We start from the raw sequence: 144,179 nt of genomic DNA, 5'->3' as shown, positions 1-144,179 counted from the left end.
GTGACTTTTAAGAGTAAAAGAAAGGTAAAGGGCGTTTGCTTTTTATTTTTAACTTGTGGCAGTGTGCCCTTTGACACACCCACGTGAATTGCTATAAAATTGACTCTTTTTTTTTTTTAATAATGCAAAGAAGTTTCAAATAGCATTTTAATAAACTTGTGGCAGTGTGCCCTCTGACACACCCACGTGAATTGTTATAAAATTTTGACTTTTTTTTTTTTCTAATGCAAAGAAGTTTCAAACGGCATTTTAGGTGAAAAAAGTTTTTGTACTGTCATTAAGTGATGTTATTATTATTATTATTATTATTATTATTATTATTATTAAAGAAGTAGGACCATCAATTCCCTATTATTATTAATATTATCTAGTTGAAATTTTAACTAGAGATTAACATATTAGATGAGATAAAGATTTATAAATTTAAACTTTTTAATAAATTATATGAATTTTGGTTATATATATATATATATATATATATATATATAAAATAGCGGTAAATCTGAAACGGTACACCGGTATTGATCGGTACCCGAAATATATCATACCGCTGGCCAAACCGGTACAGCCTCCAGTACGGTATTGACTTTCTTACTTTTATCCTTCTCTTATGGTGTGGCTTGCTAGTCACCTTTGTGGTTGGAGGAAATAATGAGACAAACCGCTTGGCTTTGCTTGAGTTCAGAGCCAAGATCATATATGATCCTTTGGGGGTTATGACATCTTGGAATGACATCATCCACTTTTGCCAATGGCGAGGGGTTACTTGTGGTCGTCAACATCAAAGGGTCATTATGTTGGACCTGCAATCTTCGAAATTGGTAGGCTCTATATCACCACATGTTGGAAATTTAAGTTTTTTAAGAAATCTAATTCTCCAAAACAACAGCTTTCATTATGAAATCCCTCAAGAAATTGGTCGTTTACACAAATTGCAATCCTTATTGCTACATAATAACACACTTAGTGTGTGTTTGAATACCGTTTATTTTGCTGAAAATTGAAATCTAAGAACAATAAATAAAAAAAAAATACTGTTCATGCTTGAAAGTACTATGTATATGCCTGATTGTACTGTTCATGTCCCATGAACAATGCAAGAGGCGCTGGAATTAAAAAAAAAAAAAAAGAATCAGCCAGACGCAGACATAGGAAGCGCAAAACATGCTTCCCAAACACACCCTTAGTGGCAAAATTCCTAACAATTTATCTAGTCGTACCAACCTCGGAGTCCTTCATTTTAGTTACAACCTTTTGGTCAGGAAATCCCTGCAACTTTTGGCACTTTGTCAAAACTCCATGTCTTTTCTTTTTCCAAAAATAAACTGACAGGAAGTATCCTACCTTCTCTTGGAAACTTATCATTTCTAGAGATATTTTATTCACATGTAATAATTTCGGTGGGATTATCCCTTACTCTTTTGGCCAATTGACCAAAATTTTACATTTTAGTGTGTTTGGAAATAGCTAATCTGGAACAATTCCTTCCTCAATGTTCAATCTATCTTCATCAGTACTCTTTGATTTAGAATTCAACCAAACCCAAGGGCGTCTTCCGTCGAACATAGGTATCACTCTATCAAATATGGAATATTTATCCATTTCTTATAATCAATTTGCTGGATCTATTCCCATTTCAATATCTAATGCCTCAAATCTAAATGCACTTGCATTGGATGGTAACAAATTTAGTGGAAAAGTTCCATCTATGGAGAAGCTGTACAAAATGGCATTTCTTTTAATTGACCAAAACAACCTTAGAAATGGAGGGGCTAATGACTTGAGTTTTCTATGTTCTCTGACAAATGCCACCAATTTGACCTAGCTACATATAGATGTGAATAAGTTTGGGAGAGAGTTGCCCAAGTGCATTGGCAATTTCTCAACTACTCTAAACTCATTAATTCTAGGTCATAATAAAATATTTAAAAATATTCCAATAGAGATAGGGAATTTGATCAACTTGGAGAGACTCAACATTGAGCAAAAGAAATTATCAGGTAATATTCCGTTTGAAATTGGAAAACTTTAGAAGTTAAAAATTTTGTTATTAAATACAAATAATTTGTATGGAAGCATTCCATCATCTATTGGAAATTTAACTTTCTTGATAAAATTGAATTTATACAAGAATGATCTCCAAGGTAACATCCCTTTAAGTCTAAGCAACTGACAAAATTTGATTTATTTGGATCTTGCTAATAACAAGCTTAGTGGTTCGCTATCGCCACCAATCATTGGTCTCTCATTCTCAACATTTTTTATAAATTTATCGACCAATCAATTTACTGGTGTGCTTTCCATGGAAGTTGGAAAATTTGAAAATCTAGAAATATTAGATATTTCCAAAATATGTTGGTTGGGAAAATTCCAACAAGTCTTGGAAGTTGTATAAAACTGGAATATCTACTGATGGGAAGAAACCACTTTCAAGGGATCATGCCTCTATCTTTGGAATCATTAAAAGATCTTTAATATCTAGATTTTTCCAACAATAATTTTTCAGGCCAAATTCCAAAAATTTTGGACCACTTTGTCTTTTTGCAATATTTAGATCTATCCAACAACCATTTTGAGGGTAAGGTACCAACGGAGGGAGTTTTCAAGAATACCAGTGCAACGTTTATTAAGGGAAATGGAAAGCTTTGTGGGGGTACACATAAGTTTAAGCTTCCTAAATGCAATTTTGAAAAACCTAAAAAGAGGAAGTTGAACCTTACATTGAAGTTAATGATCTCTATCTTTTCTGGACTTATTGGAGTTTCTGTGATTCAGTTACTTCGACATCATTTTTCTTTAAGAAAGAAAAGAAAAGAAAAAGGCCTCAAGTGACGTAGGAAATTTGCTTTTGAATTTGTCTTTCCAAAGTCTCCTAAATGCAACCAATGGGTTCTCTTCTACCAATTTAATAGGTGTGGGTAGTTTCGGGTCCGTGTATAAAGGAATTCTTGATGAAGGTAGATGTACAATTGCAATCAAGGTGCTTGACCTTTTGCGTTATGGAGCTTCCAACAATTTCAAAAGTAGAGTGTGAGGCTCTATGAAATATTAGACATCAAAATCTTGTAAAGGTGCTCACATCATGTTCTAGCATTGACTATCAAGGTCATGATTTTAAGGCTTCGGTAATGGAGTTCTTGGAAAATGGCAACCTAGATGAGTGGCTACATCCAACTCCAAGAATAAATGAAACTCTTGAGGAACCAAGGAGTTTGAGTCTTCTTCAAAGATTGAATATTGCCATTGATGTTTCTAATGCATTGGATTATCTTCATCATCATTGCCAAACTCCAATTGTTCATTGCAACCTCAAGCCTAGTAATATTCTTCTTGATGCTGAATTGATTGGACATGTAGGTGATTTTGGCCTAGGAAGAGTTCTTTCTGGTGCAATCCAAGATTCTTCTCATAACCAATCAAGCTCCATCGGGATAAGAGGAACAACTGGTTATACTCCTCTAGGTAAATATCATTGTCATTTCTTATATTTAATTGTTTTTCTTTTCCCATAATATTCTATTATATTATAAAGCCTTAAAGGGACAATTTTAACATGGATGTACTGTAGCCAGAAGAACGAATTTTATATAACTAATTTTCTATGTATCTTAAATCTTTTTCTTATTAAATGCCATTGAAAGTTCTCCTATTAATACCAATGGGTTATGTATCTTCTCCTCCATCTGACACAAAACAAATGTTCACATCACATATATGTTAACTGTAATTGCAGAGTATGGAGTGGGGAATGAAGTCTCCACTTATGGTGATGTCTATAGTTACGGTATATTATTGTTAGATATGTTCATAGGAAAAAGACCTATTGATAACATTTTCCAAGATAGCTTGAACCTTCATAACTTTGCTAAAGCAGCTTTCACTACACCAAAAAAAAAAAAACACAGGTCCTATAGCCACGTTTTTTGCCTTTTTTTTAAGCCGCGTTTTCAACCGTGGCCCAAAACTCGTAACTATAGATCCTACCCTTCTTTGTGATAGAGAAGAAGGGGAGACGAAGGTAAATGACATAACTCATAATAAGAGCCAAAATGGAAGTCCAAAAATTCAAGAATGCTTGACTTTTAAACTTGGAATTGGAGTAGCTTTTTCAGTTGAATTTCCAAGTGAAAGGATGAACATGGGTGCTATTATAATTGAGCTACATGCAATTCGAAAGAAACTTCTTGGAAGTAATATTCGCAGACAAAGGCTTGAAGCCATAGGTAACTTTTGTGTCTTGCTAGGTGTTGGTGCAAACACAATAATAATGGAAATAACACAACGAGAAACTGAATAATTCTTCTAAATATTATTAATTTAAAGTGAAAATTACACAACACTATTTGGACTAAGGTGCGACACTCGTTCTCTTTAAACAGATTCAAGCCCTTGGTTGGCTAAACTTTGTAACCAGTGTAGACCTTCTCTAACTTGTCTCCCCTAGCATACAATATCCCAACAAGTTTCGTATAGCTAGAACAACCTCTGCACAAAGTGTTCAAGTCCAAAGCTCCACCAAAAAGAACGCCCTTCCTTGCCAAGAATCTCTCTATTTTTTTTAGTGTATATTTGCAATAACTTGGATTGGGTCTGGATGAGTCTATTTGTAGGCTCAATGGGTCTCACGAAATTACTACCCAAATTAATATGAGAAATTAGAAATGGGTGTTACAAGATTAATTGCTAGATATTAATCTGATGGGCTGGAGTTACAAAATTAATAGTGAGATAAGGAGTTTCTAAAGAATGAAAAGTCCCAAACGGATAGTCCATTAAGTGGGTTAATGGCTCTTCATTTTCCATAATAAAAATGGAGTATTAATGCGGGCCATTTACTCACCAACGGACATGATAATTATTCTGAATGGGCTGTCAAGTAGGAGGATCTAAGAGGCTGATTCATTTCCATTTTTGACATCTCCACTCTTCACCTCCCCTTTGCACACGTATCTAGCCCAATATCTGAGTCAATTCATATTAGTCCATTAATTACCACAATTAAAAAGAACAAAATAACATTTCTCCCTTTCAATGAGGGATTAAATATTTTCACTAACTTCTTATCTTCCATATTCACTCCCACATTTTTACATTTATGTTGTAAAATTTATTCATTTTAATTAATTAATATTAAAATGCTCCAACATTAGGCATTATAATTTGGTAGGACATCCATATAGTAATTAGAAGACACGTGTCTTTATATTAGTATTCTCAATTTTTTATTTTGGCAAAGGAAAAAAGATAACTATTAATTAAAATATGATTAAAATTTTAACTTACAAATTAAGTTATTGATAATTGCTATCTTTTGAATTTTTTTCATTTTAGGGAAAACGTCATTGAGTATAGTATCATTTTCTGAAGTCCAAAGCTTATTATTTACAATATTGAAATTATCTTCCTTCACTACAGGTGCACAAGGATGATGGCTTATTCACATGGTTGTTATCATGATTTTTAGCTTATGATATATAAGATTGGAGAAAATTGTAACCAATCTTATTGCTTCCCTGTTGTAGTCATGTATTTTTGTTTTCTTCTGTATCAAGTATGTAAAATTTTTATTATTAATAAACTTTGTGTTTTAATGTACTATTGAAGATCTTATAGCTAAAGCTTTATCTTTTTCTTTATCTTTATCCTTTTTTTTTTTTTTTTGAGAAATTTATAGCTAAACAACTATTCATAATATTGACCCTATTGAATTACAATCTTGAGAAATTTCAGGGCTGATATATGAAGACTAAATTTTTACATGATAAAGATAATCGTCTTACTAGTTTTGATTATTCATCCACAATGGGAGAAACAGGATATGATTCAAAAAATCTTAGGGAGTTGTTCTCACCCATAACCACCAACCCTCCATCTTGCATAGTATTGCCTGCAACTACTACTGCACATTTCGAGTTAAAGCCACAGATAATCCATCTTCTTCCTACTTTTCATGGGTTGGATAGAGAAAATCCTTATATGCATGGGAAGGATTCCTTGAGATTTGTGCTACTTGTAAGTTCCAGAATTTCACTGATGACTCTGTTCGCTTGCGTTTATTCCCTTTTTCCTTGAATGATAAGGCAAAAGCATGGCTTAATTCATTGTCACCTGGATCTATCACTTCATGGGAACTATTGGTCACAAAATTCCTCTCTAAATTTTTTCTAATGGCCAAGACTAATGCTTTAAGGAGAGAAATTGCAGATTTTTATCAAGATGAATAAGAGAAATTTTATGAGAGTTGGGAGAGATTTAAGGACTTGATCTTAAAGTGTCCCCATCATGGTTTTGAAACATGGAGACTAGTACAATATTTTTATAATGGTTTGACTCAGAAAAATCGTAACATGGTTGAGTCCATGAATGGTGGTGGATTTTTTATTCTTGTAGATGATGAGGCATACAAATTTCTTGAGAATTTTTCTGAAAGTTCACAACAATGAGATTTTTCCAACCGTAAAGAGAGATATGCCCCTGCAATTAAGAAAGGAGGATTGTATGAAGTTAGTGAAGATTTAGACATAAAAACTAGGTTGGACAATCTCACTCGTAAGGTTGAGGCTTTAGCTTTAGGTAGATGGATGAATTCTGTCAATCAAGTTCAAAGTGAAACATGTTCTATTTGTGTAAGTCCTATGCATACAACACAAATGTGTCCTTCCGCAGTTGGGTACCCTGATTTTTATACTGAGCAAGCAAATGCACTTAATAATTATGGAAAACCATTTGCTAGTCCATTTTCAGAGACATACAATCCAATTGGAGGAACCATCCTAATTTCTCATGGAGGCAAAATCAGCCTCCCACAAATGTAGGTGGACAACAAGTGCATCAACAAAGTCAATTTCATCCACCTACTCAAGCATATCCTCCCATTCCTCAATCAACTCCTCAGTTTGTAGCACCACCAAGACAACAACCATCTTTGGAGGAGTCTCTCAAAACTTTTATGCAATCAACTAGCCAAGCCATTCAAGAGATGAAAAGCTCCACCCATTTGAATACTCAAGCTATTTCAAAGTTGGAAAATCAAGTTGGCCAGTTAGCAACCCAAGTTGAAGAGAGGGAAAAAGGAAAGTTTCCTAGTCAACCTATACCTAACCCAAAAGGACAGTATGCCATCAATGGTTCTTCTAGTTCTACTCATGGACACGAACATGTTCAGTCTATTACTACCCTTAGGTCAGGTAAGCAAGTTGATAATCAAGTGAAAATGCCAGAAGTGGAGGATGATGAAAATATTGTGTTAAAGGAAAAAGGTACTCATAGTTCACATGATGATCATGGAGAAAAGAAGGACAACCCACCCGCCACTCCAATTCATGATCTTAGTTCTCCCCTTGATAAGAGGTTTGTTCCTAAAGCTCCATTTCCTCAAAGGTTAATCAGTCCTCAGAAAAGTGCACAATTTGGAGACATTTTAGAGATTTTTAAGCAAGTGCAAATAAACATTCCATTTCTTGATGCAATTCAGCAAGTTCCTGCTTATGCCAAGTTTCTAAAAGATCTTGTGACAATGGAGAGAAAGAAAAATGTCCCTAAAAATACATTTTTGACAGAACAAGTCAGTTCAATTATTCAAAATAAATATCCAATGAAATGTAAGGACCCAAGATCTCCTACAATTTCATGCAAGATTGGGGATCATCTCATTGAGCGAGCTTTGCTACATTTGAGGGCAAGTGTGAACTTATTGCCATATTCAATATACTTACAACTAGGTTTGGGGGAGTTAAAACCAACAACCATGACACTTCAATTAGCTGATAGGTCAGTGAAAATCCCTAGAGGTATTGTTGAGGATGTGTTGATTAAAGTGGATGCATTCTATTTTCTTGTTGATTTTGTTGTGTTAGACACTAAGCCTGCTCTAAATGCCAGTACACAAATCCATGTCATTTTGGGTCACCCTTTCTTAGCCACATCCAATGCTTTGATCAATTGTCGGAGTGGTGTAATGAAGATTTCTTTTAGGAATATGACCGTTGAGCTTAATATCTTCCACATAAGTAAACAAGTGCTAGACAATGAGGATATCTGTGAGGTTGACATGATTGAGAGTCTAGTCCATGATACTTTCCTACAATCGAGTTATGAGGATCCTCTAGAGGCTTGCTTAAATATTTTTGGTTGCAATTTTGATATTGAGCACTTAATTGAAGAGGTCAATGCATTGTTAGATTCTGTTCCTCTCTTAAGTACTGATAGTCGGCAACCAAAAGTGATCCCTCTTCCACTTTCTTCATCCCTACCTCCATCTGCTGTGGAACTACCAAAGTTGGAGTTGAAACCATTACCTGACACACTTAAGTATGCCTTTTTAGGTTCTTCTGAGACCTTACATGTCATTATAGCTTCAGATTCGGATGACCTTAGGGAACGCCAATTGATAAGTGTACTTCAAGAGCATAAGGAAGCTATAGGTTGGTCAATTGCTGATATCAAAGGTATTAGTCCATCTATGGTTATGTGTAGAATTCATTTGGAAGAGAATGCTAAAGCTTCACATGAACCGCAAAGACGTCTAAACCCTATAATGCAAGAGGTAGTAAGAGCTGAAGTTTGGAAACTTTTGGATGTGGGTATTATTTACCCAATTTCTGATAGTAATTGGGTGAGTCCAGTTCAAGTTGTACCAAAGAAATCTGGCATAACAATTGTCAAGAATGAGGATGATCAGTTAGTCCCAACTCGTGTGCAAACGAGATGGAGAGTATGCATTGATTATCGTAAGTTGAATGCCATGACAAGAAAAGATCATTTCCTCTTCCTTTTATAGACCAAATGTTGGAAAGGTTAGCTGGTCATGCTTATTATTGTTTTCTTGATGGATATTCTGGATATAATCAAATTCCCATTGCACCAAAAGATTAAGAAAAGACTACCTGCACTTGCCCTTTTGGAACATTTGCCTACCGTCGCATGCCATTTGGTTTATGTAATGCTCCTGGTACATTTTAGAGGTGCATGATTAGTATTTTTTCTGATATGGTGGGACGATTTTTGGAGGTATTTATGGATGACTTTTCAGTATTTGGGTCCACTTTTGAAGAATGCTTGCACCACTTATCCTTAGTGTTAGTGCGGTGTAAGGAGAAGAATCTTGTTCTTAATTGGGAGAAATGTCATTTTATGGTGAGAAAGGGAATTGTTCTTGGGCATGTCATATCAGAAACTGGTATTAAGGTTGATAAGGCCAAAATAGATTTGATTTCTAACCTTCCACCTCCTCGATCTGTTAAGGAAATTAGATCATTTTTGGGTCATGCAGGATTCTATCGAAGGTTCATCAAGGATTTTAGTAAAATCTCAAGGCCCTTATGCAACTTACTTGCCAAAGATGCCCCATTTGTGTTTGATGATGAGTGTCTCCATGCATTTCAGAGACTAAAATTTGAGTTGACTTCTGCACCTATCATTCAACCACCTGATTGGAAAGTGCCTTTTGAGATTATGTGTGATGCCTCTAATTATGCAATTGGTGTTGTTTTAGGACAGTGGGTTGGCAAGGTTCCCCATGTGATTTATTATGCTAGTAAGACTCTAAATGATGCTGAAATGAACTACTCTACAACAGAAAAGAAGTTGTTAGCAATTGTTTTTGCCTTGGATAAATTTAGGTCCTATTTGTTGGGGTCTAAGGTCTTAATTTATTCGGATCATGCTGCACTGAAGTATATTTTCTCCAAAAAAGATGCTAAAGCTCGACTTATCCAATGGATTTTATTGTTACAAGAATTTGATTTTGAGATTCAGGATAAGAAGGGAACCGATGATGTAGTAGCTAACCAATTGTCTAGATTAATTGTTGAGCACACTGATGATAGTTTACCTATTCTTGAATCTTTCCTTGATGAGCAGTTGCTACATGTATCCCAAAGACCTTGGCATGCTGATATTGCAAACTATCTTGTCACTAATCAAATGCCTTCGCATTAGACTAAACAAGATAGGTCTAAATTTCTGGCTGAGGTAAGGTATTTCTTTTGGGATGATCCATACTTGTTTAGTACTATTCTGATCAAATAATTAGGAGATGCATATCTGAAAGTGACCAACAAAATGTTATATCCTTTTGTCATGATCATGCTTGTGGAGGTCACTTTAGTTCAAGAAAGACTGCTGCCAAGATTTTGCAATGTGGATTTTATTGGCCTTCCATTTTTCGTGATTCCCATGCATATTGTTCAACTTGTGAGAGATGCCAAAAGTTGGGGAGTATTGGAAAAAGAAATATGATGCCATTGAACCCTATTTTGATTGTTGAGGTATTTGATGTTTGGGGTATTGATTTCATGGGTCCCTTTCCTAATTCTTTTGGTAACTTATACATCCTTGTTGCTGTTGATTATGTTTCTAAGTGGGTTGAGGCCATTGCGTGTAGAACTAATGACCACAAGGTTGTAGTCAAGTTTTTGAGAGAGAATGTGTTTGCACGGTTTGGTAAACCACGTGCCATTATTAGTGATGGAGGAAAGCACTTTTACAATAGAGTTTTTGAGCAACTAATGAAGAAATATGGTATCACTCATAAGGTTGCAACACCTTATCACCCACAGACAAGTGGTCAAGTAGAGATATCTAATAGGGAAATCAAGAGAATATTGGAGAAAACAGTTAACCCTACTCGGAAAGATTGGTCTTTAAGACTTAATGATGCACTATGGGCATACCGTACAGCCTTTAAGACTCCCATTGGAATGTCTCCCTATCGAATTGTGTATGGTAAGGCTTGTCACCTCCCTGTTGAGTTAGAGCATAGAGCTTATTGGGCTATTAAGCGGTTGAATTTTGATCTTGACAAAGCAGGTGCTGAAAGGAAACTCCAAATCAATGAGTTAGAGGAAATTCACAATGATGCATACAATTGTGCCAAATCGTATAAGGACCGAATGAAAAGGGTTCATGATAAAAACATCTTGAGAAAATCATTTGAACCCGGTCAGAAAGTTCTTCTTTATAATTCTCGTTTGCATCTCTTCCTTAAAAAGTTACGATCTCGATGGACTGGTCCATTCATAGTTCGAACTGTTTATCCCCATGGTGCTATTGAGATTGAGAATCCTAAAAATGGTGATATGTTTAAAGTTAATGGCCAACATTTGAAACCATTTTTAGAACTTGAGCCTCCAGAAGTTGAAGAAGTCCTCTTGGATGATCCCGTTTATCAAGACTGATCCCAGTTGTGCTTATCGGGTTTGCAATTTTTTTTTCTTTCTTTCTTTTTCTCTTGTTTATTTTATGTTTCTAGATTAGACTTTGTGTTTATTTTCTTGTTTAGTTTTATTCTCTTTTGTTCTAGCTGATATTGGACAGAAATTAAAATTTATAACAATCAGCTTGATCAAGGTACGTCTCCTCCTTCTCCTTACCTTACTTGGTTCTCTTGTTGCATATTAATATTTTGCTCTCTTTTTATTCAAGACATATATTTGAGAGTATCATTTTTAACATTGAGGACAATGTTTGGTTTAGGTTTGGGGGGATGTACATAGATTTCTATCTTTCTGTTGTGTTTTGTTTAGTCTAAAAAAAAAATCTTTTGCCTAGCTTGAAGTTTATGTTTTAAGTTTGTTATACTACTCCTGCTTCAAGAATTTCATTGCTTTCAGGCTCAATTTATTGCACGTGCACGTAACCACTCAGACACAACTTGTTGTTGAAGGGTAAAAATCATTAAAAAATCTTGATGATAACAATGTGGAGACTGTAACCCCTGTGAGTTTTGAGCCAATCATTATTTTTGGAGGGTTATTTATTGTTTCTAATCTTAAATCTTTTGAAGTCATTGATGTTGAATGAACTATACTAGTCTTTGAGAGATGTGATTAGGCCATTTTTGTCTACTTTGAGCCATATATGTGTTTTTCTTTTTCTTTCTTGATACATTATCACTAGTCACCCCGTTGAGCCTTTTAATTAGCCTTTTTTTCTTAAAGCCCTTATCCATAGTGTTTCAAGATGGAATTTGATCAGTATGTTTCAATGTGGTGGTTTGTGCGAGAATTCAAAGAAGAAAGAAAAAAAGAAGTCAAAGAAAAAAAAAAAAAAAAAAGAGAATTCAAAGAAAAAAAAAAAGACGAAAAGTGTCAAAAAGAAGAAAATAAAAAAGGGTTCTCATCAAATTTTGAGAAGTAAGATGTAAGGAAGGAGTACTGCTTTGAAGAAGAAGAGCTGAAAAAAAAAGTGTTCAATGGAAATTCCAAAAAGTATCAAGATTTCGACTGATCTTGAAAACACTTCTTATATTTACCTTCACCAATTTTTATTTCATTCACTTTGCTTTTACCCTGCATTATGTCCTAATAAAGTCCTTATTTGATCTTGAAGATTGTATAGTTCAGATATTGATATGACTAAGAAGAAAAAGGTGTGGTATAAATATTTTTGGCATCCTTTCATGAGACTACTTGTTCTTTCTTGATTAAGCGTTTTTCATGTGATTTATATGTGAGGTGTTTGATTTTGTTTACATTATTCCGCTCACATATATTGTTGAGAGTGTTACGCCCCATTTCAGAGCGATTTCATTTGTTGAGTGATAACACCAGAAAGATTTAAGTTGAAGCATACTTTCAAATAGAGATTCGAGTCAAGTTTATTCTAAAACTAAGAGTATGTTTAGGTTGGCTACCACTTTTCACTCACATTGAGTTTTGATGGCATGAGAAATTTCTTTAGCATTTGAAGTGTTTTTGAACTTGAACTAATCGTCTTTGCAAAAGGCAATTGAAAAAAAAAATTGTTTGATTTTCTTTGTTTATTTTTATATTTTAGTATTCATTCTCAGAATTTTGTGGGTATATTATCTGTAAACCCTCACGAGACTACAACTCGTCCACTAGTGTAAGTTAGGAGTTTAAAGGCTTGTTGCATATGCTAAATGCAATCAAAAATTACAGCGAAAGTGGATTAGTTAGGATTTCCTTTTTCTTTGTTTTGTTTTACTCTTTATCTGTTTTGCTCGAGGACTAGCAAAATGTAGGTTTGGGGGTATTTGATTAACATGAAATATATACAATAAATTACTCTCATATTTGCATTTGCAGCTGCACATTTATGTTTTTTTTTTTACTGATTATAAAGAATCTTTGTTTTGTAGATGATAAAGGTTTTACATGATAAAGGGAATTAATGAAAGAGAAGGAATAGAAAGATCATTGAAGAAGCAATTCACGTGGAAGTTAAATGCTGCAAGGTGGGCCCAAAGTCAAGCCAAACTTCGAAGAGATCCAGTGAAGCAAAGTAAAAGAAAAGAGAAGAATCAAAGAAAGCCCAATCCAAGAGTGATGTGTAGAAAGAATAAAAGAAAAGAAAGATTGAAAATTAAAGAATGAGAAGTGAGGCCCAATTCTAATGTCCTGGACGTGTGGCCTACAACTAATTAAAAAAGTCCTTGTTCGACTTGTACTAGGAATGTGTCAGGCGGCTTCTCTCTTTTAAGTGCTATAGGTCGGTCTTGTGTGATATAAATACGAGCAAAAAATAAAAAATAAGGGACGGCGAGGGCTGGAACTGAAAGTGCAGCAGCAACACGCAATTCTTTTATGCTTTTTCTTTGGCACTGTGACTATTTCTTTTTTTATTTTATGGTCTAGTTTAATGTTTAGTATTTTATTCTTGTGTTTTATTTTAATTACTATGAGTAGCTAAATTTATAATTAGGGTTGAAGATGAAACCTTGTTAAGGATTATTAGTAATATTTATGTGATTTGATTTTTCCCATAATAATTGTTCTTTAATGATTTAAATTGTTGTTGCTTCACATCAATTAACTGAGATGAGATTCTAGATATGAGTTCAATCACGTTTTTCTCATGATTTTTTCTTAATTAATTGAATGCTTGGTTTATTAATTCTTGATTATAAAATTGGATATCACTTGTGATTTATGTGTCAATGGATACAATTTATGATTTTATTTTTAGAATTGGATATATCTTGTGATTTGTTTGGCTATAGATACAATTGATAATTTGATTTTATACTTAAGAAGCGAAGAAGAACATGCTTTTGAATTTTTAAAATAGGGATTTTAATGAGAATATTTTCCATGATAGCAAGATTGATTTTTAGATTATCATGTAGTGAGTTGGGAAAAATTAATGATCATAAATATATGCTGATATGACTTACAAGGCAGATTCTAAAATCTTAATTCATTTCCCTTGATTGTTTACATCTTTTTGTTACTTTATATCTTTTGCTTAGTCTAACTATTTTCTTAATTTGATTATTTGCTTAGTTTATTTAATTTCAAAACAACCAATTTTTATTAAACTAGATTAGGATTAATTTGGTTAAGATTTAATTAATTTTCCTACGTTCATTCAAGTCCCTGTGGGTTCGACCTTATTCTTGTCAAACTATTCTTCGGTACGGTTCGTACACTTGCGAGTATTTTAAAATTTCTCAACACATTGCATAATATTCATGCATTTCATTCTAGGTTTTTGTTTGTTATTGTCAAAAAAAAAAATAATAATAATAAAAAGGAAAGGGGGAAGCAAAGTGTGTTTTGCATTTTTTTTCTTGGTTTTGAAAACAAGGTTGGTCAATTTATTTTAACATAACATGTCTATGTATTGTGTTTAGCTTGAATGAGCTTATTTCTTGCACTTTACAAGATAAAGCTTTGTAGTGCATGTTGTGTGGGAAGATGTTTGTAGTTTTTGACTGCTTTGTCGTGATCTTGAAGTCACAAGTCTTTGACTGTCAGACTTGAACCTTTTAAGAAAGACATAAATAACCATCTCACCACTGTTCACTAGCCAATTATGAACACCTTAGTGCATATCGTAAGATTTTGTGCTCGAGAAAGTGTAGCACATGCACATAAAGAACATAAGGTGTAGCCTCGGTTTCTAAAATTAAAATTGGTGTGTACATTATTGGACTTAATGCTAAATCAAATAAATAAAATTGGTGTGTACATTATCCAGGCTATTTTTAATAAGTTTTTGAACAATTAAAATTTGTGTGTACATTATGAGGCAAAATCAAGAAACTTACATGATTGCAAGCTTATGATCTAGGAGATGTGGGAGTTATATGATGTAACTCTTTAGGTGATAGTCTCTTTCAAATTCTTTGTGATGAATTGTGTAGACTTTGTGGTTGATTTCTACTTACATATCACTTCACATGTATCTCAAGTTTTTGCTAGTTGCACACACTACACAAGTTATTCATTGCTAAACTTTGTACATGTTATTGTCTGTGTTTTTGGTTTGACCAACTAAGTTTGAAAATGCCTTGAGTTTTATGCAAAATAGATTAGATGCTTGAGAATTCAAGGAAAATGTTTGAAAATTTTTATTTTGGGAAAACTGGGTTCAAAACATGTGTTTTTGAAAAGCATTTCATCTCATACTCATGCATTTTATTCATGCATTTTATTCATACTATTCAATTCTTTGAGGAGTTTTTGCATCAAATTGCCCTGTTTTGCAAAAATCTGTGTTTTCCAGAATTTCAACCAGTAGAACCTGTGTTTCGATCAATCGAAATTGCGATTAAATTTTTGGTCAGCCTTTGCTTGTTTCGATCGATGTTCGATTGGTTTTCGATCAATCGAAGCATTTTCGACCAATTGAATCTGTTTTTCGATCGATCGAAAATCGTGTAGAGACTTTTTCAAAAGGATTCTTTTTCACGTGCTCATCTCACTTTTCAAAAGTTTGTCAACTTTTTCTCTCTCTATATGATTAGGTCAAGGCTCCAATCCAAATTTTTGTCGTTTTCCTCCGTTCTTTTTGTAAGGTTTTTCTCTCCCAAGGCCGGTAAGACTTTTATACCCTTTCTTTTGCATTTTATTTCATGTTTCATGCATATATTCATGCATTTAAGGGAGATTTTCGAACCTAAGCATATTTTGGGGTTTTTAATGATTCAAGCCATATTTTCTGAGATTGATCAATGGGTTTTTGTCATACAGTGCTATAATCATGATCTATAGTGTTTAATTTGATCAATTTGGTGTTTTGTGAAGAATCGACAATTCTAGGGCTTGTATTGATCCAAATTGGGGATTTTGTTCAAAATGAGTTTGATTAATGAAATTGGCTTGTTGATTTGATGTCTTTCATCATCATAACTTGTTATCTAGTTTGTGTGATGATCAATTGGTCAATTGAGTAAAATTTCTACAAGTGGTTTTTCAAAATTTTGGAGTTTTTGTTTTAAACTCTATGCTCAAGCCAATTTTGTGATTCTAAACTTAAAAATTTGAATTTGTTGTCACTACATTAGAGCATGCATCATGACATTTATCTGTTCATGCATCGTATAGATTTTTTTTGTTGTGCTAACTTGCAATCTGCTCTTGTTTTTTGTTTTTGTTCTTTCTCTTGTGTCTCTGTTTCTTACTCTAGTACCATGCCTAGGAAGACGAGTTTGATTGATGAAATTGGCTTGTTGATTTGATGTCTTTCATCATCATAACCCGTTATCTAGCTTGTGTGATGATCAATTGGTCAATTGAGTAAAATTTCTACAAGTGGTTTTTCAAAATTTTGGAGTTTTTGTTTTAAACTCTATGCTCAAGCCAATTTTGTGATTCTAAACTTAAAAATTTGAATTTGTTGTCACTACATTAGAGCATACATCATGACATTTATCTGTTCATGCATCGTATAGATTTTTTTTTTTATTGTGCTAACTTGCAGTCTGCTCTTGTGTTTTGTTTTTGTTCTTTCTCTTGTGTCTCTATTTCTTACTCTAGCACCATGCCTAGGAAGACTAGAGCAAATAGGTCATCCACCTCTACTTCTGAACCTTACTTTGAGAGTGACAGATTCTTGAGTGCGAAGCACCAAGAGACCTTTGAGACCCTTAACATTAAGAGAAAGATTTGGGCTAAGCGTAGGGTTCTGTTAGATGAGATTGATCCTGCCATTAGGGAAAACTTTGAGCGTCAAGGCTGGTTGTCTCTTTTGGATTTTGATTCTCCTCTTCCAGCCATCTTGATTAGAGAGTTCTATTCAAACCTCTCTATTCACTCTTATGATTTCGGCACTCTTGTGAGGAGTTAGATTCATGGTGATAAGTACACCATTACCCCTTCAGTAGTGACTGATGCTCTTGGGGTGCCTCTTGTTCAGCATCCTGTTTACCCCTATGATATGTCTCCTCCCCTAGACGACATCATGTCATACATCACTGGTATTTCTATCCAGTAGGGTTTTGCTCCTCGGATCACTTCTGCTGAGCTCACTGAGTCTACTTATCTTATCTTTAGGATAGCATGTCATTCATTGTGGCCTATTTCGCATCTGCACACCATTCCTTTGGAGCGATGTGCATTTTTGTATGCTCTTGTTACGGATGCTCCTATTAGTTTTCCTCATCTGTTTCTTCGTTCTTTGAATGAAGTTTATAGGAGTTCCTCTACGGCTCATGCTCTTTTTCATCCTATTTTCATTCATAGGATTTTGTTGTTTTTAGGTTTGTCTGACTTCCCCACTTCTAAGCCCGTCCATGTTATTGCTCCCATAGGTGCCACTTTTCTTAGGCAGAGGGCTGCTCAGATGAGAGAGTGCTCTAAACGTCCTAGAGTTGAGTCTTCTGGTACCGTACCCCCTTCTTCTTCTACAAGCGTTCCTTCTGGTGAGGAGTTTGCTGATCCTGTAGGTGATGCTGCTGCTGATGTTCCTCCACCATCGACTTTAGATGACTTTGACATTCGTCATATTTTGGAGTCTGTCGTGACCGTTCAGGCTGCTCATGGTTAGATTTTGGTGGACATTCTTGATGAGATTCGTTCTTTACGAGCAGATTTGGCATTTCTTCGACGTTCGTCTTCGCCACCTCCTTTTGATGATGGATTTTGATTTGTCCTTTGGCATTCCGTCACAAAAAGGGGGAGTAGATTTTGTATCTAGTTAGGGGGAGTTTTGGAGAGTTTGAGACTTTATTTTTGTGAGCCTGTGGAGATTAGATTGTATCTAGATGCTTCACTTTGTCCTTATTGTTTTTGGCTCTTGATGTATTCTTATTAGGGGGAGATTCTTTTTATGTTTCTTGTTTCACTGCTTATAGACTTATGATTATGAGTTATTCATTGATATTTGTCTGTATTTTGTGTTTTGTGAAATCAAGATTTTTATTTTTGTTTACTTGTATTTTCCACACATACGTTTATGCGTTTTGTTTAGTGTTTTAGGAAATATACAGGTTGATTCAATTGAGCTACTGTCTACACTTGCAACTGATGGATAGTAGTTAGGATTGGATTTGTTATAATGGGCATATTTTTACAAAGGGCTTTTCTTTGTAAACTTTGAGCTTTTAGTTGTGTTTTGTCATGGATTTCCAAAGGGTGAGTTTGTTAGGTTCTAAGTACTTAGGAACTAATGTATTAGAACTCTAATGTGTATTGTTGGCAAACCATGATCAAAACAGGTGGCTAGTTATGTTTAGACTTGCTCAAAGTATGTTATTTATGTAAAGTTGGAATCGAGTTAACTGCAGAAGTTACTGTGCATTTTTGCCTGGTTCGATCGATCGAGAATCAGACTCGACCAATCGAAAGTCGTGCATATTGTTTTTTCTGCAGAATTTCCAACTCAGCCCTAAGCCCATATGACGTGTAGGGTTTTATGTTTTGCCCTAGGTATAAAAGGTAAACCCTAGTCACGTTTTTGAGGTTGTTTAGATTGCTGTTTGTGTGAATCTCTTGTGAGATCTGAGAGGTGCTTGCCTTCACACAAGCTTAGGATTATCAGAAAGGAGATTTCTTCTAGAACTTGATGATCATTCAATTGCTGCCATAAGAGCTCAAAGATACACAAGCGGGAGTGCTTGTACTTGCTGGAGAATCCAAGAAAGAAGGAGTCCGTGGTCTCGGAGCTTGCACGTGGTCATGTCAGTAAGTTTCTACTAGTGGGTAGTAATAGGATGTTAGAGGTTTAAGTCGCTATTGTACAACTTCAATTCTTTCATAGTGGATTCAGGTTTACCTTAAGGATAGTTAGGTTAAATCATCCCCAGGTTTTTTACAGGTTTGGTTTTCTTGGGTCATCATATCTTTGTGTTTTTATATTCCGCACTTTACATTGATACGATTATATGATTGTGTTAACCTAGATCTAGAATTTGGACTAAGTAATAACTTGACTTGTTAACTAGGTTAATCCAATTGTGCTTTAAGGGGTCTAAATAACTCAACAAGATCATCAATATGTAAAGTCGTGCAATCTATTTAATAGTTATGTGTCTTTTTTGTATGATTTAATAACTCAAGTGATGATGTAAAAATATGAATTGTCTTATAACTGACATGTAATAGGAAGTAGGAGATTCCTTCAACCAAATTTAGAGGAAAAAATTCAACATACTAATACTATCATTATTTTCTCAACAAAAAAATAAAAAACTATCAATATTTGAAATCCAAAGCTTATTATTCTAATGAATTGAGATTATCTTCCATCACCACAGGTGTACAAGAATGATGACTTTATATGAAGGTTGTCATCTCGACAGGGCGAGTTTATAGTCTTATATTATAATATATAACAAAGAAGCAAATGATCAATCTTGTAGCTTCCTTATAGCTATCAAGATTTTTTTTTTTTTTTTTTTCGCTCGTGTATCAGGTATATGAATTTTCTTTCTTTAATTATCATTGTCTTTATACTATGAAGCACGGGTGCGTTTTGAGATTCGGGTGCGGGTGCGGAAGCGGGTGCGGGAGTCGGCAATTTTTGAAAAAGTAAGGTGTGGGTGCGGTGGGGTGCGGCGATTAAAAAATTATTAAAAATATATTTATTTATATTTTTAATATATTGCTAAACATACTTTTTTCACATTATATAAATATATATCAAATTTAAGAGCAATAGTAAATAATAACTAGAATACAGAGAACGGGAGAGAGCCTAACCGAAGAGCAATACTTTTTTTTTTTTGAATTTCGGCCGGTATCGGCAGATTTCGTTCGGTATCGGCCGATATCGCCGGTATCGGTTTGCGCCTGATACGTACCGATTCGGGTTGAATCGACGCGAATCGCGCCGAAAAAATTAGTTTTTTAATGCCCGACGCGACACGGACGCGCAGGCAACGGCGTCGCCTGCGTGTCCCCACGTCGGGCCGCGTCGGACACGGGTGTGGCGGCCCAAATGCCGCACCTGTGCTTCCCAGATGTACTACTGAATAAGATTTTTGTAGCCAACACTACTCACAATAAAGACCTACAGGCTTTACAATTTACATGTTGAAGAGATTTTAGAGCTAGTATAGGATGGCAACAACTTTGCATGGAAAAAAATATATTTACCTTATAGATTTTAGTTTTCGTTGAATATTAAGATTTATTTATAAAAGAGCTGAAAAATAAAAGGAGGAGGCTTCAGATTATGCTGACGGCCCAACAAACAGACTGAGGCCGACCTGTCCAGTTACAAAATAGAGCCTAATGGGGTCTGGGCTACACAGTGAGCTTACCAAGTCTTGACGCATAAAGCAAAAGAACAAGCATCAAATTTCCTACTCAATAATTTGATGCCTTCCAACATGGGATCAATGGATCAATAGGGGAGAGCTTCTTGTTGCTGAGTCTTACTCTGTTTCTTTCTTATACATTCCCATATCACATAGAATTGTATCTTGGAAGTAGAAATCATGTTGGTCCTCCTTATGAATGCCAAGGTAAAGGCCTAGAACCATGATCATTTTGACACACAAAATATGTGCCCAAATGCACACCAAGGACCAAAGCAGGTTTCAATACTAGTCAAGCCTGATGGTCAATGTTAGAGATATTAGGTTTATGTGTATTGGTTCAAGAGGCCCAATTATATTACTATATATATGCCTAATTCTAGCTCTTAGTCACTCTATATACTCAGTTCAGGGTTCATTGTGACATAAAAATTTAGATTACAATGAAGAAGTAGCCATCAGAGGTTAACATGGCCAGAGGCCCAAAGTCCACTACCATAATTGCATATGGTTAATAGGGGCCCAATTTAAAATCCATTTTCGATGAAAAGGATTGTGCACATTATTTTTTTGATTTGATCTTGGATTGTGCACATTCGATGTGCTATATAGGCAATCACTCTCCATAACCTTTAAGTATGTTTCAGTTAGTTCAACTGGTAAAGTTTCTAATGGTTGTACAAGAGTCTGGTATTCAATCTCCGTCTACACCAAAACTGATTGGTGTCTTGGTTTGATAATAAAAAATTATTATTAGGAGTGGACGCCATAGGTTGAAACTCTCTCAAAAAAAAAAAAAAAAAAACTCTCAATAACCTTTATTATGATAACAATAGCCTAGCCGAGAAAGATACTTAGTACATAATTAGATCTATAATTATGTTAAGATTGTGATTGGTATACTATATTAAAAAATAATTTCAAAGGGGTGAGTTCATGTAGTTTCAAAGAGTTATTCAAATCTTATCTTATCTATTAAGCTCTGTGTGTGTGTGTGTGTATATATCTACTGAAATTACTTTTTTTGCCTCAACAATAACAACTAATAACAATCTGATACTTATGATTTGTTGTGAAAATATTGTAGACATAACATTTTTTATATCTATTACGCAAGTGTATCTTCTTCTTCTTCTTTTTTTGGCTGTAGAGAGAATACACAAGTGTAACTTAATCAATGCTTAAAGTTTCGGTCCTTGTGATTCACGATTGCAAGCAAAACCAATCAGAATTTCCTAGTCAGCCTGACATTGAATCAAGCCATTTCTAGTCTTTGATACTCATTTTCTTAAGAGGAAGATAGTCTTGGTCGTTATGATTCAAAAATGTCGGTGTAGTACTTTAGCAGAGAAAAATGACTGGACTACGAAGACCCGTGCCTCACGATGTTAAGTCTAGTCTTCCCCAGCCCCCTATTTCGTGTGTGTGTTTCCTGGCAAGTTTGAAATACTCATGGGAATGCAGGGACAAATATTATCACCTACAGCTACCATATAGACTCACTCAATCAGTAAACAGTAATTTATAGGAAAAATCCTTAGAGAAGAAAACCAAAGGTGTACATTGAAATCAAACTAGATAACGTTTCCTAAGGAGCCTTTATTCCATGCCTAGAAACCATTTTCGAAATGGGCAATGTTAATGGATACCGCTTATATTGCTAAAAATTAAGAACAATAAAAAAATAATTTCTGAATTACTGCTCATACCTAAAATACTGTTTATTTGCCTATTTGCACTATTCATGTCCCATGAACAATGCAATAGGCATTGGTTTAAAAAAAAAAAAAAAAAACGTCTGAAACGCAAAACGTCCCAAACATGTACGTGATCTGAACTCCACCTTAGTGTTAATAGAATAAGAGGTACGTACTATCATTTTAAATGGCATGAGAAGTGCCAATAGAATAAACCCACAATGTTGGCAGTAATATTGATCCAGAAGGTTCAATAATCCTGTACCAAATATCTAAATAAACCCAAATGTTCACAACAATTGTGTATAAAGTATAATATATAATTTGAAATTGTATTTACTTGTTTGCTTTAAATTTGAATCTTGAGTTTACGTTTAGGGGTAAAAGAGAAAAACAGTTTATAATTAGTTAGACAAAAACCAATTAACCAATCTATAAAATATTAGTGGGTATTAAGTATATTTTAATTTGGATTGCTATAAAAGTATTGTATACTATTATCTTGAAAAAAAGATCTGAGATTCAATCCTTGGTTACACTAAAAATTAACTAGTGTCTTGGTCTAATAATAAAAAGCTATCATCAGGAGCAGACGCTATAAGTTAAAACTTTCAACTATAAGACCAACAATTATAGAGCTTTGCATCACTTGTGGGCCTTAGGAAATTGTCCAAATGGCCTAAACCAAAGTCAGTCCTATGAATCATAATAGTGGTTTCCTAAGTTAAAGTTCAATATATTAGATTCACAACTTATATGAGGGGGTGAAATATTAGAAAATTCCGAATGAGTGACGTACATAAAATCTCATATTTCCATTGCCCATTCTAATTTTCCACCAAGAACATTGGGTCAAGTTTTGCAATTTTGAGCTTTGAAATCAAAAATCGACTTTATTACTCCGGGACTTTCAAATGTTGGTACTGGAAATTGGCAAAGAGGAGTGTTATAAAGACTTGGTAATGTCATCGATGCCCAGAATTTTAATATTGTCAATGAATAATGAGTCAAAGGTATCTTAATGTGGAAATTTTACTAAAATATATGGTTTGGTTGTAATCAAAATAAGTGGATTTATTTTATCCAAAGAAATGTGGATTTATTCTCATAATTATATTGAGAATTAAATTCAATCACGTGGTTTATTAGTCAATACGAATGTGCAGTCATATGATTGGTTTTAATTGGGAAGCCTAAGGTTTTAGTCTTTCAAGCTATTTCACCTATTTAATAGGTTAAATTAATTCATCTTCTAGAGGAAATACAATATTACAATATTAGCTAGTATTTATAATATTGTAAATACTAGCTAATATTTATACAATATTAGCGGCCAAAGAATGACTCATTGTCAAGAATTCCAGTCTCGACCCCTTCAATAAGTCTAGGTCTAACTGTGTACGTACTTCATCAACCATCCACCTTGCGATTTTATTAAAACTCAACCTCCAATAATAGACCACTTTGTTAATTTTTTTTTTTTTTTTTTTAAAACAATGAAACCTCCATTGGCTGTCGCCTTATTCCACACAGTTTAATCACCCTAATGTATTGGAAGCTGGCAAAGACTAGTGTTCTAAAGACTTTTTTTTTTTTTTTTAATTGTGTTCTAAAGACTTGGTAATGTCATCGCTGACCAGACTAGTAGCCCAACTGATGGGTCTTAGCTGTGCTGAGTTGTAGCAAGTTTATGGGTCTTTGTTTTCTCTATCATCAAGAGAGAGAGAGAAAGATAAAGTGCTGTATGGGTCAATTTTTTGAGTTTGTCGCATATTTTAACTTGACTAGTTTGGTTTCTTTTTTTTTTTAATTAAAAATAAAAATTGGTTAGCTAGCCAATACTTTATTTATTTTTTTAAATAATAGCTAGTCCAATACTGATGCTCGTAATCTATATCTATATATTACTAAAAACTGAAACGTAGAATTTAATATTGCTACGTTCACGTTGAGCCTCGTCAGCAATTATGTCATTTTTATCTTCTTTTTTGTATTTGTCCAACAATTTTAAAATAGTTTTTATCAATTATAAAATCCTAATAAATATAAAATAAATCCCACCCCTATCTCCACCATAAAGCCCACTTCTTATAAATTTAATTCCACCATAAAGCTCTATCTATCTCTATATTTTCATAAAATCTAACAACCAGGAAATCTGTGGTGCCCATGTAACATATATTGTGGGGGCCAAGACTGGTAAATCACCTTAGACATTGGTCTTGGCCATGGACACACATTTGTGATTATCAAAAAAAAAAAAAAAAGAAAAAAAAAGCGTGACCTTTGTGTTTCAACTTTCAAGTTTCAATAAGTGAGATCAATTTCACACTACTCTATAGCAATAATTAATCTTATAAGTAATCAATATTTTTTTAATAAAACTGATTGAATTGAATGAGAATAATTTGTAAAGAACCGAATCTCAATTGGTTTAAATGTTTCATTTTATGGCCAGAGGCCCAAAGTCCACTGCCACAATTGCGGATGGTTAACGTGGGCCCAACTTAAGATCCATTTCCGATGAAAAGGACTGTGCACATTATTTTTTTAATTTGATCTCAGATTGTGCATATTCACTGTGCTATATAGGCAATCACTCTCCATAATGTTTATTATTATAACAATAGCCTAGCTAGGGGTGTACTCGGTTCGGTTCGGCCGGTTTATATGTGTATGGCCAACCAAAATTGAATATTTCGTTTGGTGAAATTCTCAACAGAAATCAACCAAAATGGCTAGAAATCAATCGGTTACGGTCGGTTTTTGGTTTTGCAAAGAGAGGGTTATTGAGATTTCTAAAACCCTAACTTTAATCACGTAAAAAAAAACAAAAAAAAACAAAGCAATAGAGCAACAAAGAGAGAGAGAGAGAGAGAGAGAGAGAGAGAGTTGTTGAACAAAGCAGAGCGACAAAGAAAGAAAAGAGAACAATCATATCATGAGAAAAGAAGGAAGATGATCGTGTCGGAGGCTGGCATGTGGAGGTTGGTGGCAGAAAGAAGATTCGGAGTGGCTATGGAGGCCAGTGTGTGATAGGGACCGTTGAGGCCAGTGTGTGAGCTTCCATAGTTAGAGAGAAGAGAGAGGCATGGCCATAGAAGTTAGAGAAGAAAAGAAAAGAATGAGGTGTTTGAAGTGAGAAGCGTAGAGAGTAGGGGTTTTTAAAATAAAAAAAAAAAAAAAAATTAATGCATAAAACGATGTAGTTTTGTGTTATAAGAAGAGAAAAAGTTAAAATCTTATTATCATCAGGGTTTGAACTTGGGCCAAGTGTTTTCACAAGCGTGTCTTACCACTAAAAAGTGTGGTCTTCTTCTCAAAATATTTTGTGCATAACAATATTTAATACATATAGTTGGTTTCGGTTGTATGAAATGAAAACTAAAGCCAAACCTCACTGAAACCAAACCAAAATTTTGGACATGGTTTCGTTGGTTTCAGCCGATTTTTTCGGTTTTTTAGTTTTGCGCACACCCCTAAGCCTAGCCCAGAAAGACTCTGTTTTGGTACATAGTTAGATCTCTAATTACGTTAAGGTTGTGATCGGTATACTATATTAAACAATTATGTCAAAGGGGCTAGTTCACGTAATTTTAGCATTTTCTCTTTGTCTTCTATAACACGGCCTCTAAAATACTAGACCAGTTGAAACCTAACCCAATCATAACATTAAATTGTTTAAAAGAAAGACGTTGTCAATGTTCTAAATCATCAATGATGATTAATTTTCCCTAATAACTTAAGACCTTAATTTTTGTAAAACAATATTTTACATGTGGTTAAGTAACCATTATATAAATTTAACTTAATAAAACATAATTTTTTATTAAGCAATGCATCACATGGTCATAATGCTAGCTTTCTATATTCTTCACAATCCAAATTTATTATTAATGAGATGCTATATATTATAACAAATTTGACACTTGTCAAAAGTTTACTAGCATATGTTAACAAACCATTTTAGAAATTTTTTTATTAAAACTTGTCAAAAGTTTTTTTTATCTCAACTAATTGACATATTATTCTTAAAAAAAAAAAAAAAACTAATTGGAATCTGAAAATTCGTTTAGAACCCTTTTGCAAATTGTTTAACCTAATTTATTGACCAAGTGATTACTTAGATTAATTTTCAGATCTAGGTTAAACACAAACATATCATATCATACAAAGATGCAGAAAAGTAACTAACACCACGATATGATTACCTAGGAAAACGAATTAAACTAAACGTTTCAAGGTAAAAACCTGAAGAGGATTTAACTTAGCTATTCTTAAGGTAAACCAAATCCACTATAAGAGAATTGAACTTTTTACACAAGATTTAACCCTAAATCTAATGCTACTTCCAGTAGTAACTTACTAACACGACAACGTGTAAGCTACGAATCCACGGAATCTTCCTCTTCTGGGATTTACAGCAACAAAAGCCTCCTTGCTTGTGACTTTAAGATTACACTCAAAGGTTTCAGATCACCTTCACTTGTTGATCTTGATGCAGCAACTTCAGATCTATTGGATCTAATGATATGAGAATGATTTTCGGTAGTAACTTTGAAAGAGGAAGGCACAATACCTCTTGGATCTCACAAAAGCACCTCCAAAGTCTCTTCAAAAGCTCTTCAAAATGTGGCAAGGGTTTCCCTTTTATATGTGAAGAAGTTTAGATGAAACCAGGGGCAGAGGGAAGGGGGGGGGGGGGGGGGGGCAGGTGCCCCCCCTGAAATTTCAATTTTTTTTGGAACTAATATGGTGCCCCCCCTGAAATTTTAATTTTTTTTGGAACTAATATGGTATGTATGTCACCCATGCCCCCCGACACAAAAGACATTAGGCTGTAGTTGTACAGAAGATGCAAATCCTAATGCCGTATATAAGAAAATAGGAATCATAGGGGAATGGTGCTGACATAAGGAAATAGAAATTATAGGGCAATGGGGCTGACCTAATTGATTAAAAAAAAAAAAAAGAAGAAGAAAAGAAAAGAGGATCATACTGCCAAAATAAAAAGGAATTACACAACCTAATACTAATACTAATAGGACTCTATAAAAATATATATATAATATAAAGGAGTAAAGGATGCCTCACAATAAAAATAAAAAATAAAAAAAAATTCTTTTGATACCAGTCTCTTTCAATTTAAACCTTAGAGTTTTTGAAAGCATTCAACACTTAAAGGAATTGGACAGCTTGTTGAAAAGATGGTAGAAATGAAAATGGATGTTTCATATCTATTGGTTTACTCATTAGTGACCTTGGCATTGATCTTACTAGTTGCAACAGCTACTATTGAAAGAGTTTTTTCAGCAATGAACATAATTAAAAATCGACTACACAATCGAATGGGAGATCAATGGATGAATAATTATTTAGAAAGATATATTTAAGACTATTGAGTGTGAAAAAATCATGCAGCGGTTTCAAAATATGAAAAATCTTCGAGGACAATTGAGTAAATTAAGCTAAGTGTGAAAAGCCAAATTAAAGTTTACATTTTATGTTAGATTCTATATGACAATTACATTAGCATATAGTTGCTTATTTATTTTGTTATTAGTATTGATTAATTTTTTTAGATTAGTTTTTTACTTTTAATCTTATCTTTTAATCTTGCCCCCCCTAATCTAAATTCCTGGCTCCGCCACTGATTGTTACGTGCATGGAAGAAGAAAACAGAGTGGTATTGTTATCATCACTGCGCTCACTAGTAGCTGTGTGCAGTTTGATTGAAGCTAAAAAAGAATGTGGAGGCTGAAGATAGGAAAGGGCAGCAATGACCCTTACCTCTTTAGTACAAATAACTTTACCGGAAGACAAACATGGGTGTTTGACCCTGAGGCTGGTACACCAGAAGAGCGAGCTGAGGTTGAAGAGGCTCGTCAAAATTTCTATAAGAATCGACATCAAGTCAAGGCCAGTAGTGATCTTCTCTGGCGAATGCAGGTACCCTCCTACCTCTCCTCTCTAACTCCTCCATCTGCACCAATATTGTTTTCTCTACAGTAAAAGTAGTAGTGATTTTTCTGTCACTACTCGTAACTATTTTGGGTAGCAATATTTGACATGATGAAAAGTTTAGTTATTTACTTTTTTACAAGTACAAGTTAGTATCTAGTATAAATAAATTTTCTTTGACAAGATTAATAAATTGGTCAAATTTCATACTGACATGCCTGACCCTTAATCAACCAAAAATGACTTGGTTCATTATTCATGTCAAGACTAGTGGACCCATTTTAACATGTTGCGCAACAAGGGAAACTCTAATATTAATTATTGTGATTTGGAAAACTCAAAAAAAAAAAAAATTATTGTGATTTGGAGTTAGCAGAAGAGTATTCACAAGAATAATAAAATAAAACATCCACAAGAGACAATGATATTTAAAGTAGTTCGGCTAATTCCATGCTTACTTACACATTCAACCCCAACTAAAATATCCACTATCAACGGTATGGATTACAATGACATTAATCAACACTCACAACTCATACAAACAACATTTACAAATCTCATCAACATAAACTCAAAAACCTAAAGTCCCAATACACCTAATAACTCTCTCACACTAAAAAGAAAAAAAAAAAAAAAATCTTAACACACAACTAGATAATCTTTCGACCTCAAAAATCTACCAAATTTCTTTTCAAAGAAACTCGATCATGTTTATCTAAGAGCCTTTCACCTCTCCCCATATGGGAGGAACCCTTGGCAAAAGTCACCAAACTTTTTGCAATGATGTCTACTTATAGGGCTCCAAATATCTATATCTATATTTATATATATATAATAGACGAAGCTGAGAGAAAGTTAGTTCCTACATTTAAGGACGTGTTGACAAATAGGATAACTGCCTATTTAATATTCAGACACGTATACAAGTTTAAAAAAAAAAAACCGTACGTTACAATGGATGGTTTTTTAACCCTGCCACGTCTGACAATTAAAAACCAAGAAGGCTTACAATCAAAATAAAGTCCGTTTAAAAAAAAAAGAAAAAAACTATTTCGGTTAAAAAAAACCCTAGCCGTTTGTTTTCATCAGATTACGTTTAATATCTTCTCTCTCTAAAATAAATCACCTACCAACACTGCGACACAGAGAAAGGGAAGAAGGGGAAAAAGAGATTGGGATCCAGTGGACGTTCGTACGGCCGGCCATCACGATTTGATCTTCTGCTCTGTTTCATCTCTTCTCTGCAACAAAATTTTCCTAAAGGTCAGCATCTTCCTTTTCTGTATATCTGTTTTTAAAAAAAAATTCCTGCCGAATTTTCTAGGGTTCTTCTTTGACTCCTTTTGAAAAATATATGGGTTTGTTTCTTTTTCTATGCAAAAATTATAATTTCGGGTTTATACTACATAAATAACCATCTTAGTTTTCTATATATCTGTTTTTCAAAAAACAATTCCTGCTGAATTTTCTAGGGTTGTTCTTTTGACTCCTTTTGAAAAATAGATGGGTTTGTTCCTTTTTCTATGCATAAAATATAATTTCGGTTTTATGTCCTGGTAACATAAGGGATTTTGCCCTTGATTTTGCCATCGTCAAACCCATTCCCAATTTCTGTTTTATGGTTTTTAACTTTTATTTTTATTTTTAAATTTTTTTTAATTTGAGGTCATATCTGATTTAGATTGGGTTATTCTTTTTTAATATATGTGCTTCTGAACGTTTGTTTATTTAATTAATAACTTTTCAAGCTCTTTGAATTGCCGCCTCTCCTCTCTCCTTACTGTTTGTGCTAAAAAATCATGTTCCCTGTTTTATTGTGAATGTATATTTGTTTTAAAGAATCAGTGAATTTTTTTTGACAGTATATTATGTTTTTATTTTTCCCTTATTGTATTTGATTAAATAGCCAATATATTGCTTAAAATTATGTCGTTAAATATTTAGGGATTAATTCTTAAAGACTGTTGTGTGGTATACACATTAATATTTTGATTAGTTTGTTTATATTTAGAATAAAACTTTTTATTCTTCTGTTTTGAACAGAATTTCAGTAACTGATACATAGTAGAGCATAATGCCAATCTAGACTCAATTCTTATCCTTGAGCATAATCTCTTGCTAACAGAACTTTGTGATTTTTTTAAGGTTCCACCTTATTATGGCTCACCATATATTCATCGAGAATGAACAATCACAAAACAAGTGATACCTACTTTCAATTATCTTTTTGCAAAGAACACACTGAGTATCAAGATTAGTACCCCATCATTGTAGACTTAATCTATTGTGGATATTTTTTCTTCCTAATACAGTTTGATGCACCTGCACAAAAATGTCATTGTTTTCTCGGTAATCTAAATTAGCATATTTTCCCTTCGATATTAGTTTGTAGTTTATATACTGTAGCTGTAGAAATATGTGTAAGTTAGAATTTAGTTGACTCAACCTATATCATCCTTTTCTGACTTATAAATAACTCTCTCTCTTTCTCCACAAATTTATTGGTTTTTTCCTTTCTCCCATTAATTTGAGATCGATATACAACTAAATCAATGCAGTTGTTCCAATAGAATTCATCTTTTGAAAATAACTTTCAAATATTATCATTTTGGTTTATTATCATTTACTGTTTTCATAATTTTCTATTAAGGTTTGTGCCTATGAAAAACTTTTTGAACAATTTGGTGGGTTATTCCTATGAAAAGCATGATAACTATGAGTTTTGAACTACTAATTGCTTATCCAGAAAACACTATTAGATATATACAGATAAGGAAGAGTTTCTTAGAAAAGAAAATTAGAGTTTAAATGAGAACCTATATCCAAAAAAATTGCCACTACCAGTAAAGGTTTTTATTTTTTATTTTTTTATTATGGGTTGTAGGGCTAAGAAAGTTGAGAGTTATGGCACAAACATGGGTTATGAAAACAAGTTTGAGTGATTGCTTACATGTGAAGAGTATTAAAATAATGATGAGGTGTTTGGCTCAGTTATTGTGGCTGTGATTTACTTATTTGTTCACAGTCAAGATTGTCCAATATATTTTAGAAGAAAGAAAGTATAGAAAAGACAAAGACAAGCTGAATGTCAAAGGGTTCAAGTGAGGTTTGACATGCATTGTAAGACAGGTGGTGAAGATTAGCTCTTTTTTAGTAGGATTTCTAGATGTTTCTTGCATGTTTATAAAGCTTGCCAAGGTGGTGAAGGGAAATTTTTAATTATTCAAGTAGGACGTAATGTTTGTTATAAATGGGTTTAAATTTTGAATGGAGTTTCAATGTAAAGAAGACATGTCTGTAGTTGGGTATGACGATAATGATGATGGTGGTGGCAACAATGTTCCCTCATCAAGTAGTTTTCTCATCTTATTATTGCAATTTTTTACCAAAAGCACTGTTTTTCACCCTAAAAAAAATCTGATTGTGATTTTTTTTTTTTCCAGCTAGCCTGGATTCCTTATGTTAATACTTACATATCATTCATGTTGGGCTGGCTGTGTTTGGTTTCAGAAATATTGGAGTAATGTAATGTACTATTGGATTGGTTCTGATTAAGGTATTTGGGTGAGAATTCATTTTGTTCTGGATCATTAACCAAATCCAAATTAGTTTAGGTTGTAATGAAACTGTAAGTAGTATGTCAGTATAGACTTTTTTAATATTAAATAATCACATAAGAACTTTTGCGGTGGAATATAGACTCAACAAGTCTATGTGCTCAGTGCTCTGTACCTTAAGTGATCAAATAGTGATCACCTTAGTTTTTACAGAATAATTAAGCATAATCCTCACATGAAGCTTTTTGTGTGTGTTTCTTTTGGACAGTAAAATATATTTTACTGTGAAGGATACTTTGATGAACGTTTCGTTCATTTTTTTTTTTTTTTATAATCTTTTTTTATATAGGTTAGGGAAGAGTTTTAGACTTGCTTTTTTTTTTTCAGCTAAAAGTACTTGCCTCTTTGTAGTAAAAAAGATTTCTGCTAAGGTTTTGGACTTTCTTACTATCAAGGATACTTTGATGAATGTTTCTTTCATTTTTTTTTTTCCTCTTTTTTATATAGGTTAGGGAAGAGTTTTGGACTTGCATTTTCTTTTCTTTCCTTTTTTTTTTAGCTAAAAGTACTTGCCTCTTTGTAAAAAAAAAAATTCAGCTGAGGTTTTGGACTTTCTTTCTTCAAGCCAGTGAGTTAGACTGCTTAGATTTGGTGCAAATGTGAGTTGGGTATTTTGTCATTTGATGGATTGTCTTGAATGTGTTTGATTATTGTTGTCAATCAAACTCACATTAGAGTTGTGAATGAGATTTACACTACTTTGACTCAAAAGAACAAAAAGCCAAGCCATCTCTCAAAAGTCTTTTTAAAGAACAGAGAATGCCAAGAAGAAATTTGCACTTGACCATAAATTAGGATTTAATATTGGATTACTTCAAAGAATTATGTATACTGTTTAATCTATCCTTTGGAATTTTTTTCCCAGTTTCAGGCTTCTTTTTTTCCTTCTTCCTTGGGTAAACAATATTGAACTTCTTCTTTTCTTTGTTTGCAGCTTCATCCTGATGCCAAACTCAGTATTTACTGTCAAAATCAAAGTTTGTGAGGGAATTTGTAGCTTGAAAGTGGATGGATTTATTTCATCTTTGATTACTATGTTTTTAGTTATTTTAATTTTTCGACTAAGTCAATATAGTGCATTTAATTGTATTGTGGTTGTTTGGATCAGTTTATATATCTGCTTAAATGCATCAAAATTTTCCTTATAATGTCTATTGAATTTTGCATAAGAGTTTGTATCATGACTATAGTGTAGTGATGTCAAATATGGATCACCAGTTTTTTCATATTTTCAAGGTAAATTTTTAAAGCAGTAAAGCACAATCTTGATATAGAAGTTTGATAATCTTATACAAGTTGTTTTGGTATTGCATGTCATATTATATAGGCTATTGTTTTCTTCTCATCATCTATTGAGTTTTTTTTTTTTTTTTTTTGAGAAAATCTTTTGAGTAGTTGAATGCATGTTCAGTTGCTTAATGGAACACTATGGTGTTTTACCCAAGAAATATGATAAGTTAAGACACTTTGTTTTTTTGAAATAGTATTCCATGGTTCAGATAAACAGATGTAACAATCTAAATTTTTCTTTCCATTTCTTCTCCTCTCCTCTCTTCACTTTTTTTTTTTTTTTAAGAAACATAATGATATCAAATTCTTATAACTTTATTACTTCTAATGAAACCATTTTTACAATTATACAGAGGTTATCATTTTCACCTCTTCTATCTTTTGAAAAAAATTCATTTCCAAAAGCAAACAAAAAAGGAGGAAATTATAAATGCAACTCATGATCAGATAAAAAAATTTTGTTAACAAACTTTTACATTGAGAGGCGATCCGAAAGAAAATGGAATGAAAGGGAAAATAGTTTACAAAATAAACTTACCCAGGCTAGGAAATCTAGGGAAATGGTCATTGCTCAAAAGAGGGAAAAAAAAAGGAGGGATAGAACGACATTAAACTATAATTTGTGTATACACCAATTGTACACTATCTTTCTCATAATGTATACTAATGATGTACAAGATATCTCAGATTTAGTAGTAAGCAGAAAATTACTAATTTTGCGAAAATCTTAGCGTCAAATATTTTGTGCTTCTGACCGTTCGTTTACTTAATTAATGACTTTTCAAGCACTTCAAAAATTGATTTTATTAGCCAAATTTCTCTTATACTTATGAGATTTCATATGATCCCGCGCTTAGCGCGGGTTAAACACTAGTATATATAATAGACAAAGCTGAGAGAAAGTTGGTTCCTATATTTAAGGGCGTGTTGACAAATAGGATAACTGCCTATTTAAAATTCAAACACGTATACAGTTTTAAAAAAAATAGTCGTAATGCTTGGCTTTTTAGACCTGCCACGCTACAACACCGTTTAAAATCATCTCACTATAAATAACAAAAAAAAAACCGGTTAAAGTTAAAGAGTACACATAAATAGAAATATAGAGAGGAGATGAAATCGAGAGAAAGGCTATGAAGACACGGAGAAAGAAAGAGGAAAAGAGAGAGGCGATGAAGACACGGTGAAAGAAACAAAAAAAGAGAGAGGATCCTGCCTCCGCCAGTCTCCTCGCCAAACTACGACCCCCAGAACTGCAGACACAGAGTCTCTTCCGTTCCAATTCGCCTTTTCCTTCGACAAATTCAGCCATTCTCTCTGTCTTTCTTAAAATCAAAAACCCTAACCATTGAGTTCTCTTTCCATTAGCCCAGCCTCCACCCATATACCGCTGGGAAAAACCCCACTTAAAACATCAAGCGGTTGGAAGTAAAGCCTTAATCCCAATCAACCCGATTAAAAGGAAAAATAAAAAAAGAAAAAACTTCCATTGCCCATGTATCCATAGTTTGCAATCAGAGAACGTCTTCCAATTTCTCTACCGGTTAGTTTTCTCTTTACTTTTCAGTTTGTGCATTAATTATGATCAGTTTTTAATAATTTGGTTGGCTTCTTTTTTTATTTAACTTTCTGGGTTATATTTTTGATTAAGGTATTTGAGTTAGATTTGGTTTTGTTTTGGGTATTTGGTTAAATTGATGTGTGGGTATCTATTTATGGTGCCTGGTTAAAAATAGAGCAATAGATTATTCTACAAAAAAATATAAGCCACACGAACAGGGTAGGAATAAAAAATGGCAATTGGGCTTTTTCCTTATCTAGGTATTTTAGAAGTATTAACGTGGATCTCTTTGAGGGATGCTGTTATGATCTAGGTTTTTCGATTAGGAGTAGTTTTGTTTAATTAGTTTAAATAGATGAGTTAGATTTGGGTTTGAGGGATTTTGGTTAGAAGTTGTTTTGTTTAGGGTGTCTGAACGCAGAGTGTTTGTTAAAATGCCTAGGTGTTTTGCTCTTCTTTTTCTTCTTTTTTTAGAATTTGATTTTTGATAACATACCTCCTATTTCATTTTGCTAGCCCCTAATAGAAATGAATAATAGGATGAAATTACCCTTTAAATTTAACTTTTGTGATTTTACTTTACTGTTATATAAATCTCCACGTGGAACAAAGTCTAACTGAGGAAGAAGCTAAGTTGGTTCTAAGTAGTAATGGAAGTTGTAAAAGTAGAATGCATGGATCTTTTTAACGCTCTCTGATTTATTATTATTTTGTTGCTTATTGTGTTGATGTTAAGGACTTAATGTCAAATTTATTTTGTATAGGTACTATTATTTTAGTCCTGGGCACAATTTGATGTGTTTTGATGTCTGTGTTTGTGGTTCACAAGTAGAAGGATATCACTCCACTGGATGTGAATGGCGATGTTGGGGTCTTAGACAAAGATGGTGAGGTACATGTCTTTGATATCACGGTTTCTGATTTCTTTTTATATCAAGTAGTGATAGTTAGTTTCTTTGAAAGCACTCAAACTTAGTTTTGTTTGTAGAAAAAACTAAGCAAAAAAGGACTGCTAACTTATTGGTTTCAGTTTTGTTCAATATTTTTATTTGTTACTTACATTTTTTTTTTCCTTTTTAGTTATTGTGCAAAGTTTATTCCTTTTTCCATAAGGATTATGTCAGTGATATGCCTCCTTTTTTTTCCGTACAGATAAATCACCTATGGTGGAGTTTTATGCTTTAAAACATTGAAACAGTGAAAGCTAATCGCAAGCAACAAATGCAATTAGTACTTTCCTAAGTCCAACAATTTCTTCTTTTCTATTTTGTTTAGTGACATTTAGTGCTGCCACTATTTAACTAAAAGTGAGTTGGTACTTCCTTTTTTTGTTTTATTGAAATTATTTACAATCTGTGGAGTCGAAGATAAATGCTACGTTAATGGAAAATTGTTTTGATGTATCATGTAACTTCAATTTGTTTCGCTCAAGGACAATTAGTGGCGCCCCTATTTAACTTCAGCTGAGTTTTGTTTTATTGAAGTCATCTACAATTTGTGGAGTTGAGGATAAATGTTATGTTAATTGAAAATTTTTATTGATGTAGCATGCAACTAATTAGCAAATGCCATTAGTGTTTTAAGTAATTCTAATTGAATATTTAAATGCAATTCTTTTTAGTAGACAAAAAGTTGTTACTTCATGTTATTGCTTTAACATATGTTTCACATTCATGTTCACTGTGGTTAACATGTTTATATACACTGTAGCATTTATCCGTGTATGTATAAATTAATGAATTTTATGGGGGATGGATGAGCAATTATGATTTATGCACCTCTACTCATAGCTACAAAATCATTATTCCTATTGTATTCTATGAAAGTGGTAAATTAAATTATTTCATAGAGAATCCCTATAGGCTTTAAACGCTTATATTTTGGTTGAGTTATATAATTTCTTATATGGATGCAAAAAGAGCCTTAATTTGATCATATTGTACATCATTCTTCAATATTAAAGGGGAAAAAAAGGCTCTTTATAGTTTCTTTTAAGTGGTTTCTATCCAGTATTGTATAAATTTATTTTAGAAGTTGATGGATACAATCTTAATTTTTGTCAAGTTTCTTAGAAGTGCATCACACTTTTTAGATGAATTTTTCCCACTTGGAATTTGTTGAATATAATATGGGAAACATATCATTTGGGTTCTACAACTATTTTGCTCCTGAGGAAATTTACTTGAGGTTAGGCTGAATTTTTTATAAATGTAATTGTCTTATCAAAGTTGGTGCTAAATTTGATGTCTAAACTTCTTGAATATTTTTCAGTTTTAATTTAGCCTCATTTTATTTTTCTCTTTTTGGATAAATTAGCTTCATTTGATCTAAATTATAGCTTCATTTGATCTACTTCTTCTCAGATGAAGAAGTTTTAAGATAAAGAACATGAAGCTGACAACAATCAAGTTGATTTCTCCACCAAATTTCTTCCAAGGATATTCTCATCATTCTCTTTTTAACTTTCTTTTTTTGGCTAATATTTTGTATCCATCACAGGGGATGTTACCAACCACTTTAGTTGCTAATAATATATTTGAAAGAAATATATTTGTTATTGTTGCAGTTCATAAATATACTATAATCCAATCATTTATAAATTTGATTGTGATAGTTGTCTATGTATTTAATTTGAAATTCATCCTAGGTGTTATTTATCACATGTTGCTCCTCTTTATAATTTGGTTCTCTATGTTCTTTTTATTTCGTTGTTTACAAGTTCTTTGAGGGCTTCATTTTTTAATTATTTTTCCTAGCGTTGTGATGTAAAGGTCAAAGAGTTCACAAATCACAGTGATTGAGGCATGTAATTGTGTTACAATGAATATCATAATTTAATGGTAAGTTTAGGGATTTTCCCCTTTATTTCTATTGATTTAAAATATATATATATATATATATATATATATATATATATATATATTCGAACATGTAAAAAAAAAAATATTCGAATATGTAATAGAATGTAAACTTGGCAAAGAAACAGGAAATTAGAAACAATGGGTATTTTGTTCTTTGAAACTTATTGCTCTGCATCTTGCCATCCTATATCTATGGTAAGCTTTTTTGTGGCAGACATTATTCTTTTGATGGACAATTTCTACTTGAGCATAATTCTTTTGAGAAATTTTTAATTTGCAAATTCTATTAAATAGCTTACTTGCTGCAAGTAATTTGATCTCTGCTAATTTCTATGTTTTGTGTCATACTATTTTTAATCTTAATGCAATTTTCAATTTTAGGTTGTTTAAGTTAGACTAATAGAACCACAAAAACGCAAGAGTTAGGGAGAGAAAAAACAGGTAGCTGCTTTTGTTTTTGGAAGGGATTGGGTTATTTTTAGTCTGTTTTGGGTTAGATTTTTGGGCTTTTAGGTATGAGAGCTACTTATGGGACAATCAATAATGGTATTGGTGTGGTGTTGATGGGTATGATGAGGCCTGAAATGAAGATGAAGTGCATTGTCCCAATTGTTATGGCTAGAATGCTTGGTTATGCACATTTTGATTGGTATGCCAATTGATATTATTGGTGATGCTGGTGTTAGGTAAGTTTATAGATTTTTATTTTTGTATATTTAATTTTATACAAGTATACTGAATTGTGCATTCAGTTATTGGGTGGGCTTGCTATTTGGGGTTGGTTTTTAAAGTTAATTGTTGTTCATGTTTCAATTTCAAACCACCTATTAATTCATTTGCTTAGTTACATCTTGATTCAATTTGCATAGGTAGTTTACATTTGTTCTAGAGTTCACTTTATGCGTTGACTCTACTAATTCTAAGTTCTAACTATGTCCATTGCGTTTGGATCTAGCATGCAGTTAACAATTTGAAGTTGTTTTAATTAGATGAGCTTGGCTCATTGGTGTGGTAAGCTTGACATATTAACAAGGAAAACATTCTGTTTTTTCCTCTTCATTGGAAATTGAAGAGTGAAAAAACAAAATGTTTTCAAAGTATGTGCTGTGAGTTAAGGCTATGTTTTATCTCTATAAACCCAAAACTTATTATTAAAAAAAAAAAAAAAATCACCCCAACATAGAAGGACTTTAGTTTGTGGTTAATTTGCTTTGGGTTGGTGCCTGTGTATTTTCAATGACATATGATGCTCACTATGTGTTTCATATTTTGTTTCTAGATGGACACCATTGTAACATAAGATATATATATATATATATATATTTTTTAAATTCTATAAAAGATAATTGGAGTTGATTTTAAATGGAGTGATATTGTATTTTATAGATAGCATTCCTGCAAGTACGACAAATGAGGGGCTGTACAACATGCCCTTGACAAATTTTGAATTTTAATGTATTGTTATATTAACTTAATTGTTTTCTAATTCATAAAATGATCCCGCGCATCGCGCGGGTTAAATGCTAGTATTCCTTAATGGACAAGGAATAACCATTACTTCTACAATAAGAAATACTTTTCCTTCTATCTCAAAGAGAGTTATTGTTTTTGGCACCAAGTAAATTTTTTGTCTTCTACACCAAAAAATTCTTTCCTTCTACATCAAGGAAACCCAAACCAAAACTAATTAGGAATTTGAGGCCATATTCAACATAATATGAAGCTATTTAACCCATATAAATAAAATGTCATTTTAATACAATATTAATTTGAAGTGATTAAAATAATTTAAATGTTATATCGATAATTTTTTAATTGAAGCTGTAAAGTCCCTAATCTTTTTACTCAAGACAAAGGAAACTCTCATTGCATTATATCTTCTTAAATTGTGTATTTTAAAATTTGGGTGGAACTTCAATGGGTAGAAATAAGAACTTTCGATTGAATTTGTACTTTAACTTTGTAATTATGAGATAGAATTTGTACGGATTTTTAAATTTTTAAATTTTTATAATTGGTACAATTTATGCATATACAAAATACAAAAATATTTTATTAATTTTGGTCATATTCATTAAATGGGTTGTATATATGTTAATCCAATGCAACATGTTACTAAACAAGTTGAAATTGGTCATGTCATATTAACTTGTTTTATAAATGGGTCGTGTTAGATTTGAGTGGCTTTGAAATGATAATTTAAAGGTTTTGGGTTATGATTCACCTAACTATATAGTATAATACTCTATTTTCAACATAAACAAACATGTCCTGCCAATATGAATTGCCATCCGTGAAGATAGAAATTGTTGACAAATCCTCCTTTCTTTAATTTGCTTAAATGATTGCAGTTTTTGAGAGAGAAAATCTTCAAACAAACAATTCCACCAGTAAAGATTGAGGATGGAGAGGAAATCACATATGAAAAGACCACAATTGCATTGAGGAGGGCTATCAGTTTTTTTGCAGCCTTGCAATCTAGTGATGGTCATTGGCCTGCCGAAAATGCTGGCTCCATGTTCTTCCTCCCTCCCTTTGTGAGTTGCTTTTTAATTATCATTTCCCAAAATTGTGATCACCACTTAAAAATATAGATATTGTTTTGGCAATTTTTTCTTTAAATAACAAAAAAAAAAAAAAAACATATATTAGTAGAGCTTTCTGTGATACAAAAATAAATCATTTGCAAAATAACAACTATTGCTAAGGATATTTATGAATTTATGTCTTCTAATTTGTAAATTATTTAGAAATATCTTTTAAATCACCATGCACCCTTGATATAATTGTTATTCCACAAGTACAAAATTCTAGTGAGAAGGGAGGAGTGGACAATGGCTGAGGTTTAAGTTTCCAAGAGGGAGCTTTGCACACATATATACATAGATTATATTCGAGTAGAATTTCTATATTGTATAAAATAAAATAAAATAAATATCTTCTAAAATAGAATATACTATAATTGGTTAATGATGAAATGCTTGTTAGTGAAACTAATTTGATTTTATGCTTAATTTCCACACAAAAATTGCAGGTAATATGTTTCTACATTACTGGACATCTTCATATTGTGTTCCTCATTGAGTATTAAAAAGAAATCCTTCGTTACTTCTATAATCATCAGGTACGTATTCTTTGAAGTTTTACATGATCTAATAAAAAATCCACGCAATGCGTGAGAAAATGTAATATAATTTTTTTATAAGAATATAATGTAAAATTAGTAGATTAAAATAATGCATGTATTATTTAAAAGTATTTAATATTTTTATAAGTTTTATGTAATGGAACATATAATGTATTTTGTATTCAACAAAAAAAAAATATATATATATATATATATATATATATAAATGTAATTTAATAAAAAGATCTAAATTAAAGAATTATAATATTTTTTATATAAAAGAAGATGATGTTATTAAAATGACTTTTGTAAAAATATATCATAATTGGTTGACTAATTTAACCATATCAAGAATATATATTTTTTAAATATACACATCAATTCCATTGAACACATGTAACATGTTAACCTATAATTGCGTTTTAGACAAACGTCGGTTAAAACCCTAACCTATAGCAGCGTTTTTAAAGCACTGCTGTAGGGGACGTCTATAGCCACTTTTTAAAGGGTTTTTAGCTATGTTTTTGTGGATAGGGCCTTCTGCGGCATTCGAAAAGCATGTATATAGGTCCAACTGAAAATTTAAATAAAAAAAGGACCTATTACTAATAGTAATAGGTCTTGGTCTGACTTAGACCTATTACAAAAGTTAGAAAGTGCCACAATAGGTACTGACCTCTTTAGAGTTACACCTTTTTTAAACCATTGGATTTAAATACATTTAAAGATTAAAAAATGACTATAATTATTACAAATATTTTGATTAAAAGCTAATTAATTACCTTCATTTATTACCATCTAAACCTATCTCTAAACCCCAAAAAAGTTTGATTTTTGACTCTCTCTCTCCTTTACGGTTCTCTCTCTCTTTCTCCTCCTACACCTCCAACAGCCCATCATATTTCTCTCCAAATTTCTGCAAGAGCCGTTTACGTTTTAAGGTCGGAAGTAGGATCCATATATAGATAAGCCATTTTCCCCAAATATTAAGTTTATATGTTTCATATTATAATTAAGCACCTGAGAAGGAAAGTTAGGGGCTGAATCCAATACTTTTCATCCTATGTTGTATTGCACACCTGGCAAACTTCGACTTGTATGTTAGAAATAAAAACAAAAACAAGGAAATCTATTGATTTAAGATAGCGTCTGTGTTGTCCTCATGAATTAATTTATCAACAAACAATGCACGGGGGCTTCAATTTTAATTCACCCAGTTGAATCCTACAGTGGTATTTTTAATAATTTGATGCGTCCCCATGCATATTTAATAAGTGGGAAACTATAGGTTGTTATTTGATACAACTCTAGAAACGAAAGCGGATTAAATCTGGAGAGAAATATGATGGGCTGTTGGAGGTGGTGGAAGAGAGAGAGAGAGAGAGAGAGAGAGAGAGAGAGAGAGAGAGAGAGAGAGAGAGAGAGAGAGAGAGAGAGAATCAGAAGTCAAACTTTTTTTGGGTTTAGAGAGAGGTTTAGATGGTAATAAATGGAGGTAATTAATTAGCTTTTAATCTTGTAATAATTATAGTCATTTTTTAGCCCTTAGATTTACTAAAATCCAATGGTCTAAAAAAGGTGTAACTCTTTAGAGTTACACTAGGTGTAACTTGAACCTATCTATCTATCTATATATATATATATATATATATATATAATTTAATGGATTTATTATGGCATTTGAAAGTGCTGCAATAGGGGTTGTTCTGACTTAGACACTTATAAATCACCATAATAGGTCCTCACCAAAAAAAAAAAAAAAAAATCTTGGATTATTGATATGCTTAAAATCCCAGAGGTCTTAGGTTTAATCCACTAGACTCTCATTCCATGAAATTTTCAAAAAATCAAATGGGAAATGAGGTGAATAATCTTATCAAAGGCATTGTTTTGAAAACCAGACTGGACTGGACGGTCATCGGTCACAAGTCCGGTTTTTTTAACTCATAAAATGCCTTTTTTTCGTGAACCTTTTGACCCACGGTCCAACTGGATGGTTTTTAGACCCGTGAGTGGGTAAAACCGGTCAGGCCTACCATTTTTTCCCCCTAAAAATGGTGGTCCAAAAGAACTAGATCTGAAGTCACAACTCACTATGGACTTCATTCTTCACAGCACAGCTCCACAGTGGACTAGATAACATCTTTACTTTGTGATTTTGGTCTAAGAGGAAAGAGGAACAAGAGATTTAAAGGGAAGAGAGAGAAAGAGAGAGAGAGAGGGTTCTACAAAACAGAGTTTGGGCGAGAGAGGAGTTTTTTTGTTTTTCAAAGGCAGTGTTGATACTTCATTTTTTAAAAGCCACGGTCAGATGCTCAAATGCCTAATGGCTAGACACCTTGAAACTTTAAACCTTGAGATTTGGAATTATCATTTATAACCCCTTTAAAATTTTACCGTTTCTAATCTGTTCAATGGTTAATAAATAGTTAAAATATTTTAATGGTATAAATCATGGCTTTTAAAGGATAATGTTATGTTGACTATTGTACAAATTTATTAAAATATTATGAATGATAAGAAAATATCTATTTAAAATCTATAATAAACTGTGAAAAATATCATTTATTTTTAGTAGTCTCCAAATACTTGTATTTCTCTAAATGTTTAGTCAAGATTATTAACTTTATTTATTTCATATTAATTAATTATTACGTCAACACGGTCTGACCTCGGTTCGACCTCAATCCAATCTCAAAAATCTTAAACCTCTCCCTTTTACGGTTCTTTGAACGACCCGGGTTTCAAAACCACGATCAAAGGATGGCACCGCTTCCATGTATTTTTTGTTTATCTCCAATCTCATTAAGACATTTTTTTTTTCTAACATAAAACATTCATGGCAATCCCATCAACGAGATATTTAGTATTCACAATTTATTTTGATGTGATTGGTCACCTATTTCTAATAGATTTTGTTGAAATATGAAATTTAAAAGCAAAATGTGGTTACATAAAAAAAATGTCCAAGCAAGATTTATGAAAGAATATAAGTTTTGGACAAATTTTGGGACCAAAAATAAATATAAATAGTGCACACAAAAAATATAAAATGGGGTTATCTTGCTAAATGTATGACAGCCAAATTCACTTAAAAAAGAAATTCAATACCCGTTAATTAAAAAATTAATAATAATAACAAGATGATAGGACGTGAGGCTGGCAAAGTAACCTCCTGCCACACATTCATTTAAATTACCCTTAAAAAAAGAAAAAGAAAAAGAAGATTAGGCAGGACATGTGGCTAAGTAACTCTTTGCCACACACACCACTCAAGTGTTTTGAAAAACAAGAGTAACTGAAATTAGCCAAAATCCTCACTAGTCCATGAAAGATGCTAGTGCAGTACTGTACTTTTCTTGTGGTTTTGGCCCATGAACTGATCAGTTGGAAAAAAAAAAAAAAAAAAAAAGTGGGAATAGTTTCCCAATTTCTCTATAAATTAAAGAGGCTTAAGCAAATTACAAGCAAGCAAGCATGCACAAAAGAAAAACACATAGCAAAAAAACAGAGAGAAAAAGAAGAGCAACAAGCAAAGGAGGAGTACACTGCATCAACATTAGGTTAGGATTTTATCAGTCCCTTTTTTCTCTAAATCTCTATTGCTCCATCTTCCTCAAATCTGAATGTTTGTTTGGTAAGCCAAATAGGGTCGGGTTTCACGAGGAATTTGGAACTCCATATATGAAGCTTTAGATACGAATCTCTGACTCATAGATCCTGTTTGATAATTACCAAATAAATATTCTCTAAATGTTTTGGCTCAATGTTGTCTCAACTAGAGTCATTAACTCTAAATTAATGGAGGCTTTGGCTCTACCAAACTAATGGAGTCTTTGACTCTACCACATTTTAATGGAGTCCTTGTGTAATGACCTCGCCCCTAACTATGTAGATATTGTCTACTTTGGGGCCCATACCCCTCACGGTTTTGTTCTCCCCCAAAGCACACAGCAATGGGGGAAAAGACCTATACACATTAAAGGGAGGTCATTCCTTATAAGCACATCTCCATGTGCTTCCCTAGGTGATGTGGAATTCCATAGAAATCAAGACCCCCCTTTTAGGTCACTACAATCCACTCCCCCTTACGAGCACATGCATCCTCGTGTGTAGGGCCTACACTTCCGGCTAGGACATGGCTCTGATACCATTTGTAATGACCTCACCCCCAATTATGTAGATATTGTCCGCTTTAGGGCTCATACCCCACAAGGTTTTGTTCTCCCCCAAAGCACACATTAAAGGGAGGTCATTCCTTATAAGCACATCTCCATGTGCTTTCCTAGGCGATGTGGGATTCCATGGAATGCAAGACCCCCCTTTTGGGTCACCACAATCCAACCCCTTACAGGCACACACATCCTCGCATGTGGGGCCTACACTTTCGGCTAGGGCATGGCTCTGATACTATTTGTAATGACCTCGCCCCTAACTATGTAGATATTGTCTACTTTGGGGCCCATACACCTCACGGTTTTGTTCTCCCCCAAAACACATAGCAATGGGAGGAAAATGTCTCTACACATTAATGGGAGGTCATTCCTTATAAGCACATCTTCATGTGCTTCCCTAGACGGTGTGGAATTCCTTGGAATGCAAGACCCTCATTTTGGGTCACTACAACTTAACTCTACCAAAATCAATGGAGTTCTTGACTCTACCAAATTAATGGAGTCCTTGACTCACTAAATCTTAATGGAGTCTTTGACTCTACCACAAAATTAATGGAGTCCTTAACTCTACCAAATCTTAATGGAGTACTTGACTCTACCAAATTAATGGAGTTATTGACTCTATCAAATCTTAAACAAGTTGGAATTCTTAACTCCACCAATTTAAAATATAAATGCTTCAATGGAGTCTTTAACAACCAAAATTATTTTAAATAAAGTGGGGATTCTAATTCCTTCAAATTCCAACATGACTAATTCTTTGGGATTCCTAATTTCTTAATAAAAAATGGAGTTTCTAATTCCAAAAATGAAATGACTATAAAATTGATTTGTAAAAATTTTCCAATTCCCTACTCCTAAAACATGTTCATAAAAATAAAATTGCTTCAAAGAAGTTTTTTTTCCCTTAATTAAATTTAGGAACCTCAATCAAAATAGCATTAAAATTCCTACAAAGAAGCAAATGAAAGAAATGGAAAATTGCTTGAACATTCAACTTCTCAAAGAGAAAATCCTTGGTTCAACTTCCATAACATGGACCTTGACTTATCCTTGAGAGTAAAATCAACTATCTCACCCAAAAATGAAATTAAGTTGATGCTTAATTAAACATCAAGTATTTGACTTAAATGTCCATTATTTAAATTGGGCAAAATCATATTTGAGGATTTTAAATCTAAAACCTCAAAATAAGAACTACAAATTGGCTTGATCCATGTCAAGGGTACGTAGGCAACCTAAATAAATTATTAGATGCAGCCACAAATATATAAAAACACATATTCCCTCAAACATGAAAATAAATAAATTTATGTACAAAGACAATGCAGTTGGAATCAGAGGGTCTTCCCTTGAAACAAGGGATTGTAATTAAGATATATATATATATATATATATATATATATATATATATATTATTTTGAATGGGTACTACTCACATCAATGAAACCCATACACCAAAAGGTCTATGGGTGAAATTATGTTTGAAGAATAACAATTTTTGTTAGACATAATTTAACAAATTTTGTTAAACATAATTTGACAATGTTTGTTAAACATAAAATTGACGAATTTCGTTAAACATTACTTAATGATCTTTGTTAAACATAATTTAACAATTAAATTAACAATTTTCGTTGACAAATTAATGTTATATTCAAACCTAGTTCAAATGGAAGTTACTATTGCCTAGCCTAAGCTTAAGTAAATTTGGTCTCAAACAAAAAAATTGAAATTAGTTTAAGGGTTTGGTTATGCATTGGGATGGTGTTTGACACCTCACGTCAAATCATCAATGTTCACCTCATTTTGACTGTTTCTCATAAATTCTTGTTTAAGTTCAATAGGTTTAGTGTTTGCAAACTATGACAATTATAAGTTTTATTGAATAAGAAAGTGTATTGTTGAGTCCAATACAAAGACTCAGGATAAGCTCGAGGAAAGTGCAGTTTTTGTAATTTCCTCCCCTTATTGACAACTCATTTATTTAAATTTTAGTGATATAGGGTATTGAATTTTTCAATAAAGTTAAGGGTAAGTTAATAAAATTATTTGTAAAATTGTCATTTTCAATTCTGTTTTATTGGCTTTAATGCCGTGTCAAATTTGATTGTAATTTTCCAATCATTTAATTGCATGTTTATGGGATTAAATGTAATGGGTAGAGTGTTCAATTTGGTGAAGAACTATAAAAACCCACATCATCTAGGTCCATCACTATCATCACCTCTTACATATCAATAACTATCCACCACCTCAACAATTTTTTAAATAGTTCTTGACTTTAACATTTTCCTTATTGAAAACAACAAGAAATGTTAGCCAGCTACAAGGCTCTTGGCCTTTATGCTTTAATGACATGTTATTGCAATAATTAAAGAAACGGAAATTTTTTTTATGAAAAGAAAAACATAAATTTAAGTACTCTAGTTCAACATTGCTTAATCATTATTTAGCATATATATATAAGGAATTTGTGATCATCTATTAGAGTTGTGGCCTCTATAGAATTCTATTCTTCATGAAATAAGCTTACGTGAGCTAGTGGTGTTTATGAAATAAACTCTTCAACTTTGTCTAATTATTTTTTTTATTTTATATTTTTGGTATATTATAGGTACGTCTCATGTTGTTCCTTTTAACCTACGAATTTGTTTCTTTAGGTGTACAGAAAATTTAAGAACGCCATCAAGGTTAGTCCTCACTTTTTTCTTTTTTATATTTTTTTTGTTCTTTTGATAGGTTTCGTAACTTTTTTTTGAATGTTTATGTATGAAAAATTCGATAATGTTGTCCAAGTTAATCCTCTCTCTTTTATTTTCTATATTTTTAATCTCTACACTATCATTCACCTTTTGCAATGTTGTTAAGGAAATTGTTGCTTTTGTTCCTTTTTTTTGGTTATAACCTTGACAAAACTTAAATACAGTACTTTAAATCCTGTTTTTTAAGTTTTCTTTTTAAATTTTAGTCACCTGTCTACTTTAATTTTTTTTTTTTTCCTTGGATGCATTAATAGAGCTACCCTGTGTTTGTTTCTCAAAAAAAAAAAAAAAAAAAAAATTGCCAACCCTCTTGTTTAGCTTAGAAGAAGACACAAATCTTAGGTACCCAAACCTTACCTACGGAACACAAACATTAGGAACAAATCTCAAGTACACAAAATGGGTTCGGCTTCCTTATGAAGTGTAAAACCCAGTTCTCACATTCTTCAAAATTTGCAAAAACCTCCTTTTCTTCTACCGCTATTTCATCGTTGACAACATTTTTGTTCTTATTTATTACGCCACAAAGACAAAGACTTCAAAGGGCACGTGATGGAAAGCCTTAAAAACGACGCGCAAACTACCGAGGCTTTGCGCTTATTTGAGAGGGCGTGTTGTGAACCTAACCACTAGTAGAGATCATCGTCGAGCCCAGCCTATGATGATGAGAAAAGAGAGGAATAGGAGGGTCACTTCTAAATGGTTTATTTATTTATTATTATTTTTATTTTTATTTTTATTACTTTAACGCATCCAACGAAAAATAAAAAGAAAGAAAGAGATAAGTTAATGCGTTAGCTTTATTTTTTAAATTGGATAGGTGTTAGAATTTAAAAGGAAAACTTAAAAGAACACGAGAATCTAAGTTCTGCCCTTTAGTGACTCTCAAAACAAAAGTTTTACCCTTTAGTCAATTAACATGATAAAACCTTCAACTCCTCATAAATTTTTTATGAATATTGGTTAATTGGATTTTATAAAGACCCATAGACTTCATAAATCATATATTTAAGGTGTCAATTATGGTGAATATTTATTCACTCATATTTTTCGGGAATTTAAGTTTTTTTTTTTTTTTTGTTACTTTTTAATTTTAACATACTATCATTTAGTAAGCTTTTTCAATTGGTGTTGTTGATGTGGTGCTTATGATGAGTAAGTGGTAAATACAAAAAACAAAAAAATCAAGGCACAAATTAATCTTATGGGTAAGTTTTATAGCTAATATTGAATTTAGTAGCAAATAATGCATTCTCTAAACTGTAACTTATAGCAACATCTCAAATTACAAAAAAGAGAAGAATATATATATATATATATATATATATATATATATATATATATATTGTAGGGACATTGGGCCCAGTAATTTACAAAGGATGACCCAACAAAGTCTTTTGGGCTAAAACCCAAATCCGAGGACATCAAGTGCGTGAATGTACCTTATAAAGAAAATGCCAGGCAAGAGGTGATAAACGAGTGACCAATAATGTCCGAGGAATAGATTTGTCCTCGGATAATTAAGCCGAGGTCATAGGAAGAGAGGTTTAATGTCCCCGGGCTATGTTATAAGAAATCCTATGACTACGGGAAGACGCGGCACACATGGAGGACAATAGAAAGAGCGGTGGAATATCTAAGGTAAAGCTGCTACCACCGCCCACCCATTAAAAGCTCTGTAATTGATATACTCACTGCATTAATGGAAAGATTGGACCTGAGCATGAGGTTCGGAACTTGGTCCCTGACCCCTGCGGACTTCGGGGAAAAATTGATGGGACAAGTATCCAAAGTCAGCGTTACAACCATGAGGTGGAAGATGATAAAGAGAAGAAGAGGAAGTATAAATAAGGGAAAAGACCTTCGGGTGAAGAGAGGCTTTTTCTTTTGAAAAGAAAGACAATAGTATATGATAATCTGACGATCTATAATTGTAATCAACCTTAGGAAGCAATATTATAAACTATCCTCGGATTGTGTCCGAGGAAGAGCTTTCATTCATACTCTTACAATAACTCTTTATTTCGTGCCATTGGGCCCAGAGCCCGTTTCTTTTCTTTGTTATTTAAACCATCCTTGAAATCTAGATTACAAGCCCACTCTCTACAAATTAATTGTAAAAAGGCCTTTCAAGCCATTTTCCTTTCGGTTGTAGATTGAGAATTTGAATTGTGTCCTTACAATTGGCGCCGTCTGTGGGAATTTAGTCTTTAAGGAAGTTTAGAACATCATGGTGGGCTCAGGACCACAATGCTGTGCAGAGTCCGTAGGCTCCTAGCATGAGGATCACTCCTTGCATCCTGATCACGGAGAGAACCGGGAAGGTAGTGTGCATACTACGCACACTATCAGAAGTACGAGTCATTCATAAGGAGGAAACAGAGTTCCTCACGAGAGGAATACCAAGGCCATGTAGAAGGAGATTGACGGCCTAAAAAGAAGGTTGCATCACGAGAGGCGAAGGCGAACTCCTTCGGTCTCCGGCCCCTCTTCGGAGGGATCCGAAGATAACAATTACAAGCAGAGGTCTAGGACTCCCCCGGGTGAATCTTTTTCTTCCAAGGAGGACAACCTGCATGGGAGGAATGGCAGAGACTACTCCTCTAAGGGCTTGGGAAATAATGCAATGGGTAGGGCATTGCACCAAATCTCCAAGTCACCCTTCACGCGCAAGTTAGAAGAAGGGAGGTTACCTCGGCGCTTCATACAACCAGCCTTCACTATTTACAATGGCCGGACGGATCCTGTGGAGCACGTGAGCCATTTCAGCCAAAGAATGGCAGTACATTCCAAGAATGAGACCTTGATATGCAAGATCTTTCCCTCTAGCCTGGGGCCCGTGGCCATGAGATGGTTTGATGGCTTGAGGGCAGGCTCTATTAGTTCTTTCAAAGAGCTTACTAGAGCATTTGGTTCTCGCTTCATCACGTGCAGTAGAGTTCCTCGGCCATTGGATTCATTATTATCCATGGCCATGAAGGATGGGGAAACCCTGAGAACGTATTCAGATAGGTATCGGGAGATGTTCAATGAAATTGACAGAGACTTCGATGATGTGGCGATAAGGACCTTCAAGGTCGGCCTACCGATGGAGCATGACTTGAGGAAGTCTTTGACGAAGAAACCTGTCAGAAGCGTGCGCCGGCTCATGGATCGCATCGACGAGTACAAAAGGGTTAAGGAAGATCAGCAGTAGGGGAAGGGTAAGGCGAAGGTTATCCCACAGGAAAAGAGGGATTTCAGGTCGGACAAATACAACAACAATAGACCTGCAAGAGATTTTTCCAGACAAGCTGGTCATATGCCCCCACAGGTGGTCAACACCGTTTTCAAAGAACCAGTGCAACAACTGTTGGAGAAAATCAGGCATGAGTCTTTCTTCAAATGGCCAAATAAGATGGCAGGGGACCCTTTGAGACGCAACCAAAATCTCCATTGCCATTATCACCAAGAGAGGGGTCACACCACCGAGGATTGTCGCACTCTGTGGAATCATTTGGAGCAATTGGTTAAGGAGGGAAAGCTAAAGCAATTCCTGTATCAGCCTAATGGGCAAGGAAACCAATCAGGAGTGGCAAACCATGGTGGCCCTTCGTCAAGGCCTCCTCTAGGTACAATCAATGTAATTTTCGTGGCACCTAGAAGGACTGGCTTAGCTCCTTTTAGGGTGATGTCAGTGGCTCGGACTTTGGCCGAAGAATCAAGGGATCAGCCGAAGAGAATTAAGGCAAATATCCTACCAGTTTTGGGTTTCTCGGAGGAGGACAAAATGGGGACTATCCAGCCTCATGATGATGCCTTGGTGGTAACCCTAAGAATAGGCGACTATGATGTGAAGAGGGTGATGGTCGATCAAGGCAGTGGCACAGATATCATGTACCCTGACCCGTTTAGAGTTTAAAATTGAAACTTAAAGATCTTATGGCGTATGACTCACCCTTGATAAGCTTCGAGGGAAAGGCTATCGTTCCAAAGGGACAACTTAGACTGCTTGTACAATTAGGCCCAGAGGTGGTAAACGTAGATTTCATCGTGGTGGATGCCTATTCTCCCTATACGGCTATTGTGGCAAGACCTTGGTTGCATGCGTTGGGAGCTGTTTCCTCAACCTTGCATGTCAAGGTTAAATTTCATTCTGGAGAATAGGTGGTGGAGCTACTTGGGAGTCAGTCTGTGGCTCGATAGTGTGTCACGGCTGCAATTCTGCGTCAACTTGAGCTGGAGTCCTCGGCCTCGGCTGGCGGAGAGGTGTAGCAATCAAAGTCTTTTGCCGCAGCCAAGGTAGATGAACCTACATGTGAAGAATTGGAGAAGATTCTCATAGACGATGACCCTGAGAAGTTCTTTCAGGTAGGGGTTCAATTGCCACAGGAGGAGAAGGCAGAGCTGATTTTGTTTTTGAGGAAAAATATGGATGTATTTGCATGGAATGCTTATGAGGCCCCTGGGGTTGATCCGAGTTTCATTTGTCATCATTTAAAAGTCAATCCAGCTGTGGTACCGAGGAGGCAACCACCTTAGCGGTCCTCCAAAGAATATTCCGAGGCTGTAAAAGAGGAAGTGCTGAAACTCAAGAAGGCGGGTGCTATCAAAGAAGTTTTTTATCCTGAATGGTTAGCCCATACGGTAGTGGTGAAGAAGAAGAGTGGGAAATGGAGAGTTTGTGTGGACTTCACAGATTTAAACAAAGCTTGCCCGAAGGACTCTTTCCCAATGCCTCAGATTGATCAATTGGTGGATGCTACTGTTGGACATCATCGGATGAGTTTTCTTGACGCTTTCCAAGGTTATCACCAAATACCTTTAGCTGCGGAGGACCAGGAGAAGACTGCATTTGTCACTCCTACAGGAAATTACCATTATAAGGTAATGCCCTTTGGTTTAAAAAATGCAGGGGCTACCTATCAAAGGATGATGACCAGAATGTTTGAGACACAGCGGGAAGAGACTATTGAGGTATATGTGGATGATATGGTGGTAAAGAGTAAAGCAGTTTCTACGCATTTGGAAGATCTGAGCAACACTTTTCAAACGCTAAGAGAGTATAAATTGTGACTCAATGCCTCTAAATGTTCTTTTGGTGTGGGATCGGGCAAGTTTCTAGGCTATATGGTAACTCACCGGGGATTTGAGGTGAATGCTGCTCAAGTTAAGGCCATTAACAACTTACACCCACCTCGGAATCCTAAAGAAGTGCAAAGACTAACAAGTATGACCGCTGCCCTCAACCGATTTATATCTCGGTTCGCGGACAGATGCAGACCTTTTTTTCAGTTATTCAATAAATGGAAGGGTTTTGAATGGACCAAGGAGTGTGCGGTGGCTTTTCAACAGCTTAAAGAGTATCTCTCACAACCGCCCATTATGTCTCGACCAGAAATTGATGAAGTTCTGTTTGCATATATTGCAGTAGCTAACCATGCAGTTAGTTTGGTTCTTATCCGAGATGATAATAATATCCAGAGGCCAGTTTATTATGTAAGCAAGTCTCTGCATGAGGCCGAGGTGAGTTATTTGCCACTGGAGTAAGCTATCTTGGCGGTGGTGCATGCTACACGAAAGCTTCCTCATTACTTCCAATCCCATACGGTTGTTGTCCTTACACAACTCCCTCTTAAATCTATACTTCGAAGTGTGGATTATATGGAAAGAATTGCCAAATGGGGCACTGTCCTAGGAGCTTTGGACATCAAATATATGCCTCGCACCTCTATAAAGGGGCAAGTCATCGCGGATCTGGTGGCAGAATTTACTGAGCCCTCATTAGAAGGATATATTGAAGGATCAGACGTGGGTAAAAAATCAGTAGGCATGATTTCATACAAAGAGCCTCCGTTATGGAAAGTACACGTCAATGGAGTAGCAAATCAGAGAGGATTTGGTGTAGGGCTAGTTTTGGTATCCCCGGAGGGAATCACTTTTGAGAAATCTTTGAGATTGGGGTTCTTGGCCACCAACAACGAAGCAGAATATGAGGCTGTCCTCGCAGGGATGAACATGGTTCATAAAATGGAAGGGAAGACGGTACAAATTTTTTCGGATCCACTATTGGTGGTAGGCCAAGTAGAAGGGAAGCTAGAAGCAAGAGATTCAGGTGTATGCAATCTAAATTTGAGTCTTTTTCTTTATTACATGTATCCAGATGTTGGAATACCCATGCCGATTCCTTAGCCACACTCGCAACATCCTCGGCGCAAAGCCTACCACGGGTTATCCTTGTTGAAGATCTGTTGAAACCCGCTAAGACGAATGGTAACGCCACTCGAATTCTTCAAATTAGGACAGGGCCTAGTTGGATGGATCAAATAGTAACATTTCTCAAAGATGAAATCCTGCCTAGAGAAAAGGCCGAAGCAGATAAAATTCGCAGGAAAGCAACTCAGTTCTGGTTATTCGAGGACTAGAAATTATACAAACGCTCTTTTTCGGGACCATATTTGTTATGTATGCACCCCAAGGCGACGGAGTTACTTTTGGAAGAGTTGCATGAAGGGATTTGTGGAAGTCACACTGGGGGAAGGTCTTTAGCTCATAGAGCCCTTATTCAGGGCTATCGGTGGCCCAATATGTAGAGGGAGGCGCAGGATTATGCGAAGAAGTGTGACCAATGTCAAAGATTCACTCCAAACATACATCAACCAGGAGGTGTCCTTAATCCTCTATCTAGACCTTGGCCTTTTGCTCAATGGGGCTTGGACATTGTTGGACCTTTCCCAAAAGCAACAAGAAACAGGCGATGGCTCCTTATCGAAACGGATTATTTCACCAAATGGGTTGAAGCTGAGCGATTATCAAATATCAGAGACATGGAAGCAAAAAAGTTTGTATGGAAAAACATCGTTACCAGGTTTGGCGTCCCTCATACTCTCATTTCAGATAATGGTCTACAATTTGATAGCAAAGCCTTTAGGAAATACTGTTGTGATCTGGGCATCACAAACAGATATTCCACTCCAGCTTACCCTCAAGGGAATGGCCAAGCTGAGGCCGTCAATAAAGTGATAGTTAATGGACTCAAAAAAAGGTTGGGTGACGCTAAGGGAAGATGGGTGGAAGAACTGCCACATGTCTTATGGACATATTGAACTACCCCACGAAGATCTACAGGAGAAACACCCTTCTCCATGACTTATGGAGCCGAGGCAGTAATACCCCTAGAAACTGGGTTCCCAACCCTAAAGAAAAGCTCCTTCGTTCCAGGTAGCAACGATAATCTATTGAGAAGAAATTTAGACTTAGTTGAGGAACGACGAAAGAATGTCATGGTTTAACTAGCTTATTATCAACATAAGCTCAAGCAGGGGTATGATTCTCATGTAAAACTGCGACCTCTTGCACCTGGGGACTTAGTATTGAGGAAAGTTTTGGGCACAACAAAGAACCCAGCATGGGGAAAACTGGGGCCCAACTGGGAAGGACCTTATCGTATTACTTTGGTCGTAGGAATAGGGGCTTACAATCTTGAGGATTTGGACGAATGTGTTGTACAATGTCCTTGGAATGTAAATAACCTACGAAGGTAATATTATTAAATGAAAGGCACTTCGGCCATTTTTGTTAAAACTGTATTGCGTTCATTGTCTTTGTTCATCTAAGTATCAAACTGAAGCTTGGTGTGCCTGGATCCTCAGACCACATACCTCGTCTAAATTGATATTTTTTACCAAGTGTTAAACGGAACCTTAGTTATGTTTGGTCCTCGGATCATCTACTTTGGGAAAATTAACATTTCAATTGTTTCATCTAAGTATCAAACTGAAGCTTGGTATGCCTGGATCCTTGGACCACATACCTCGTCTAAATTGATATTTTTTACCAAGTGTTAAACAGAACCATAGTTATGTCTGGTCCTCGAATCATCTACTTTGGAAAAATTAACATTTCAATTGTTTCATCTAAGTATCAAACTGAAGCTTGATATGCCTGGATCCTCGGACCACATACCTCGTCTAAATTGATATTTTTTACCAAGTGTTAAACAGAACCTTAGTTATATCTGGTCCTCGGATCATCTACTTTGGGAAAATTAACATTTCAATTGTTTCATCTAAGTATCAAACTGAAGCTTGGTATGCCTGGATCCTCTGACCACATACCTCGTCTAAATTGATATTTTTTACCAAGTGTTAAACAGAACCCTATTTATGTCTGGTCCTCGGATCATCTACTTTGGGAAAATTAACATTCCTTTTCTTTTTATTAAAGTATCAAAGCTTGGTATGCCTAGATCATTAGACCATATGCCTTATTTAAAGTATTTAACATAGTTTACTGGAGGATTTTTTGACCCTTAGACGTGCCCCATCTAAATGAAAATTCAACTACTTAAAGTCTCCCTGAGATAGTAATAAATGGATAAGAAATCCATGAGCATCACTTAATGCATCTCCTGGCATATTGAACCTACCTATGGTATCAAGTTCGATCTAGGTTGTGGCTTTGACTTTAGAAAATTAACAAGGGTAAAAGGATTACTGTTCTAAATATATAGCAAAACAAATATGAAGTGATATGATCAAAACAAAACAAAGGCAAAGGGCATCAAACAAAGAAAGTATAATTTGCGCTTACATTAGATTCAAAGAGTACTTTTGTAAATACAAAGACCTTGCGAAATTACACTTAGTAGAAAATAAAGAAAATACCAAAACTAAGGAAGAGCAGTCACTGCTTCAACTTTATCTTCAGAGGGCCTTTAGGGTCTTGAGGAGGTGGAAGCTGCATCGAAGGCTCATCGAGAATTCCTTTGCCTTTGGGATCATCCTTCAAAGTTATCGAATTTGCTTGATCACCCAGCTCATCCTTGGAAGATTCATGAAGGTCACCTGAAGGCTGTATGTCTTCTAGTGCCTTTTTTAGTATTGGATCAACTTGCTTGGGAAGATCTTCAGAAAGAGCTGAGTCTTCAGCCAGTTCACCTCTCTTATCCTCAGATGATACCTGGGCAGCATCATCGTCAGCTTGAGGAACGTCAGAGCCAACTTGGGAAAGTGCCTCGTTCCACAGTTGGAGGCAGTAATGTCTATATACCTTAGGAACCTGAGCTTTGAAGGTTTCCGTGACCTCCTTCACACCGATCTCGTAACCTTCCTGTTCAGCTCGGTCCTTTGAATTCTCGACCTTTTCAGCTTTTTCCTTTTCTTGAAGGGCTTTCTTCTTGCCCTTGATGGCTTCCTCCTTGACCCTCTCAGACTCCTTTAGATCTTTTTTGAAATCCTCAATAAGCTTTTGTGCTGCAGCGAGGTTCTCATCGGCTTGTTGGAGCATTAGTCGTTAGTCCTCGACCTGTTTAGTGGTTGTTTTGAGATCAAACTCTAAACCTGACCTCTCACTCTCTGCCTTAACCAACTTGGCTGAGACCTCCTGCAGCTTTTTCTTCTGCAAGTTCGAGATCCTTGGGGCTGTTTTGCGCCTTGATTCCTCGGCCCTTAGAGATTTGTACGAGCTGATGGCAATCTCTGCTGCCCTATGGGCAGATTGAACAGCCTGTGAACAATATATATATATATATATGTATAAGTTTTATGAAAAAAAAAAAAAAATATATATATATATATATATAATAAAAAGAAATAGACAAGGTTTAGAAGAAAAAACTTACCATCGCAAGCTCCTTCTTCAAAATCATGAAGACATTGTGGTCTCTTTTCTTTCTGAGCTCACCCATGTCCTCGGGGAGTAACAACGCTTGCTCCAATGCATCTACCACGCATGCAGCAGTTCCCTCATCAGAGTTTCTGATGGACGCGTCCACGGTAATAGCCCAGTCGTCCATGGTCATGTCAGGGAGCCATAAAGGAGCGTGCACGGCCACCTGTAATTCGGTCCTTTTGTCCGACCTGGTCTGCACGGTGCGGGCTTGCTTACCCCCCTTTTCAATCTCGGGCTCTTTAGGAAGAGAGCCCTTTCCTACCTCCATCACTTCCTTTCCCTTTTGCTGATCCCTTTTCCTTTTAAGGTTAGCCGTGTTGGTACGTTGAGTTTGGGAAGGAGGAGGAGGAGGAGGAGGAGGGAGCCTAGACTCAGGGTCTTTGTCAACACCCTTTTCTTGGGCCCGAGGGCGCAGTTCTTTAGGAGGCTCTTAAGAACCTGCGTGGCCCTCAAGTACGTCTTTTAAGCTGGGCTTAACCTTACGCTGAATGCCCATGTTTTCAGACTGTTGAACAATAGATTGCGAAACTTGTGAGGAGGTGCCGAGGATAGAAAATGAGTCTTCGGGAGAGTGGGGTTGGTTGAAAACCTCGAACTCGTCCCCGGAATCAGATACCTCGACGATGTCTTCTTCCTCCTTTATAGTGGGATGGGAAGATGTGGTTTCACCAAGTACATTTTGTGTATGGATAGGTACTAGGGGAATCCCAACTGGAACGGGTTGTGGGGGTTGTATAGGTTGAGTGACCAAAGTACCCTGAGGAATAGGAGCCCCCTCGGGTAGCAGGAAACCTTCAACAACAACACTAATTCGGGGAAGGCGGGGGTCCTTGGCTTTGATCACACACTTCGGCGCCTGAAAATCTTTGGAAATAGGATCGTAGCCGAGGATGAGATGAGCCGCTCGGAGTTGGCCGTCAGTATGCACAAAAACTTCAGCTTGTAGGATCCTGTCTAACCGTCCAAAATCGACAAGGAGAGGATGACGATCTGCTGCGTGTGGATCTGTAGAATTATCCAAAAGAAAATGGGTAAGAGTAAATAAAAAGACAAAAAAATGGTTTTGAGGATTCTAGATAAAATCCAAAAACTTCACCTGGGGTCCCCTCCCTTGTCGGACAGGGTAAGCCGTTGTGCCAATTTCCTGATACGATCAGGAAGTCGTTTTTTAGACCCTTATTAGATTCGGGCAGACACTGAATTAGCCTAACTGCTGGGTGTCTAGATTTTAGGTAATATTCATCTTTCTTTGTTAGGTAGTGGAGGTTATAAACCCAGTTCACGTCGTGAAAAGTGAGTCCTAGGTTCATCTTCTCGTTTAAGGCATCTATGGAACCTAAGATCCTAAAGACATTTGGGGTGCACTGGGTGGGAGTTAATCTAAAAGCCCTAAGGTAATCCCTAGTCACGGTTCCCATTGGGATTCTCATTCCCCCTTCGATGAATGCAATCATCGGGATTACTACCTCCCCCATTTTTCTTTTTACAAAATATTCCTCCTCGTTACAGTACCTAATAGATACGTTCGATGGGATTCGGTACTTAGCCTTGAACTGCTCTATTTTTTTGTTTGAAATCCACCAGGGATGCAAATCTGCCCATCTTTGAAAAAGGGGGTGTGAAGAAACTAAAAAGACTATGCCGAGGACGAAAGATACAGAGAAAAAGAAAAAGAAAGGGAGAGAAAAACAAAAGAAACAAAGAAGTTGATAAGAAGGGGAGAGAGTATGGGAGAACTTACTTTAAAAAAGAAGAAGGCACGGTCACCTCGGACAGGGTATTGGGTAAAAGGAGAAGGCATGTGAAGGTAGCAAATGTGGCAGGTACGTTATAAGATTATTTGTAGTGTGAAAAATTTGAAGGAAATTGGTATTTATATATCAGATAGGAGTTATGAAGCAGGAGAATTCCCACCTCAACCCAGCAACAGCTCTCAATCGTTGGATATGTGTCGCGTCATTGAAAGATGTGGGACATAGAAACGCCAGAATTTAATTCAGGGGTGCTTCACATACCGAAGCATCGGGAACATGCGACGGGTAGTTCAAAAGTCATTGTCCCCGTCAGTAATGTTGCCAAAAATCCGCAAGATAAAAGGAGATTTAAGTCGAGATCCTTTTTTCCTCCCGAGGTGAAGAAATAAAGAATCTCGAGGGGCTATTGTAGGGACATTGGGCCCAGTAATTTACAAAGGATGGCCCAACAAAGTCTTTTGGGCTAAAACCCAACTCCAAGGACATCAAATGATCTAGGAGTGCGTGAATGTACCTCATAAAGAAAATGCCAGGCAAGAGGTGATAAACGAGTGACCAATAATGTCCGAGGAATAGATTTGTCCTCGGATAATTAAGTCGAGGTCATAGGAAGAGAGGTTTAATGTCCCCGAGCTATGTTATAAGAAATCCTATGACTACGGGAAGGCGCGGCACACGTGGAGGGCAATAGAAAGAGCGGTGGAATATCTAAGGTAAAGCTGCTACCACCGCCCACCCATTAAAAGCTCTGTAATTGATACACTGACTGCATTAATGGAAAGATTGGACCTGAGCATGAGGTTCGGAACTTGGTCCATGACCCCTGCGGACTTCGGGGAAAAATTGATGGGACAAGTATCCAAAGTCAGCGTTACAACCATGAGGTGGAAGATGAAAAAGAGAAGAAGAGGAAGTATAAATAAGGGAAAAGACCTTCGGAAGAAGAGAGGCTTTTTCTTTTGAAAAGAAAGACAATAGTATATGATAATCTGACGATCTATAATTGTAATCAACCTTAGGAAGCAATATTATAAACTATCCTCGGATTGTGTCCAAGAAAGAGCTTTCATTCATACTCTTACAATAACTCTTTATTTCGTGCCATTGGGCTCGAAGCCCGTTTCTTTTCTTTGTTATTTAAACCATCCTTGAAATCTAGATTACAAGTCCACTCTCTACAAATTAATTGTAAAAAGGCCTTTCAAGCCATTTTCCTTTCGGTTGTAGATTGGGAATTTGAATTGTGTCCTTACATATATATATATATATATATATATATATATATATATATATATATGTATATATTCTAAAAAATAAGAAAAATAGACCAAAATTTCTTTGAATCTTAGTTTTCAATAGTTTTTAGTGTGTTTGGATTAAGATTTTGTTAATTTGTTAAAAGTGGAAAAAGATATATATAATCACATATATCATAAAGTTGAAGTACAATTTTAGAATTCAAATCAAATCAAAATTCATAATTGCAATCTAATTTAGTTCTATTTGTCCAATTAATTTTTATATTTTTTGTGCCGAGTGACTTCCATTCATAATGCTCAGTGTGGAAACTGAGATGAATATTTCATCATTATAATTATTGAATGTTTCGGTGTGTAGCGCGAGTTACATGCTAGTACAATATAATATTGTAGGCCTTACTCCCATTTTATTTAGGTGGCCATTATAAACTTATATGCAAACACTTATAGCTACTAAAGAAAGATAAAATACTGGTGGGTAAGACAAAAAAGTAAATGGTACATAATGGAAAAAGAATTAATAACTCGCTACGCCACTCTTAGCTATATAGTTTTGGATGGCCATGGAACATGCTTGTGGTATTCTCCAAGAGCCCACAATGGGAAAACATTTCTATATGCTAAATAGTGCAACATGCAGTTTTTCAAGTAGACTCCTGTGGTTTCCTGCCACAACAAAGTAATTAATGATTAATTACAAATTATTTGAAGTAAAATTATTTGTCAAGGGAAAAAACAACATTCCATAATGGAAGAATGATATCTATGTCTTGTCAATTTTCATATGTCTATTTGTTATTTGAAGTTATGTTAAACAAAGACACCTGTTAAGGAAAATCGCCATTTTTCGATTGGAAATTGATTATCAACTTCGCTGCGCGATGAAGAGGTGTCAGGTCTCTTTTAGCCTATTACAAGTAAAATTTTATTCTTAGAATTATATAAGAAAAACATACAATAACACGATATATATGTTTTTAAACCATAAACTAACTTGTTTGGCATGAATAAGACCCACCATTGCCCATGCAGTTTGTACCAAATTTGCTCGATTTCCTTCAAGAGGTATATATATCTATGACCAAGCATAGAGAATTTGTTATTTTAATTTTCATGGAAGAATCTATACAACATCTACAAAATCTCATTTAAAACAAGAATAGATATAAATTTCTCTAAATTGAATCATTGATCTACAAAAACACATTGAACCAAATTGATGTAACGAAAGATATTAAATATGAAAAGATAAAGAATTTAGAGGCTTAAAGGAAAATGCATGGTTAAACACTACCTTTTCTAGGCATGAAAGATGACTCTTCGACCAGCCACTATCATCTTTTTGTGTTCTAAGTAAAAACTCAACAGCTTTTCGTATAGCAGGAGAATTGTCGTAAGTCTTGCCCACTGCAACTAATGCTCCAAGGGCAAACCATGTACCATACATAAAACAAATTCCCCAATTTCCATACCTACGACAAAGTCTCATCTTGTAATTGATTTGTATTACATCTATATATAAAACTATGATAACAATAATAGTAAGCAAATGTTTCAAATTCGTCATGTAATTTATCTGACCATAATAACAATAATAATATGATGTCAATGCACTTTTGATACTACATTTTGGGCTGATTTTTGTTTTCGTCCCTACTTTTTAGTTCCTAATTATGAAAAACTATGTCTATTTTGATCTCTGCTGTCAACTCACTAACAAAAAATGCATATGTAGCAAACAAAGCACACTATTGGCATATTAAATGCTGTTGTGGCTAATAAAATAATAAAAATAAAAAATTTATTTGATTTTAAAAAAATGCCACATCAACATTTAAACTGAAAAAATACAAAAAAAAAAAAAAAAAAAACTAAAAAATCTTTTTCTACTTTAAAGATTGAGAATGACAAAGAATAGATACAAAGACTACCAAAGAATAGATACAAAGTACTGCACTATATTCATACCCCCCATTGCAAGAAAATTGACTACATCAACAATATATATATATATATATATATATATATATATATATATATATATATATATATATATATATATATATTGCTGACGTAGTCAATTTTCTTTTAAAGATCTACTACACAGTGAAAGCATGTCTTAGTATCACTAATGAAACCAAACAAATTTCCACCGTGGAACTTTAGATTTTATATTCAAATGGTATTCTGTAGGGAACAAAATGAGAAATCTAAAAGTGTATTTGTGCCTAATAATATTGAGTAAACTAGTACATGAACATACCAAGAACCATCAAGCATTTGTATGTCTAAAATGTATTTGACTGCTTTTTGAATGGAATTCTCAATCTCCGTTTTCCTGTGCTCGGGGTGCAACTTCTTAAACAAAAGTAAAGCTTGGATTGATGATGCAGTGCACTCAACATACTCATGCTCAACGACAATACCCTCGAAGAATTCTGTGGGATTAAGCCACTAGAAGGGAAAAAAGGTAATAAATTTTCCACTGATATATGATAATTAAGATTGAATATATTTGCATAAATTTCAAATGAACATTTCAACGACACTTCAATATGTGAAGGTACCAACTTCTAACCACTCTTGAGCTCCTGCGGGCTCCCAAGCAGATAAACCTCCATTCTTACTCTACATTATTAACATGAGAGTAATGATTAAATATGTAAAGAAACAAGCCACCAAAAAAAAAAAAGCAAAACAAAGAAAATTAACAAAGTTGCTTCGGAGTTAGTTCAAAAGATGATGAGGGTTTATATATATTGAAAATTGTAAACAATTTTGGTTTTTTAAGAAGAATATTCTTAGATAACCAATCTCTCTAGATTTGAACAAGTAATTTTCGGCACTTTTAGATCCACCTATAACAATGGTAGCTTGTATTACCTATTCACGCCTACGCATGCAAAATAAGCAAACAAAAATATACAACACTATGTAAGAGTAATGGTTAGATGATTAGTTCACCAATTAATAATTGTTTAAGATTTTAGGAAGAGTAATAATTTTTAATGATATTATAGCAATTAGACTATGGTAACAATTAACTCCCATTAATTAACAATGGTGAAATCAATTAAATTCGTCTCTTCCTAAAGGCATATGTTTTTTTCTACAAGTGGTAATTTATCATTCTATGAAAAGTTAATCCTCACCTGTAAATAGAGTAGGATATTTACAGCATCAAACAAGCGCTCAGGTTCCATTTTCTCACCAACAACTTCAGGTGGCATCATTGAAAAAAGTAAGCAACACTGTGAAGTAAAGGAGAATTTGGTCACACGGTGATTATGGACAAGTAGCAATAGTAGAATTTGAAGAAACGTTAAACAGATTCATTTACCTTCAAACATTCTGTAGTGCAATCAGAAACTTGTAATCCATGATCTTGATCAGAGAAAGTCCATGATCCTTTAGAAATGTGACGATGCATTTTTCTAAAGTCTCCAGAAGGATTGTCTCTAACCTTTACATTGTTTAAGGGGAACACAATAACTCCAAATGACATATTAATAATGACTTTCCTAAGCAAAAATGTAGACTTTTATGATTTAAGAATTGAAAATCAAACATGGGATCTTTTTATGAACTCATGCCCTTTCTTCAATACCGGTCCAATTTCATTAGTGAGATCACAAGCTAAAAGAGCTTGAATGCTAAAACTCACATTCCACAATTGACTACCAAAACTCTACACACAAATTGCATATATCAAAGTCAGCAATTATGCAAATGGATAGGTAAAAAGTTCTACAATTGTTTTGCATAAAATGTGTACTAACATGTGCCTTGATTCCATCTTTAGCGACCCATATGTATTCTTTCACCCTAGCAAGATGCTTCTTATAAGCATCCCCATTTGGATTTTCAACCCAACAAGCAAGCATACACATCGACTGTTCAATGCAAATGGCATTAGGAGGAATATTATATAGCCTAAATTAACGATGTATATGGCTTTTCTAGAGCATTGTAGAATCACATTACCTTTTCCACAACCCCAATGGTAATGTATCTAGTGACTTCATCTTCATAGTGAATGAGCTTCATTGCTGCTTGAAGAGCTTTTTCTCTAACCAATTTATTTAAAGGCCAACGAGTGAGAAGAGGCTCAGTTAATATGTATAGGCTATCCCAAAGTAGATCTTGTATCACAGGATGCGAATAGTAGATATCCTCCTGTAGTAATTGATTTCCATAATCAACGCATTAGCAAAAATAAAAAAATTTCCATAATCAATGCATTAGCAAAAATAAAAAATTTGCACAATCAATGCATTTGCCAAAAACAATGCATTGAGAGATATATTTAAAAGACCATATAGTATATGTCATTCCACAATTATCAACCATGAAGGTTGTTGGAATATTGACCTATGAGTGACGTGGTTAGCGAAATCTTAAATTTCTAGATTGGATACTAATGACAAGAATGAGTGGTTAATATCACATAATTGGGTCCAAACCTACAGGCTTAAACTTTTGGGTCATGTTATGTCCTTCTATGTTATATTAACCCTTCAATTGGAATCTTTTCATGGTGTTATCTCCTCATCAAAGGTACACTGACCTTTGCACATTAATGACGTGCTTTGGCCCAATTAACTTCATTGTAAGGTCGAGTGTAAAGTTCCTCCCTTAATTGAAGAATAAGAGGTGTAATTGGCCCAACAAACCTTCTCCCATATAAGTATGAAAAAGGCAAGTACACCAACTGACAATAGATCCACATCTTCGCTGCATTTTGGGCACCACAAAATTGATAAGTTATAATTAGAATTTGATGCATTAAAAAGAATGTTAAACCTCTGTAGTGACGAAGGCATCAAAGAAATGAACTAACTCTTTTAAACATCGACTTAACTGATTTTAGAAAGGTTCCACATGAAATAATGATTTAAAATACTTAATGAAGAACTAATCATATATTGTATAAACCTGGATACATGGGAACATATGGAGGAAGAAGCCAAAATTCCGGAGGCATTGGGTTGGCTCCAGCCCATTCAAACACACCAAGTATCTACAGTTTACAGGACATCACATATTAGTGTTAATTATCAACAGAAAGTCATGATGAATGGTGAGTTCTTGAAACCAAATATGTTCATTTCTCAAATTGCGAAATAAATATGATTATATTTAATTAAAAATATAAATTATTTTGAGTATTTAACCCTAATTTGATGTGAATCTTCACAAATAAATAGTCATACCGAAAGTCAAGACTTTCCCCAAGAAGATATGTGTGTTGCACCACCACGATCAAGGACCCATTTTCTTGCTCTTGCACAAGCATTGTCCTGACCACCATCAGGTCCTTCCCCAAGTATTCGCATACAAATGTAGCTGAGAATTGTGCAAATTAAACATGATGTTGTGGCCTCCTATGTAAAATCCCCATCCACCATCTTCATTCTAAAAAACAAAAAGAAAAAAAAAAAAAACAGAGAATGAAAGTGAAATTTTTTGCAAAATCTCTATTCTTATTGATTCAATAAACATTTTAAACTTTCAAGAATATATACCTGATGATTGTATATGTAACGAAGAATTTCTTTTTTATACTCAGCTGGGAATACAGTATTAAGATGTCCTGTAATGTAAAAACATAATACTTGCATTTTTTTGGATCAAATACAAGAAAAATAGTAGTTATATCGAGCTGAAAGCCAAAATAGTTCACTAGCGAGAATGTTATTTGGAACAATTTTATTGTTCACAGTCAACTCAAACTTAATTAGAAGATATTCTGAAGGTTTATATTTACTTGATAAATTATAATGATAATAAATTAATAATAATATTGAAAACTTAATAATGATAATGATGCAACTCACAAAAGGAGAAAGGAAAAACAATGGGCCAGCATTTTCAGCAGGCCAATGGCCATCACAAGACTGCAAGGCAGTATAGAAATGGACAGCCCTCCTCAATGTAATTGTGGCCTTTTCATACGTAATTTCCTCTCCGTCCTCAATCTTAACTGGGGGAATTGTTTGTTTGAAGTTTTTCTCTCTCAAAAACTGCAATCATTTCAATAATTCCTACGTCATTAGCAAAAAAAAAAAAATTCCTAAGGCATTAGAATTTTAAAATACATAAATGTGAACATTAGCATTACCTACGAATACAATAGAACTATGGCAACGTATTATAATAGAATTTTAGTTTGATGAACATTGGTTGTTGTTGGCTTTTTCTTCTTATTTTTTACTTTTTTTTTTTTTTTTTTTGTAAATACAATGATATGATAGTTGTTAGAACTTAGAATTGAGAATCAATTTTCTACATAAAGGCAAGCATAAGGTTTTGTACAAGTAATACGTTGTACAAGGAAAGTACATTGGACCTGGAGTCCATTGGGCTTGTATACTAACAGCCCTCACAAACTCAAAGTAAGGATAAGAAACCTTAAGTTTGGAAACTAGATCACGAAAGCATCCTATGGGATGAGATTTAGTAAAATCCATTGGGCCTTTAGCCCGTTGGGCTTCTACACTACCGAAAACAAATCTCAAATCCAAATAACTATTGAATTTGATCTTCTATTTCTAGTGTTTGGTTGTTAAAAATTTTTCTTTATCATTTTAGGTTCTTTTAGAATATTTTAAGAATAATTATACTTTAACTAAAATAAACAGATAAAAAAAAATGCACATGTACCAATTACATGTTTATATGACCATGCAATGCAAAGATAATGTCGGCTATATGGTTATTAGTAAAAGAGTGATTCTAGCGATATAACAATAAATTTTACTATATAGTTTTATAAACCGATGTGTCTATTTTTTAAAATTTAAAAAAAATTAAAATTTTATTTATATTATATTATTGATGTGATATCAATTATATCATTTGTTTGCATTCTTTTTTAAATAAATTTCGTAATAGCACTTGATGTAACATAGGTCAAGGTTACAAAATCAAGTCAACCACGTTAGTTACTAACTAACCATCAACAAAAGTATGAATAATAATTTAAATAAAAAAGATATATTACTAAGGGGTAATTACACTCCCCTGCTTTGATGTTTGGAGAAATGACACCCCACCCCAAACTTAAAGGAAAAAAAAAAAAAAAAATTTCCCCCTTGACATTCGATTGAACAAACTTTGTTAAATTGATATTAAAAATAGTGTGTACTAACTTACCATTTTCTTAAGGGTAAGTTTCTAAAATTATTTTATTTCATTATTAAAATTCATTATTTTAAATTTAATTAAAGTGAATTTTAAAATATTAAGTGTGAATTTTTCATATTAATTTTTTTTCTTTTTTTCAATGGGTTATATAGAGATTTTGCATTGCAAGTATTTTGGTGATTGATAAATTTTTCATTTTTATTCTAAAATTATTTGTTTTATTTTTTACTAACAATGACTACATTTTTGTAAAGAGATTCTTATAATAATTTAGAATTTTTCATTACTAATATAAACAAAAATGGGGTTGGGACTATCCCTGATTCATTTGGCCAATTCACCAAACTTTCATCCTTTACTTTATCTTCAAATAAGTTGTCTGGTACACTTCCTCCCTCAATCTTCAATTTGTCTTCTTTGAAGATCTTTGATATATTAGACAACCAAATGCATGGGAGTCTTCCGTCAAACCTAGGTTTCACTCTACCAAATATTGCAGGATTTAGCATTGCGAACAACCAATTTATTGGATCAGTCCCTAATTCAATATCTAATGCCTCAAACCTATATGCTCTTGTTTTGAACAATAATAAATTAAGTGGAAAAGTTCCTTCTTTGGAAAAGCTATACAAAATTACTTTTTTTGGCATTACCCTCGACAATCTTGGAAATGGAGGGGCAAATGACCTGAGTTTTCTCTGTTCTTTGACAAGTGCCACCTATATGACTACATTTGCTATAAATGCCAATAACTTTGGGGGAGAGTTACCCAATTGCATTATCAATTTCTCAACTACTCTTGACACATTATATTTAGATAATAACAAAATATCTAGAAAGATTCCTACCAAAATAGGAAACTTGATTAATTTGGGGGATCTCCAAATGTGGCAAAACAAATTATCAGGTGATATTCCCTCTGAAATTGGAAAGCTTAATAATTTACAAGATTTAAATCTAGCTGAAAATAGTTTCTTTGGGAACATTCCATCGTCTCTTGGAAATTTAACTGTGTTGATAAACTTGTATATTTATTTTTTATGAGAATGATCTTCAAGGCAACATCCCTCTAACTCTAGGCATGTGCTAAAATTTGTTTCTTTTGAATCTTGCTAATAACAATCTCATTGGTTTTATATCCCCACAAGTTATTGGTCCCTCATTCTCACTGGTTGTTTTAGATTTTTCTGGCAACCAATTCATTAGTGTCCTTCCTATGGAAATCGAAATTTTAAAAAAATCTAGAATATTTGAATAATTCTGAAAAGATGTTCTTTGGTAAAATTCCAACAAGTCTTGAAAGCTACGTAAAGTTAGAATTTTTATACATAAGAAGAAACCTCTTCCAAGGGATCATTCCTCCGTCTTTGGGATCATTAATTAAGAGGTCTTTAAGAATTATCTTTCTAACAATAATTTGTCAGGCCAAATTCCAAACTTTTTGGAGCACTTTGTCTACTTGAGATTTCTAAATTTATCTCACAACCATTTTGAGAATGAGGTACCAATAGAAGGAATTTTGAAGAACAAAAGTGAAACCTTCATTATGGGAAATGATAAGCTCTGTGGGAGTGTTCCTGAATTTCAGCTTCCTAATTGCAAACATGAAAAATCCAAGAAGAGTAAGTTGACCCTTACGTTGAAGTTAATAATCTCTATAATTTTTGGGCTTCTTGGAGTAATTTTGGTTGTGTCACTTATACTTCTTTCTTCTTTAAGAAAGAAAAGGAAAGAAAATACCTCAAGTGATTCAAGAAAAATTCCATTGAATGTATCTTTCCAAAGCCTCTTAAATGCTACAAATGGATTTTCTCTACTAATTTAATTTGTGTGGGTAGCTTTGGGTTAGTGTATAAAGGAAGTCTTGATCAAGATCGACATATAGTTGCTATCAAGGTGCTCGACCTTTCATGCTATTGAGCTTTTAAGAGTTTCAAAGCTGAGTTTGAGGCACTAAGATATATCAAACATCGAAATCTTGTAAAGGTGCTCACAACATGTTCAGGTGTTGACTATAGAGGTCATGATTTTAAAGCATTGGTATATGAGTTCATGGAAAATGGTAACCTAGAAGAATGGTTGCATCCAACACCAAGAGTAGATGATGCTCATGAGGAGAGAAGGAATTTGAGTCTTCTTAACAGATTAAATATCGACATTGATGTTGCTAATGCATTGGATTATCTTCACAATCATTGTCAAACACCTGTTGTTCATTGTGACCTCGAGCCTAACAATGTTCTTTGTACGTTTTTAGACCCCTTAAACACAGCCAGATTAATCTAATTATTTAGCCAAGTGATTAACTTAGGTAAATTAAGCAGATCTAGGTTAACACAAATATATTGTATCATGCAAAGCAGTGAAAATATAAAGAACACAATGATATGATGACCCAAGAAAACCAAGCCGGTAAAAAACCTGGGGAGGATTTAACCTAACTATCCTCAAGGTAAAACTGAATCCACTATGAAAGAATTAAAGTTTACACAATAGCGACTTAGACCACTAATATCCTATTGCTACCACTCCAAGTGCACCATACCAGTCCAGCATGCCCAGCTTTAGGCCGAGTGCACCATTTCAGTCCAGCATGCCCATCTTTAGGCCAAGTGCACCATCTCAGGCCAAGACAAGCTCAGCCACTCAATTTGCACCATCTCAGACTAGGATGCACCAATCCAGTCCAAGTGTAACACCTCATGCCAGGACAAGCTCATCCCATCCATTTCAGGCCAGTAGAAGCACAGTCATCCACTCTTATACATAGTAACACAACTCCACTCTAGCTGCACCACACCAATCAGGCAGCACCACACAAAATCCAGGTGCACATCACAACTTCAGCAGCAGTAACCCAAATCCAAGGCAGAAAAAGAAAAGGATGGTAACAACAGAGACTCTAAAGGCTTTTAAGAATGCATCCAGATACATGGAAGCAATCAGACATGGTGGGAGTCAATCATCTATGCATGGTCTAAGGAAATGAAGAGAGAACAAGTTCATTTTTCCTTTGCTTGATGAATGTCACTTGTTTTGTGTATTTATGGTGATAGGGTTAACTATGGAACAATACCCTGTTGTTGGCTTAACTATGTAATTATGGTGTTTGTGTGATACGGTTAACTATGAAACAATGCCCTGTTGTTTTGTGTAATTCTAGTGATAGTAGAAAGTGTTTTTTTGTTTAAACATGAACCCTTTGTCCTGCTTTAATACTCATAGCAATGAGGAGCAGTTAATGATAAGTTGGAGATCTATTTTTATTGCCTTTGTTTTGTTTAGGTTAATATTGAATCTTGTGTCCTATTTTGGTTTTCACAGCAATGAGAAGCTGTTAATGAAGATGCTGTGTTAGATATTTTATTGAGCTTTGTTATATATCTTGACACTAGTGATACTGACAGGTTTGTTGTATATATGTGTTGATATCCTTGGACCATTGGTATATAGAGTTTTTGTATTTCATGTTTAAAACATATACTGACAGGTTTGTTTTACCCCTCCTTCAAACCTTGTTTCTTTCCCTTTGCCCAAAAATAGATACTGACAGGTTTGCTAGGATAGTATTTATTTCTCATTTCAGGAGTAGGATCAAGAAAATAGCTCAAATTGTTATTTACTTTAAGATTTAACAATCAGTTGGTGCATTATTTGCAAATTTCACCCATAATGAGGGCCTTGAAGCCAAATACATCTTGGGCTAGGAAATAGTAAAGGTATGCCTGACTTAACTATGCTTCCTAGTAGATATGCATAGATTCACAGTATATATATAGGCACAGATTCATTAGGCAAGTTTACAATAATTACCATTGCATAATACATCACCAACACATTGCTAGTCCAATCATCCAGGAACAAAGGTATTCATTTCATTCCAAGAATGGTACAAAAAAAGACCAGCATGTGTTTCCATGCTAACTACCTAACCAAAAAGTTTACACACTGCCAGCCCTATACATTAGCAATTACAGGATATTGAAACTCCCCCATCTATGCAACATGCTAACCAAACAATTACTTCCACCACCCACCTAACCAAACATAAACACTTCCTCACTTCCCACTTGTTGCCTAATTGAACTTCCACTACCTATCTAACCAAACAGGCAATTACAAAGACAAATCCCACATATCAATAAGAATGCCAAAGCTACAGTGTAAAACTTCTCTCTCTTGTAGCAACTCGCAACCTCAGCCTCTAGTGTGATAATCCGTTGCCTTTGCTCTGGCATAAGCACCTTACTATGTTCACATATCTCATCATCACGCCATTGGAAGAATTTACACATTCGCCTAACCTAAAATGCGAACCAAGCACTTAATAATGAAACACAAGAAAATTGAAAAATAAACTTCCACCACCAAAGAAGAATTTAAACAAAAAAAAAAAAAAAAATTGAACCCCAGTAAAACAAAATACTCAAATTGAAATACCCAGTAGGTTGGACAACCATAAAACCTTTTGCCAGGGTTGTCTGCTATCCACAAAACGACTAACACTGGTTTTTTAGCATAATAGCACCTCAATGGAGCTCTCCTCCTCAAGCTTGAATTGGCTGAAGAGCTTGCTTCCATCTGATCAGAGACTTCGAAGTGGTTGAAGATCTTGAGAGATGGTTGATGATAATGGTGGCTTCAAGTGATAGAGATGGTTGATGATGGTGATTTAAGAGAAAGGTTGATGGTTCGAGAGAGACAGAGAGGGTAATTCTAGGGATTCAAGTCTGATTTGGGGATTTTCAGTGTCTACACACCAGATTGGTTGGTGAGTGCCTCGCGTGACATACATGTGATTGGGTTTGGGGTGGGAAAGCCACATGTCGAAGTGGGGCATGCCACGTGTAAAAAAATAACCTTATTTTATTTCTCCGTCAGCCACATATGCTTTTTTCCTAGCCTAAGCTGACGGCAAGGACTTAAATGTCACGCGTTAATTAGTTTAGAGACTAAAAATGGTGAAATAAAAATGTATGGACCAAAATGGAAAAGCGTCAAAATGTAGAGACTAAAAGTGCATATACGCCTAGAATTAAAATAAATGAAGAAAGTTATAGGAAATATTATTATTCTAACCGAAATTTCTGTAGCGCTATAACCTAATGTAGTGCTTCAATATAAATTTTTTTTGAAGAATGTTATACATATATTATAACATACTAATCGCAGATCTGCACAATAAAGTGAGTATAACCTAACCCAGAGCACTACAAGGACTTGGGAGACTATATTGATTTTATTTTATTTTATTTTTTTGGGTTTCCCACGAAAATGCAACGCATTCCGTGAGGAAAGGACAGATGTACGGATCTAATATTGTTTTCCGTAATAGAAGCTATAGACCAGAGAGGAGAGATACTCTAGTCTCATTGTAAACCATTTAAAAAAGTAAAAATACAACAAAAATTGTTTGAATGTGGAAAAAACTGCATTCTATACTTTTTGCAAACCAGTCACAATTTCATTTAGCATAAATACTTTTTAGTAAAGTTTTAGTATAGTAGCAAACACAATTTCTAAGAAAAATTCGATCTGCCATAATACAAATTCCGCTTTCAAATTCAACCAGTTTAAGTGTTATAATCCAAATTTGAGCTCAAAATTATTTAAAACAAACTATACTCCACAATCAAACAATGAAAAATTCATTTCTCTCCCCCATTTTCCATCCCCACTCTTTTCATCCCAACCAAACATATGCTTAAGGCCTACAAATAAAGGCCCATGCATTGAACAAAGTTCCATACATACGGGCTTTAGGAATTCAAGGGGAATACATTGCATATATAGGGGTAGCTGCCTCCAGTCAGTTTAGTCTGTAGGTATCAAATGTTCTAGCAGCCTGGATTGAAAAATAATTATTTTCTTCCACCCATTCCTTACATGTTGGATTTTCTCTACAACCGTAGGGCTTGCCCACTACTCTAGCCCTTGGAATGTCTCTGGGATCATATGGGCTATCAATGGGAAACTACGCCCTTGGGCGAAAGAGATATGTTTCCCTATGGCCCAATAGAGCCAGTGCCCATTTGGGATATCGGACTTCTTAAAGAGTTAAGACATCTTTTGCTACTTTTGCATCACACTATTGGAACCGATACCAATTTTTATATTTATTATCAATCTCTAATTTGGGGTTTGATGAGCTGTGGTTCGATCAAATGGATCACAAACACAATGTTACACTGGACAAGAAAAGGAAGGACAATATACGTTGAAAAAAAAGCGAAAGAAAGTGAAGAAAAGAGAAGAAAAATGTTAGTTAAGTGTGATATAGTACCATACATGTATGTGTTACTTGGAGTATTGATGATATTCTTTTTCTTATTTCCATTTTTGTTTGTGATTTTGTTTCACTTTTGTACCTTTAATGGAGTTCATCTAAATTTATGTATTTTCTTTAAAAAAAATCTAAATATTTAGAACACTTCTTCTTCTTCTTTTTTTTTTTTTGATAATTTGATAGTTACTAAAAATGGCGGGATGGTTTGAACACTTTGAATCATAGTTCTTCTAATAAAAGAGAGGCGATAATACTCATGAAATACAAGACTCTTAACAATTTATGTATACCTTTTTAGTTAGGGTCTTTATTATAAGTAGGTTTATTTTCTTTGTGCTGCATGTTGGCTGTTAGTTGTTGCAAATAGACGGGTGGGAAAATACTTCATGGTAAAAATGATAGTAGGTTTTTATTGGTCCACTTCTACCCATTTTGGTCTATTTGGTCGACATAAGTCCAATCGGTCCCAGTCAGTCTGTTTTAGTCCACTTTGATCCATTTTGGTCCAGCAGTCCACTTGGGTCAAATCAGTCCCATCTAGTCCATTTGGTCCAATTATATCACTTTCTTAGTGTAATGTTTGTAACTCCAATTACATCATTTTAAAAGGGTTTTGGACTAACATTTATTGAGTCTCATTTACTATTTTCATTTTTTACATTAAAAAATATATAACACCAAATTTCTTCACCTATCACGCGAGTTTGACTAGTTAGTTACACTAATTCCTCAATTGTAATTCCTCTAAAATTTTCCAAGAGAATGGTTCAATCTATACCAAGTTTAAAAACAACATATAACGTGAAAGTGGAATGGGGTTTAAAATCTTAGTGGTTTAAGAAGAGTAGGATGACCGCAATTGAGAGCATTGTGTTCAAGCAAACAATTCTTAATATCCTATTAAAATTAAAATTAAAAAAAAATCCTAATATATGATCTAGGTACAACTATAAGACCTCATATTCTATTTTTATTAGCACAAAATAAAATAATGTGAAACTTGGGAATCTGTGTAGACAACTAAATTCTTAGTTCGAAATAAATCAAACAAGTAAAATAGTTTCACAAATGCGAATTTGTATTGATGAATATGTGGTACAATTCTCTGTAATTACAAAATAGTGATCCTCTGATTCGATCTCCTTGAAAGATTTGTTGATGGAATTGTGGTAATGTGATTTTGATTTGAACACAAGATATCCTTCAATTTGGCTGAGGAATGGATCGAAGATCTTTGAAACAGAATTACAACGAATCTCTGGCTATGAGCTTGTTAGAAATTCTTTGTTCTTCGTGTTCTTTGTGTGTTCTTCGTGTTTGAAGGTTTGTGGTGGAAGTTCTTCGGGGCTTTGGAGGCTTGAATCCGTAGAGCTTCACCAATTTGTGGTTTGTTGAGGTTTCTGGAGGCTTTTGAGCTTGATTCCAGTGACCTTTGAGATCTAGACAAGTAGTTTGGATGACTTTGCTTCGAATGTTGTCTGTATTCGGGGTTGAAGTTCTTGAAATTCCTGGAGGCTTCAGGGTTTGATTCTGGCAGAGCTTCTGGATTTTTGAGCTCAAGATATCTTTCTCCGTCTCTCTGTCCTCTGTCCTCCTAAATGTCTTAGGAAGGCTTCTATTTATAGGAGTTTAGGGGTAGGTGAGTGACATGTGGCGGAGTCTGATTGGTGACACATGTCATAGCCTGATTGGTCCGCTTATGTCATCGCTTACACCTGCTGGATTGCTTGTGTCATCGCTTACGCATGCTGATGCAGTTTCATGCCTTTATTTCAATGACACTTGGCAAATTTCTATTGGAATCTGAATAGTGATGGCAAAACCTAGCAGCAGTACGTGGCACTTTGTAATTGGTTGTATTTTGTGGACTTGGTAGTATGATGTGTCAGCTTGTGATAGGTCGGGAATTTTCCCTCTCTACAAATGCCCCCTCGAGACTCGTTCATGCACACAGTTTTGGAGTGTGGTGAGTGAATGAGTCTTGAAAGAAAATAGATTTTTATACTTGACTCTTCTAGTGAAATAGTTGAAGGTGGTGGAGCTTTTAACAGGATGAAGTAATTGCAGAAGAGTAGACCCACCCATATGAAAGGCTTTGATGAGACCGAGAAGGGGTCTGCGAGTATTTGAATGTACTCGTGTGACCGAGCTTTCTCAGCAGAGGTTAAGTCAAAGTAATTTCAGAAGAGTATTTTGGACCGTTGGTGGCGATCACAAGGTGTTGAAGATGGAGAAGAGGTGAGAATGTTGGCTGGGTACAGCATGCAGAGCTCTGGAGCTAGCCTCTTATTTTGAAGAACTTCTGGTGAAGTTATATCTAAAGGGTATACTTTGGATCACAGAGAGAACATGTGGGAGTGTGGTCGAATGTGCTTGTGTTATCGCATCACTCAGGTTAAGTTGAGGTAATTTCAGAAGGGATTCTAGGTTTGCTGGTGGTGGTGGTGAAGAAGATGGTGATGAAGCAAAGTGAATGGATGAAACATATGACACCATGGTACTGACCCTGTATGTTAGGGACTCTCTGGCGAAGATGTCTCTAGGAAGTACACCTTCGGATGTGGGACTGGTTGCATGCTGAATGAGGTCCGACGGCAAGTCGTTGAATGCGCATGTGTAACTGGACCATACTGACGGAAATTAAGTTGAAGTAATTTCAGAAGTATATTTTCTGAAATTCTTCAAGCTGATCTTAAGTTGGAGTAATTTCAGAAAGTGTGTTTTGTGGTACCAGCAATGATGACCTTTGGGCTCCGCGTTGGTGGAAACATGGAATGAGGCTTTGGCGACCATTCACCGACACCAAAGGCTAATTTCTGATGAGCTGGTACCTTGGAGGTCATCGTAAGTGTTGGATGGGAGACAATTTGTAGGATACCCCAACACTTTTTACCACCTTCACCTAATGCAACTTTGTTGGGAAAGCACAACAAATGAAAGATGGAGCTAACTTGTGATCCTGGTTTTAGAAACCAGCTAAGCTGCTGTTTGTTCCGAACCACTGCTTCTAATGGGAGACCAAACAGTTGAAGAGAGACTATGGAAGCCCTGATTTTAGGAACAGGTGTCTCTGCTGGACTTGGATTTCCTGGCCAACCAATTCCAAGGAAGCATGGAAGGTCGATGCAGACCTTGTTATGAGTAACTTTATGAACAAACATGGTTATTATATAAGGAAACAAAATTTGTTTGATTCCTAAAACAGTGATGATGTTGTGAGAAGGGTTATTACTGAACCATGAAGGGGTTGATTTCAAACTGATTATGAAGCGATTTTGGTTGCTAGGTATTGAGAATGATGAGGCCATAGTGAGAACTGGCTGTGAGAAGGAGGATTTGAAAATTTGAAAGAAGCAAATCTTCATTTCATAATTCAGTGTATGTGTGTTTTTTTTTTCTCTTGATGGGCTTTAGTGAATCCGGCCCTTCTATTTATAGCGAAGAGATGAAGAACGGTAGTTGGGTAGTTAAGAACGGCGGACAAAACCTTTTGGTGAGAATGGTGGATGAGAACGGTAGGCGCCGAATGAGAATGTTAGGTTGGAGACTGGTAGGCGCCGACGGAAATAGTAGGCTGAAGTAGTGACCCAATGTAATTTCAATTTTGAGACATACTTGTGAGAGTTCGTCTGTTCTTTGAAAGGGGAGCCTTGATCAAGTCTGGAGGATAATTTTTCAGGGAATCCAGACCAACTGGATGGATCTCAAATTATGATCTTGAGAGCTTAAATTTTGGACACCGCTAGTACTTTGGAGAAGTGAGTCAGATTGATAGTTTCTAAGTCCAAAACAAATATGCAGATTTCAAAATCAAAATCTTTGTGAAAACCTGATAAGACAAGCTTTGCTCGAACATCTTGATTTTTGGTCAAAGTTTTACATTAAAGTCAACAGTTGTAGACTCACACTATTTGAGCAATTTTGGATTTTCAAATGAATAAATAGACCCCAAAATTGGAACGTACACGAAAAATTGAGCAAGACAGGTCTATCTCAAAAATTTTGACTTTTGGTCAAGATTTGTGGAAAAGTCAACTTTTTAGAAATTGGACTGTTGTGCAATTTTCAAGTCTCGGTTGAAGAAACAGATCCCAAAATTGGAAATTACGCGAAAAACTGAGTGGGACAGGTCCATCTCAAAAATTTTGACTTTTGGTCAAGATTTATGCAAAAGTCAACTTTTTAGATATTGGACTGTTTGTGCAATTTTTAAGTCTTGGTTGAAGAAACAGATCCCAAAATTGGAAAGTACGCAAAATATTGAGTGGGACAGACCCATTTTGAAAATTTTGACTTTTTGGTCGAAGTCAAAGTTCCAATTTGTCAAAGCATTTTTTTTTCAGGCGGTCCAGATCCGGGTCGGTTTTTCGGGTCAAACCGGGTCGAACCAGTTCGTGGAGGATGATGTCATCCGTGAAGTCATAGAGCTAGAGTGTGCGTCAGCGCGTGGCGCGTGCACGCGCGTGAGAGATTGCCGGCGCGTGTGAGCATGTGGTCTCATCTATCGGCGCGTGGGAGCGCGTGCATCTGAAGCTGTGATTACCGGACCTTCTGGTGGCGCGTGGCAACTTCTTTGGTCGCGAAATTTTTGGGTCTTGTCGATCTAAGGCCGCTGGATCGAGTGGTGACGCCACTTTTTTGAAATGAAGTCTGGATTTGTATGAATATGAAGGAATATGCCATGGTCCTCTGAAGCTTTTGGTGGCGCGTGGAGGCACGTGGCAGAGTGTTTGCTCCTGAAATTTTTGGGTTTTGTCGATTTTTGTTGGTTTGAGATCTTGGTGGATTCAGCTTTGTGAAATGAGGTCTAGATTCCCACGAGTTTGAAAAAGAAGTCCGCTGGCATTGTTGGACCTGTTATCCTCTTGGTCTATTTTGGCGGTGGTCGTTCTGACAGCATGTAGAAACTCAGGCAGGACGTAGGTTCATGGTAACCACTGAGTGCCTTTAGTGTTCTCAAGGGTTGATTTTTGGGTCATCTTGTCAGTGAATTTGGAAATTTGGAAGAGAAGCCAGCAAGCATTGTTGGACTTTGTTACTATCTTCTTGTTTGTTTAAAGTCCTCAGAGGATTTTTGTGGCATCTTGTCAGAGGATTTAGAAATTCAGAAGAGGAGACGGCGGGCATTGTTGGATTGGTTGCCATCTTAGTCTTCTCTGTTCTGACAGTGTTTGACATTCTTTGAGTTGCAAAATCTGACTTCAAATAATATCTGTTTGGTGGCAGCATTTTAATGGCTTGCCAAATCTCCTTCTTTTTTGTCTGTTATTTCAGAAGTTTTCTATATAAAGGCATGCGGGGCATGCACGAAGTTATACAAAGCATAATCTCCTGAGTAACGTAATACAAGTGTAGAGATTTTTTTAAAAAATTATTTATTTGTTTTTTTTTTTCACTTTTTGATTGATTTTTTTTTTTTTAGGGAATCATGATGCTTTTTTTTCAAGGATTCGAAGGTTGGGCAAGAACCAGCCTTATTTATTTGTAAGGAGAAAGATGACAAGGATGCAAAGGCTACAACTTTGATTGTTCGTCTGCCCATAATTAGAAGATTTTCAGAGAGATGGGGCCGTAACTCTTATCCTCTCAATTTGCTGAAATGGTCACAAGTTGTTCACTCTGATGGTGGCTCTAATTTGGACATAGTTACCCTTCTTGCTTCGCATCACAAAAATGTTGCCAAATCAAAGCTGTACAACACTTTGGGACGAGAGATAATTGCAAAACGCGCCAATTGGGATTCTTCCTTTAGCACGAATGGAGGGTTTTCCTATTTTTTTCTTTATTGGGATTGGCTAGAAGATGTGCTTGGTCGGTGTAAGCACCTCCTTGATGCGGTCCAGCTTTACAACGCTGTCTTTGCCTCCCTATTCACATATGATTATGATGAGATCTCATGAAGGCATTGTGTGAGTGTTGGAGTCTGTCTACCAATACCCTCCACACCTCAGTTAGGGAAATTTCTATCACACCATGGGATCTTTCCATTCTTGGCGGACTTCCTTGCACAGGTGCATTTTATGATGAAGTGGTACCCAATGCGCAAGAGCTAGATGGAACTAATGACGAAGGACGACCCTATTTACCGCACAGCTGCCACTACCTTTTCATGGCGTATCATCACCTTCAAAACCGGATGAAAAGGCAAGGGAAAGTGAGTGTTCGTGACTGGATTACTTTTTGGTACAGTGGAAATAGCAAGTACCCAGCTCCTAGAAAACCAGCGAGACGGGCAACCAGTCCCAAGTGGAGTCAGAATCCCTTTGGCGAGATAAACGAGCCTGGACCATGGTCTGATAAAGAACACGGGGTCTTTGCAGATCTTCAAATTGAGGGTGACTTAAAGGAGGAGACTTACCTATCGGCACTTCTTTCCTATTGGCTGTGCATATTTGTGTTTCCTAGCAAGGATATGAATAGCATCCGTCCCGGCACTTTCAAGATTGCTAGTTCTATGGCCAATGGTCGTTCATTTGGCCTTACTCCCCCAGTACTGGCTAGCATTTATCGTGGGCTTAACACCATTTCTTCCTCTCCTACTCCAAGCAAATCTAGAGCTAGTTTTGCTATTCATTATGTTTACGCCTGGGTGGGTCATTTTTTCAGAAGCAACCGCATCGTTCATGCTAAACTATCCCATCCTTTGATGACTAAATACTCCGGTGTGGGTTCTGCCTCTGTATTCAATGAATTGTCCACACGAAAGCAGATACGAATTGCCACCGACTTCTTTTGGCACAAGACTACTTTTAATAAAAGCTATGACCAGACATTCGTTGACAATGATCGTTTATCCATTCAGAGGTTTGACTACTTTATAAGCCTTCGCTCAGGGTACTTGACATTTCGATGTGAAGACCAACATATTGTAGAAGCATATAGCCCCCACAGATTCAGTCGGCGCTTTGGATTTCATCAAGACATTCCAAGTGACTTAAAGGAAGAAATTCATACAGGTTCTTTAAAAGATCTGTACCAATTCTACCAATCTTTCACTTGTCGCAACACAGATTCCAAGGTACTCATTCTGGCTCTTGCGTCAGACTTTGGAAGCCGGGTCAGACATAGCTACAAACGATGGTGGGAAGGAGTATGTAAAACTGATTTTACCAAAGGAACAAATTTACTAGTTGAAATTGCCTCCTCTATTAAATCACTGACGTCCAACAAGCCTCAGAAGGGAAAGAGGGATCTTCAAGACTCAGACATTCCACAATCCTTGTCAAAGTTTGCACAAAGTCAAAGCATCAAAGGTTCGCTTGCTGTACCAGTTAGGGATGCCATTGAAATTTTTGAAAAGGAGGTGTGTGACGACTTCGACCCCAGTTAGAAACATTCGAAGAATCTAATGAAAGGTGTTGATGCGGAGACTTCTACTGATCATGCACATTTTCTTACACATAGTTAGTCTTCTACCTCAAAGCCATCTATGAAGAGTTCGGATCTCAAGAGGCGTAAGTTTGCTGATGCTGGCACGTCATCCAAATTTTCGATTGAGATAGAAATGACACCTCTCTCATCCTTGCAACCAATCGACCCTCTAGAAGCCTCTATATTTAATGCCAAGGTGCATATTTCTTCCGTGCGTAGGACAGGCGCTTCTATGCTGGGAGATGTTCTTTTAAACAGTCTTTCGAATCTTTCTATAGACAATATCCTCCCACAAGCCGAAGCATATGAAATTTATAGTGAGATTGCAATTCTTGGAGTGGACCCTCAATACTTGCGTGAAAATGTTGACAAATACTGCAAGGGTGTTGCAGACTACTTGAAGATGAAAGAATCTCTGAATACACGACCAAGTCCTGCTATCTTAATTCAACGTGAGGCTGAAGTTGAATTCCTCCTTGTTGAAGCATTGCATGAGAAGGAATCTTTGAAGACCGAGCTTGATACTGTTACTTTGAGGATGGCTAACTTGCAAACCGAGATTGGCCAATTAGGACAATCATTGTCTCAAATTGAAACTCATCAAGTTGAATAAGACGACGTTGTGCAAGCTTTGGAGGAACAACTAGAAGAGGTCAAATCCGCTCTCGTTCTTGAAAACCAGGATATGGAGGCTTTAGAGAAGATGCGAGCCTTGCTGGAGATAGTCGTTCTAGTTTTAAAGACTTAAAATGGATGTCGTAATCTTTTGTATTTTAATTCCTTTCATACGTGTCATCATGCTTTCCCCTGTACTATTTTTCCTTTTGTCAATCAATGAAGAAGACTTATTCCCTGCTCCTTTCTTTTCATGTTTTAATAATGAAACTCTTTTTTTTTTTTTTCATGTGACTGAACTTAGTGAAAAGTACTAAGCTGCCTACGTACCTCGGAGAGGGATCAAGTCATTACGTAGTTCAACAAACTTTTTTTTTTGATGATTTTTTTCATGGTTTTGATGATTTTTTTTTTTGTTTTTATGGTTTTGATGATTTTTTTTTTCATGGTTTTGATGATTTTTTACAAAAAGGGAGGGCTCACATATGTAATCCTCGCCCTACACCCCACGGCATTTCATGGGTACCAATTGCGCAATAATGGGTATCACCTCTAATCGAACCCGAGACCTTGGCCTCAAGGGCGACATGGGCATCCAGCCACTACGCCACACTCGCAAATGGTGACATAGAGTGGGATTAATTTCTCCTTATTTGTACACTTTCAAAGGTAATGGGAAGACATCATGTACCCTTGTAGTGCTACAGTAGGCAGTTTAAACTCTTACCGAGGAGCCGTTCTTGATTTTCAAGCATAAAAGCGTTTGAGGAACTTCCCATTGATGGGACCGATCCTTACACCCTCCTGATCAATCAATTTGTTAGCCTTATTGGTGTTTACCTCCTGCTTGAGAGTTGGCAGTACATCACAAGCAACGGTCACATGGTTTGACCCGACAACTTCATCAAGGTCTAAATCAATCTTGTTTTCTTTGGCAAGCTTCATGATTTGTTCTTTGAAGACGAAGCATTTTTGAATTGGGTTGCCAATGATGCGATGATATTTGCAGTAGTTAGGGTCATCAACTTTCCCTATGTCTTCTGGTCGCTTGCATTCTGGCAATTCAACCAGCTTCAATTGCAATAGTTATTCTAAGATGTTTGGCACATCTTCATTGGGGAACGGATACGCTTTTTGCTCACGTTCCCTAAAGGTCAGATGGCGCACTTCGTTCTTTTGCCATCCTTCAAGTTGTTTTTCATTTGCCTTTGCTTCTCTCCATAGAACCTTAACTATGGCAGTGTTAACAGTAATTGGGTCTTTGAGATTGCCTTTTGCATTCCTGTCATTCATCTTTACTTCCTTTCTGCTTTCCTCAGGTATGGGAGGTTTTGTATTTCCGTGGCTAGAGATACTCAATTCCATGTCGTGTGCACGAGTTGCCAATTCTTCGAATGTTTGGGGCTTTATCCCTTGCAGGATGTATAGAAGTCCCCAGTGCATGCCTTGGATGCACATTTCTACAGCAGATATTTCAAAAAGTCTATCCTTACAGTCTAGACTCAAAGAACGCCATCGATTGATATAGTCAACAACGGGCTCGTCTTTCCACTGCTTAGTATTGGTAAGCTCCATCATGCTTACCGTACGGCGTGTGCTGTAGAACCGGTTGAGGAACTCCCTTTCAAGTTGTTCCCAACTATCGATTGACTCGGGTTCTAAGTCTGTATACCAATCAAAGGCATTCCCTTTTTGTGAACGAACGAACTGCTTTACAAAGAGGCTTCCTTGAGTCCCTGCGTTCTCGCAAGTTTCTACAAAGTGAGCAACGTGTTGCTTAGGGTTTCCCTTTCCATCAAATTGCAAGAACTTAGGGGGTTGATACCCATTTGGCATTCTCATATTGTTAATGCGCTTCATATAGGGTTTTGAATATATGAGAGAATTTGTAGAAGAACCTCCATATTGTGCTCGTATGGTATTCGTTATCATGTCCTGCAGTTGTTGGATAGATATTGAGGCCATTGAGGTGGATTGTTCTTGTCGGGGAGTGTTTTCAATTTCTTTCCCTTCATCATCCTTTGCAGATGTGAATTTATGACCATGGCTTGATTCACCAAGATCTTGTACTTCGAGTTTGTTCATTAAAGTTGCAATTTGGAGGTCCTTATCTTCAAGTGCTTTTGTGAGAAGGACGACCCTTTGTTCCATTTTAGCCATCTTTTCTTCCATGGTAGAGGTGTTAGTCATCATGACTGACACAACTTTCACAGATGATGAAGAAGGAAGTGAATTGAAGTGAGCACGTGAAATCTCATCTTTTGGGTTCCCTTTGATGAGAGAGAAATCGTGCGACCAACTTCTTGTGAAGGAAGAAGGGGATTTGCCCCCATACTTGAGGTGTTCCAAGGTGGAGATGTCCTTGTTGATGACCTTGTTTCTTTTAAGAGGGTCTAAGGAGATGATTGTTTGGACCTTGGCTTCCTTGGTTGATTGAGATTGAAGTTGATTGTGAGCTTTAGGTTGGCTACAATTGATTGCTCCAATGCAACTGTTGGTGGTAGCCGTACCAAGTTTAATTGAAGTAGCTATTGTTGAAGCTTGAATGTTCTTGCTAGAGGCCATTGAAGTTGGTAGCAAGATGATGAAGATTTTTTTTCTTTGAAGGAGAATGAGATGAGAGGCAGAGATGTCCCACCGGGCGTGCCAGAATTTGTAGACGACTAAATTCTTAGTTCGAAATAAATCAAACAAGTAAAATAGTTTCACAAATGCGAATTTGTATTGATGAATATGTGGTACAATTCTCTATAATTACAAAAAAGTGATCCTCTGATTCGATCTCCTTGAAAGATTTGTTGATTGAAATTGTGGTAATGTGATTTGGATTTGAACACAAGATACCCTTCAATTTGGCTGAGGAATGGATCGAAGATCTTTGAAATAGAATTACAACAAATCTCTGGCTATGAGCTTGTTAGAAACTCTTTGTTCTTCGTGTTCTTTGTGTGTTCTTCGTGTGTTCTTCATGTTTGAAGGTTTGTGGTGGAAGTTCTTCGGGGCTTTGGAGGCTTGAATCCGTAGAGCTTCACCAATTCGTGGTTTGTTGAGGTTTCTAGAGGCTTTTGAGCTTGATTCCAGTGACCTTTGAGATCTAGACAAGTAGTTTGGATGACTTTGCTTCGAATGTTGTCTGTATTCGGGGTTGAAGTTCTTGAAATTCCTGGAGGCTTCGGGGTTTGATTCCGGCAGAGCTTATGGATTTCTGAGCTCAAGATATCTTTTTCCGTCTCTCTGTCCTCTGTCCTCCTAAATGTCTTAGGAAGGCTTCTATTTATAGGAGTTTAGGGGTGGGTGAGCGACACGTGGCGGAGTCTGATTGGTGACACATGTCACAGCCTGATTGGTCCGCTTATGTCATCGCTTACACGTGCTGGATTGCTTGTGTCATCGCTTACACGTGCAGGGCTGCTTGTGTCATCGCTTACGCATGCTGATGCAGTTTCATGCCTTTATTTTAATGACACTTGGCAAATTTCTATTGGAATCTGAATAGTGATGGAAAAACCTAGCAGCAGTACGTGGCGCTTTGTAATTGGTTGTATTTTGTGGACTTGGTAGTATGATGTGTCAGCTTGTGATAGGTCGGGAAGTTTCCCTCTCTACAATCTGATGGGAGCATTTTCGCTCCCACTGTTTCTGCCATTTTTTTTATATGAAAAATGAGTTGGATGAAAAAAAAAAAAAAAAAAAGGAAAAAGGAAAAATGTAGTCATAAGATTAAGTCCGATCCCAAATGAGTCTAGTCAAACCAAGCAAGGTTTGTCCTAAACACATTGACTACTGGTTAGATTAACATTAGGCTTGATCCATGATGAGCCCAATTCTGAACTGGCATTTGGTCAAAAGTGATTGGGCCAAACCGAATTGAGCAAGCAACTACATAAACCATATACTTGGGCCCAGATAAGACCAATTGGTTCACTTCAAAATCCCAATTCTCATGAACCCAATATTAAAGAAAAGGAAAAAATGCGAAACTGGGCCTCTGACTTTCACTTTTTTTCATTTCAGTCCTCTAACTTTTAGTTTTGTCAATTCAATCCTTTAACTTTCAATTTTTATCAATATAGGGCTCCGTTACATGGCTATTAGTGGCTGCCGTTAGAACCACTGAAATGACATTGTTTTGCACTTTTTTTTATTTGGAATTAAAAAAAATAAGAAAAATCTGGGAAAAAAAAACATTAAGGGAACCAAGAAACGACGCAAGGGGTAGTTTGACTTCGACACATGCTCGAATATGGCACACACGACCATTGTGACCGTCGATGATGCCAAGATTCCAAACCCTTGCATCGAAAACATAGCAGCTATGAAGGCACCACATGTCCTCTTGTTAGCGAACTCCGACATAATCGTTGCCGACAAGGGTAGTCGCCACCAATCCCAACCCCTAAAAAGAACTTGAAAAATGAGAGGCTCACCAGAACACACTCTCTCGATTTGCAAATCAAAAAGTTACAGCCTAGTGAGCTCAGCACCATTATCATCAATGCTATGCCATACACGCGTCGCCTTCCTATTCGGTTTCCGAGTCTACCAAACAGCAGTTGACCAATCGTGGTGCCCAACAGAGCAATTGCCACCGTAGCTGACAGAACCCCAGGTGGGACCTGATACTTTGGCTTGTCTTGCTCCCCTTGCATCGATTCTTGGTTCCCCTTAATGTTTTTTTTTTTTTTTTTCCAGATTTTTCTTATTTTTTTTTAATTTCGAACTAAAAAAAAAGTACAAAACGACATCGTTTTAGTAGTTCTAACGGCAGCCACTAACAGCCATGTAACGGAGTCCTGCATTGACAAAAATTAAAAGTTAGATGACTGAATTGATAAAACTGAAAGTTAGAGGACTGAAATGAAAAAATGTGAAAGTTAAAGGGTCGGTTTTGCATTTTTGTCTAAAAAAAATGACAAAAAAGCTCAAGTGCACAAAAAAAAAAGGTCAAAATTTCCATCAAAGTTTATTTACATTTTGAATGGATAAAATTTATTAAATTTATTTTGAAATGCTTTTTGAATGACTGAAATTCACCAAAATGAATTTGAATAATCGAAATTCTCTAAAATTATTTGGAATTACACCTTCAATAAATAAAATTCATGAAAACTCAATTTCACTTACACCTGAGTTATTAAACGTCACAAAGTTATTCTAAATTACATTTTTTTAATTGGTTAAAATTCACCAAAATTAATTTGAGTTGATTTTGAATGGTTGAAATTCACAAAATAACTTAAAATTACATCTTCAATTGTTGAAATTAAATTCACCATATTAATTGAATTACACCTTAAATTGTTAAGATTAACCAAAATTAAATTTCGTTGACACATTACTCCGTCAACATTCATGAAATTAATTTTGAATTATACAAGTTGTTAAAATTGTTAAAATTCCCTAGGATTAGACCATTGCCAATTAGAATCCACAACACATACCCACGCGTCATAGCCCATTTTTAAGTGTTGAAGGGAGAATCATCCTTTGGATCAGAATAAGATTACTCTTTTAGGGACCTCCATCAAGATTAGATGGATTTGTAAGTATGAAAAGAAAAACCCCAAATATAATTCAAAGGGGGACACAATAAGAGGATAATATCACAGCAAGCAAGCGACAATATTGAATGAATATAGCAAACACAAAAAAGCCCACATAGTGTTTGTTTGTTCTTTTAGACCCCTATGAACTAGATTTGTTCAACCTAATTAATTAACTAAGTAGTTACTTAGGTTTATTATTCAGATCTAGGTTAAACACAAATGATCATATCACGAAGTGCAAAAAAGTAAAGAAGACAAGAGGTATGATTACCTAGGAAAACCAATAAAACCAACAGTTTCAAGGTAAAAAACCTGGGGAGGATTTAACCTAATCTATCCTCAAGGTAAAAAAATTTACTATGATAGAATGGAAGTTTACAATAGATTTTCTCCCTAAAATCTTAAGCTACCTCTTGTAGTACTTACTCACATAACCACATGTAGCTCCGACTCTATGGACTCTTCTATCTGAATTTGCTTAACACAAACACCAATGTTTGTGACTCTGAGATCCCACTCAAAGGGTTAGACCATCAACAGTAATTGATCTTGTATGTAGCAACTTCTACAGCATTAGATCTTGAGTTTCTTCAAAGAATATTACCGGTAGAAGATTTTAGAGAGCTTTGGGTACAAAAACCCTAGATCTACAATTGGAGGCACAATATGCACTCTCCTTTCTCTAAAAAACCCTCCTAGGATTAGCTTATAATGTCCTTTAAATACTGTAAAAAACAGATCGCGATTTGGGCTTGAAACGGTCAAGTTATAGGTTTTTTACGTTTGCTAATTTTTTCTAATTTGCGACTTTCGACCAATCGAATAGCAGTTGAGAGCAATCGAGAGAACCAGATTGCATCTCACTTTTTTCATCTTGAACTTGAGTTTTTTTGTCTTGGACTTGAAAATACACCATTCTAACTCAATGAGACTTACTTTTTGTCATGGTTTGCCAACACTACAAACTCAAATCCTAACAATCTCTCCATTTGGCAATTTGTGACAAAACTTACATACAACATAATGCCCATATAAAATAAAATGCCCAAATACATCACAAAACCCAATCTAAGACTTCTAACCCAAAAGTTGCAAGAAAAGGTAGAAGGTCTTGATAGGAATGTACCTGTCTTTCCTGAAACACTCAAAAAAGCACATCAATGCATGTGTGGAAATAAAGACAGATAAACAACAATTAACAAATATGCAATAACAGCAAACAAAAAATATGCAAATTAACTCTACCCCTAAGTTAGATACAGAAAAAACTTTTATTTTCTCCCATTTTCAAAAACAATTTCATCCCCCCAAAATAAAAACAATTAAAAACATTTTTCAAACATGTTCCAAATTTCATTTATTTCTCCCCCTTTTTGTTACGTATTGACAAAGACAACCCAATTAGAAGGTAAACAGTAAACATACATAACAGAAGGCAAGAGAAAATATAGTTGAGGCTGCATGGAAAAATCCATGTTTCTATGCAAAAATTTAGTCTTCATATATCAGCCCTGAAATTTCTCAAGATTGTAATTCAATAGGGTCTATATTATGAATAGTTGTTTAGCTATAAATTTCTCAAAAAAAAAAAAAAAGGGATAAAGAAAAAGAAAAAGATAAAGCTTTAGCTATAAGATCTTCAATAGTACATTAAAACACAAAGTTTATTAATGATGAAAATTTTACATACTTGATACAGAAGAAAACAAAAATACATGACTACAACAGGGAAGCAATGAGATTGATTATAATTTTCTCCAATCTTATATATCATAAGCAGAAAATCATGATAACAACCATGTGAATAAGCCATCATCCTTGTGCACCTGTAGTGAAGGAAGATAATTTCAATATTGTAAATAATAAGCTTTGGACTTCAGAAAATGATACTATACTAAATGACGTTTTCCCTAAAATAAAAAGAATTCGAAAGATAGCAATTATCAATCACTTAATTTGTAAGTTAAAATTTTAATCATATTTTAATTAATAGTTATCTTTTCTGCTTTGCCAAAATAAAAAATTGAAAATACTAATATAAAGACACGTGTCTTCTAATTACTATATGGATGTCCTACCAAATTATAATGCCTAATGTTGGAGCATTTTAATATTAATTAATTAAAATGAATAAATTTTACAACATAAATGTAAAAATGTGGGAGTGAATATGGAAGATAAGGAGTTAGTGAAAATGTTTAATCCCACATTGAAAGGGAGAAAGACTATTTTGTTCTTTCTAATTGTGGTGATTAATGGACTAATATGAATTGACTCAGATATTGGGCTAGATATGTGTGCAAGGGGGAGGTGAAGAGTGGAGATGTCAAAAATGGAAATGAATCAGCCTCTTGGATTCTCCTATTTGACAGCCCATTCAGAATAATTATCATGTCCGTTGGTGAGTAAATGGCCCGCATTAATACTCCATTTTTATTATGGAAAATGAAGAGCCATTAACCCACTTAATGGACTATCCATTTGGGACTTTTCATTCTTCAGAAACTCCTTATCTCACTATTAATTTTGTAACTCCAGCCCATCAGATTAATATCTAGCAATTAATCTTGTAACACCCATTTCTAATTTATCATATTAATTTGGGTAGTAATTTCGTGAGGCCCATTGAGCCTACAAATAGACTCATCCAGACCCAATCCAAATTATTGCAAATATACACTAAAAAAAATAGAGAGGTTCTTGGCAAGGAAGAGCGTTCTTTCTGGTAAAACTTTGGACTTGAACACTTTGTTTAGAGGTTGTTCTAGCCATACAAAACTTGTTGGAATATTGTATCCTAGGGGAGACAAGTTAGAGAAGGTCTACACTAGTTACAAAGTTTAGCCAACCAAGGGCTTGAATCTCTTTAAAGAGAATGAGTGTCGCACCTCAGTCCAAATAGTGTTGTGTAATTTTCACTTTAAATTAATAATATTTAGAAGTATTATTCAGTTTCTCGTTGTGTTATTTCCATTATTATTGTGTTTGCACCAACACCTAACAAGACACAAAATTTACCTGTGGCTTCAAGCCTTTGTCTGCGAAGATCACTTTCAAGAAGTTTCTTTCGAATTGCGTGTAGCTCAATTATAACAGCACCCATGTTCATCCTTTCACTTGGAAATTCAACTGAACAAGCTACTCCAATTCCAAGTTTAAAAGTCAAGCATTCTTGAATTTTTGAACTTCCATTTTGGCTCTTATTACGAGTTATGTCATTTACCCTTGTCTCCCCTTCTTCTCTATCACAAAGAAGGGTAGGATCTGTAGTTACGGGTTTTGGGCCACAGTTGAAAATGCGGCTTAAAAAAAAAGGCAAAAAACGAGGCTATAGGACCTTTGTGTGTGTGTGTGTGTGGTGAAAGCTGCTTTAACAAAGTTATGAAGGTTTAAGCTATCTTGGAAAATGTTATCAATAGGTCTTTTTCCTATGAACATCTCTAACAATAATATACCGTAACTATAGACATCACCATAAGTTGAGACTTCATTCCCCACTCCATACTCTGCAATTACACTTAACATATATGTGATGTGAACATTTGTTTTGTGTCAGATGGAGGAGAAGATACATAACCCATTGGTACTAATAGGAGAACTTTCAATGGCATTTAATAAGAAAAAGATTTAAGATAAATAGAAAATTAGTTATATAAAATTTGTTCTTCTGGCTACAGTACATCCATGTTAAAATTGTCCCTTTAAGGCTTTATAATATAATAGAATATTATGGGAAAAGGAAAACAATTAAATATAAGAAATGACAATGATATTTACCTGGAGGAGTATAACCAGTTGTTCCTCTTATCCCGATGGAGCTTGATTGGTTATGAGAAGAATCTTGGATGGCACCAGAAAGAACTCTTCCTAGGCCAAAATCACCTACATGTCCAATCAGTTCAGCATCAAGAAGAATATTACTAGGCTTGAGGTTGCAATGAACAATTGGAGTTTGGCAATGATGATGAAGATAATCCAATGCATTAGAAACATCAATGGCAATATTCAATCTTTGAAGAAGACGCAAACTCCTTGGTTCCTCAAGAGTTTTATTTATTCTTGGAGTTGGATGTAGCCACTCATCTAGGTTGCCATTTTCCAAGAACTCCATTACCAAAGCCTTAAAATCATGACCTTGATAGTCAATGCTAGAACATGATGTGAGCACCTTTTCAAGATTTTGATGTCTAATATTTCATAGAGCCTCACACTCTACTTTTGAAATTGTTGGAAGCTCCATAACGCAAAAGGTCAAGCACCTTGATTGCAATTGTACATCTACCTTCATCAAGAATTCCTTTATACACGGACCCGAAACTACCCACACCTATTAAATTGGTAGAAGATAACCCATTGGTTGCATTTAGGAGACTTTGGAAAGATAAATTCAAATGCAAATTTCCTATGTCACTTGAGGCATTTTTCTTTTCTTTTCTTTCTTAAAGAAAAATGATGTCGAAGTAACAGAATCACAGAAACTCCAATAAGTCCAGAAAAGATAGAGATCATTAACTTCAATGTAAGGTTCAACTTCCTCTTCTTAGGTTTTTCAAAATTGCATTTAGGAAGCTTAAACTTATGTGTACTCCCACAAAGCTTTCCATTTCCCTTAATAAACGTTGCACTGGTATTCTTGAAAACTCCCTCCGTTGGTACCTTACCCTCAAAATGGTTGTTGGATAGATCTAAATATTGCAAAAAGACAAAGTGGTCCAAAATTTTTGGAATTTGGCCTGAAAAATTATTGTTGGAAAAATCTAGATATGGAAGATCTTTTAATGATTCCAAAGATAGTGGCATGATCCCTTGAAAGTGGTTTCTTCCCATGAGTAGATATTCCAGTTTTATACAACTTCCAAGACTTGTTGGAATTTTCCCAACCAACATATTTTGGAAATATGTAATATTTCTAGATTTTCAAATTTTCCAACTTCCATGGAAAGCACACCAGTAAATTGATTGGTCGACAAATTTATAAAAAATGTTGAGAATGAGAGACCAATGATTGGTGGCGATAGTGAACCACTAAGCTTGTTATTAGCAAGATCCAAATAAATCAAATTTTGACACTTGCTTAGACTTAAAGGGATGTTACCTTGGAGATCATTCTTGAATAAATTCAATTTTATCAAGAAAGTTAAATTTCCAATAGATGATGGAATGCTTCCATACAAATTGTTTGTATTTAATAATAAAATTTTTAACTTCTAAAGTTTTCCAATTTCAGACGGAATATTACCTGATAATTTTTTTTGCTCAATGTTGAGTCTCTCCAAGTTGATCAAATTCCCTATCTCTATTGGAATATTTTTAAATATTTTATTATGACCTAGAATTAATGAGTTTAGAGTAGTTGAGAAATTGCCAATGCACTTAGGCAACTCTCCCCCAAACTTATTCACATCTATATGTAGCTTGGTCAGATTGGTGGCATTTGTCAGAGAACATAGAAAACTCAAGTCATTAGCCCCTCCATTTCCAAGGTTGTTTTGGTCAATTAAAAGAAATGCCATTTTGTACAGCTTCTCCAAAGCTAGAACTTTTCCACTAAATTTGTTACCATCCAATGCAAGTGCATTTAGATTTGAGGCATTAGGTATTGAAATGGGAATAGATCCAGCAAATTGATTATAAGAAATGGATAAATCTTCCATATTTGATAGAGTGATACCTATGTTCGACGGAAGACGCCCTTGGGTTTGGTTGAATTCTAAATCAAAGAGTACTGATGAAGATAGATTGAACATTGAGGAAGGAATTGTTCCAGATAAGCTATTTCCAAACACACTAAAATGTAAAATTTTGGTCAATTGGCCAAAAGAGTAAGGGATAATCCCACCGAAATTATTACATGTGAATAAAATATCTCTAGAAATGATAAGTTTCCAAGAGAAGGTAAGATACTTCCTATCAGTTTATTTTTGGAAAAAGAAAAGACACGGAGTTTTGACAAAGTGCCAAAAGTTGCAGGGATTTCCCAACCAAAAGGTTGTAACTAAAATGAAGGACTCTGAGGTTGGTACAACCAGATAAAATGTTAGGAATTTTGCCACTAAGGGTGTGTTTGGGAAGCGTGTTTTGCGCTTCCCATGTCTGCATCTGGCTGATTCTTTTTTTTTTTTTTTTTTTTAAGTCCAGCGCCTCTTGCATTGTTTATGGGACATGAATAGTGCAATCAGGTATATACACAGTACTTTCGAGCATGAACAGTAATTTTTTATTGTTTTTAGATTTCAATTTTCAGTAAAATAAACAGTATCCAAACGCATACTAAGTGTGTTATTATGTAGCAATAAGGATTGCAATTTGTGTAAACGACCAATTTCTTGAGGGATTTCATAATGAAAGCTATTGTTTTGGAGAACTAGATTTCTTAAAAAACTTAAATTTCCAACATGTGGTGATATAGAGCCTACCAATTTCGAAGATTGCAGGTCCAACATAATGAACATAATGACCCTTTGATGTTGATGACCACAAGTAACCCCTCACCATTGGCAAAAGTGGATGCTGTCATTCCAAGATGTCATAACTCCCAAAGGATCATATATGATCTTGGCTCTGAACTCAAGCAAAGCCAAGCGGTCTGTCTCATTATTCCCTCCAACCACAAAGGTGACTAGCTAGCCACACCATAAGAGAAGGATAAAAGTAAGGAAGTCAATACCGTACCGGAGGCTGTACTGGTTTGGCCAGCGGTACGATATATTTCGAGTACCGGTCAATACCGGTGTACCGTTTCGGGTTTACCGCTATTTTATATATATATAAAACCAAAATACATATAATTTATTAAAAAGTTTAAATTTATAAATCTTTATCTCATTTAATATGTTAATCTCTAGTTAAAATTTCAACTAGGTAATATTAATAATAATAGGGAATTGATGGTCCTACTTCTTTAATAATAATAATAATAATTGTGGGGTCATGGAATTTGGGATTTGGCCGAGAGCATGTGGTTTTGGCCGAGAAACATGGGTGGCCCGAGTCCGAGGAGTACTATCTCCTCGGATAAAGCCAAACGCAAATCTAGTATAAATCCTAATGATCAAGGATGACCTTCCAAGAAGTTCTAATGATAGCAACGAGTATCATGAACGTACAAGAGGGATAAGGACTCAAAAATATCTAAGGGAAAACTGCTACTACCGCATTAATGAGGAAGTGACCTCTGAACAGTATTATGGTAGCCTTACAGCCACCCTAGAAGACTTTTAGAGGGGGCTGATGGGACAACCATCAATTGTCCACATGTAGTCCACGTGTAGGGTAAGGATGAAGGGAGAGAGGTAATATAAACAAGGGTAGAGATCCTAGAGAAAGATAGATGAAAAAAGGAGAAGAGAAAGCACTATAGCAATCTCAACAACTCCTGTAACCATGGTCATCCAATATACGCTAGAATAGAGCTCCTCGGACTGTGCCGAGAACCAACTTTCTCGCACAAACCGGGTTCAATTCTTGTTGGCTCATCATCCAAAGCCATATTAACTGTTATCCAAGCACTAAAGCCTAGCTCTTTGACCCACTCTCTACAAATTTATTGTACTGGGTTCACTGGGCCAAGATCCCTTACATTTTGGGCTTGGTGTGAAAATTGTGTCCCCACAATTAGCGCCGTCTGTAGGAAGAGCTTGTGTGATAGTGAGTGCAACGGTTAAATATGATACAATTAGGCTCCCATCAGTAAGAGTCCCTTGGGAAAGCCATTATGGTGGCCAGTTTGCTATGTGAGCAAGTCACTACATAAGGCACACAGTTGTTGTCCTAACTTAGCTTCCGCTCAGGTCTATACTACAAAGTGTGGATTATACGGGGAGGATTGCTAAATGGGGAACAGTTCTGGGGGCTTTTGACATCAAGTACATGCCTCGTACCTCTGACAGGGGCTAGGTCCTCGCGAATTTGGTGACCAAGTTCGCTGAACCTCCATTAGAGGAAGTGGCAGCAACATATGAGCAATTCAAAGGGGCTTTGTGGCGGGGCTAGTTCTTGAAGGTATATATTGACATCTTCTAATCTTTTGAAGTGGTTAAACAAAACCTTAGCTATGCCGGGTCCTCGGACCTCCTGCTTTGGGAAAATTAACACACACTGACATCTTTTGAAGTGGTTAAACAGAACCTTAGCTATGCCGGGTCCTCGGGCCTCCTGCTTTGGGGAAATTAACACACACTGGCATCCATTGAAGTGGTTAAACAGAACCTTAGCTATGCCGGGTCCTCGGACCTCCTGCTTTGGGGAAATTAACACACACTGGCATCTATTGAAGTTGTTAAACAGAACCTTAGCTATGCCGGGTCCTCGGACCTCCTGCTTTAGGGAAATTAACACATTATGACATTCTCTCTTCAAAGTGTTTAAACTATAACTCAATCATGCCTCGGTCCTCGGACCAGATGATGTGAGAAAGTTAACACATCATGACATTCTCTCTTCAAAGTGTTTAAACTATAACTCAATCATGGCTCGGTCCTTGGACCAGATGATGTGAGAAAGTTAACACATCATGACATTCTCTCTTCAAAGTGTTTAAACTATAACTCAATCATGCCTCGGTCCTCGGACCAGATGATATGAGAAAGTTAACACATTATGACATTCTCTCTTCAAAGTGTTTAAATTATAACTCAATCATGCCTCGGTCCTCGAACCAGATGATGTGAGAAAGTTAACACATTATGACATTCTCTCTTCAAAGTGTTTAAACTATAACTCAATCATGCCTCAGTCCTCGGACCAGATGATGTGAGAAAGTTAACACATCATGACATTCTCTCTTCAAAGTGTTTAAACTATAACTCGATCATGCCTTGGTCCTCGGACAAGATGATGTGAGAAAGTTAACACTTCATGACATCTCTCTTCAAGGTATTTAAACTATAAACTTGATTATGTCTCGGTCCTCGGACCACATACTTTGGAGAATTATCATTCCACAACATCTATTTGTTTCTCACTAAGTGTCAAGATAGGCCTAAGATTATAACCAAATTCTCAGATTGGTAGCTCTGAAAGGAGCAATTCACAGTATAAATATGGGGCGCCTGAAACGACACTCCCACAAGTGTAAATCAAAGGATCAAAGCAGAATCAACTCTTAAGAATTCAAAACCCCACTTTTCTCCTTGGATGCATGGAGAAAACCGGAGTTTTGAGGGGCTATTGTAGGGTCATGGATTTTGGGATTTGGCCGAGAGCATGTGGGTTTGGCCGAGAAACATGGGTGGTCCGAGTCCAAGGAGTACTATCTCCTCAGATAAAGCCAAACGCAAATCTAGTATAAATCCTAATGATCAAGGATGACCTTCCAAGAAGTTATAATGATAGCAACGAGTATCATGAACGTATAAGAGGGATAAGGACTCAAAAATATCTAAGGGAAAATTGCTACCACCGTATTAATGAGGAAGTGACCTCTAAACAGTATTATGGCAGCCTTACAACCACCCCAGAAGACTTTTAGAGGGGGCTGATGAGACAACCATCAACTGTCCACATGTAGTCCACGTGTAGGGTAAGGATGAAGGGAGAGAGGTAATATAAACAAGGGTAGAGATCCTAGAGAAAGATAGATGAAAAAAGGAGAAGAGAAAGCACTATAGCAATCTCAACAACTCCTGTAACCATGGTCATCCAATATACGCTAGAACAGAGCTCCTCGGACTGTGCCGAGAACCAACTTTCTCGCACAAACCGGGTTTAATTCTTGTTGGCTCATCATCCAAAACCATATTAACTGTTATCCAAGCACTAAAGCCTAGCTCTTTGACCCACTCTCTACAAATTTATTGTACTAGGTTCACTGGGCCAAGATCCCTTACATTTTGGGCTTGGTCTGAAAATTGTGTCCCCACAATACATTTTGGGCTTGGTCTGAAAATTGTTTCCCCACAATAATAATAATAATAATAATAATAATAATAACATCACTTACTGACTGTACAAAAACTTTTTTCACCTAAAATGCCGTTTGAAACTTCTTTGCATTAGAAAAAAAAAAAAGTCCAAATTTTATAACAATTCACGTGGGTGTGTCAGAGGGCACACTACCACAAGTTTATTAAAATGCTGTTTGAAACTTCTTTGCATTATTGAAAAAAAAAAAAAAAAAAAGTCAATTTTATAGCAATTCATGTGGGTGTGTCAAAGGGCACACTGCCACAAGTTAAAAATAAAAAGCAAACCCCCTTTACCTTTGTTTTACTCTTAAAAGTCACAACAAAGGAAACAAGCCTTCAAAAATAAAAGCATAAAAACTACAAACTGAGAGAGGTAGACGGATGGAGGGATGGGCGTGAAGAAGAAGAAGAATGGATGGACACTTTCGAAACAGTGCTGACGATGGTGGTATTATTGGTTACATGGTATTTTCTTTTACTGTTAATCACAAAATTTCCATTTTTCTTGTTTTTCTTTTACCGTCCGGTATTCTTTTTCCGGCCAGTATCTGATTTTTTCCTGGTTTTTCTGGTACAACCCAGTAAGCTCCGGTACAAAAACGGTATGAAATAGCCATGTTTGTGTATCGGCCAAGTTGCCGGTACGAAAAATTCCGGCTATACCAGCCAGTACGGTACGGTATTGAGTCCACTGGATAAAAGTATGCATGCAAGAAGAAGAGTATGGCAGAGCAGAATACTAGTGGGGAAGCCCTATAGGCAATAATAATATGGTTGAAGAAGCAGTCGGTACAAATTTGAAGTGTGTTATCAAGAGAAGGGCTTATTTGGCAATTTTCTATCTCAAGAAAGTGGCAAATTTATAACGTGGGAGAAGAAATTTTGTGTAAGAATTTTTTGTGATTTTCAGTCCAAATCCAAGATTGCAAGAAAAATTTATTGGGAGATAAAGTAGTCTAATTGATTGCCATTTAGTCTTTACAATCATCAATATAAAAGAATAAAAGAGCATACTTGTAATAGAAGTGGTGTGTGACCCCAGCCGTAAACATTATAACTAAAATTATTATTATTCTCTGTTAGGTTCTAAAAGTTTAAAACAATTGGCAAATCGTGAACACAAACTTGTCTAGATATAGATCCTAGAGTTTATAGGTATTATTAGACAATACTCAAGGTGATTTAAGTCAAGATTTAAGAACAAGTAAGCTACAAAAAGATAATTTCAGAATTTGCCTGGTTCGATCAATTGAGTGTCGTATTTGAAGAATTTTAATTAGGCCAAACAGCAGTTCAAGTGCAAAAAGGATTAGGGTTTCAGATCTACTTCTTCTAGTATATAAAGGAAACTCTATGCACGTTTTTAATAAGGCTTTTCAGAGAGATAAGAGTGTGCCTTCTTTGTATCTAGGTTTACCCAAAAAGCTCTCTCATATCTTCTATCGATGTTATTCCTTGAAGAATCTCAAGATCTGGTGTTGTAGAAGTTGCTGCCTTTTCTAGTCATCAAAGGTGTTGATGATCTAAACCTTTAAGGGTGGTCTTGGAGTCACAAACAGGAGAGTTTATGTTTTTTTATCACAAGTGTGGATGCTTGTGTTGCAAAGGCCTAATAGAGAAGAAGTCTGTGGATTCGGAGCTTGCACGTGGTCGTGTTAGTAAGTTCTACATGTGGTAGTAATAGGATGTTAGTGGTCTAAGTCTTATTGTAAATTTCGATTCTCTATAGTGGATTTACTTTTTACCTTGAGGATAGTTAGATTATATCCTCCCCAGATTTTTTACCGGTTTGGTTTTCCTAAGTGATCATATCATTGTGTTCTTTATTTTCCGCTGCTTTACATGATATAACTTTATTTTTTTAACCTAGATTTGAATAATAAACCTAAGTATTCACTTGGTTAAATAACTAGGTTAAACAATTTAGTTTACAGGGGTCTAAAAACGAACATTCTCAAGTAATGAGTATTTCTTGACCAATTTCAAATATAAAATAAGAAAGTAATTATTGTGAGATTAATAGTTTATAAGGTATGAGTTTATTTTTCAAGATCATAACAAATTCATTACCATACCCATAAACAAGCCTACACTTGTCTTGTATTTTATCAAGCTCTATTGTTTAAAAGCCTGTTTATGAACTTTTTTTTTTTTTTTTTTTTTTAGGGCTAGGGCAAAACTAGTTTATTAGACAAGCTTAAAATTAAGGCTCAAGTTTGACTCATTTATAAACAAGCAAATATGATCGAGTTTTTTATAAATCCAAGTTTGAGCTATTTATGTACGGCTTGGTTCACTTACATCCATAATTTTAAACATATTTATATGGCAGAAATACACTTTTGATCCCTACATTTTGGGTCAATTTTTATTTTGGTCCCAAAATTGATTTCGTTGCAAATTTCATCCCTAAAAAAAGAAAATCGATTCTATTTTGGTTCTTTCCATCAAACCACTAACGGAAACCTCCTACGTGGCAGACGGAATGTCCTACTTGCTGATGTGGCGTTGATGTGGCCATTAAAATATTATTTAAAAAATTATTTGGCATTTTTTAATGGTATGTCAGCATTTAAATTATAAAAATTTTAATTCCTCAATTTTAATTAAAAATTTAAAAAAACGAATATTTTTTTTTTTTACTTTTTTTAAACAAAAAATTTACTTTCTTTTAATTGAAATGATTTTTTTTTTTTATTCCAATCTCTAAGATTCATATTCATAGCAAAGCAAATTAATCCTTATTTTCTTATAATTTTCTTTGTCTTTCTTGTACTTTCTTTATAACCAAACACATCAAAACAAAATAAATAACGTATTTCTTGTCTTGTCTTTTATTTTATTTTTATTGCTTTCGTTATTTTATTCTTTCTTGTTCTTCCCTGTAATCAATCTCTAGCAAAGAACCTAACCCTAAACCCAGATCTCAACCAAACGCCAAACCCATATCTCCAGCAAAGTTATATCTCCAGCAAAACAAACCTTAGCCTTCAAACCCATAGGAAAAACAAACAAAAACACCCCAAATCACCACCACTGAATCAAAGAACATGAATATCAAATCCAAGCAAAAGAATAGAAACCCAACATCCAGTAAAGCACCACCACCGAATCAAATATTCCAAAATTTCCCAGCAACCAGCAAAGCTTTAACATCAAATCTACAAAAATCCTAAGCTAAAAACTGCCAAAACAACCTTAAAGAGAGGAAAAGAGAGATGGTGAGGTAGAAAGAGGTGTGAGAACCATTGATCTCGGCTTCACAACCACTGATCTGGGCTCCAATACCGAATCGGTGATTGGGGTTTCGTACAACAGAGCCATATCGAATTGGCGACTATGGTGAGTTACCAAATCGGCGAACCCAAACTCCGATGTTAAACGAGTCTTGAACGATTTCGATGGTGGTGACCTCATCACTAAGATTAGAGAGAGTTTGGTAGATCGGCGGAGATGAGATATTGAGAGAGTATGGGACTGAGAGAGATTCCGTTGAGGGTGAAGAGAGAAAGAGAGAATTAAAGATAGAGAGAGTTTAGAGATGTTTTAAATCTGATCACTGATGAGGTAAAAAGAAAAAGAAAAAGAATAAAAAGGATAATTTTTTTTTGTTTTAAAATAATTTTAATTAAATTAGATTTAAGGCTTTTTAAATTTAATTTCTCTTTTTATAAATTTTCTGATGTGACTTTTAAAAAAATTTTAAATGCTGACGTGGCATTTAAAAAATGCTAAATAATTTTTTTAAATAATATTTTAATGGCCACATCAGCACCACCTCAGCAAGTAAGGCATTCCGTCTGCCACGTAGGAGGTTGATTAGATGACGGCAATGATGATTTTAAAAATGATTTTCTTTTTTTAGGGATGAAATTTGTAACGAAATCAATTTTGGGACCAAAATGAGAATTGGCCCAAAATGTAGAGACGAATAGTGCATTTTTGCCTATTTATATGAATGGAATGCTAGGGTTTGGACCCAAGAAAGTTGGCAATATAATGGGAATTTCGAGAAATTTGGAAAATAAATTAGGGCAATCAGTATGTTTTTCTTTTCTATGTAAAAATGCATATTATAAAAAAGACTATTAGTAAATATATATAACAATAAATAAATTCACCATTAGATTACATTTCTTTCTTATAACTTCCATGCTTGCAAAATTTCTAAAAGATAAAAGATCAATAGCAATATCATCAATCATGTTAAAAATACTGAATTCAATAGTATTGTATTTCACACGGAAAGAATATACATGAGTGTCTTTATATAGGAGGCATATGAGTGCAGTACAAGTGAGAGTGTAGTACAAGAGAGAGTGTAGTACAAGAATGTGTGCTATACAAGTAATCTTTTTTTTTTTAGAAACAAACATACACACAAACACACAACGGAGAGGGAAAAGGGTTCTAATACAAAGGCACACCACAACTCCACTCAAAAGCCATGGTAACTTTTAAGGGAGGGTGGGGTAAGTTATACTACACACAAGAATGTGTGCTATACAAGTAATCTAGTTGGGCCTAAAGCCCAAAACACTATACATGTTAACAGCCTCCCTCAAACTCAAGGTGGATGTGAGATCAGCTTGAGGTTGTCAACCAAATCATAAAGACATCCCTTTGGATGTGACTTGGTGAAGATATCTGCAAGTTGATCTTTGGAGGAGACGGAGAAGAGCTTGAGAGCACAATGGAAAAGATGATAACAGATAAAATGAAAATTAATTTCGATGTGTTTAGTCCGTTCATGGAAGATATCATTGTGAGCAATATGAATGGCACTCTGGTTGTCACAATAATGAGGAGTAGCAGAGGATGCGGACACATCTAAATCCTTAAGAAGCCATCGTAGCCAAAGGAGCTCAAATGTGGTATCAGCAAGGGCACGATATTCTGATTCAGTACTGGAGCGGGCCACAAAGGTTTGTTTCTTACTTCGCCAGGAAATCAAAGAAGGGCCTAGGAGAAAGCAATAATCAGTGGTGGACCTACGATTAGTGAGATCTCCTTCCTAATCAGTATCAGAAAATGCACGGAGTACAAGAGGAGACTGAGCTAAGTAGAAAAGGCCATGGAAGAGAGTGCCCTTCAAGTATCAAAGAATGTGCAGAACAGTAGCGTAGTGAGTTGATCATGGAGCAGACAAATACTAGCTTACCTAATGAATAATATAGGAAATGTCTGGATGAGTAACTGTGAGATAAAATAGGCTGCCAACCAATCATCTGTAAAAAGAAGGATTAGAAAATGGTTTCCCCCCCGAAGGGAGTCAGATGCGCATTAAGTTCAACTGAAGTGTCAATAGTCTTGCTGTTAGTGAGTCCAGTTCGAGACAAAAGGTTAGAAGCATAGTTGGCTTGAGTAATATAAAGACTACATGCTTGAATATATGTGGGAGAGAGAAGCATAAAATAGGAACACAAGGCTTACATGGTTCAATATTACGGCCTACATCTACAGAGGAAACCCTTAAGGGCTACATCTTTATTATATAAGAGTGTAGTACAAAATCTGTATTACAATAAATCATAACATATGTATATATAGTAGACTAAACCCTAAACTAATAGGCTTCTAGTACAAGTAGGAGACTTGGCTTGCACACAAAGTAGAATTAGGCTTGGGCTTATGCTAATGAGCTAATTTATCTCTAACACCTCCTCTTAAACTCAAGATGAAATCTTGAGATTTGATTAGATTGAGAAGATCCCTTGAATGAAGTTTGGGTCTGTGACAATGGTTTGAGGACGGTAATGGTATTGCAGTGTTGATGCGACTTAACAGTGGCATGACTATACCGGAGAGTTTTGATGGCAACAATGGGAAGCCAAAGAAGATGAACGCAGTGAAGAAACATAGAGGAAAACAAAGATTGCTCTTAATACACCATAAGGATAGAAAACTATGGCCGTAGGAAGGTGACTCTGATACCATGTTAGAAATACTGAATTCAATAGTATTGTATTTCACACAGAAAGAATATACATGAGTGTCTTTATACAGGAGACATGTGAGTGCAATACAAGTAAGAGTGTAGTACATGAATGTGTACTATACAAATAATCTAGTTGGGCCTAAAACCCACACACTATACATGTTTACAAATCAAATATTTCAAATTTTTGTAATCTAAAGTTATGGTGGTCAACAGCAAAGGCTACGGCCAATGGCGGCTCCAGGAATATTTTCTAAGGTGGTCATTAAAATAATGAAATTATACAAAATTTAATAAAAAAAACTTTATATATTGACCAAATAAAAAAAAATAAACACACACAAATACAAAAAGTCTTACAATTTTCTTCTACGAATTTTCTTATTTTGAAGTCTTTGCATGATAGTCTTGTTATCAATGTTGCAAGTTACATCATTTTCAAAATTTTAGTTAGATAAAAATTTTCTTGGGCTTTTTCTTTTTGTTTGTAAGGACCTAATATATTGTTAAGGGGACCAAAATTTAAGGACAAAGTTTGGCTACAAACTTAGTTGTAGGGCTACAATTCTTACTAAATAAATTTAACATGATTACATATTTTAAAAATCTAATGCTAGTGCTTTCAATCGCTGGCCAACAAGTGTGACAATAACCTCAGGTGAGCTACACCGGCAGTTTGAAAAATGCCGGTAAAGGTCCCGATAGTTTCGAGCAAGCTACCTTGGTGATTTGAAAGTGACACACTATATGTTTTTTTTTTTTTCTTTTTCTTTTTCTTTTTTGAATACATGCTTTAGTAGCTGTTTAAAAGCGCTGCTATTGACCATAATCCTAAAACATTTGTTAGAGAAATCATTGACTCATTGGTTACTGGATGATGGTATATCTTTTACCTTTAAAAAGTTTAGATCAAATAGAGGAATTCTGTTATAGATAATATAGATTATTCTTCCAAAATATCAAAATATTAAAACAAATAATAACTCTCTCATTCATTTAAATTTCAATATTTTTTGTACTTTAAAATTACACACAAAAAATGAATTTCAAAAAATGAATTTATTTGATTGAGTGGCAAATAATCTGCGTACGCATAAAAAATTTAATATGCTTGATCAGAATAGAAGAAAATTTGATGAATTTTGTCTAAAGTCTTGTGGGGAACTCAATTCCCCACAATTAGTGTGCACGTGCATTGTGGGAGTTGCGGTTTCAGATCCTTCATTAATGGGTACACTGACCAGGTTGACTTCCATAGGTGCCTTGTGGGGGTAATGATTCTCCATCATTGATGTGCCCGTGTTTAATGGGATGAGATATTCCCATATCAGTTAGTGCTGTGTGGGACTCGAACTCCCCACAATTGTGGGAGTTGCGGTTTCAGAGCCAACATTGAGTGCTATTTTGCAAAATAATGCAGTGAAGAGATGTAATTCTAAAGATTCAAAATTTTACAGAACATGAACATCTCAATATTACTAGATTTTATTTTGAAGTTAAATTTTATTTTCTAACTCTAACAAAATTAAGAGTTTCATATCATTTAAAAACAGAAAGAAAAGGGACCTAGATGAGCAATTTGCTTTTTAGTGAATCCCCCATTTTCAAATGCAACGGGTCTAACTTATTATTGTTGCAAGTGAACTCTATTGAATCAGGTAAAGTTGAAGTTTCTGTAGATAAAGACTCGGGGCAACATCGAGATGGACAGGTCTTTGGGTGGAGGATTCCAAAATAGACTCTGGCATGGAGTAGAGGCACCTTAGGAAGCGTTATCGATCCAGTTTGATTTCTATTTAACACATTTGGTCGTCTTTTCTAAGGATTTTTTCTACAACTTTATGTGCTACCATTTATTAATTCTCTTCTATGATTAAAATTATGCATGCATCAAGCTTGAAAGAGTTTAATCTATTGAAAATGTATATGTACTATGCAGTGGGCAAAATTTGTCCCTGCATCATACACTCCCATAATCAATTCAAACTTACCACGACCACAAAAAAAGAAAAGAAAAAAGATGTACATGAGCAATTTGCTATCCAGTCATGAGTCGCCCATTTTCAAATGCATTGGGACCAATTTATTCTTGTTGGAACTTGGAAGCTATTGCAACTTGCAAGTGAAGTCTGTCGATTCAGACATGGTACAACATCGAGATGGACAGGTCTTCCTGGTCTTGTCATTCTTCTTTGCTTAGCCATCGTAAGTTACAAATTACAGCGACTTAGACTTGGAATGGAACAAATGGCTAAGAAGTCAGGATTGTTTAGCTTGCTTCCACTGGTCATCAATCAAACACGAGTGCGGAATTTTGGTATAGAAAACATAGCACTATTAAAAACAAGGACTAAAACACGAGGGTGGATTAAGTTCCACTGAACTCTTTGTTTGTTGTAAGTTCGAGTTAGCTTGATTGCTAAAAATTCTTATAATCGAATAAAAAAAATATCTAGGGTTCGAATCTCCGTCAATACTAAAAATTAATGAGTGTTTTAGCTTGATGATAAGAGTAATTTTCAAGAAGTGGTTATAAGTTGAAATCCCCTATTTATCAAAAACAAAACAAATTTGTTTGTTTGTTTTCTTTTAAAATATATTTCAATGAGAGGGAGGGTTAAACCCCAGCTAGACACATCAAGAGATACGGTGTAAACTCTTAATTAGTTAATACTTAATATTACATAATTTTATAATTTTTATAATTAAATGATTTTTTAGAAGCTTTTTTCTTTTTATTTTTATAATATTATGCTTACGAAATATATTGGTTTAAAAAATAATAAATATCTCATTTAAAAATGTTTAAACTTCAATTTGTTATTTTAATATTATACACAAGATTGTGTCATGGATGGTGGTACATAACATCTTTTTAATAAGTAATTTGGTATGTTTATTAAGAATAAAATACCCTATAATCCAATTATTGGATTTTCAAAATTAATCTAAAAAAATTATTAAATAATATAATATTAACAAAGACTTAACATTAAAAAGTAATCAAAAATATGGATTTCATTGATTTAAACTGAGGTTTGTTACTTCATAATAAGAGAAGTAAACTCAGCCGGATGCCACTCAAAAAAGTTCTTAATAATATGAGGTTTTTCTTTAAATTTTTTAATAATATAAATTTCAATTTTTATTATCTTTTAAAATTATTTCCATTATACAACAACATCCCCTTTGAGTTTTTTTCGATTTATAGATTATATTTGTCTTTTTCAAGTTCAATTTGTTCTTAAGTTTTATTTTTATTTTTATTTTTTTTATAAGAATCTACTCTAGCTTAAGTATTTAAATGATATATTTATATTAATTAAGTTAATATATTAATGATTTCATAAAGAGTTTTTTGTTTATAAGTATATATTATATGCTTAAAGTTATTTGAGATGATTTTTTAAATATAGTATCTATACTACTATTTAAGGAGCTTACACCCCTATATTTAAGTAGAGAAAAAACAAAATGACAATCCTGTAAAAATATAACTCTAACTTACACTAAAATATTGCCTAAAAAATAGAACCACTCTGCTGTTAGATTCAAAATATATATATATATATATATATATATAAATAAAAATTATGACTATCATCTTTACTCAAAAAAAAAATGACACTATAAAAAATAAATAATAAAAAATAATAAAAAGTCTCATCACACGCACGAATAGTTAGTTAATAATTAACTTATGCTTTGCTACTATTTACTAGTATAACTTTTTTTTATTATTGACTTCAAAACTCAAAATTATTATTATTATTATTATTATTATTATTATTATTATTATTAATGCGTGTTCTAATTAGCTTAGTTGGTAAAATCTCATGCCATTGAATAAGATTCAGATAATGAACTCTATCTATACCAAAAACTGATTAATGTCTTAACACAATGATAAGAGCAATCATCATGGAATGAACCCCATAAATTAGAAATAATAACATCTCAAATAAAAAAGAAAAATATTTACTTACTATTATTATTTTTTTGATAATGGTAATAATTAACAACTGAAGTACAATTATTTGTGAGATTGCTACAAGACTTTTCTCCCCTGGCTGGTTGGCTGGACCACTGGAGTATTCCAAAATAGACTTTTGCCTTGTTGGAAGCTAGCTGGTGGAAGATCTGTACTGATTCCTTGTTAAGTCATTATAATGACTTAACAAGGAGTCAGTACAGATCTTCTGCCATGAATTACTGTGATGGAATAGGTATTTGGTTCCGGTTTGGTTTTCTATGTAACACCTTTGGTCATCTTCTATCTAAGGATTTTTCTTACAACTTTCTGTCCTAGGGTTTATTAATTCTCCTCCGTGGTTAAAATTATGCATTAAACGTTAAAAGTTTAATCTGTAAACTTTTTAATAAAAAGAAATGCCACATCATTTACAAGATGTCAATTTATTATTCTGTTAGTAACCTAAGCAATACTACTAGTGGAAATTAACCAAAAAACTTATACGGCTCATTTTGAAAACTTATATAGCTCATTTTGAATCCCAATACGTGACTAACCAATAATGCACGAATCCCAGTACGTGACTAATACACCAACTTGAAGAAGATGTTACTTGCAAAGTTCTTCAGTTCATCTACAATGAAGATCAGGAAGCTTCTTGGTCACAAAACCCTTGGCATAAAAACGCAATAGTTTCTACAGAGAATATGATGAACTAGAGCAAATTCTATCTTCGGTCATAATGTGCATATGTTATCACTTTACATCACCTTGCATCCCTATGACGGCTCTTAAAATAATCCTTATATATGTCTAGGGTTGTGAGAAAAGAAACCCTGCACAAATAGTCAAGGATATGCGTGTAATCAGATCTGAAAAACCTGATTTCGTAATTCTCAATAGTTACAGCTTGTATCAAGAATCTATCGAGCTTCAACACTAAATGTCGATAGAAAGGAACAACACTTTCTTCACTTTTTTCAACACTAAATTTCTTAATGAACAACACTTTCTTCACTTGTTTCTTGGTCAGATTTACATGGCTTCAATACTTAACTTGAACACTTGTTTTTCGAAGTACTAAACTCATCCTAAATTTATCCAATTACAAGCAAGGGCGGAGGGAGGAGGGGAGGGGGCAGGTGCCCCCCTTGAACTTCCAAATTTTTTTACTAATAATGACTGTATATTGCATTGAAATGTACTATTTGCCCTCTACACAAAAGACAAAAAAAAAATTTCTATTTATTGGGAACAACCTACTGCTACATGGTTCATAACTCAACAGCCTTAATTAAAGGGGGTGTTTGGCACCACAATTTTAACAACAGTTTTTAAGTTTTAAACAATATTACATATATTTTTATACACTTTTTCACCTATACATATTTCCAAAAAATACATACAACGTTACTAGAATAACAATACCAAACAGGTCCTAAAACTTTGAGACTACTATAACTCTAATATAAAACTATGGGTCCCACCTAATAATGATTAAAAAAAAAAACCTACTGCTAATACTATACGCCTATACGAAATAGGAATCACAACAGCCTAATACTAATAGAACTTTGAAAAAAAAGTGTATATATAATACAGTATAAAGTGCGCCTCCCATAATAATAATAATTAAAAAAAACTTCTGGATGTTTTTAAAATTAAATAAGGAGAGGAGAATAATTAGTTTTTTCATAGTTTGTAATTTTTTTTAATATGGTAAAGGTAAATTTGGTAATTCATTTGGTCAAACATTTCTATGCTCTATTCTCCCTCCAAATCTTTCTAATTTGGGGGAATTAAAAATGAGGGGTTAGAAGTAATTAGAACTCCTCCAAATCCCTCCCCCTCCTCCCTTAAAAAAAAAAAATCCAAATAAGATAATTTAACTTACTCTCTCTCCCTCTACTTTACTCTCCTCTATTCCCTCTCCATTCAAATAAGCTATTAGAGTTTCTGTTGAGTTTTTAAAAGCATTCAAGTCATTGAGTCACGTTTAAATATTCACAGGTATATTGCATACTCTTAATATTCACGTTTAAATTTTTTTTTTTAGATTAGTTTTTTACTTTCAATCTTGTCTTTTAATCTTGCCCCCCTTGACCTAAATTTCTGGCTCCGCCACTGGATGAAACCCTAAATGTTTAAGTAGAGTTTGGGCTGAAATAGAATTCTGTAGAAATTTCATGTCTGTGATTTTCAATCGGTCGGATTTAATTTTCGATTGGTCGGAATTCACTGAATTTGAAATCTTCTTTCTTCAGCTTGAATGTTCTTGTATTTTAACTTGTAGTACCTTGAGTTTTTTCTAATAAACTCTATAAACTCTTAAGATCTATACGTAGACAAGTTTGTGCTCACGGTTTGCCAATTGTTTTAAACATTTAGAACCTAACAGAATCTCTTGGTATTTCCGATGAACCCATCCATAGTTCAAATCCTCTCGCCCTTACTATGGAATTATTAAATTATATTTAATTGTTGTACAAGGTATAGTTTAAATATAAATTGTAATCCATCTAGATATAAGTTCATTTGGAACTTTATAATTTACATATGCTAATGTAACTTCATCATCACAAACAACTATTGGTATTTTATATATATATATATATATATAATCATTAATATATTAATATAAAATATTAAGTTAAATATGTCATTTGAATACATAAGAGTAAATTGAGACTTAAATAGAATATAACTAATAAATTCAATCATAGCTGCCAAGAGTGTTTAGTTCAACTTGTTGACATCCTATTGTGTTTCTAACTGAGTCATGTTAAGGGTTCAAAACCCCCCCCCCCCCCCCCCTCGCTGATTATTGAATTGTCAAAAAACAAATCAAACATAAAAATAATGTTGTTTTATTATGAAATTTGTTTTAAAGAGAATAAAAATTGAAAAATCATGTACGTCTATAGGTGTTCTTACACTATATAAAACTTATACATTATTTTTTGTGTGTTTATATATATAACTCATAGCATTTAGTTTTATTTTATTTTTTTTTTTTAAGTGGATCTATCTAAGTAAGAAAGATTTTTTGTTTGTTGAAGTCAAGATGGCATATCTAAGGGGAGGGAGGATAAACTTATAAATGTAGTACTATTACAAAACTTTCTTATCAATTAGATGTTATGTACTACTCAAATCATAAACTCATTTTTGTGTATAATAAAAAAGATTGAAATTTAACCATTTTATAAATCAGATAATTATCATTTTTTAAATTCTTGATATTTTGTAAGCATAAATAGTGTAAAGAGATAATGTAATATTAAGAAAGAGTTAGTGATCGGAAGAAGTTTTGAAACTTAATTGATACCTCTTGATGTTTCCCCTCCCCCGTAACTATCAATTATCAACTTGATCCATGCTCACAGCCAAGCATTCCCGATTTCTTAGTCATCCTAAGTTCTAACATTGATTCAAGCCATTTCTAGTCTTCGTCGTTGTAACGGCATGGCAAGAAAATAAAAATTATGGGACCACAAAGACTTGTCCTACTCGATATTGTCCCAAGTCTTTGGCTGCAGAAACTCCAACTTTTTTTCAGATTCAATAGACTTCATGCATAATTTTAATAACAGAGGAGAATTAATAAGGCAAAACTACACTATTAGTTCATGAAGTTTATCCTATGTGCGTAATTAGTTCCTCAAGTTTCAAGTGAGTACGATTGGTCTCTCAAATTTTCAAAATGAGCCATATTAACTTCCATTATTGGTATTACTTATGTAGCTAACAGAATAATGACTTAGCATTTTTTAAGTGATGTGGCATTTATTTTTATTAAAAAATTACGTATTAAACTTTCAAAGGTTTATGCATAATTTTAATCACAGGGGAGAATTAATATGGTGAAACTATACCTATTAGTCCCTGAAGTTTATCTTGTATGCGCAATTGATCCCTCAAATTTCAAGTGAGCACAATTAATCCCTCAATTTTTTAAAATGAGCCATATAAGTCCTTTGGTTAACTTCCGTTATTGGTATTGCTTACATTGCTAATAGAATAATAATTTGGTATTTTTTAAATGATGTGGCATTTCTTTGTATTAAAAAATTACAGATTAAACTTTTAAAGTTTGATGCATAATTTTACCACAGAGGAGAATTAATAAACCCTAGGACAGAAAGTTGTAGGAAAATATCTTAGATAGAAGACGACCAAAGGTGTTACATAGAAAACCAAATCGAAACCAAATTCCTATTCCATCACAGTAAATCACGGCAGAAGATCTGTACTGACTCCTTGTTAAGTCATTAGATTAGAGGAATTTAATAGACACTCATCACTTCCACCAGCTAGCTTTCAACAAGGCAGCTTTCAACAAGGCAAAAGTCTATTTTGGAAACCTCCAGTGGTCCAGCAAAATGACAAAGAAACAAAAGAATTGCAGTAGTCAATAGGAAATTAAATAGGAAGTTTGTACTTCTAAGGTGAAAAAATTAAAGTTAAACAGCTAAGTCAAAGTCCCATTTAGACATGGCCAAAAATAGGGTGATCCTTTCTATAGAAGTTTGTATGTATATATATGTTTAAGTATTGCAAAGGGGACTACCAAAGCTAGCTATTACATCTCTGTACACCACAAATCCGCCACTTGATTCGAATATTAGCTAGTCACTCATGGCTCTGCCTTGTGGAAGTGGGAGGAGGTGGACGAGGGCAGTAAAGATGACATTCTGCTTGTTCTTTCTCATACCAATGTCATCATTTGGAAATAGAAACACTAACACCATATTCGATAAGAAACAAAAACTGGAGGTTCAGCAGCAATTGAAGCGCCTTAACAAGCCTGCTCTTAAATCCATCGAGGTTATTAATCACTTCATATAACATGTTTGTGTTCTATATTAATCACTTCATATAACAATATCGTATTTTCAGCTTTAGTCTTAGAAGAGTCATTCACTTTTGTGGGTTGTGGTTTCTTCATAAGTCCCATGTACAATACCAGTGTAATTTTATTACAACACTGTGAATTTAGACTAATATCTATGCATGTGTGATGAGAAAATGTATCTGATACAGAGCCCAGATGGAGATATAATTGACTGCGTAGATATCAACAAGCAACCAGCTTTTGATCATCCTTTGTTAAAAAATCACACAATACAGGTAACTTGTTTAATTAAGTAAATTTAATTTGGTATCACGAATAACTTGATACTTATTGTATGTATGGTATGGACTGGGTTTGCATTGGTATCTATACGATACCGAATGCAATAGATGAGACCAAGTTCTTACCCAGAAGGGTTTTCATTCAATGAGAGCAACGACGTCTCTTCAAACTCCGAGCCCAAATTTACTCAGCCATGGCACTTGAATGGAAGGTGCCCAGAAGGAACCATTCCCATAAGAAGAACTAAAGAAGAAGATTTATTAAGGGCAGGCTCTGCAGCAAATTATGGCAGGAAAAAACACCATTCCATCCCTAGTGCTCAATATAGTGCCGGTCAAGTTATCCATGAGGTACTATTTAATTTTTAGGACAAGAATTTGCTGCAAACATGTTTGTAGGAGTTGCTACAAACAGTATTAGGTGTCAACTTATGAAGCCAACATGTTTCTTGACACATGACCAGTCAAATTTCCCAAATTTCCTTAACCATAAGTAGCTTTAACCATTAGGCCTCAACTCCCCCCCCCCCCCCCCTCTCTCTCTCTCTCTCTCTCTTAACCAACCCAACCATCTCTCTATTTGCCGGTCCCTCTCTCTCACTCCACCACCGACCACCATCTTTTGGCAGCGAGAGCCTTTCTTACTCATTCCCCTTACTATGTCTATCATGATCTTAGCCTCTGAGCAAAGTAAAATATCCCAACTCTCCAAGCAAAGAAAAACATATATTAATTAATTGATCTCATGGTTTTAATTTGCCCAACTCTCCGAGCAAAGCAAAATATTCCTCTCACACATCCACTTGAACCAACTCTCCACCTACAGCTTCACGCTCTCACTGCCAATATAAATTCAACTCAAAACACAACATTCTGAAGAATATAGTCTTTCTTGGTTGGCTTTGCTTTGATTTAAAGTTCTAAATCTTTTGTGGGTTTGAAAATATAAAAATTTTGGCAGTAATTTTTTATGTGGTCCACTAAGTAATCGGATCTAAGTCTTCTTCTTTTTTTTCCTGAATAATCGGATCTGAGCCTTGTGCATACTTATTGAGTCACAGCTGTAATAAATCTACTCATCTACCTCACTTCCTCACCAGATTGAAAATATTTCTTCTTCTTTTTTCCCTTTTTATTTTATTTTTTATGTTGAAAACATTTTTTTTTTCACTTTTTAAAGAGTAAAACTAAATGAGAGAGAAAGAAGTGTTTTGGCTCAGTTGAGCTTAGCTGATCGAGGTGGCACTAAACAGTGGTGGTGTGAGAGACAGGGGACCGGTAAAGAAATTATTGGATGGGTTTTGTTTTACTTGGGTTTAAGCTAAGTGTTATTTGTGGTTAAGGGAATTTGGGGACTTTGGCTGGTCATGTGACAAGCACATGACCCAGGACACATATGAGCTTCATAAGTTGACACTTAATACTGTTTATAACAACTCCTACAAACATGTTTGCAGCAAATCCTTGTCCAAATTTTTAACCAATATTCTTAATAGGTTTGAGCTCAATGGTATCTACTATAATGAAGGACTCAAATCGACATTAACAACCTTTATTTTTATGGTTGAGTTTCTAGTATGCAGTGCTTACTGAGCAAGGAGATAAGTACTATGGAATGATGGCAGAGATAAACGTGTGGAATCCCCATACCCAGGAAACAAAAGAGTTCAGCTTGTCTCAATTTTGGATGACAGCTGGTAGAAATGGTCAAGATCTTAATACCATTGAAGCCGGCATGATGGTATATATAATTTCATCATCATCTTTTCTTTTAGGCGCTTGCTAAACAATTAATTACTAATAATTTTCCTTTTTTATTTTTTTACAAAATTATTTTATGTGGAAAAACAGGTCTACGAATTTCTATATGGAGATAACAACACTAGACTCTTCACGTATTGGACTGTACGTGTTTTAATATTTGACTTCCCTGCCAGCACTAGCCATGTTTATATATACTATTTTTTTTAAGAAAGATGTTTAAATATACTATTTCATTTTTGAAAAGCGTCTTTTTTTATAAATATTTTTTTTCATCGCTGCAGGATGATTCATATCAAAACACAGGTTGCTACAATCTGGCGTGCTCTGGCTTTGTTCAAGTCGACAACCAGATTGCGACGGGTGCAACCGTCACCCCTTATTCCAACTATGATGGTACCCAAAGTTCAGTCAAATTCTATGTTTGGAAGGTAGTACAATATTTCAATTTAATTACTTTATCAAGTACTTTTACTTATTGGATACACATAGTAACAAATGTTACAGATATGTTTGAATTTCTTACGTTTTAGTTGTAACAGTGTATATTTGAAACTCTTATTTCTTAGTTTATGTATTTTTATATACAACTTTTTAAATTTAAAGTTTTAATTTTTTTTTCTATGCACAATTTATTTTTACCTAACTTATTTTTTAAGACGGTGAATTTAAGTGTCCATGTTGTTCTACACAAAAAGATTCATTTTTTTTCTCTTTCATTAATCTTTATACCTTCATTTATCATTCAAAATATTACAGACTGATTTGCATGACATGTACAATGAGGTAGGACATTAATGGAAAGGGAGACTGGTGGATGAAAATTGCAGATAGAGACTTCGGATATTGGCCATCTTCCATATTCTCAATCCTGTCTGATAGCGCTTCATCTGTTCAATGGGGAGGAGAGGTGATAAACTTAATGCAAGATGGGCAGCACACCACAACACAAATGGGCAGTGGCCATTTCCCTGAAGAAGGGCTTGGCAAGGCTGGTTTCTTCAAAAATCTCAATGTTATTGATGGTTCAAAAACTCTCACGGGTCCTCGGAACAATCAAACAATCATTACGAATCCCAATTGCTATAATCTCGTAAATTATGGAGACTCATTTTATTTTGGTGGTCCTGGTAGAAACCCCAATTGTCCATGATCATTTAGATTATTGTTTCAAAATAACGAGAAAGAGGGAAACATATGAAGAGGGGAATCATTTCTTGTTTTCTTCATGTCACTCCAAATGTACCTAAAAGCCATATGTCATATGAAACTCTCTGATTCAATAATATAAAAATGGTTATTCTATGGAGTAGTAAAATTTTAAAAAATTATCTAATTTAATATGGTGGAATTTAAGATTGTATGGTATAGTATATATACTCGTGCTTTTCTCCACTCCAAACAAAGAGTTCCCATCCTCTTCTCCATTCATTTTGTAGGGACACAATTTTCAGACCAAGCTCAAAATGTAAGGGATCTTGGTCCAGTGAACCCAGTACAATAAATTTGTAGAGAGTGAGTCAAAGAGCTAGGTTTTAGTGCTTGAATAACAATTAATATGGTTTTGAATGATGAGCCAACAAGAATTGAACCTGGTTTGTATGAGAAAGTTGGTTCTTGGCACAGTCCGAGGAGCTCTGTTCTAGCATATATTGGATGACAATGGTTACAGGAGTTGTTGAGATTGCTATAATGCTTTCTCTTCTCCTTTTTTCCTCCCCCATTCTCTGGGATCTCTACCCTTATTTATATTACATCTCTCCCTTCATCCTTACCCTATACGTGGACCACATGTGAACAGTTGATGGTTGTCCCATCAGCCCCCTCTAAAAGTCTTCTGGGGTGGCTGTAAGGCTGCCATAATACTGTTCAGAGATCACTTCCTCATTAATGCGGTGATAGAAGTTTTCCTTAGATATTTTTGAGTCCTTATCTCTCTTGTACGTTCATGATGCTCGTTGCTATCATTAGAACTTCCTGGAAGGTCATCCTTGATCATTAGGATCTATGCCAGATTTGCGTTTGGCTTGAGTCCGAGGAGATAGTACTCTTCGGACTCGGACCAACCATGCTTCTCGGCCAAATCCCAAAATCCATGACCCCACACATTCTATCTTCCTTGGTGTGCTTTGAGATTGTGACTCTTCCATTATATGTGGTGTATTAGTGTTTGGGAATGTGATTATGTAAAGGCCCACCAACTTCAAAAACATGGTATCAGAGCTAATCGATTCGTGGTGAGAATAACATTTTCCAACTAGATGGAGTCATTTTAATTTTCATGGGTTACCAAATATATATATATATATATATATATATATATATATATATATATATATATTTTTTAATATAATTTGGGTTATTTGAAAGTGTTTCTCAAATACCAAAATGTGGTAGATAGTGGTAAGTGGTAACATGACCAAAAGAATGTTAAAGGGCATGTGAATGTCCCAAGAAGTTTGGGATGAATCTACTCATGTAGTCTATTTGTCCAATTTTTGTCTCACATAAGGATTGTACAAGGAAGAACCCCACATAGCAAGCTTGGATTTAGAAGCATTGCATATGTGTATGTACCAGATCAAGAAGGTTCAAGCTTGATAATTATAGTAAGAAGTATGTGTTTATTGGTATGGTCCAAGCTCTAAGGGTTATAAGTTGTGAAATTCAAGCACCAAAAATCAGTTGGGATGTGGAATTTGATGAAGAATGCATATGGAATTGGAGCACTCAAAAAGAAGAAAAATATCATTTGTTTCCCTTTATTTAACGAAGATGAGCAGATGAATGAAGTTCTAGACAAGCTTCCACTCCACCTTCAACACTAGCACCCCCTATTTATGAAAGTTCATCTTCAAAATCATCACTATAAGGATTCTAGTGAAAGATTAAGGAAATTGAGATTTTTCAAGGATATCTACGATTGTTCATCTCTCTCTCTCTCTCTCTCTCTCTCTCTCTCTCTCTCTCTCTCTCTCTCTCTCTCTCTCTCTCTCTCTCTCTCTCTCTCTCATTAGTTGTGCAAGATTTGAAATGGAAAAATGCTAAAAATATTTTATAAAAGGTTACTGAACGTTTATTTGAACCTTCACTTTAGTCTTTCTTTTCAAAATTCATTGCTACAACAAGTTATGTTGGAATTTTCATGTGTGACTACTGTTGTTAGTTGAGTAGTGAAATCCTAGATTGGATGCTAAAGAGAAGGAGTGCTTAATATAGTATAATTGGACCAAAACTCATTGGCTTAAAATTTTTGACTAAGTGGTATCCTTATATGTTATATTGACCCCTTAATTAGAGTCTCCTTTGTTGAAAATTAAACGATTATACAATGAAAGAACAAAGTAATATGGAAAACAAATAGAAAGTTGAGAAAAATCTTGTAGCAATCTCACAAATAATTATATTTCAGTTGTTAATTATTACCATTATCAAAAAAATAATAATAGTAAGTAAATATTTTTATTTTTTTTGAGATGGTAATATTTCTAATTTATGGGGTTCATTCTATGATGATTGCTTTTATCATTATGTTAAGACACTAATCAGTTTTTTCTCAAAAAAGAAGAAGAAAAAAAGACACTAATCTGTTTTTGGTATAGATAGAGTTCATATTCCGAATCTTATTCGATGACATGAGATTTACGAACTAAGCTAATTGAAACACACATTAATAATAATAATAATAATAATAATAATAATTTTGAGTTTTGAGTTTTGAAGTCAATAATAAAAATAAAAAAGTTATACTACTAAATAGTAGCAATGGCATAACGAGGATTTTAGATAGGAAACAAAGTTAAAAATATATATATATATGGAAAGTTAATTATTAACTAATACTATAATTAAAAAAAATCATCTCAAATAACTTTAAGCATATACTATATACTTACAAACAAAAAACTCTTTATAAAATCATTAATATATTAACTTAATTGATATTAATGTATCATTTAAATACTTAAGATTAGATTCTCAACAAAAAAAAAAAAAAAAAAAAAAAAAAAAACTTAAGAGTAAATTGAAATTAAAAAAGACAAATATAATCTATAGATCGAAAAACAACTCAAAAGGGATGTTGTTGTATAATGGAAAGAATTTTAAAAGAAATTAAAAATTGAAATTTATATTATTAAGAATTTTAAAGACAAACCTCATATTATTAAGAAATTTTTTGAGTGGGATCCGGCTGAGTTTACTTCTCTTATTATGAAGTAACAAACCTCATATTTTTTAAGGAAGCAAACCTCCGTTTAAATCAATGAAATCCAAAATTTTGATTACTTTTTAATGTTAAGTCTTTGTTAACATTATTTTATTTAATAATATTTTTAGATGAATTTTGAAAATCCAATAATTGGATTATAGAGTATTTTATTCTTAATTAACATACCAAATTACTTATCAATAAGATGTTATGTACTACCATCCATAACACAATCTTGTATATAGTATTAAAATATATATTAAAATAAAAAATTTAAATTTAAACATAATTATTATTTTTTAAACCAATATATTTTGTAAGCATAATACTATATAAAAGAAAAAATCATCTAAAAAAAAGCATTCAATAAAAAAATTATAAAATTATGTAATATTTAGTATTAACTAATTAAGAGTTTATACCATATCTCTTGATGTGTCTAACTAGGGTTTAACCCTCCTTCCCATTGAAATATTTTTAAAAAGATAACAAACAAACAAATTTGTTTTGTTTTTGATAAATAGGGGATTTCAACCTATAACCACTTAATTTTTGGTGTTGACGGGAATTTGAACTCTAAATTTTTTATTCGATTATAAATTTTTTTAACAATTGAGCTAACTCGAACTCATAGCTAACAAAGAATTTAGTGGAACTTAATACATCCTCGTGTTTTAGTCCTTGTTATTAATGGTGCTATGTTTTCTATACCGAAATTCCGGACTCGTGTTTGATTGATCACTAGTGAGAGTAAGCCAAGCAATCCTGACTTTTTAGCCATTTGGCCCATTATTCCAAGTCTAAGTCGTTGTAACTTGTAACTTACGATGGCTAAGCAAAGAAGAATGACGAGATCAGGAAGACCTGTCTATCTCGACGTTGCACCATGTCTGAATCGACAATAATAAATTGGTCCCAATGCATTTGAAAATGTACATCTTTTTTTTTTTTTTTTTTTTTTTTTTTTTTTTGTGATTGTGGCAATAAGTTTCAATTGATTATGGGAATGTATGATGCAGGGACAAATTTTGCCCAATGCATGTACATTCGCAATAGATTAAACACTTTCAAGCTTGATGCATGCATAATTTTAGTCATAGAAGAGAATTAATAAATAGTAGCACATAAAGTTGTAGAGAAAATCCTTAGAGAAGACGACCAAAGGTGTTACATAGAAATCAAACTGGATAACGCTTCCTAAGGCGCCTTTAATCTATGCCTAGAAACATTTTAGGATGGGTAAATGATAATCTAATGTGCGCTCTGTTTGTTTCAATAATGATGTTTTCTAGAAAATGAGTCATTTTCTAAAAAGCATTTTCTATAAAACTATCTCATTTTCCAATATTTGGTAGCAACTTTAAATAAGTTGAAAAATAACCTCTTAACTTCCCTTATTTAGCTTGCTGTGAGATAGAGTTGTTTTCCAAAAAAATTTAATGGAAAACAATCTCTAAAAATAAGCCATACTTTTTATATTGACCAAAGATAGTTTTCCTTTTACTCATATTTTTTTATGCTATCAAACATTGGAAAATAAGGAAAACTATCTTTATACAAGGTTTTCCATTGAAACAAACGGAGCGGTGATGTTAAGAACTAAGAAGCACCATCATTTTAAATTTTAAATGGCATGAGAAGAAACAAGGAGTGAATTTTATCATGAAGTAGGTCTATTTTCATGAAGATTTGAAGACTTGAATAGCTTTGGGTCTAAGGATTCCAACTTTCCATATTAGAACAAAGTTGTATTAAACATGGACCTTTTAATCTAAATTAAGTTGATTGAGTCAATATATTACTCGTACCAAGCATAACAAAATCGAGCAGAATGCGTAACTCTTCATGGTTATCAAATCGGAAATGAGTAATTTATTTGCCCAAAAAATACAAAATCTGTTAATTTGAGCGGAATCAATGGTTTCATTTTAATTCAAATTAGTCACTAACCCGTGCGATGCACGGGATAGTTAAATAAAAATAATAATTAATCTCAAAAAAAGAAAAGGCTAAAGGAATAGATAATAAGTTGATTTGTTCTTCAAGAAAAAACCTAAATAAATAAATAAATAAAAAAGAAAGGGAAAACTATCTGCAAACAATTGCAACTGTTTGTATGTTTACCTAGCTTGGCTCAAAGCCATAATCCAAATTTAATTTTGCAACAATAAAAACATACAAATTCATATTAATTATAAATCAACCTCACTACACTAATCTAATTTTCGCTCTACTATATTTTTTGGAGATCAGGCTCCTAAACATTCAATGCGTCAAGAATTTCAATAAACACTATTGCCACATCTATCTTTGTTCTAGACATTTAATTTACACATAAGCCAATAGCAACCACAATTAGACAATCTTGACCCAAGCATTCTCCTTCTAAAATCACATTTCTTTCCTTTAAACCTGCACGTCAAAAGTGATTTCTAGCAAATATTACATTTACACAAAATCTAAGCAACCTAACTCACCTTACATCTTATAATTAAGCTAATAAAATCTTATAATTTCATTTTACAACTATAGCATCTTGCTCATTAAAAGGCCGTACTCAATGCGCAAAACTTTTGCTCATTAAAATGCATATGAGTAGGTTTTTCCTTTCGTAGTTGTGTGCTCCTACTATGCAGAAAAAATAAAAATAAAAATAAAAAAACCTTAGACTTTCTTGGATTTTGACATCTTATAACATTGCACATCATTAAACAAAATCAGCATGAGATAATGTTATTTCTATGAAGTGAACAAATCTGAAACAAAATTAATGCGTAAAATTCTAAATAGAATTGCAAGTCAACCGAGCATCAATAATTGCAAGAATTAAAAACAAAAGATTCAAAAGCAGAACTCAAAGCTTTCTGTCATATAAGAAAAAATCACAAATTCTCTTTTTAAATAGCCCGCATTTCCTACATATTTTTACAATAATTGAAATAAAAAAGAAAAAAGCTCTAATTTATTTTGATTCAACTGCATGCTAGGAGGATATTATTCTTAGTAATATCATGGTTTACAATTTTGTCAACATGATTCACACACACACACACATGCGAAAAGAAAGAAGCGAAAGGATGGTAGTCATATCCATAAAATATAATGTGATCACTTAATTTAGTGCCACTGAGCACCCATTTTTCCTGCAATAAATTCATCAAAAAACTGATATGCATCTTCGACTAACATTGTTCTTTTCGAAGTAAGAAAATAACTTCCAAAGACTTTATATGCTTTCTCACCAAAGCATCTTTAATGGCGCTAACACAAAGTGTGAAGAAAATTATGAAAGCATTAAATGATTATAAACCAATTGAAGAATGATTTGTACATGCTAAGAACTACAGTAATACAGAGAAACAAAAATGTCCATATTTAGCTGGGATATTGCAAGTAGAAGAGCAGAGAAAAAGGCAAATGCAAAACTCAAATGATATTATCAATACTGGCTAAGAACTACAAGAATTATTTGCATCGAAGTGATAAAGGTTGAGCATGAGAAAATCAATTCATAGGTATAAATAAGTATAGATATAAACATGTTCGGAACTTTGTTTTAAAAGAATTCAGCCGCAGAAAATTACATAACACACAAGATGATTCCAAGAGTGAAACTACCACACTTGAAAATAATGCATCAGTGGATATCATAGATGATCCACAAGAAGATGTTAACAGCCACGGTGGCACAACTGAAACAAACGCAAAAGAAGTTAGTTGCAAGAGTCATCAAGATTGCTCAATGCCATGAGAGCACATTCCACCTGATTGTTAGTTGATGGTTTCAAGTAAAAGTCACATTTGCACCAAATCTAAGCAGCCTAACTCACTGGCTTGATGAAAGAAAGTCCAAAACCTCAGCTAAATTTTTTTACTACAAAGAGGCAAGTACTTTTAGCTGAAAAAAAAAATAAAAGAAAATGCAAGTCTAAAACTCTTCCCAAACCTATATATATATATATATATATATATATATATATATATATATATATATAAAATAAAAAATAAAAAAAGAATGAAAGAAAACGTTCATCAAAGTATCCTTCACAATAAAATATATATTAGTGCCCAAAAGAACTACAAACAACCAAGACAACTAAAACCCAAATACCTTAATCAAAACCAATCCAACCAAAATATCCAAACCTAAATCATATATAATAATAAAATAAAAACCTTATCTGGTAGTGGCAAATTTTTTAGATATGGGTTCTCATTTAAACTCTTATTTTCTTTTCTAAGAAACTCTTCTTTATCTATATATATCTAATTATGTTTTCTGGATAAGCAATAAGTAGTTCAAAACTTCATAGTTGTCATGCTTTTCATAAGAATAACCCACCAAATTGTTCAAAAAGTTTTTCAAAGGCACAAATCATAACATTTAGTAGCTCTATAAAATTCTTTTATGATTTCTTAGGTTTCTTTCTACACTTTTCAAATGACCAATCTATAGTAAAATAATTACTGCTTAAGCAACCAATAAAATAAATGTATCAATGCAAACTGCTTTCTCACCAAAGCATCTATAATGATGCCAACACAAAGTGTGCAGAAAATTACGAAAGCAGTAAATGATTATAAACCAAAACACAAAACTCAAACAATATAATCCATACAGACTAAGAACTACAACAATTCTTTACATTGGAATGGTAAAGGTTGAGCATGAGAAAATAAATTCATAGCTATAAATAATTATAGATATAAACACATTCAGAACTTTGTTTTAAAATAATTCAGTCATAGGAAATTACAAGGCTACAAATATAACAAAAATGGGATGATGAAGCTCATTTGACAATCCCAACTCGTTTTCACAAATCAAATAGAAGAAGCAAATATGGAAGCAAACACTTACAAAAGGACCCAAAATCCTATTTTGCTGTTGTTGTCTATGCTATACTTCTCATTGCTGATTCTACGCTTGTGCAATTCAAGTCTGGCAGCTTTTTAGCAGCAATTGCATGATGGGGATCTTGCCTACCATATCTGTTTTTAGGTGTTTAGAACTTTTCTCTACACCTACACACCAATCATTATGATTAAACTATCACTTTTAGCTCTTATGCATATTGCAGATCACTGATTTTGTTGGTCCATGATTGTAAGAATTTACAAAAAAAATAAAAACTGAACTTCTAGCTTACTATTGTTAATAATGTCATAAATGATGACATGGTTTGTCTTTATAAAGGATGGAAGAACATAATTCTTTAGTATGCAGCTCCTAATCTACAATTGAAAATATTATCTGCAAAATAAGATCATTCTTATCTGATTAATATCATTATAGAAGGAAAAAAGAATAATTGTTTATAATATTTTGTTTTCTACATCAGATAAGGAAATAAACAATAAACATCAAATTTATTTTAGAAAACTACAAAGCTTTCTGCATCAAATAGGGAAACTAACACCAAACAACAAATTTATTTTAGAAAACAACAAAAGTAATGTGAAAAAAGTTAAGGACATTTACATATGTTATTAAAAAAAAATCATATAAACAAAGAGGGAAAGGCTTACCTAACACCAATATGCAGGATTTGTTACAGAAAGAAGACTCTCATTGGAGTTCTCTTTGAGAAATCTTCACTTAAGGTATTCTTTTACTTGATCTTCGAGATGCAGAACTTAAATGAGGTTTATTTGAAGCAGCAACTATAAATTATTTTTTTTAAACCATTTAAAAACAAAAACCCAATATAAAATTTTCTCAATTGAGTCTAATTTTACAAATTTTGAAAACCAAAACGACATAAAAAGCATATTAAGATCCATTTAACAGACAAAAAATCAATTGAAAGATCTAAACTTATATGTATGTATATTATAACTCAAACCCAAATATACAACAAAAACAGGAGTAGGTGTATAAGAGAGAGAATCAGATCAAACATGTATTTCTATTTTTGCTTACTTTGAGATTGAATTCCAAGACTGAAACTTAAAATCCAGAATTCAAACAACAAAAACCTCTTTATCTAACAGATCAGAAAATAGAAAATCAAAATTTTTGTATAAAAAATCAGAATTTTTGTTTTTTTTTTTAATAGAGCAGGGTTTTGATCGCTTACCGTTGCCGGAAAGAGATTGACTCAGATGGGAGTGGCGACCAAGGAGAAGGATTTGCGTCTAGGGTTTTCAATTTTGGGTTTTCCTGCGTATTCTCTTGTAGACTCCGATCGTGTTTCCAAGCTGAGTTTGTGTTTGTGTCTAATGGTTTTTTTTTTTTTTTTTTTAAAGATAAGCATCGGGTCAGATGGGAGTGGAGACAAAGAAGAAGGATTTGGGTCTAGGGTTTTCAGTTTTTGGGGTTTCTACGTATTCTCTTCCAGACTCCAATCGTTTTTTTTTTTTAATTTTTTTTTAAAGATAACCATCCGGTTTTGTTTTTTAGTGAAAGGAGTTTTTAATTTTATATTTTAAATTTATCAAAAAAATTATTTTTTAAATATTGTGCTGACATGGAAAAATGTGGAGCAAGCTCAGCTTCGGTTTTATATATATATAGATATAGACTATAAGGGACAAATATACCAATTGAAAGTTTGTAAACTAAATTACAACCGGGTCCAACCACAAAAAGGGTATAATATACCCTATATACAAGTCTATTATATTCGTGGACTACATGCATGTTTGAAATTTTCATAACAAGCCTAAGGACATTGTCAACTACTGTATTATTTGTAAAAAAAATACTTAAAAGAGAAATAGTGAATATCGATCATGAGGACGGAAGGAAAGGACTTATGGTAGAAGACCAGATTTAGATCCGGTGCAATACCTAGGATACTTCGTATTTCTCTCACAAAAGGTTTTTACCATTCTCACTTTTTAACTTTTTCTCACTTATTTTATTTAACGGTTGAGATTGAAATTGCTTTTTTAGCTCTCAATCTCAACCATCGAGAGCTATTGCATCATCTCAATCCCAGAATACCTGTCCTCGTTATCCATAATTCACATATTGTTTTGCTACAGATTTCCTACAAAACACCTTGATTAGATGTTGAGTCATTAAACACCTATCACTTCCACCCGCTTGCTTTTAGTAAAGCAACCCAAAGTCTACCTTGGAATCCTCCAGCCAAGGGAGAAAAATCCTCCACCCAAAGACCTGTCCATCTAGATGTTGCCCCAAGCCTTTGGCTACAGAAACTTCGACTTTTTCTGATTCAATAGACTTCACTTTCAATAGCTTTGGACAATAATAAGTTGGACTCGGTGCATTTGAAAATGGGGGATTCACTAAAAAGTAAATTGCTCATCTAGGTCCCTTTTCTTTCCATTTATTATTTTATTTTATTTTTTTCATTTTTCCTGACAAGTTTGAATTGATTATGGGAATGTATGATGCAGAGACAAATTTCGCCTACTGCGTATATGGCCACAGTAAATTAAACTCTTTTAAGCTTGATGCATAATTTTGACCATAGAAGAGAATTAATAAACGGTTGCACATAAAGTTTTAGGAAAATCGCTTTGAGAAGATGACCAAAGGTGTTACATAAAAAAGTCCACAGGTAAATGTTGATAATATCTATAGCAGTATCACCTTTCAAGGAGATAAATGACGTCGGCTAAAAATAATGGAATAATTTTTTGATCATTGCCAAGAGCATCATAGGTTAATTGGTACTTCTTAGTATTTTCAACGGAGATATCCAAAATTCAATCCCTTTATCCACAATTATCAACATATTAAAAAAAATTGTTGATCACCTATAATGCTCTTTTAGTTAACAATCCAAAATACAAGGTTACAAAGTGATCTGATATTGCTCGAGTTCAAAGCCAAGATCATTCATGATCCTCTTGGACTTATGAGCTTTTGGAATCACAACATCCACTTTTACAGATGGAGTGGGGTTACTTTTGGTCGTTGACATCAAAGGGTCATTGTGTTAGACCTACAATCTTCGAAACTGGTAGGCTCTATATCACCACATGTTGGAAATTTAAGTTTTTTGAAAAATCTAACCCTCCAAAACAGTAGCTTCCATAATGAAATCCCTCTAGAGATTGGTCGTTTGTGCAAATTGCAATTCTTACAATTGCAAAATAACACACTTAGTTGCAAAATTCATAGCAATTTATCTGGTTGCACCCACCTCGAAGGCCTTCATGTCAATTACAACCTTCTATCTAGAGAAATTCCTACAATATTTGCCATCTTGTCAAAACTCCGAATTTTTTCTATTTACGATAACAATTTGACAAGAAGTATCCCGCTTTCTTTTGGAAACTTATCGTCTCTATAGGCATTTTGTGCCTATGATAAAAACTTGGTTGGGACTATCCCTGATTCATTTGGCCAATTCACCAAACTTTCATCCTTTACTTTATCTTCAAATAAGTTGTCTGGTACACTTCCTCCCTCAATCTTCAATTTGTCTTCTTTGAAAATCTTTGATATAGGAGACAACCAAATGCATGGGAGTCTTCCGTCAAACCTAGGTTTCACTCTACCAAATATTGCAGGATTTAGCATTGCCAACAACCAATTTATTGGATCAATCCCTAATTCAATATCTAATGCCTCAAACCTATTTGCTCTTGTTTTGAACAATAATAAATTAAGTGGAAAAGTTCCTTCTTTGGAAAAGCTATACAAAATTACTTTTTTTGGCATTACCCTTGACAATCTTGGAAATGGAGGGGCAAATGACCTGAGTTTTCTCTGTTCTTTGACAAGTGCCACCTTTATGACTACATTTGCTATAAATGCCAATAACTTTGGGGGAGAGTTACCCAATTGCATTATCAATTTCTCAACTACTCTTGACACATTATATTTAGATAATAACAAAATATCTAGAAAGATTCCTACCAAAATAGGAAACTTGATTAATTTGGGGGATCTCCAAATGTGGCAAAACAAATTATCAGGTGATATTCCCTCTGAAATTGGAAAGCTTAATAATTTACAAGATTTAAATCTAGCTGAAAATAGTTTCTTTGGGAAATTTAACTGTGTTGATAAACTTGTATTTTTATTTTTTATGAGAATGATCTTCAAGGCAACATCCCTCTAACTCTAGGCATATGCCAAAATTTGTTTCTTTTGAATCTTGCTAATAACAATCTCATTGGTTTTATATCCCCACAAGTTATTGGTCCCTCATTCTCACTGGTTGTTTTAGATTTTTCTGGCAACCAATTCATTAGTGTCCTTCCTATGGAAATCAAAATTTTAAAAAAATCTAGAATATTTGAATAATTCTGAAAACATGTTTGGTAAAATTCCAACAAGTCTTGAAAGCTGCGTAAAGTTAGAATTTTTTTACATAAGAAGAAACCTCTTCCAAGGGATCATTCCTCCGTCTTTGGGATCATTAATTAAGAGGTCTTTTAGAATTATCTTTCTAACAATAATTTGTCAGGCCAAATTCCAAACTTTTTGGAGCACTTTGTCTACTTGAAATTTCTAAATTTATCTCACAAACATTTTGAGAATGAGGTCCCAATAGAAGGAATTTTGAAGAACAAAAGTGAAACCTTCATTATGGGAAATGATAAGCTCTGTGGGAGTGTTCCTGAATTTCAGCTTCCTAAATGCAAACATGAAAAATCCAAGAAGAGTAAGTTGACCCTTACGGTGAAGTTAATAATCTCTATAATTTTTGGGCTTCTTGGAGTAATTTTGGTTGTGTCACTTATACTTCTTTCTTCTTTAAGAAAGAAAAAGAAAGAAAATACCTCAAGTGATTCAAGAAAAATTCCATTGAATGTATCTTTCCAAAGCCTCTTAAATGCTACAAATGGATTTTCTCTACTAGTTTAATTTGTGTGGGTAGCTTCGGGTTAGTGTATAAAGGAAGTCTTGATCAAGATCGGCATATAGTTGCTATCAAGGTGCTCGACCTTTCATGCTATTGAGTTTTTAAGAGTTTCAAAGCTGAGTGTGAGGCACTAAGATATATTAAACATCGAAATCTTGTAAAGGTGCTCACAACATGTTTAGGTATATGAGTTCATGGAAAATGGTAACCTAGAAGAATGGTTGCATCCAACACCAAGAGTAGATGATGCTTATGAGGAGAGAAGGAATTTGAGTCTTCTTAACAGATTAAATATCGACATTGATGTTGCTAATGTATTGGATTATCTTCACAATCATTGTCAAACACCTGTTGTTCATTGTGACCTCGAGCCTAGCAATGTTCTTTGTACGTTTTTAGACCCCTTAAACACAACCAGATTAATCTAGTTATTTAGCCAAGTGATTAACTTAGGTAAATTAAGCAGATCTAGGTTAACACAAATATATCATATCATGCAAAGCAGTGGAAATATAAAGAACACAATGATATGATGACCCAGAAAAACCAAGCCGGTAAAAAACCTGGGGAGGATTTAACCTAGCTATCCTCAAGGTAAAACTGAATCCACTATGAAAGAATTGAAGTTTACACAATAGCGACTTAGACCACTAACATTCTATTGCTACCTCGAGTATGAAACCTACTACCACGAACACGTGACAGCTTCGAGTCCACGGACTACTTCTTTCTTGGATTCCCAGCAAGCACAAGCACTCCCGCTTGTATATGTTTAAGCTCTAGAATCTGCAACTGAAACGATCATCAAGTTCTTGACATAATCTTGATCCTTGATAACCCTAAGTATGTGTGAAGGTAAACATCTCTAGATCTCACAAAAGATTCACACACACAGCATCAACAACTTCTAAAAAATGTGGCTAGGGTTTTCCCTTTTATACCTAGGGCAAAACATAAAATCCTACACATAAAACGGGCTTCGGTTGAGTTAAAAAATTCTGCAGAAAAAAAAATCTGCATGACTTTCGATTGGTCAAGTCTAATTCTCGATCGATCGAGCCAGGTAGAATTGCACAGTAAATTCTGCAGCAACTCGATTCCAACTTTACATATAAGACACATACTTTGAACAGTCTAAACAAGACTAAAACGTTTTGATCATGGTTTGCCAACATTACAAATTAGTGTTCTAATACATTTAAACCTAAAGGTCTTAGAACTAACATTCTTCTCGATGATGAATTGATTGGAGATGTAGGTGACTTCGGCCTGGCAAGATTCCTTCTCAATGATACTCGAGATTTTTCTTCTAATCAATCAAGCTCCATTGGGGTAAGAGGAACAATTGGTTATACTCCTCCCGGTGAATATCTTTATCTTTTTTTTTTTTTTAATTACATGTCATTGAAAAATGTCATTTAAGACTTGTACGATTATGTAGCCCCCCCCCCCCCCCTTCTCCCAAACAAATTTTTGGATGAAAGCATGCTCATATTACAGTATATATAATGTACAAGTGTAGAGTATGGTATGAGAAATGAAGTGTCAACATACGGTGATGTTTAAAGCTATGGTATATTATTGTTAGAGATGTTCACTAGGAAAAGGCCAACTGAAAACACTCTCCAAGATTTAAACCTTCATAAATTTGTTAAAGTAGCTTTGCCAGAACAAATAATTCACATTATAGATCCCATTCTTCTTTAAGAAAGAGAGGATGAGGAGATAGTGATAAATGAAAATCGCAATGAGGGTCAAAAAGGAAGTACCAAAATTCAAGAGTGCTTGATTTTGATACTTGGAATTGGGGTTGCCTGTTCCATGGAATTTCCTAGAGAAAGGATGAGCATCAGTACAGTTATAGTTGAGCTGCATTCAATTCGAAAAGAACTTATTGGAGGGAATTAGTATCACAAACAAATAATTCAAGATACAGGTAAAAAGAGATTAGTATTTGTTATTTCAAACTGAAAAGAGATTAGTACCATTGTTGTGGTTTCCTCTCACTAATGCGTTTAAAAGTTATCCTAGTTTGAGTTCTCTTGTGGATTATTGCAGGTGGCTTTGGATGGGAATCCCTCACATAGAAGACAAACATTGTTTTAGGAAAGTGAATAGATGTACTGATGCATTGTCTGCTTTGTGGAGAATAAAAGCTGGGGATTTAGTTTTTTTCCCTCTTCTATTAAGACTAAGACTGTTGTTGATTTTTGATAATTTGGTGGAAATTAGTCTTCCCCTTGTATCTTCTGTTTAGTACCACTTGATATTGTAAAGGTCATTCTGCTATATTTCCTTGTTCCTTCGGTTTAGTACCTCTTGAAATTTGAAAAAGTCATTCGGCTATATATTTTCAATAGAATAGTAGTAACTGTATTAATGAACTAATTCACCGGTTACAAATGTTTCAAGGAAGCCAATAACTGGCTACAATACACTTCACTTGCAATAGCTTCCAACAATAATTAGTTGGACACGGTGCATTTGAAAATGGTGGATTCACTAAAAAGCAAATTGTTCATGTAGGTCCCCTCTTTTGTTCTGGTTTGCTGCCAAGTTTGAATTGACTATAGGAATTTGATGCAGGGACAAAAGACTATTTAGTATTACATCAAAATTTTAAAACTTAGAACTTGCTCAATTTCTATATTGCAATTTTATTTAATTCCATAGTTCTCAACCAAAAAAAAAACGAGGCTTGGATTCGATATAAATATAATTTGTCCTTTTTAAAAAACCCAAAATTAAAATAATAATATCAGCCAACATTCGCAAATAAACGCTTATTTACATATTTTTCATACATGCTTTGATTGCAGTTTGGTGAATTCCCACTAATTATAAAGGTAAAGGGACCACCGCCACCGAGTCGGTGACTATTATACATGCTTTGATTGTAGTTAGGTGAATTCCCAAAGTCCTTGTATTCTTTCGAGCTGGGCCCGCACTTCATGCAGTAAGTTGGTTCTTCTTCAGTCTTCAATTCTTATAAATGTGCTTTTCCTATGAGTGCTAAACTGCGTAATCAAACCCTCTTATCTGTTTTGTTTGGAAAAACCAACACCCACTCGCAAACACACTTGTATTGTACCAACTGCTTCTTCAACCATATTGCATATGGGGCTTTCCCACTGGAGTTCAGCTCCACCCTCTTCTTTATCCATGCATGCTTTTATCCTTCTCTTGTGCTGTGGCTTCTTAGTGGTTGGGGAGAATAATGAGACAGACCGGTTGGCGTTGCTTGAGTTCAAAGCCAAGATCACACAGGACCCTTTCGGGGTTATGACATCTTGGAATGACAGCATCCACTTTTGCCAATGGCAAGGGGTTACTTGCGGTCGCCGACATCAGAGAGTTCCTGTGTTGGACCTGCAATCTTCAAAACTGGTAGGCTCTATATCACCAAATGTTGGAAATTTAAGTTTTTTGATAAATCTAATTCTCCCAAACAACAGCTTTCATAATGAAATCCCTCCAGAAATTGGCCGTTTACGCAGATTGCAAGTCTTACTATTGGACAATAACACGCTTAACGGCAAAATTCCTAGCAACTTGTCCGGTTGTGCAAACCTCATCGACTTTCGGGTCGGCTACAACCTTTTGATCGGAGAAATCCCTACAACACTTGGCACCTGGTCAAAGCTCCGATACTTTGGTCTTTACAAAAATAATATGACAGGAACCATCCCATCTTATTTTGGAAACTTATCATCACTAGAAAAGTTTTCTCTAGTTTATAATAACTTGGGTGGGAATATCCCTGAATCTTTTGGCCAATTAAGTAAGCTTGCATTCTTTTCTGTGGCTGTAAATACATTGTCAGGTGCAATACCTCCCTCAATCTTCAATCTGTCTTCATTAAACTTTTTTAGTGTAGAATTCAACAGAATAGAAGGGCGTCTTCCGTTAGACATAGGTATCACTCTACCAAATATCAAAACATTAGGCTTCTCTAGGAACCAATTTACTGGATCTATCCCTGTTTCAATATCTAATGCCACAAATCTAGAATATATGGGATTCACTGAAAATAAAATAAGTGGAGAAGTTCATTCTTTGGAGAAGCTACATAGACTTAAAAGTTTTCTCATTGCGAACAACAATCTTGGAAATGAAGGGGCAAATGACTTGAGTTTTCTCTGTTATTTAACAAATGCCACCTATCTAAAAATATTGGACATAGGTCTCAACAACTTTCGGGGAGAGTTACCCAAGTGCATTGGAAATCTCTCAACTACTCTTAAGGTCTTAAATCTAGAAAGTAATAAAATATTTGGAAGTATTCATTCTGAAATAGGAAATTTGATCAACTTGGAAGATCTTGAAATATTTCATAACAAATTATCAAGTAATATTCCATATGAAATTGGAAAGCTCCAAAAGTTACAATATTTGGATTTATCTCAAAATAACTTTTTTGGGAATATTCCATCATCTCTTGGAAATTTAACTACTGTGTTATACTTGCGCTTATTTGAGAATAATCTTCAAGGCAGCATTCCTTTAAGCCTTAAAAATTGTCGAAATTTGATAGAGCTGTATCTTAATAATAACAATCTCACTGGTTCGATATCACCACAAGTCATTGGTCTCTCATTCTCAGCCACTATTCTAGATTTGTCTACCAACCAACTCACTGGTGTCCTTCCTATGGAAATAGGAACTTTAATAAATCTAGAATATTTAAATATTTCTAAAAACATGTTGATTGGTAAAATTCCAGCAAGTCTTGGAAGCTACATAAAGTTGGAATTTTTAGACATGAGAAGAAACCTCTTTCAAGGGATCATTCCTCCATCTTTGGGATCATTAAGAGGTCTTCAAGAATTAGATCTTTCTAATAATAATTTGTCTGGCCAAATTCCCAAATTTTTGGAGCACTTTGTCTTCTTGCAATTTCTAAATCTATCTTACAACCATTTTGAGGGTGAGGTACCAGTAGATGGAATTTTCAAGAACAAGAGTGCAACCTTCATTACGGGAAATGATAAGCTCTGTGGGGGCATTCCTAAATTTCAGCTTCCTAAATGCAAACACGAAAAATCCAGAAAGAGGAAGTTGACCCTGACATTGAAGTTGATAATCTCTATATTTTTTGGGCTTCTTGGAGCAACTTTGGTTGTGTCACTTCTACTTCTTTGTTCTTTAACAAAGAAAAGAAAGGAAAACACCTTAAGTGACTCAAGAAATTTTCTTTTGAATCTATCTTACCAAAGTCTTTTAAATGCAACCGATGGGTTCTCTTCTACCAATTTAATTGGTGTGGGTAGCTTTGGGTCTGTGTATAAAGGAATTCTTGATCAGGGTAAACATATAGTTGCTATCAAGGTGCTCAACTTTTTGCACCATGGAGCTTCCAAAAGTTTCATAGCAGAGTGTGAGGCTCTACGAAATGTTAGACATTGAAATCTTGTCAAGGTTTTTACATCATGTTCTGGTATTGACTATCAAGGTAATGATTTTAAAGCTTCGGTATATGAGTTCATGGCAAATGGCAACCTAGATGAATGGTTGCATCAAACTCCAAATCCAAATGAGACTCTTGAGGAACCAAGGAATTTGAGTCTTTTTCAAAGGCTAGATATTGCCATTCATGTCGCTAATGCGTTGGATTATCTTCATCACGTACCATTGCCAAACACCAATAGTGCATTGTGACCTCAAGCCTAGCAATGTACTTCTTGATGATGAAATGATTGGACACGTAGGTGACTTTGGCTTGGCAAGATTGCTTTTTGATGCCACCCAAGAATGTTCTATTGATCATTCAAGCTCCATCGGAGTAAGAGGCACAATTGGTTATACTCCTCCAGGTAAATATCATTATCCTTTAAAATTTAACTGTTTTATCTTTTCTCATAGTCTATTATTCCATTTTTAAACATGAAAAGACAAGTTTAGCAAGGATCTATTTAGTTAGAATATAGAATTTTTATATCTAAATTTATTGACTTATCTAAATTCTTCGTTGTTTACACTTTACATTCCATTTTAAAAGCTTATTTAATACCCATTAGGTTAGATCTTTTTCCTTACTTCTTTCTAATACAAAACTATGGTTACATTTCTATATACATGTTATGTGTAATTGCAGAGTATGGTGTAGGAAATGAAGTGTCAATATATGGTGATGTCTATAGTTACGGGATATTATTTTTGGAGATGTTCACTGGAAAAAGGCCTATTGATAAGATTTTTCAAGATAGCGTTAATCTTCATTACTTTGTTAAAGCAGCTTTGCCGGAAAGAATAATTGACATTTTAGATCCTATCCTTCTTCGGGAAAGAGAATTGGGAGAGACAAGGATGAATGACATTAATCGTAATGAAGGTCAAGATGGAAGTCCAAAAATTCAAGAATGCTTTGCTTTGATACTTGGAATTGGAGTTGCTTGTTCAGTTGAATCTCCAAGAGAAAGGATGAACATAAGTGATGTTATAATTAAGCTACATTCAATTCGACAAAAACTTATTGGAACTAATGTACGCAGACAAAGGCTTCAAGCCACAGGTGAATTATGCTTGTTTCAGTAGATGTTCTAAATTGGTGCACACCCTCTCACACCACGTGATCTAATTTGATAAGACCACTCGAAATGTTTAAGGGGAGAAGGGCATTGATAATTTGATATTGCGATTAGAAAGTCACATCCTTTGCATTTCAAATTGTCATTATTTGAAATGCAAAGCTTACAATCATACTAAATTGAAATTATCTTTCGTGAACACAGGTGCACAAGGATGATGATTTATTATGAAGGTTGTCGTTGCAGTAAGGTCAGTTTATGATATATATCATTGAAGCAGATAATCAATCTTGTAGCTTCCCAGTAGCATTCACGTTTTCTTCCCCCTCCTGCATCAAGTATGTAAAGTTGCTTCTTTAATTAACTTTGTGTCACACTCCCACCAAAAAAATAAAATTGTGTTTTTAACTTTAACTAGTCACAAACCAATGCGATGCCCAGAAAAATTTGATATAATCATTTTTTATTGGATAATTATTGAATTAATATATTAAATTCTATATTTTAAAAAATTCAATATGTGTTATTTTAAATTAGATGTTTTTTCTAGTATAACATAATATATTTTGTAGTCGGGTATTATATATAGTGGATATGTATGAAAATACAATGCAATAAAAAAAGCTTTCTTTTATTCTATAGTGAGACTATTAGACCAAGTTGTAACCATGTATACTGTACGTTTTTAGACCCTTTAAAACACAACCAGATTAACTTAGTTATTTAACCAAGTGATTAACTTAGGTAAATTATGCAGATCTAGGTTAACATATATAAATCATATCATGCAAAGCAGTGGAAATATAAAGAACACAATGATATGATGACCCAAGAAAACCAAACCGGTAAAAAACATGGGGAAGATTTAACCTAGCTATCCTGAAGGTAAAACTGAATCCACTATGAAAGAATTGAAGTTTACACAATAGCGACTTAGACCACTAACATCCTATTACTACCACGACCACATGACAGCTCCGAGTCCACGGACTACTTCTTTCTTGGATTCCCAGCAAGCACAAAACACTCCCGCTTGTATATCTTTAAGCTCTTGAATCTGTAACCGAATTGATCACCAAGCTCTTGACATAATCTAGATCTTGACATAATCTAGATCTTGATAACCCTAAGTGTATGTGAAGGCAAACACCTCTAGATCTCACAAGAGATTCACACACATAGTATAAAGAGTATCAGTAGCAACTCTAAAAACGTGGCTAGGGTTTTCCCTTTTATACCTAGGGCAAACTATAAAACCCTACACGTAAAATGGGCTTGGGCTGAGTTGGAAAATTCTGCAGAAAAACAATCTGCACGACTTTCGAATAGTCGAGTCTAATTCTCGATCAATCGAGCCAAGCAGAATTGCATAGTAAATTCTGCAGCAACTCGATTCTAATTTTACATATAAGACACATACTTTGAGCAGTCTAAACAAGACTAAAACATTTTGATCATGGTTTGCCAACATTACAATTTAGAGTTCTAATACATTTAAACCTAAAGGTTTTAGAACCTAACATACACTTTTTTAATAACTATACAAATGTATGCAAATCAACTCTTCTAAGTATATTTTTATCCAAAACATAGATCAACATCTCTCTCTTTCTCCTAATTAGGGGCGTCCATGAAAACCAAAGACCCGCCAAAACCAACCCATCACGGCTGGGCTAACACCTCCGACGGGTCAATGACAGGTCTCAATTATCAGAACTCGACTGCAGGTCGAGTGGCGGGTTTCATCCTCAAAAACTCGAGCCACCCGACCCGCCCGACAAAAACTCAAAGAACAGCGAAAATCACCTAGATCTGGTGACGATCTGGTGCTTCTCAGCTCCAATCTAGCCACGTTTGGGCTTCCTTCACTCAGATCGGCTCAAATTCGGCTAAGATTTAGTCTCTTCCTTACTCAGATATGCTTAATTTCGGCGAATCCAACCCAGATATACTCAAACTCGGCCAAAACTCCGGTAAGCCCAACTCCAACTCTGCCAAATCTCAGCCAAATTTTCATAGATCCGAAGGAATCTCGCCCAACTCTCATTAGATCCAGCCAGATTTCGGCCAAAAAGTGGTGAATTGGAAAATCCAAAACCGATCGATTCACACCTGAAAACCGATACAACCCGACCCGGTTGATCTGAAACTTCATTCGGGTCAGTTGCAGGTCAAAATCTTCCCTAACCGATAATGTCGGGTTGAGTTCGAGTTTGGCACAAACCCAACCCGGCCCCGACTCGTGGACATCTCTACTCATAATCAATAACTCATATAAGTGGAAATATAAAATAAAATAGAATGCGAAACGCAAACTTTTTTTGTCATATTAATAAATCTCGCAATATATAACTCTTTAAATTCATAAATCGCATGATTACTTATATTATATTGTACAATAAAACCAACCTATCGATCATGACATTTCAATATCATCAAGATATAATTATATACAAATCACTTATTGTTGATCTTGTCTTATAAACCTAAAGTACCATCTATACAGCTAATAAGATCTTTACAGAGTAACATATGATGGAGAATATTAGTTTGAACAGCCGATTAAACACACACACACACACATCAACACAAACATCTATTAGAAGATAGAATCTATAACTTTAATACGAAAATTTGGCAAAATGATTGAATAGTATACTACCTTCAACTTAGTGAGATTAAGATACTATCTTATAGCGAGTGTATATGTTCAATCAAGAGGAATTAATCAAGGAATTTTTAATCATTATCAACTATGTTAGTTTGGTCTTTGTTTTTCATGGTTTCTCATTTTTCAGAATAAAGATGGTATTGACGTATTTAAACTACAACAATTATGGAGTAGTAATACAAAACTGTTAAATACATTATTATTCAAAACTTTGTATCGATAAATTCACTTTCCTATTCCATGTGATATACATACTTATGGAATTTAAAAGTTCAATCTCCATTAAGGCTTGCATTACAAATACCAATGATTTCATCATAAAAACCAACCCTATTGAGAAGTTTATGTGGTGTAGTCCTTAATTAGGCAAAAGTGGGGGCACCTTAGGCATTGTGCTTGTTGTTCCCACAACATAAGCTTAATCTGGTGCTATGTAATAGAATTTGTGCAATTTCAAAATCATAAAGAGACTAAAAGGTGAAAAGAACAAAAGATTAATTAAAAAATTTTAAATGAATTAAGCATTGCATATATGAAAGATTTAAGCAAATAATGGGACATCAAATGTTATTCAAACTAAGGCAAACATTAACCTTTTTTTTTCATAGGTAGATTGTGGTGGAGAGGGGGGATGATGGGGTTTAGATCACAAACATAAGACACCAAAAGAATGTCTTTACCTCTAGACTATCACTTGAACCCCCAAAAATTAATCTAAGAGGCTACACATAAGGATAATTGGAATTCCAACAAAGAATTAATCAAGTTCCTCAAGTATCTGTACATAAAAATATTAACAGCATAGTGATGCTCTATAATAAATTATATTTTGTCTTATTCTCTTTTTGGTTTTTCCCTTAAAGATGATCAACTAAGAAAAGTAAAAACTTTCCAAGAAAGCTCAGATTAGTTAAAAATCTAATGGTCAAGATTCCAATTATTTGTAATAGAATGACCACAAAAAAAAAAATAGATGTGAGAATAATACATTAGATTTCTAAAAGGAATTTTACCAAATACATAGAATGCAACAATAACCAAATTACTACATTGAATATTTTTTTTACTTTTTCGATACTCTACAAATAAACACAAAATAATTTCATCATCAATATGTTTCATATCAACATCAAGAATTTCCACAACAATGATTGTCCAAATTAAACTGCGCTAACAATTCTAAATCAATTAACAATAACAAAAGTCAACATCATTGAAAATTTGGGGAAGGAATACAACAAAATCACTTCACAAAGACTAAACGCAATAATACCAAAATGAAAGGAGAAAAAATTATTTTTGATTATGTGCTTTGTTCACCCTAATGGTCTTCTTATTGCCAACTTAACTTTGAAAATTTCAGACAAAAAAAATCAATATCTTCTCAAAATGGTGAAAACTAAACCTTGATTGAAAAATGTTGATAAAAATTAGTATTAAGCTAATTTTTGTTGTTGTAGATAGTGGGGTGATCATATATAGAATATGCATTGGTAGATATAACATTGTAAAGCTTAAATAAATAATTGATGTGTGAGTGAGAGAGAGATAAGGTCGTGAAAAAAAAAAAAAACTGAAAATTTGGAAAAGGAAACATTGTAACAGTAGATAAACGAAGAGACAAAAAACATCTTTGAGCTAGAGATTTGTTTGCTACAATTTGCTTTGGATACTTGAATTTTTAATTTTATCAACTAAAAAGATATTGAATTATTCAATTTTAACAATAACTTGAAATTGCAAAGAAGAAAATGAAAAGTTGAGATCAATTTGGGTGGTTGAATAGTAAAACATTTATATCTAATGAATCGTAACGTTTGCAATTTCGAACAAAATCATTTGTATTTAAGACAAATAAATAGTAATGGTTGAATAGTAATAGTGTCCATCAATATGTTTGTTTATGATCTATATTTAACTATTTTATTAAAAAAATTCATTAAAGGAAAAAAGAATTAAAAAAAAAGTATGACATAATGGATGAGGTGACACAGGAGAAGCGTAGCAACATTAAATTCTACGCTTCAGTTTTTAAATATATATAAAATTAAAAAAAATCATAAAAGAATAAAAAATTAAAAAAAAAAAAAGTATGACATAGCGGATGAGATGACCCAACAGGTATATAACAATATTAAATGTTACATTTCAGTTTTTAAATATATATATATATATATATATATATATATATATATATATATATATATATATATATAATAAGTTTTTCCACAAAAAAAAAAAAAAAAAAAAAACAAGAAGAGCTGCTCGTGATTGAGCCTTGCTCTGTTTCTTTCTTATTTATACCATATCATATTGAATTGTAATTGTTGCATAGAGGTGGAAATCATGTTCTTCCTCCTTAAAAATGCCAGGTAAAGGCCCAGAATCATGATCATATTGACAAATTGTTTGTGCCCAAAGGCCCAAAATGCATGCCAAGAACTAGACCAGGTTCCAGTACTTGTCAAGCCAGCTGGTGGCCGATGTTAGAGATATTAGGTTTTGTATATTGGCCCAAGTGGTTTAAAGTTGACGAATATGTTAGAGAATTTTGCTTGTTAAAATTATTTAAGTAAATGGGTACCAATTCCACAAATATTATATGAGTTGGGATTTGTTAATTTCGTAAATTAGGATCCTTGCATCAAGAACTTTCTTACTATAAAAACATAATTGAATGTTTAATTTAGAAATTAAGTTATTAATAATGAATATCTTTTGAATTTTATTGTAGGGAAAACGCCATTTAGCATACTGTATGTGGGGTCATGGATTTTGAGATTTGGCCGAGAGCATGTGGTTTGGCCGAGAAGCCTGGGTCGTCCGAGTCCGAGGAGCGCCATCTCCTCAGACTAAAGTTAAACGCAAATCTAGTATAGATCCTAATGATCAAAGATGACCTTTTAGGAAGTTCTAATGATAGCAACGAGCACCATGAATGTACAAGAGGGATAAGGGCTCAAAAATATCTAAGGGGAAGCTGCTATCACCGCATTAATGAGGAAGTGACCTCTGAACAGTATTATGGCAGCCTTACAGCCACCCCAGAAGACTTTTAGAAGGGGCTGATGGGACAAATATCACCATAAACCATCAACTGTCCACATGTAGTCCACATGTAGGGTAAGGATGAAGGGAGAGATGTAATATAAATAAGGGTAAAGATCCCAGAGAGAGGGGGACGAAAAAAGGAGAAGAGAAAGCATTGTAGCAACCTCAACAACTCCTGTAACCATGGTCATCCAATATATGCTAGAACAGAGCTCCTCGGATTGTGCCGAGGACAAACTTTCTTGCACAAACCGGGTACAATTCATGTTGGCTCATCATCCAAAATCATACTAATTGTTATCCACGCACTAAAGCCTAGCTCTTTGACCCACTCTCTACAAATTTATTGTACTGGGTTCACTGGGCCAAGATCCCTTATATTTTGGGCTTGGTCTGAAAATCGTGTCCCTACACTGTCATTTTCTGAAGTCCGAAGCTGATTATTATAATATATTGAAATTATCTCCGTTCACTACAGGTGCACAGGGATGATGACTTATTATCAAGGTTTTCAGGATGCATGATGAGTTGATGACTTATTATCAAGAATTTCATTATGATTTTCTAGAAAACAACCAATCTTGTAGCAGTCATGTATTTTTTTTTCTTCTGTATCAAGTATGTAAACTTTTCTTCATTAATTACCTTTGTGTTTTAATGTACTATTGAAGAATATTTTAGAGCAAAAACGGTAAGAAAAATATGATGATATGCTAATTGATAGTTTTCTATGCTCTTTTTTTTTTTTTTTTTTTTTTTAGGCTGGAGGTAAGGAAAATGAAAATATAAAGGTATTTACACTTACTTTAGTAATATAGATTTTTTATTGTAGCAAAAAATTTCACATTTACTTGTATTCTTTTTTTTTCTTTTTTTTTTTTGTATTCTCTATTGCTTTGAATATATGTATAAAATTTAAATATTTTCTTAGAAATAGAATATAGTTACAAAATCATAGTGTTTGACTTGTTTTTTGGTGTTTGGGCTTGCGTAATTTTATTCACTGTTCATTAATGCCCCATGGACCATGGTATCGTTTATTTTTTGAAACTGAATATTCATTCATTAAAACCAAAGAGGAATACATACAACCAGATCAGAACGCATAAAAAACCAGAGAAAGAAAACAGGACATAGGCACCAAAATAGACCAAGAAACCCAGCCTAGACTAGCTGTAAGCATCTGTACAAAGAAGGTCAGCTACAAACTCTGGAGCTGCACCAAACCAGCTCTTTAAAGCTCCAGACCTCTTGGCATATTGTGCAAGTTCATGGGCTATCTTGTTGCCAATGCCATTCCTGCTTATGAGCCTGAACACAACCGACTGAAAATTTGACAAATCATGGATAATACCTGCAATAATGTGACCAGCCACTCCCCTGCAATCTTTGGCTTGAACTGCTTGAATAGTCTGCAAAGAGTCTCCTTCCACCATGATATTTTCCAGGCCTAACATATGAGCAAGGACAATGCCTTGTTCCATGGCAATGGCTTCAGTTTCCTCAACTGCAAAATTACCAGGTAAGGGCAAGCTAATGGCTGCAACTACTCCTAGTCCCTAATCACAACACCCACACCAGAATGACCATCCAAAGCCGGAATAGCTCCATCCACATTTATGAGGAACACACCTTCTGGGGGAGGCTTCCATGCTCTGATCTCATCTCTTTTTCCTGTAGCCAATAAGTTGTTTGCATTTTTAAAGTCTTCAATCATGCGGATTGCTGTCCCCCAAACCTGGTCCGCTGTTGTTGTATTGGCTTCATACACCAATTGATTTCTGTGATACCATATTGCCCATGCTACTCCAAACAACTTTTCCAAATCACTTTTGAGTCCCTTGGCTTATTATGGATAAAGCCGAGTCAGATATGTCATAGCTGCATTCTGAAATTCTTGTTGGACAGTCATTCCAATTTGACCAGACAGCTTTGGCAAGATCACACTTTAGGATGGCATGCTCCACTGTTTCCACTTCTTTTCTACATAAGGGGCAGATGGCATCTGCTTGAACTCCTCTCTTATTTAAATTCATCATGGTGGGGATCGCATTCATACATATTGGCCAAGCAAAAATGCGAACTTTTTCTGGGATATTTAAGTGCCACATCTTCTTCCATAGAGGGGTTCGCACGTCTCCCATCGATGATTCTTCTTGTAAGTTTGAATTCAGCACTTGCCTTGCTACATAGTAGGCACTCTTCACAGAGAAAATTCCTTTCTTATTGCCCACCCATATTATGGAGTCTTCCGGTAAGTGATAACTGATAGGGATGTTGAGAATTGTGTTGGTGCAAACACAATAATAATGGAAATACACAAAGAGAAACTGAATAATACTTCTGAATTTTTTTATTAATTTAAAGAGAGAAATTACACAACACTATCTGGACTGAGGCGCGGCACTCGCTCTCTTTAAGGAGATTCAAGCCCTTGGTTGGCTAAACTTTGTAACCGGTGCAGACCGTCTCTGACTTGTCTCCCCCAGGATACAACAGCCCAACAAGTGTCGTATGGCTAGAACAACCTCTGCACAAAGTGTTCAAGCCCAAAGCTCCACCAGAAAGAACACCCTTCCTTGCCAAGAATCTCTCTCTTTTTTTTCTTTTTTTTTTTTTGTGTGTGTCTATTACAGTCATTTGGATTTGTGTCTGAATGGGTCTATTTATAGGCTCAATGGGCCTCACGAAATTACTACCCAAATTAATCTGATTAATTAGGTCCATTATTCTGACACCCTTCACCTCCCCCTTGCGCACGTATCTGGCCCAATATTTGAGACAATTCATGTTAGCCCATTAATCACCACAATTAAAAAGAACAAAATAGTCTCTCTCCTTTTCAATGTGGGATTAAACATTTTCACTAACTCCTCATCTTCCACATTCACTCCCACATCTTTACATTTATGTTATCACATTTATTCATTTTATTTATTTAATATTAAAATGCTCCAACAATCCCCCACTCATTTTAATATTAAATTTTTAGTTAAAGAGAGATTACCAGGCAAAGATGGGTCATTATGCATCATGAAGGTGTGCTCTGCATTGAACCTTCACTTAGTAAAACAGCGATCTCAACTCCAGAGTCGTAGTGGTCTCCGACTTGAACTAGGACTGCTTTGGGGAAATTAAGTGTCACTGCTTACACATAACAATCCAGGTGCTGACATGAGCTTTTATAGCTAGCACTTTACGGCCATGTGCTGATCCCGGTTTCATGAGTGTATTTGAGATTAAGTCCAAATCTCATAGGGAGCGGCCCCACCCCCACACTCACATAGGTGAAATTTTGTCAAGGGTGCTCCTGTAATTCTGACACCCCACTCATACGAGCTACAAATTTCATTAAGAGTTTTTTACTCAACCTCTCCACATTACAGGATAAATGCACTTACATCATAGGGATGAACAATTAAAAAATTATTTACAAAATAAATAATTAAAAAAATTGTGCATTTCTTATGTCCATCGTATGATTCGTTTTTCCTATTGAACCCAATTCTCAGGATCTCTGGTCTTTGGGTTGGGTATCCTCATACATGGCTCATGATTCTATGGACTTTAGTCCCATCCCCCTCGATGTATTCCAGACTCTATCTTTTGCCAAGGCCTTGGTAAATGGATCTGCAAGATTATCATTAGATTTAATATAATCCACAGTTATGATGCCACTACTCAAATAAGATCGCACAGTACTGTGCTTTCTTCTTATAGGTCTGGATTTACCATTGTAATAACGGTTTTTAACTCTACCAATTGCAGCGGTGCTATCACAATGAATTAATATAGGTGGAATTGGCTTTTCCCAAAGTGGAATTTCATATAACAAATCTCTAAGCCAATTTGCTTCTTCACTAGCTGAAGCGAATGCTATTAATTCAGCTTCCATTGTTGAATTAGCAATTATTGTTTGCTTTTTTGATTTCCAACAAATAGCACCACTACCTAAGGTAAAAATATAACCAGTGGTAGAGAGAGAATCACCTAACAAAGTATTCCAATCGGCATCACTAAAACCTTCAATCACAGCAGGGTATTTTTTATAAAACAAGCCATCACTTTTGGTACCAATTAAATATCTC

General features: G+C 34.6%; 2 protein-coding genes, 1 long non-coding RNA gene, 1 other non-coding gene and 5 pseudogenes across 5 annotated transcripts; 5 read left to right on the top strand and 4 right to left on the bottom strand.

Moving 5' to 3' along the window:
- The window catches only part of LOC142616822 (receptor kinase-like protein Xa21), a 9,287-nt pseudogene extending 3,063 nt beyond the window's left edge, over nt 1–6,224 (top strand).
- LOC142618132 (small nucleolar RNA R71) lies at nt 6,181–6,289 on the bottom strand. The gene has a single exon (XR_012841182.1). It is a non-coding gene; the product is annotated as a small nucleolar RNA R71 (small nucleolar RNA).
- Nucleotides 6,290–6,347: 58 nt separating this feature from the next.
- On the top strand, nt 6,348–11,177 carry LOC142616821 (uncharacterized; annotated as a pseudogene).
- Nucleotides 11,178–34,264: 23,087 nt separating this feature from the next.
- LOC142614438 (uncharacterized) lies at nt 34,265–37,351 on the top strand. 2 transcript variants are annotated; one of them, XR_012840447.1, is made up of 3 exons: nt 34,265–34,554; nt 35,337–35,464; nt 36,936–37,351. It is a non-coding gene; the product is annotated as an uncharacterized LOC142614438 (long non-coding RNA). The 2 variants fall into 2 exon arrangements; XR_012840448.1 differs by lacking the exon at nt 36,936–37,351 and adding an exon at nt 35,725–36,130.
- Nucleotides 37,352–60,707: 23,356 nt separating this feature from the next.
- Nucleotides 60,708–67,819, bottom strand: LOC142616820 (beta-amyrin synthase-like; annotated as a pseudogene).
- An 18,521-nt stretch (nt 67,820–86,340) lies between these two features.
- LOC142616819 (receptor kinase-like protein Xa21) lies at nt 86,341–100,450 on the bottom strand (annotated as a pseudogene).
- An 11,071-nt stretch (nt 100,451–111,521) lies between these two features.
- Nucleotides 111,522–115,133, top strand: LOC142615592 (protein neprosin-like). Its single transcript, XM_075788333.1, has 7 exons — nt 111,522–111,771; nt 111,988–112,074; nt 112,189–112,431; nt 113,657–113,821; nt 113,932–113,985; nt 114,126–114,272; nt 114,632–115,133. Exons 1-7 carry the CDS (start codon nt 111,583–111,585, stop codon nt 114,992–114,994), a joined length of 1,248 nt encoding a protein of 415 aa, XP_075644448.1. The 5' UTR covers nt 111,522–111,582; the 3' UTR covers nt 114,995–115,133.
- Nucleotides 115,134–130,959: 15,826 nt separating this feature from the next.
- LOC142616818 (putative LRR receptor-like serine/threonine-protein kinase At3g47570) lies at nt 130,960–134,376 on the top strand (annotated as a pseudogene).
- A 6,884-nt stretch (nt 134,377–141,260) lies between these two features.
- LOC142616817 (uncharacterized) lies at nt 141,261–142,235 on the bottom strand. The gene is made up of 3 exons (XM_075789590.1): nt 141,922–142,235; nt 141,670–141,872; nt 141,261–141,598 (listed from the first exon to the last, which is right to left on the bottom strand). Exons 1-3 carry the CDS (start codon nt 142,233–142,235, stop codon nt 141,261–141,263), a joined length of 855 nt encoding a protein of 284 aa, XP_075645705.1.
- Between the last annotated feature and the right edge of the window lie 1,944 nt (nt 142,236–144,179).

Source organism: Castanea sativa, chromosome 11 (assembly GCF_040712315.1).
Source record: "Castanea sativa cultivar Marrone di Chiusa Pesio chromosome 11, ASM4071231v1".
Classification (NCBI taxonomy): Eukaryota; Viridiplantae; Streptophyta; class Magnoliopsida; order Fagales; family Fagaceae; genus Castanea; species Castanea sativa.
Note: the sequence above shows the minus strand (reverse complement) of the source record. Positions and strands in the feature narration are given on the sequence as shown.

Bases quoted from the DNA above. Each gene is read 5' to 3' on its own strand.
- LOC142615592 (XM_075788333.1), top strand. From the start codon at position 111,583: ATGGCTCTGCCTTGTGGAAGTGGGAGGAGGTGGACGAGGGCAGTAAAG. The intron at 112,075-112,188 runs GTAACTTGTTTA...CGAATGCAATAG, and splicing joins TAAAAAATCACACAATACAG to ATGAGACCAAGTTCTTACCC. The intron at 114,273-114,631 runs GTAGTACAATAT...ACAATGAGGTAG, and splicing joins TCAAATTCTATGTTTGGAAG to GACATTAATGGAAAGGGAGA.
- LOC142616817 (XM_075789590.1), bottom strand. From the start codon at position 142,235: ATGGGAGACGTGCGAACCCCTCTATGGAAGAAGATGTGGCACTTAAAT. The intron at 141,873-141,921 runs GTGATTTGGAAA...ATGGTATCACAG, and splicing joins ATAAGCCAAGGGACTCAAAA to AAATCAATTGGTGTATGAAG. The intron at 141,599-141,669 runs GTGTGGGTGTTG...GTAATTTTGCAG, and splicing joins GGCTTTGGATGGTCATTCTG to TTGAGGAAACTGAAGCCATT.